The following is a 126643-nucleotide window of genomic DNA, read 5'->3' as shown; positions in this document are numbered from 1 at the left end:
GCCAGGCCGGGCCGGCAGCGGCCGCCCGGGGCCACGGGCCGCCCCGCCACCCCCGCGCACGCACGGAGCGCGGGAAGCGCCGTCCCCGGGAAGCCCCGGCAGGGCTCTCGCTGCGCGGCGAGGGCGGCAGCCCCTCGCCCCCGGGCCCCTTCCTACCTGCTGGAAGGTGAAGGGCCGCGGGATGGCGCGGGCGCCGCGGGGGACGCACACGAGGCACTGCCGCACGAAGGTGCGGTAGCCGGGGCCGTCGTCGGCCCGCAGCACCTCGGCGTACCCGGTGCGGCCGCTCCCCAGCCGCCGGACGAAGGTCTCCAGCGGGACGGCCGCGGCGTAGCAGCGGCGCAGCGCGGACAGCACGGCCGTGAAGGGGCCGCAGCCCGCCCTGCTGCGGCCGCAGCGGGCACGGGGCCACCTGGCCCAGCAGCGGCGCCCCTCCGACCGCGCCGCGCGCCCACCGGGCATCGCGGAGCAGCTGCTTAGCGATGAATTAATAAAGAACTAAAGGCACTAACTGCAGAGGCGGGAGAAAAAGGAAACAGCCAAACCACCCTTTTAAAGCCGCGGCGCGGCTGCGGCGCCCCGGCGCCCCCGGCGTGGTCGCGGAGAGGCGGGGCCGGGCCGGGGCGGGCCGGGGCGGGGCGGGCGGGGCCAGGGGCCGCTGTCCAGCTCCGCCGGCGGGGACGCCGCGGGGAGATTCCTCTCCGAGGAAGGCTTTTTTCCCCTCAGGATCAGCACTCCGTTGAGGATCTCTCTGAAAAAAGAGCAACTGTAGGAGAGGTTACGGTGGAGATGAGCACACTAAACCCTAAAAATACCGAAGTGGCTCACCCTGGGTTTTTTTGTCATCAGACTCATGAATAAAGAAGCCAAATCGCTTGCGGTCGTGTGTAACCTTCGCCAAATTTGCTTCGGTATCTGAAGACTTCATGATAGAAAACCGGATTCCAGACTGTGAAAGGAATTGCAGTAGAGTCCTGGGGAAGTGCAGGTCTCTAGGCCCCATGTGTGCTCCAGTTGAATTAGTAGAAATCCTGGAATTATAGCAAGGTTAGGGTTGGAAGGGACTTCACAGGTCATCTAGTTCCGAATCCCTTGCCATGGGCAAGGGCAATAGATGAGAAATATCTGTGCAGTAACAGCATTAGGGGATGCTGGGAGAAATACAAATTGCTCAGCCAACACTTCTCCCATAAAGAGTCCTGCCCTTGAGTTCTGCCAAGTGCTGGAAAGACATGAAAATTATGGTCATCTGGTTGATATATGCTACTTGAATTTCCAAAAACCTTTGCAAGGAAATGTGGCATGACACATCGCATAAATTCAACAAACCCAGGACTTTTGAGTAAATGTTTGGGAAAGATGGAGTTAGCACTCTACCATGGAGGGTGAGGTGACTGTCTTCTACCCAGGCTTCATAGATTGGTTGCTGTGAGTATCCTGCAGAAATATAACAGAGTTCTCTCCTTCCCAAAGATCAGAGAGTACCTCTTCTTTGAGAGGAATCATCCAGTGGATCTCATCTGGTTTTTTTTTCAGGTGTGTCACTGGGTGAAGGGAGATGTTGATGTCCCTGTGGTCATGGACAGTCTTGTCCCTGGTAGTGGTGGTGCCATGCAGTGAGTAATTCTCACCAGTGACAGGGACAGACATGTAGAAGTTGTGGGTCTGTTGAGACAGAGCAATATGTACCTTCCCTTCCTCAAGTGAAGCCTTTACAGACCAGAGAATGAGGTCAGCATCCCGCTGCTCATGGAGGGCTGGCCTCCTTTCCCACTAAAACAATGAATTTCTTCCTGGGAGCAAAGCAGCTCATCTCCTAACATCAGCATGGCTGAGGAGTCAATTCCCTGGCACCTTGTGACCTACAAGTTGAGGCATTCCTACATCAATTCCAGTTCAGCACTTGCCTGCCAGATTCTTTTAGCCCTTAACAGAGCCACCAGCTGGCATTCCCAAGGGAGGGAGAGCAGTAACACCAGGTTTCATGGGACCTCAGCGAGGCTGTAAATGAAATACTGCTCTGCCACTGAGGGGCAGGGGACTTGTAGACAGTTGGAATCCATCAGCATCTGCACCTAGCGTAGGGATTAAGATGATGCCTTTAGTCTGACCTCTGAAGGGTCTATTTGACATCTATTTCCCGTCATGCTGTCCCCTCCAAAGGTGACAGCACCCTTAAGGTAGAATGTTGCCTGTGGCAAACACAAGGTTCACCTTTCCTGTGAGAAACATGTTCAGGAAGAAAGTAAGAGGAAAAGGAAGAAAAGGGGTTTAATTAATCTCTACCAGCTTCTGGCAGGTCCCAGCCTGTGCCTCTTCCTGGTGCCTGCTTAGTGGCAATAACCACAGCAGTGGTGGAGGGGGAGAGAGCTGCTGCAGACAAGTTTTCACTGGCACCATGTGTTTTTCTGTGTGTCTACCATTGGACTGGGGAGAGAATTCAGGAGGGAGAGGGGGAGTGAAGTAACATGGAAAAAGAGTAAGGTTGATTTTTTGGCTTTTGGGGGTTTTTTTTGAAAGGTGGCAGGATGAATAAGGAAAATAATAGAATCACAGAGACATAGAATAGCTGAGGCTGAAAGAGCTTTATGGAGGTGTCTAGTCCACTCCGCTGCTCAAAGCAGGGTTACTTAGAGCAGATTGCCAAGTGCCACGTCAAATCAGGCTTTAATACCCTCAAAGATGGAGACTCCACAACCTCACTGGGCAACTTGCTCCAGTACTTTCTCACACTTAAAAAAAAAAAAAATCATGTTTAAATGGGATTTCTTCTATTTTAATTTGTGCCCGCTGCTTCTTATCCTTATATTGGATACCACTGAGAAGAGTTTGGACCCATCTTGTATTTAATCACTTTGGTATGATCCCCACTGGGCCTTTCCTCCTTGGGCTGAACAATCCCAGCTGCCTTACAATCTCCTCATGTGTCAGATTGTCCCTCTCCCTAATCATCTTAGTGGCCCTTAGTGGAAAGTTCTCTGTACTCACTGCAAAATATCCATACCACTCTTTTAATGGGAACCAAGATCTGGACAAATAATGGGGCCACAGTTCTCAACAAAATTTATGCCTCAAGGCATACTTAACTTTGTCCACATCCTGCTTTACAACCAGTTTCTGTGAAAGGGAGTTACCCTGGGAATGGATGATGGAGTGATAAAAACGGTCAAGCAACAAAGTGAGAGAAAATGAGATGTTATGTTTGGGTCCAGCTTCAGTAATGGCCATTTAAAGTGGCAAACTTTCTCCAAATGTGCCTCTGTTTTCAAAGCTCCATTTGAAAAGGCTAAAGGAAACTCTTACAAGAAATGTCTTCAGATGAAGAAGTAAGGTGTCTTTCAAAAACATGAAGCTGTGTTCAAATATAAAAGTGAAAAAAAAATAAAATCAAACAGTATCAGATTAGTTTGATGAATAACTTCCCAAAGTTGAAAGAAACATGAAACATCAGAAGTGGGACAGCTTGCCAGGAAGTCTATAATGCAAAAATAGAGAACGAACACTTAGGACAATCAGGCAATACTGAGGAACTTGAGGGAGGCTCCTGTGTCAAACCTTTGCACACAGCATGAACAGTTTCAAGCCTGAGTACTGTGAATTATGTTGTTCAAAAAAGAGAAAAAAATTTTCAGAAATCGGTGAGTCTCTATAATTAGATGGTCATTACCAGTGAGTTTAAAGGAACTCAGTGGTTACGCATGTCAAGCCAGAAAGTTTCTGTATAGCAAGCTATGAAAATAGCTAACCTGACATCAAGGATGCCAAAGGATGTAATGGGGACTACCTAGCAATAAATCTGAGGGCTCAGCTGTGAAAGCTGACTAACTCTGTAGTAGAGAATGGATTTAGTGGACACGTGTGTAACTATGACACATTGGAGGAGTCAACATTACTTCTGCTGAGGATGACATTTGATACAAGGTGTGCTGGTTTTGCATTGATTCACAAGCAGTTAAACCAATTGGGAAGCAGGTTCCGCCTCTGCACGCACACACGTTAAAACAAACCTCGGGAAAAAGCTCTCGGCTTCCAGCCTTCCAACAGGTCGGCCCGGGCCGGGCTGTGCTGCGGTGCTGGCCCCTCTGCCGGCCGGAGGCATACACCGGCGCCAGGAGCAGCTCCTACAGTGTGGACAGAGACCACGCGGCCAGCAGCGAGAGGCACGGCGAGCCATCTCTCTGTTCAGAGCGCGGATGAGACCGACCTTTCAGCGTTGCCGAACTCAATAAAAACTGTTTTAGTTGATAAAGCTTGAGAATAGGTAGACTTGCAAGCACCAGTTCTCTCCCGAATTGGAAAAGGGAAGGGGTGGGAACAGGTGGGGAGGACAGCATGAGACACTGAGGTCAGTAAAGAAGGAATCAAATTCTATCTAAGAGGTGTTAGGAAAATTAATCCACAAATGCCAGATGTTTATGTCCAAAAAGGAGATAGAGGAGTCCTTTATTCGAATAAAGGGAGAGGCCATGGGGCATTTCCCCTGGGGCCTCAAATTTTCAGGACGCAGCCTCCTATTTATCCTAATTTCCCTCTCTCTTTCCCCATTGGCTGAGGTACTTGAGAGGTACAGCCTTCCCGGAGTGCCTAATACCTAAGATTGCTCTTTAATGTATAACCCCCCTTTTAATTTTTAATTTTTGTGGAATTTATGGGTTTTCCCTATTGTTTCTTTCATCTTTCAATATCTAGTTTCATTTGTCAGCAAACCTGGAGTTTGTTTGTAAAGGCAAATATCTTCTTTTCCATCCATCATTCAGTGGAATCCTTCCCATTGTTTCTCAGTGCTACTTTTATCTACCAGCAGATCCACTGTTTGTTTGTACAAAGACAGGTCTGTCATTCCTCTCAGAAGGGATTGAGCGGGTGCCTTGTTCTTGAGTTGAGGTTCTTTTGTGAGGCTATGGTGAAGGTACGTTTTGGATATATCAGATTTTTTTTCTTTTTTCCCCCTGTAAATTTATGTAACCCTTTGGGGGTTGTAGCGTTCTTCCTATACTAGTGAGCAGAGGTACCAGTGCTGCAGCGAGCAAATATTAAAGTAGCTGTAATTCACTGAGAAGCTTAAACAGAAAAAGAGGGAGATGAGAGAAATGAGAAACCTTTCCCCGGAAGTGAAAGGGGAGTACCTCTGTTCCCAGAGATGAATGAAAAGAACTTTGTTTTATGCTAGGGCAGCTCATCCTTAAAATAGCATCCCAATAAGCTTTGGGAAAGCTGCAGAGCATGGGAGAGACTCTTCATATGGCAAAGAGATTTTTTTCCATTCCCAGGCAGCTAGTTCGGTGCGACATTAAAGCCACTAGAGAACTACTTTTTCTTGTCAAAAGTCTCCATAGCATGATAAGAGAGACTCCCCTCCCCAGAATGACTGATGAGAAACTATTTCAGAAGTGATAAACTGACTTAAGTCCCAGGTTTTGTCTCTACATTGTCCGTAGGAAGGAGGGGAAGGTATTCTGAAAGTTTTATTCTGATTCTTATTGTTTTTCTTTCAGTTCTGTTTAAATAACGTTTCTTTATACCCTTTAAGTTTTGAGCCTGCTGTGCTCTTCCCCTAATCCTATCTCACAGCAGAAAAAAAAAAGAGTAAATAATTCTAGTAGGCACTCAAACCACTACAAAACGGGACATTCCTTTTCCACTTCTTCAAGGAAGTTCAGGTCAGTTGACCTAGCTGTGTCCAGTCCCAGGTTCTTGCCCACCCCAGTCTGCTCATGGTGGAGGCAGAGTGGGAAAAAAGAAATTCTGATGCTGTCCAAGTGCTGCTTAGCAATACCGAGACGTGAGTGTGTTGTCTGCTAGTCACAGACCAAAGGAGAACACAAAACAGACTGCTTTGAAGAAAGGTAACTCTGTCCTTGCCAGACCCAGTACAATTTGTCAGACTAAGACTCCTTTTTGGCCCATCACATCCATCAGTCTGAGTCATCACTGACTTGGTGATCTTGGTGCCAGTCTTGCCTGAGGCTACTGCTTCAGACAGATCATTCAGTCATGTGCCTTTAATCAAGGACATCCCTTCAGTTTAGCCAGCTGCTCAGTGTAATCCCTTTTCAGAGCATCCATCACGCGTCATGGCTTTTATCTGCTGTGGAATGAAGCCTGTTGTGATAGTAACTTGCTCTCTGTTGGCTTGCATCTGCAGTCTTTGTTTTCTTTACAGTGCTCTTGGTAAATGGAGATGTGATTTGGTTCTCTGGCTCATCCTGTGCAGAGGGCAGGTGGTGGGAAACAAGCCCTTTCTAGCACTAATATTACAATTACCAGACTTACATGGGTCTGGCTCTTCCCATGTCCGTCTGTCGCCAGTAGGGACACAAAAGAACCACACTCACTCAGGTTCAGAGGTGAGCAGAGAAAGTTTATTATCATTTGTGATTTAAATAGGATTCGGAGTTTGGTCAAGGATTGGTAGATGAGAGGAACACCTTTCTGACCCTAGTGGTCAGTTCACCAGTCCATCACAGACTGGAATGAAAACAATCTACTTGTTTATGTTACATTCGTGAGAGACTCCACTAGAAATATGTAAACAGTCATCAGAAGGGTAAAGAATCAGGGCGACATTGGTCCACCACAATCCTCTAGACTGGGACTCTCCCCCAGAGCTGCAGTGGTCCTTTCACCTCTTAAATGCTTTTTCCAGGCCACTGTGCATGTCTCACACTGTGTGATGGTCCCAGAAAGGCCTCACTCTTCTAATACCAGCCCCAGACTTACTGTTTGATTCAGCTTCTCCCTACTTGTCTATTGTTCCTTATAATAGGTGTTCAGCCCTTCCTTTCTTTCCACATTTCCCTCCTGGAAGTCAGGTCTTAATTGCATCGGACATACTTTGTGTCCATCAAACACTCAACTTTTCTATTCTGTTTAATGAATGCTCAGTGCTGCTTTTCACACATCAGTCCCAGTATTTCCTTCCCCCCAAGCTCTTTGATCCATATCTCAGTCACATGGCTGGCAGCCAGCCATGCCCAAGCTATCACACTTCGCTCTTCCTCGGACACATTCTTCCTCAGGTTTCACACTGCCTTTCAGTATTAGGGAGTTTGCGGGGAAATTAATTTTCCACGTGCTGGTTTTGGCTGAGGTAGAGGAAAATATCTTCGTACTAGTTATTACAGGGCTATGTTTAGAATTTGTGCCAGAAAGAGCGTTGATACACAGAAATGTTTTTGTTACTGCTAAGCAACCTTTACAGAGCATCAAAGCCTTTTCTGCTCCCTTCACCACTCAGTGAGGAGGCTGGGGGTGCACAGGAATTTGGGAGATGACACAGCTGGGAAAGCTGACCCCAACGGACCCAAGTGACATTCCATACCATATGGTGTCACACTCAGCGTATAAAACTAAGGGGAGATTGGGGGGCGGGGGGAGGTGGTGTTCAGGGGGAGGACGGGCATCAGTTGGTTGGTGGTGTAATTGCTTAAATTTGCATAATTTTTCTTTTTTGGGTTTTATTTTCCTCTGTTTATTTTTATTTATTATTATTATTTTACTTTATTTTATTCATTGACCTGCAACCTGTTCTAATCCCCTCTTCTCTAATACGAGTGGGGAAACTGGCATTTTTCATTCCCAGTTACTCCCTGGTAACACTCAGCTTGTGATTAGCAGGACCAAAGCATGCAGATGAACCACGCCAATGAAACGCCGACCGGGCTTTAGTCTGCTTGACACAGACTAACCTGGGGCTGGAGACTGCTACAGGCAAATGATGCCTGGTAAAAATGTTCAGAGTCAACTTTTCAACGTCTAAAATAAGAGTAAGATACTCTACAAGTCTTTGCAAGTGTGCAAGGAATAGAAGGACAAATCATCATAAAGGCAACCATCAGAGCTCTTTCTTAATATGGACTGTGGAGCTGTAGATGCAAAAAGAGAACCTTAGGGGACAGAAACTGGGAGGCAACTATACCCAAAGAGATATATAGACTCAAAACAGCTTGCAAGACTTTTTATGGGTACCATTTGGCAAAGACTAAAAGGGCACTGTACCACTAAACAGAAAGCTGGAGGCACCACAGGAGAAGCTATCCTATTCTGTTCCTTCTGATGAAAGGGGGAGGGGTGTTTCTAAAAACCCCAATCAAACTAGGATTTTTAGGGACCCACTATTAAAAGTTTTAAGAAACAGAATAGCTGAAAGAAAAAGCTGAAGCAAACTGATTAGCTCCAGATGTCCTTAAAAAGGAGACATCACAATTGTCCCTTTATACTAAGAGAAAATTCTTAATTAGAATAATAGAGTATGTTGAGTTGGAAGGGACCCATCAGGATGATCAAGTCCAACTCCTGGCCCCTTCCAGCACCATTCCTAAGACTGACACCATGTGCCCAAGATCATTGTCCAAATGCTTCTTGAACGCTGTTAGGTTGATGCTGTGACCACTTCTCTGAGGAGCCTGCTTCCTTGCCCAGCCACCCTCTGGGTGAAACATTTTCCTAACAGCCAAACTAAACCTCTCCTGACTCAGCTTCATGCTGTTTACTCAAGTCCTGTCACTGGTCATGAGAGTGATCAGAACCTTCCCCTTTGCTTCCCCTCACAAGGACGTTTTGGACTGCGATGAGCTCTCCCCTCAGTCTCCTTTTCTCCAAGCTGAACAGACCAAGTGACTTCAAGCTGCTCCTCATTTGGCTTCCCCTCCAGGCCCTTCACCATCCTCGTTTCCCTCCTTTGATGCTCTCTAACAGCTTAAGGTCTTTTTCCTATATTCCTGCAACCACTGGAAAAGTGCATCAATCCTCACACAGGGCTAAACTTCCCTTAGTGGGAGAGGGGGAACAGTCAAAGACTCTCATCGGGCATCTGGGAAGGCTGGGCTCTCCATTTCTTAACACCTATAGTTAGATTTATTCAGAGGGTTTTACACAGGACTACAGGAAAGCATAATTAGCATTGCAAGAGGGAGAAGAGGCTGTGCTGCTAGTGGGCAGCCTCCTGAAGTCCCTTCCCACCTGTTTTAGATGGTACTATAAGGAAAAGCTGTAAGCTGTAAAGCGTACCAGCATTACCAGTAAATTGCCACATATTACTTCTTCAAGAGGAGATTTATCTTCTGATGGAAAAAACTGGAAAGCATGGTGTTTGCAGACAAATTATGAATTAAGACACAGAATTATGTGTCTTAATGCTTCTGTTGCTGAGCTGTAGGTGCTGTAGCTGAGTTACTGGAGTGTTGTGTTAAAAGGGAACATGCACTGGTGCCGAGGCTGCAGCTTGCCAGCATCCACAGCCTCTGCTCCAGAGGGACAGCAGAAGTAGTCTTCTTGAGCTCTGCTGGTAAGAAAATCCTGCCTGGGCTGCCGCTGTTTTGTAAATCCATTTGTCCTGTGGCTCCTGGGGAAAAAGTCCAAGGGGTGGAAGGTTGCCTCCTGGAGAGCAGCAGCAGGAAATGATGAGCAGGAAGCAGCAGGGTATGGAAGTGCAGAGCCGTGCAGGAACAAAGGCATTGTGCCACCGGCCAGCTACACCCACAGAGTCCAGCCAGCTGCCTTTAGTCACTTATGTCCTTAGAGAGTCAGGACTGCAGTGCTGAGTCCTGGGCAAGAGCAGCTTCCACAGGCATATGATGGTTTTCTCAATTAATTCTAAAACAGCCCCAGCCCCAGATTACAGTAATCTTTTAATTTCCAAAGCTATTACAAGCCTAATGAAGATGAGAATGTGAGATGATCACCTAGTTGCTTACAACAGTAAATCCCATTAGAAGTGAGGAAGTTTTAAAGTTACTCTTGGACACTTAAACAGATTGGAGATACTGATTATCCAGCATAAGCTGGTTCACATACAGAACCACATTTTTAGCTGATGTCATTACCACAACTAGAAAGTTAAAATATATAATTCAGTATCTCCAAAGTTAATACTTACAGTTTTTTTAACCACCTTTCTTTCCAGTAACAAAAGGTAACTCTTTATCCTGTATGCCAAGACTTTTATTTGGAAATGGAATGCATAAAACAATGACTTGAACAGGAAAGTCTTGCTCATTTTAAAGACTTAAAATGTTCTAATTTTATATGTTTTATGACTATTGTATAGGATATCATGAGGGCCGTGCCAAGAAATGCAAGACAGAAGAGCAGTAAACTCACAGTATGTAAAGGTGCAAGAGCAATTTTTCAACAGCTGTGTACAAAAATGAGCAACGAAACATCAGAAATACCCAGATACACTATTTTGGACTTTGTGCAGCTACTCTAGAAGAACCGATGATTTGGTTGTTTTGAAATGGCACAAAAAGGGAAAGTGCTATATGCATTCTTTATATCAGGAAAACTTTTCACGCACATTTAACTTAATGTGAAATCTTAGTTTGCTTAACAGCAAAGAGCTCATTCTAAACACATTCAAAACAGGTACAAGATACAGCCAATGCAACCCCAGTTTTGCATAGACTTACTTAGGTGTGTTTAATGCTAAAATCAATAATCTGTAGTTAAAATTAACAGCATACAGAGCCTTTGACATTAAGAGGAGGTAAATATTCACTTCAAGACTCCTTTCCATTGCCAGCAGTGTGTAAGGAGGACTTCAGTACAGGAAAGACTGTAGTCGGTAGCAAAACACAACAGGCAGGCACACTTCTTTATCTTTTTGGGACCCAAATATTTATATGGTTGGACTTTTGCAGTATCAGAACTGGATAAAATCCACTTCACAAAGCAGTTACAGACCACAGGGGCTGACCCGTGTTCTTCAAGGTTATTCAATGAATATTTTCAATTCATGACAAATTGGGGTTAAACAGCCTTGCACAAACAACATGCAATTTAATAAACTTAAGAATGATTATGGCTTATTTGTAAACCTACTGACCAAAGCAAAACTAGAATTGAAAACTATAATTCTGCCTTTTTGATTTTTTTAAATTGTATTTTATTTACTATTGAAAGGAATGCACTTTGTATTTCACTTACAGTTACGAAGAAACTTGGTTTTAAAAAATCTTTAAAGATTTTAAATTTAAAATTTTTCTAACCATTTTTAAAAGTGGTTTCTAGATACAGCTGTGGAGTTTGGATTTTGGTATAATAATTTAACCTGATCATATTTTACAAACTTGAAAGAAACAGATCAAAATACCTCCCTTAATGAATTCCATTCCCATGGAGTACAGATTTTAAATTGTATGAAAGGTATGAATTGTTCTTTATCAGGCTATCTGTGTAGTTTGTTGAACCTGTACTTGAGCAAAATAATTTGAATGATGTGTGTTTCATCTGAAAAATAGGATAGGGCAGGGAGGAAGAGGGGAAAAGACTGAGGAATTATTCCTTTTGAAACACAACAGAATTGGCCTAGTAGGGCACTGCAGTAGCAACTGATGAAGAATTTAAGAAGCACATAACAATGATCTGCATTACATGAATATCTGCTATGCCAAGAAATCAGGTTTGTCAACAATGCAAAAGGATTTCTATAAACTTGCATACCTATTGAAAGAAATCATGTTACAGTTTTTTCACACCTTCATTCATTTTAGGAAAAGTGTAACCCTCTCCCATATTGTGGGTGAAGAACGTGGCGGAATTTGAAGTTTAACACCACCATCTACCTTTATCCTATATTTTCAACAATGTATTTTTTTAGCTACAAATTCACAATTTTTACAATTTCCATTATCTCCATTATCAAATGAGAATGATTTGTAAGTAGAATATAATCCAATATGATACCTTTTATTTTTGACAGCCCCCAGTTTGGCAATAATCCTTGATTCTGGCATAACACAGTGTCTTGTTTTTTCAGTTTTCATAGCCCAGTGGCACAGGGATCACAGTTTCAGTTTCTGCGTGTCTTAAAAGCACAGATTTGGATCTTAATTACAATGGTCAAGATGCTTAGGTTTTCACTGAAGAGAAGCTGAAATGCAGGAAGTTTATATAATGTCATCTGGCAGATTGAAGACCTTGTGAGGAAAAAGAGGGTCTTGAAAGAGGAGGGTATCAAAACTAGATTTTGGCAATATAGAAGATGTATTGTCCACGTAGTTCTGTCATAAGCTTTAAAAATACTCTGTTTAAATAAGTTTTTCCTTCCTTAAGACCAGGTAATACACAAAGCGAGTAAGAGTCCAGGGGTCAGAATCTTCTTCAGCTCTTAGTTATTCTCTATGAGCCTTTTTTTTTTGACTTTTCTTCGTAAGATTCTCCAAACTCATTTACTCTGCTCTTATCCACAGGATAAAGCCTGGCAGAAAAAACCCAAATCTTTAGTTACATTACAGTCTCCTATCTGAAGGAATTAAGTAGTTCTGTGATGCTTAATTTTAAAAGTGAATTTCTTTGTCATCGTATTCTCTATTCCCATTTGTGGCAAAACCCAACATCTTTCTGCACAGACATATCAGCTTCTTCACAATATGACTCAACTACTTGTGTCATAACAGAACCTCTTAAGAGATGTATTAGCTCCCCTAAAGCTTGGCTGAAGTCTTTTCTCAAGCAATCCAGGATACCTCTAAAACTTGTCAGCAGTGCCCAGCCCCTAGCAGAAGCTGCTGACCGCTTAATTTCTACAAAAATAACAATAAACAAAAATGTTTATCCTTGGGAACATAAATATACTTTCCGTAACCTCACTATGAACCATATTTCTTAAGTAGTACATATAGCTTTCTTCCCCACCTGATTTTAGTTACTTAAAGAATCTGAAACTTGACAGGTACTCAACTTAAAAGAGAACTTGATAACTTGTTTTTGCAAACCAGATAAATAGAAAAGCAGAGCAGGGCAGTCCCCCATCAGACAACATCCTTCACTACTGCCCTGCAGAGCACCTTGGAGAGCATGCCTCACACATTGAGCATATGGTGATGTGGCCCCCAGCAGGGGTTAAAAGCCCAGAACTTCCAAATGGGTTTGTGAATAGAAGCTTAGGAATCTCTCTCTTTCCCCTTATTTCAGGTATTTATGTCTCACATTTGACTTTTTTTGTGGTTTTTATTTTTGTAGTTTTTACTTGGGTTTTTTTTGTTGTGTTGTGTTTTTTTTGTTTGTTTGTTTTGGTTTTTTTTGAGGAGGGGAGGGGAGTTTGGAACTTCCAAATTTGGTGAAAAGAAGGATGTTGCAGGGAGGGAAAAGGAGTAACTGACAAAAGGTCTGAGTATTGTGAGAAGAAGAATTTTTTGACTACTCAGTATCATGTCCAGGATTACTATCAGTTATGGGAAAATGTTTTTGTTCCTCTTATTTGTGTTGAGATCTCCTTTGCAGGGTGCCCTGCCCACCATTCCCTTCACTAGACATGCACATAACTAACATTATTCAGACCATACTATACTATATTATATATTATTTTAGTATAAAACTTCTGCCCAATTCTATCCCAATCTACAGTTCTCTATAGCAACAAGACTGCAACCATCTATAGCATTGTAAAAACTGTAATGAATATTAAAGGAACCATCTAAAGGTTAATTCCATATTAAAGGAGTATTTACCATCTTTGGTAGAGATAGACCAGGAACACAACATCATCTCTAAAGCAGGCCAGCCTATGAGATGTTGGCATAGTGATGATAAAAGCAAATATATCATCAATAAAGGTGTTGAATGCCTGCAAATAAAAGAAAAGTATACTTCAGTTGGCTGTGAAGAAAGGAAGTCATCAGTCATACAACATTAGAAGCTTCCTATGTTTTTGTGTGGGAACACAGACTTCCTCCATATTTATAACAACACTTAAAGGCTGTGCTGCAAAACTAATTAATGCAAACTTTAAAATGTCTTCTTTTAATGAAGACCATGCTGTCTACTACAGACCACAAGTTACAAGTAAAAAGGAGGTAGTACTGTTTCAGGTAAGTGAGAGTATTGTCATGGGAGGGGAAAAACACAGACTCAATTTCAGAGAAAACTTCAAAAGGAACTGGAAAAACCCCCAGACTTCTGTTCATTCATTACTGAAATGACAAGATTTACAAAATGTCACTTGACTTCCGTTTCCTGTAGAAATTTTTTTCAAAGTTTGTTAATTTATTGCTCTTAAGAACATTAACTTGATAGCCTTGGAAAGACTTCAAAATATTTTCAGTGCTTTCCTGGAAGTAACCATGTCTTGAATAAGAGATGGATAATTTTCTACACCATTTCCAATCAACTAGGCATACTATAGGCTCTATTTCTGCAGCAATAAAGAAAGGTAATTTAGCCAAAAGGCAACTCCTCTGGATCTGGCTCTTGACCACAGGGAGGCTGCACACATCAACCCTTACAGTGCACCAGCTCTAGTACTCAAGTTGCAATAAACTGTTTCAACTCACTAAAAACATCAGGAAACCAACCCAGCAAAGAATATTCACTGTTGGATTAACAAACTCAGTCAGTTACATGGCTTCTGTCAGTTTAGCAAGACGTATGCTAATCCATACCATAAGAAGGGGGCAAGTGATATAAGCACAAAATTCACTCTACAAAACAAACCAACATTTATATGATGGAAGAAAATGGGGGTGTTCGACAGGACAGAGTTCTGCTTAGCTACAACAGGAGAGCTCTTTCTGCCAGGTCAAAACAAATCCATCAATCTGAAGTGATTGAAGAATATGGCTAGCACTTCTCAAGCCTGTGCAATGTTTGTCATGGAGCAAAAATAAAAATTTGGCAAGCTGGAAAAGACAGCCTTTCCAAGTCAACACCCAGGTGAGTGTAGGATATGTCATCCTACAATGACAATAGGAAGAAAAAGCTAAGTGCTCCATCCTTCAGGCACACAGGCAGTCTTCCTAAGCCACTGCAAGTGAAGGCACCAAGGCAGCCCAAGCAGTGTTTAGACCGGATAATTTTGTTTTGAGATCACCACACTTGAAGATACTCTTTATTAACAATGAAGGGCATAAACATAAAATGCACAGAAACTGGAAAGTCAGAGTTCAAATTGAGGAAAAAAACCCAACAAAGCTCTTTAAAACAATGATCGCAGATGAGCCGTCAGACTCTTCTGTCCACTTCAAGTGAAGAAGAGAGCAAACAACTTTAAATATCCATTAAAAAAAGTAAAATACTCCCTCCAAAGCTCTCTAAATTAAACATAATTAAAAACAAAAACAGACTTCTTTCTCCACACACACAAGCCTCTGTTGTGGGTAGCCTATAGCATCTAAACAGGAGCCATAAATGCTCTGTAAGAAAAGGCTGTTCAGCAAGGTCAAACTGATTTAAAAGTTATTTGCTTGAATAACCTCCCTCTGTTGTTTATTTAACTGCTGATGTCTCTGCTCAGTTTCTTTTTTTTTGGGTGAAGTAAAATTGTGAATTTACTTCCCTAATATACCTTTTGCTCCCTCCTCTTAAGAAACATGCTGATTTGGCTAGTATATGCCTGAAATATTGTGTTTATTGTTGTTTTTGTCTCTCTATTTCCACATCAAACACAGCTTATTTGCTATTCTAATACCAGCTACATTTCAATCTGTTTTCCTAGATGCACTCTGTTTCCTTAAAAACAGTAAGGCAGCAAAAATTGGACAATTGCTATAGGCTCATAGAAATGGAAAAGAAGCCTTTAAAGTCTCTTTATATGTATATGTTTCAGTTCTTTTGTCCCAAATCTTCTGTTCAGAATTGGACATGATACCTTGAACAGTTTTTAACACTGTTCCTTTAAAGTACAGATGTTCTGGAGAATTGCAATATATCAGCACAAAGGAAAAATGAAAGCACTTATGAGTGGAAGCACAAGTAAAAAGAGTACATGGTGATGACATCAGGGTCTTGATCCCAGCACATCCAGCTAGGATTTCTCAGGACACAAAGGGCAGGAAAACAAAGCACAGTACAAAAATCCTAATGACTTGGATTGGTGGGAAATGATAGTCAAAACACTCACAGCTCTTTAGGGGTACAAGAACAAAACCAGCATAGAGTTACCAATTGAGGGAGAATTTAGGAGACATAGGAAATCAACAGTGGGTGGTGTTATCCACAACAGCAGATGGAATCCAGACTGGGATACTTCTATCTATGGTCTATCACCTTGGTGTTTGAATACTATACAAACCACTTGGACACACACATGGGTGCCTGTGGACATACAGCTATCAAAGTGAGCTGATTTTGTTTTTAAATAAACTAACTTCCCCCTCCAAGGTCTGCTATTGAGCTTGGCTGCAGCACTGCATTATTTCCTACCAGGGCAGTCTAGGCAGTGGGGACACGACAGTGCAGACCCTCTTTCCCTGTGGAACAATCCGCTTCACATTTGCCCAGAAGCTCACAATTACCACCCTAGCACAGAACAGTATATTCACAGTGTACATTACTTCAGTCTCTGGTTGCTCCTGGAACCTGGCAAAATAAGGTCTTTTAGCATTCCTAACACTTTCTTGAGAACTATCCCATGTCAGTGATGCATTGACATCTTCTTAAAATAATGCAATTAACTGAGACTGATAAATTTATCTGCAAGACCAACATCTGCACTCATACAAGACAGCCAAGAGTACAAAAAGCAGTATTATCATAAAAACTGGGACACAAGTATTCTCATCATATGGCAGTCATTATGAGAAATGAAAATCAGTGTGGTTTTTTTTTAAGGACAGTTGCAAGCAAGTTTAGTTCTTAAAATAAAAAAAAGTACTGCCATACTTAAGCTATTTATTATTAGTCTGTTTCTTACAGAAAGTAATTTTCAAAATGACTGTACCAAACTTTAAGTTAGAGCTTTACTTACTTTGTATGTGAAAGCCTTCCATGGTAAGTGTGCAACAGATTTCATCTAGAGATAAAAAATATCAAATTGTAATAAAATCTGGAAGAAGAGACTAGAAAAGTTTCTAGACTTTCATCACTTTTCAGTCTTACCTTGTAGTTTACAAATAGTTGGGGCAGCATAAACAGGAATCCAAAAGCATACACTCCTGAAGATGAAATATGGAAAACAAACAAATGCACAGATGTTCATCACATGACTGTAATTTCATAATTAGTAATTTGCACTCATTTTTTTTCCAAAGAGTGAAGATGCATCTAATTCTTTTGTTCACTTTGAGTTGATTCTTCTCCCTTTTTTAATCGCTGTGATAATAAGTTATTAGTTATGGCTGTGTATTACACTGATTCAAATGACAGCCGTTAATATTCTACTTTTGAATCCTGGCCTTTATTTGAAGAAATATGAAGAGAAAAGAGAACAGAAGGGACTCACCGTTGACAAAACTGTTAATCAACCAGGAGTACCAGCTACAAACAAAGAAGAGAGTACAGTTATATTTCTCTTCAGCCAAAATTATAACACATCCTATACACCACTGCACACTGACTACTCCAAGAAATGGCTATGTTACAAATTACTCCATGCATGAACGAAATACCTCACATATTCCTTGGATTAGGAGGGGCTCCAGAGAAGGAAGTTTAAGCTAACAATGCTTATCAGTCCATACAAGAAGTTTTGAGAGGTTCATCACCTGTTTTTATACTTTTGCAGACAATTTTTATACTTTTACAGACATTTTACAGACCATTTTCTGTGTCGATAATCAGGTACCTGACATAAGATATGCACACTCTGTGTGCAATACTGTGAGTGCACAGTGGCTATATTAAGGTAACACTGGATTCTAAATATTAAAGAGTCACTTAATATGGCACAGTAAGGACCTCTCAAATTTCAAACAAGTACCATTCAGTGCAAACCACAACAGTAGGTACTTTAAAAAAGAAAGTAAATACAAGGAATCTACGTTTTTCACTCCTTACATCTAATAACCTTCCTAAATGTTCAATGGAGCACAATCTTAACAAAATAATGGTAATGCTACGGACAATGATCCAATTCCATACTTCTGCTTGCAATCCTGGGAACAGCTAGTAACTGTCATGCTCTGGTTACATCATTTAAAATTAAACTTGCTCTGCCGTGTTACTGACACATTAATAGCAACATTACAGCAGTAGCAGCATTTCAGTAATCCATAAGCATTTAAAGAATGCATCAAAAAATGCCTCCAAGATTAAAGGATAATCCACTGCTAAGATTACTTGTTCTATCACATTTCCTTACTGATTTAACAATGGCAAGAATTCTATCATATGAATTGTTTTCACTTCCTTAAGCTGCAGCTCATAAAAATACCTGAAATACAGTATTTTGGATTACTAAAAAAATTCAAGAATTTTGTCAGAAAAGCAGCATTTTAAAATGCTGCATATTTGTTAGCTGCTTACCAAGTCAAAAACCCTTCGAAAAAACTGCTTTTCTAATAGCCCAGAAATTGCCCCAGTTTCTAGTATGAGTGTTACAGCTCACGTATGCAGCAACAGCTTAAAGTAACATTAGGAAAAACTACTACTGCTTGTTTTCTCCCATTCCATCTGGGCCTAAGGACTATTAAAAAATGCCTGCATGGCCATCACCATGCTTGTGTTTGCAGGTTTTTCCTACAAAGTCTCATGGCTGCACACTTGCTTGCATCTCCCCAACACAAAATTAACCAGCTATTTTGAGTGAAAGGGGACAAGAATTTCATTTGCTCATGAAATATTGAGTGTCCAGCTCTTGCTGAAGTATTACTATGTTGTAGGAAGTCCATGACTCTAAAGGAATAAAGAGCCCTTTCTCAAAAATGCTTTTGCTTGCTTGCCATCATAGCCATCATATTTGGGAACAGAGAAGCCTCTTGTTCAAAGCAAATAATTTTGTGAAGATTTTTGCTTCTCTCTGCTAATGGACACGTTCAACCCCTGAATTCTGTTCATCTCTCCCATCCCCAACTGGTCCTCTGAACATCAATGGCAGCCTGCTTTCTCCTCTTCTGATTGACATGTATGCAAGCTATTGAATTCTATGCTAAAGCAGTATCAGGTTACTTGTGAAATTCAACAGCCTGTTGCTTACAGGATGTTAAAAAACCATCTAGATTGTTCCACTTTATATAGACAGCACAAGGAAGTTTACAGTTCCTGGCACCAAACTAACAACTGATTTCCATAACCCTGTAGAAAAAATGGGGAATGTTTCAATTCCATATAAGATAATTTATAGAGTTACAGTACCTTTTGTATTTGACATTCAGTAAGGAGTAACCTGCACCTCCAATACACAGTGGATACAGCAAATATGACAAGTATTTCATAGCCTAATAGACAAAGAAAATTATTTGTTAGTTCACATTCTATTTGAAAGGATTTTTCATGGCATAAAATAGAAGACAGCCATGTAATTTTTTCCTGAAAATCTTTATCTGTTCCCAAATGTCTGCTATAATTCCCACTATGCTTCCACTTCAAGTGGTTGTGGTGAAAATTCCAAAAAAATTGTGGTGAAAATTCCAAAATCCCAGTTTAGACTCTACCTTAGACTGTAGACACCAAGAGACAGCACAAAGATCAGTGTCTAAAAGTAGCTCCCTACTTAACACCAATGTTGTCACTTATGCTCAAGTCCTTTCAGAAATCAGGAACCATGTGAACTTTCCTTCAGTAAAAATAACAAGTACAAATAACAAATACTAGTATCAGTTCAAATATCAGCTTTCAAATCTGTCAGTGGTAACGCTTTTAGACCTCTCTTCATGTAAGTCACTTGCAATTCTGCTTCTCACAGTAATGCCTCAACCAGATTCAACAACCAGAAGAACTATTTCACTGTTTCCTTTTGTAAATTATCAGAATGAATCCTCACTATCTGATCATCTACACAATAATGATCCCTTGGACAACTGTGAGGATGTGGAAAATACACTTACAGAAAAAAAAGAGCAAAACCAGTCCATCAACAGGTGACATATACAGACTTTGTAGATTGGAAGTCATAGGATTCCCTCTTACCTGGGCATCATATTCCTCAGTTTTCTTTTCAGAGTCATTGTATGCACCAAACTGCAACACATGAAAACCATACTCACATCAGAACACAGAAGTAAAGCATTTGCTGTCCAACTCCCTACATGAAGCAGGTAACAAATCTTTTAAAAGCTTCTGTATAGGAGAGTCATATATTTGTCCTGTGCAGCCTATAAAATATAGGGTAAGTAAATAAGATTAACCTGTAACCTCGTATTTTACAGCAAACTTCCAGGACTTCTTTGCTTAGAAAAATGTAGTTGAGACAACAGAATTCACAAAGCAAAAGCAAGTAGCTAAAAATTTGTCAGATACAGGAAGCATTTATTGAAAGCAATAACCATGAAGAGGTCAATTATGGATTATCTCCACATGGCCAGAACTTCTGCCTGCTTAAACACAATTCCTTGATTACTGACACAGGAACAAGCAGAGCCACCAGTCACTCCAGACACATAGACTTCAAGCAGCACAAAACCTCAGCACTTCTTGTGAAGAAACATTGAATATTACACAACTGTTTCTTCTACCAAGATAAACTTTCAGTGTAGACTGCACTTTGCCACTGCATGTTCTGCAGTCTCAGCACTGCATTTCACCCAGAAGAATCATCTAAGAGTGTACTGTCCCCAGAACATGCCACATCATCTGTTAGTTCCACAATGGAGAAGTTACAGGTTCATGAAAAAGACAATTTCTTATTTCAAAACATGATGTCACTTAAGAGTGCCTTTCCAATAGTCCCACCTATATGGATTTAGCAGGACTGACAGAGAAGTTCTGAAGTTTCGTGTACATAAATACATACAAATAGCTGCTTCTTCTGGAGAACTCAAAGAAACAGGTTTGAAAATACTCATCCTGCTGTTGGATTAAGCCATTCATAGAGAGGTGTACACAGGAAACTTTTATAATCAAAAAAAAAAATCTTAATTTCCCTAGAAGTCAAGTTGCACAGTAACCTGGAAATGGATGACTCAAGAGTGTAACTGTTAACAGGGCAATGTCTACTATACCTGAAATTTGGGTCTCAAACCTTGCCACTTTATTGTCATTTTCAAGGCCTTCTTCACCTTCCAGAGCTGTGATTAGCAAAAACAAAACATGCACATAAAAGATTATTAAACAAAGAAACATCTTATGAAGGATTCAGATAATTTGAATCAAGATTCCAGAATGCCTCTTTTAATCACCCACTGCGTAAAGCAGTAGCAGCCTGATTGCAGCACACACTACCTGTGTCTACACAAACCAAATGCTGTGTCATCAAACAACACAGCATTGTGAGTCTGCACTATTAAGTCTCTTTATCAGATAATGTAGTTTAAGTGAAGTAATGTAGTCATTCCACGATATGTGAATTGCAGTTCCTAAGTGGGGTTAGCACCAACATGCACCCCACTTAGAAAGTCCCAGTAGTAACCTGTCATTCAAGTTTTTATGTGTCTTTGATGAAGGTGCCTCAGAACCCTTAACAGTGATTAAGATGTTGCTTACATGGTCATTACATTTCAGTAGTGGACTACAGGCAAAAATCAGTGAATTCACTGAATTATTTGGTTACTAACTGTACAGTTGTAACAGCTTGACCCTAACATAAATCAAAAGTTTCAGTTCACCTGAAAATTCACTCATGTACCCACACTGTTATGCAGATTTGACAACTCAGGCAATGCAGCTCCTCAAGAGAGCTACACTCCTTGAACTTTTTGTGGACAAGGTTCATTTGTTTAACTTTAGATACACCAATATTCTCTTCTCACCCACCATATATTCCAAACAAAAAAAAAAAAAAAAAAAAAGGAGAATAGAGTAAATTCCTTACTGTTACTTTTCATACAAGTGAGAAAATTATTTCTTACAGAATCAATGTCACTGTTTTCGTACTGCATGAGAAACAGGACGTAAGTCCAAGCTGTGAAAAAAGTTCTTCCTAGCAGACAAACTTCTCTGATATATACTGTCCATTTGTGACGGCTGTCACTTTGAGACAGCTGTGTTACCTACAACCCACTGACTAGATGTGGACTTACAGAATCATGCACACAGGGAGCAGTCTCCTCCTTTTTGTCCTTCCCCAACCACCTCAGTCCTGGCACTAGTTATGGGCACAAGCCTGCTCTTTGACAATGCTTCCATAGAGGCTTGTTGACATGGTTATACTTGCTTGGCCAGAGTGAGGCCTGTCAGGTGATGTGTTAGGTGGAACCTCAGCATCATTCTGTGTTTGGTTTCTATAATAACAACTGGACCATCCCAGAAAAAAACTGATACTTCCAGTTTAGTTATTTGATCAAGGGACACAATCTCCTCTGTCACTGAAAGCCAATGACATGCAAGCTACAGCAGAATTTTCCAGTAACTAGTTTAGCATTTTTTTTCTACTATAAACTATTGGATGTTGCTGCAAATACTGGTATCTGGTGCTATAGCTTTATGAACTCACCTCAATTACTGCACCAACGCCTGCTGGGATCAGTACCAATAAACTTGTTTGTTCATCCAAAAGGAAAAGAAATATTACCACAGTACTAAAGCACCGCCAAAGCACTAGACAGAAAAAATGAAAATGAAAGGCTTATTAATATTTAAATGAATAGCTGAGATGACAGAAGACTGATGGCCTATTTAGTGCAATTCTGTCTTAGACAATTGAAGCATGAATTCCTTCTGTGTACATCTTGATACAGAAACAGCCAGTGATCTCTGGGCAAATAGGGAACAAGAACATTTTATGCAACCTTTATCACAGGAGTTGAAAGAAAATTGGAACATTTAATGAAGGCTTCTGTACTGAAGCAACATATGAGTACAATTAGGAACCACACACATGATTCTTATCTCCAGGAAACTGAAAGGCTGTGAGATAATATACTGTCAGTATTTGAAACTCATTCATTGCTTGTAAATATTAAGTCTTTTGAATTTGACTTTAGTGAGTTTTGAAAGTAGCAACTGACTCTTATTTCTGAAATTCCATGGACCGTTTTGAATTTTTATGAACTTTTTGGCATACACATGCCAACAGCAGTACAACTGCTTTAAAAAAACAAATGCACTCTCATAAAAATGATACATGGATTCTCCACATGATAAAAACATGTTGTTCATCATAAATTATGATACTATCATCATATTATCATAGTGTAAATATGACAGAATTAGGGACAGCCTCAGGGATCAAGTGACTCCAGGTTTGCAATTTTGCTTCATAATCAAAATTGGAAAGAAGCTATTGGAAAGACCTTCACCTGTTTCTAGGAAAGCTTGGCAGGATGTCAGATCACTATGTTTCTCTCATCTTTCCTATACACAGATCAAGTCAACCCTCCCATGCTCTCCCCCTCTGCCCACCCCAGGAGCCTCTATTGCTCCTGTTAACATCAAAGCCCAGATCAAGCAAGAGCATTACAATACAGCACTTTCCACCCACAAATATTTTGGAACCTGTAGTTATCTACAAGGAACACAAAGGACTTGCAGAACAGCATTATCCATGAAAGCACACTCTCTCCACCCACAGAATTTTTTTTGGTCTTCATTCTTTTCTCAAAGTACTTCTCTGTTCCTTCAGCAAGGAAAACATGGTAACTAACTCACTATTAATCTAATTCCCAGTTCCAAGACAGTCAAACCTCCACGGTGATGCAAGTGTTTAAACTCAAGATATACCTGAGCACAGAACTAACAAAGTTAGAACCATCTGTGTAGGCTGTTAGCCACCTCTTCTTCGTACATAAACTGTCTCATTTTGTTGTCTCTGTAAACCTGCAAAGTGTCAACTTAGAGCAAGACTGAGAACACACACCATAAAACAGACAGCACATAGATAACACTTTGTATTCTAGTCCATACCTGCTTTTGTAGACATCCCAATCATGCTTCTCTTTTTCTTCCAAAAACTGATGTCATTTTTAAATGCAAGGAAATCAAAGAGAAGCTGCAAATAGGAAGAAACACACTCACTTGCTTCAAACACACACTAATTAGAGACTGCAAAGGTTAACAAGGCATTCAACATGGTATTAAAAAACCTCCCATTTTAGAAGCTTCAGAAATGAAAATGAAGACTCACAAATAAAAGCTCAAAAGAAATTTGTTGTAGAAGCCCAGGCTCTATCTAAAAGAAGTGCAAAATGACAGGATGAATTTCAAATACTACCATTGCAATGCTGCAGAAATCAGTGTCCTGTAAAGACAGGGCAACTCATCGTAGAGGGTGAAGAATGAGAACCATGAGGAACCACACACACCTCCTTGACAGAGCGGGGAAAAGCATAGTAATTAAACTAAAAATGCTCTATATTGGATTGATAGTCAATTTACACTCGGATAATATCAAAACTTCAGAAAAAACATCCTACAATCCAGCAAGCCAGGCTTCCCCTGTATTTTGTCACTAAGTTGACCTAAACTTTCAGGACATTTTACAATTCAATTTATTTGTGGGAAGCTTTTTTATTTTCTTCAGTATTTTAATTCAATATAGTTTTTGGTTATTTCCTTTAAGCCTTCAGTGTGAAAAAAAAATCAAATGCAGATTCCAGAAATTCCTGGGTCAGTGGATTTCAATGAAGAAATTTTCAGTTGTTTTTGTGGTGTTTGTTATGGGAGGTGTTTTAAGTTTACTACTACTATTATTATTATTTGGGAAAATGGTACACAAAAGAAAAAAGTATCAGAAAAGCTTGTCCCAGTCTACAGATACCTTGCAACCTGATAAACAGAGTGGAAAAATTAAATTAATATGTCATGGAAGTCTAAGACTTTCCAAACAACTGTATGCAATGTAAGAATAAAGAAACACAACATTCCAAGTTCTTATCTCTCCCAGAGTATGGGAACTGTGTTGAGTATAACCGTAGATTACAAAAATGTTTCCAGTGTCTAAAAAAAGTTGTTCATTAAAACCAAGATTCAGATTTAAGCCAGTGCTAAGAAAGGGACAAACAAGAACAAAAAAAAAAAAAAAAAAAAAAAAAGAGTGCTCCACACTTTACAGGAACGTTTTTGGAAGCAATTCACATCAGCTAAACATTCCTCCAGGGATTAGAAGTCAGAAACTCAAACCCTAGTATAGGTGCCGCAGCTATGCCACTGCAGTGGTAAATCTTGGGAGAAGTCAACAAAATATGAACCAATGTTGACAGGCATACTAATTCTAGGGCCTTTGGTTCAACTACAACGTAAAAAAAAAAAGGTGATAATGGAGCTAATGTTTTATATTTCAGTCAAGACTGCTAGTTTCTATATAATTACCTCAAATTTCTGTCTTATTTAAGATTTTTATATTAACTCTGTATTGGAAATACAGCTGACTTGTACCAGAAAATATTTCCATTGCTCTACTGAAATTACTATTTCCAAGAATAATTCTTAATAAATGAAGCGCCTGAAAGTCTGACACACACCCCCTTCTTCTTTTCATATTATGTACTTCCTAAAAACTAAAACCACTTACATGGAATGCTGCTACGAAGAATGTCAAAGCCAGAAAGTACAAGTTAGTATCAACAAAAATTCCTTTTACTTCATCTGCATCCTTTTCTGAAAATCCTATGAAAAAGAACAAGTCACTGAGCAAGAAGTACTAGACAGTTCATTGCTGTTATGCTCAAGTCCAGTATGAAAGGAATCTTATGTCACCTGCACAAGTTTTGTTAAAGAATCATAAATCCAAAACACGATGGAAGCCTTATTGGTAAAATCCTAATCTACCTATATTTCGGAAGTTATTTAGCTTGCCATGAACAAAACCCATCAGTTACAAGCCTTTAACTTACGCAGTTACAGTGTGTTTTGTAATGTTTTAAAAATGGTTAATTCACCTCTGTATTCTTGTTCCCTACCACATGTCAACATATATTTTTATCTTTGACTTAAAGAGAAATAACACAAGATTTGCAGTATTAAATCTCTTCACCAGCTATCCACAAAAAAATAAGTGTCATCTATGCACGTAAAAAGATACAAACTGAGGGGTTAGTTGTGGTTTCTTGGCCTAAAGTCATTAAAAGTAAGCATACCAAATTGCTGGAGGGAGTACACAGCATCCTGCATGTGGATCCAAAACCGGAGTTTTCCAAGAGACATTTTGTCATATGACACTGTAAGAGGTAGCTCTGTTGTTGAACGATTTATAACCTGCATTTCAAAAAGACATGTTTCATTTTTAATAGCAGAAAAATGGCAAAAATTACTTCCATTCATTTTTTTAAATAAAGAAAGTGACTGTATCACACTATAATTTAATCACACAATTTTAAGAGCTGTTTTTTAAAGGGAGTAAGATCTTAGACTTCTATACCATGTTTGAAGTCCTTGTGTTTTTCCCAAGAAATGTTAAATTAGCAATTTGTTCTGTTAAGGTTCCTATGGCAACCTCACTGTTCCTGTATACAAATGTGTGAAATGGCAGCATAAAGTGGGAAACGTGTGCTAAAGGTAATTCTTTCGACAGTTCTTCTCTGAATGCATATGCTAAGATTACTGAAAGCAGAATATTATAAAAAAACCTAACCAACTAACAAATTGTATCCTTAAGGCCACAGTCATAGATTTACTACATTGAGGCTGATTTTGAGAGAAATTGAAAGGGTGGGGAAGTAAGATGATGCCACTAGCTCAGGCTAGTGAAAACACTACAGCTAAAGCTAAGGAAGATAACTTTGGGATCTGAGGTGTCACAAAAACTTTTTTCCTGCTCTCCAAAAAATAAATCTCTGCTAACTCTACTGTATCATCTACATGTTACTTGAGCTGGAAAAACAAAGTCTTAAATTCCCTCAGCTCCTTCTGCATGACAGCTGTCCATATCCAACTCTCAAACAGGTTTAAAAAAAACCCCAAAAAACCCCCTTGTCCTCTCAGATGTTAAAATACTCAGCACCTACCCCAGTACAAGTTCAGGCAGTATGTTTTACATTTCCAAGGATAGCTCAGGACTACAGATTGACAGGCACTCTCTGCAAGAGTTCAAGATGTACTGCTCCAGGCTCCTAATTACTCCCAATCATAATTCCCATCTCAGACCAGCTACTCTACACTGCATCTGCTTTATAGTGATTAGTTAGCTGACACCCAACTGACGTGAATGGGCTGCTTTTGATTCTTGTGACACAGAACACGGTTTTAGGCTCCCCACTTATCAGTCAGAGGTGAACTGAGGGATATGTTCATTCTCCCATTCACTCTTTCTTCCTCCAGTGAGTACAAACAAGTCTCAGTTTCACCACCCTCCCAAGACTCTGTAAGCTTTTCAGACAGCGGCAGAACACGCAGGCACATGAGGGAGAGGAAGGGAAGCTGAGAAAATTATATGAATACAGGCAGAGAGAAAAGCTTGAGAAACTAGAACAGTGTCAGGGATCTCTGAACTGAATGGAACAAAAAATCAAGTGTGGTTCAAACTGACTGTAGAGAACACTGTCAAGATTCTACAGCTTGAAAAAGCTATATACCAAAAACTATATAAACATCTTCCAGACTGCATCCCCTTTTCAAAGGATTCTTTTAATTCAATTGTCTCACTTATATTTATCAGTCTATCAAAGACAGCATTAAAATTTAAGGGAGAAAGAGAAAAGAAATTTTATCTGTGGAGGATGAACAAACAACAAAAATTTTGCAAATGCCTGGGTAAGCAGCATGTGACAAATGCACTCTTCAGGGACAAAGAATTACTATGGAGGAGTTAGGGATAGTGTAGGGAGAAAATCGGATTGCAGTAGAAGACAGAGATGGGAATTCTCTAACACCGAAAGCAAACTAAAATAATGATAAGATTAGAAGAATGAATTCTTTCTCTACAAACAACGAAAAGCCCACAAGTGGTGCCTCACAACCTTTATGTGAGTGTGCCAGTTGCAAAGCTTTTAAAAGTCAGGAATGACCAAATCGCTGCAATACAACCTACTCTTGCAGTATGGCATCAGAGCATCACATGTTACTTCTAGCACTCTGCTTAATCAATACTAAAAGACATGTGCAAACACTGCAAGTAAGTTCAGTGGTATGAATTTTAAAATTATCTCTTTATTAAATTCTGCATAATCCCCAAATCCCCAGCATTGGCAATTAAAAATATGAGGAACACCTAACCTCTAGACAGCAGTACTTACCACAGAAGACCTACATCTTGATCAAAATGAGAGTCAGTTGACAATCTATACAGCCCAGTACAAGCAGGAAAAACACATCTTCAGCTCCATGCTTTTACGACAGGCATAGAAAACAGACACTGTCTGTGCCCCTATTTACAGTCAAATGTTAACCTGGCTCCACAAAAGCTGTATTACCTTATCTCCTTATTCTTTCCCGCTCTTCACTTACCCCTTATTCTCTCACAGAATGTTTACTACAAGACCACTCTTTCTGCAGGGCTTGGGAGCAGTTTGGCCAGTCACTACTGAGACATCACATAAGCCTGTGCTGAATGGGAAGCTTGCAGGTTTTAGTGGAATAGTCTTGGCAGCACTTCCCAGGATCTTTAATGACTTTCTAAGGCAGCGAGTTATAATAGCGTTAACTGTGACATGCATCACAACTGCAGGAATGTCATAAATAACATGAGAATGCTGAATTTATTTGTAAACAGGGTACATGACTTGACCAGTTAGAAGTTCACATGAATGTACTGAACTGGACTGGATGAGCTGTGATAAAACAAAGGACAACAACTACTAATAAAGACATTACAAATGTATATCTAAAGAAATATTGGACAAAACTAACTGCTATTAAGACTTGTAACAAATGCTCAGGAGTTTATTGTGCTGTACAAATTTGGGATGGAAGGGACACAAATTCATACAGATTATCCTGAATACTAAGTAACAAAATCCTTTGTTTGAGCTAAAGTAATGAATTGGAGAGACAATTTAGAAGGTTTAGGGGAAATTTACATCTACAAAGGCTTCCAACTAGAAGATGCATAATCCAGACGTGCTCATTTAACAGTTTTAAGACATTCCCCAGGACTGTTGTCCTCAGTAATTCCAATTACCAAACTCCAATCAGTGCAACTGAAAAGAACTGCAAGGCTTAACTAAAAGCTGCTAACATCAACATGATTTAGATAAATGGGACTGCCATGTGTAACCTCTAGGAAAGGAACTGCATGTCCTACAAGAGACGAGTTGGGCAAAAACTGAATACAGAAGATTCTAATTTTTTTCTGGGTTTTTTTTTTTTTTTTTTTTTTTTTTTTTTTTTTTTTTTTTTTTTCTGCTGCAGTGACTGAATACTAAAGCAGGTTCCCCAGAGAGGTTGTGGCCTCTCCATCCTTGTATATAATCAAAACTCAACTGGAAAGGTCTTGAGAAACTCACTCCATGTGATCCTACTCTGGGAAGGGGCATTGGACTAGCAATCTCCAGAAATCTCATCCAACTTCATCCTTCTGTAATTCCACTATTGAAGTTTCAAAGTTCTGATTTATTTGAGTGCACAAAAACATTGAACATACTGTAACACCAAACTTCCAGGTGCTCAAGTTATCCTAACATGATAAAGAGCAGCACCAAGAAATTTAACCACAAGTGAATTCCGAGGAGATAAGAGAACAGCTACTGACTTATCTCAAGTGTAGCTCCACTATCAGCTGTGGATATTGTCAATATGCCTAGAAGGTATGAGAAGCAACTCTGGGATGCTAACACAACTTCTTCATATTAGGGAGTCAAACTGCTGAGGAGAATGCTCCTGCCACTGGTGGTGCTACAGTGATGTCCTCCACATCCACCCAAAAGGCAGAAGCCATGGAATCCAAACATCTTTGGTGGAATAGAAGACAGTGACTGACAGATATTTCTGCCAGAGAGAAGTCTCAAAACCCAGGTCCAGCTTCTGCAGTTACCACAGTAGATCACATTAAGTTAAATGGTCATTAAGTCATTTTGTGCATTTACACTTTTTCATTACAGCAAACAACCTATGAGAAAATCTTAATTAAAACAACATTGAAGATTACTGTTAAATGTAATTAAAGGTATTCTATTACTCACCATCAAATCTTTCACTCTGTTGCTTAGCTGATCAATAAATAATATTGGAAGGTAATGCACTGTCTTCCCCAACTGAACCCTAGGATGTTTAAACATGGATTTTATGACTATAGTGATCTAAAAAGAAAACTACTTTTATTCAAAATTAGCACTCATTCATCAATTTCAGATCGATCCATGTAGAAATTTCCCACCATCTTTTCAGGCACATTTTCTTTTAACACACAGCAAGAAATTAGCCACTAGCCTAGAACCAATCTTTCATTGAAAGATACCACTACTGAAAAATTCTGTTTGTTTTCACTCTTCTGCAGAAAGACAGAATAAGCAAATAAAAATACAAATGAAATTGGTTGTGATGATGCTGAAGCTTTTGCATGACCAAGGGATATTTAAAAAGTCTGTGGAAGAGAAACATGCTGAAGTTTATTGCCATATATTTGTAGCCTTTGTTTCAAATATCCCCTCCTCCTGTGACCATGACACCTTTCCACCACCTCCCCCACTGGTCAGTGCCTGGCAGGACATCAGTCTCATGCTCTGGCCCACGTGGGACCATGAATGTGATGGCTGATACTGCTGCAGGGACCGTATAAGGAGCAGAAATCCTCTCTGCCATCTACAGAAGCTCTCATTTGGGTTGCTCTACCACTTCACCAACCTGCATGAATCCAATAAAAACTTCCTAGCCTTCAAGCCCTCTATCAAATTGGTTACTGTAAAATTATTTAGCAAATTGTGATCTACATGCAATTGCTTTGCCAGCATCTTAGAAAAGTATTTAGACCAATGCCCCAACAGAAACAAATTCTTCAAGTCTTCACTAGAAAAGCAGTTATCTACCCTGTGATGTTCTTGTTAAAAATCTATGAAAGTAGTATCATGGAGCTTTTTAAAGCCTGAAAGTTGAATTTTAGCTGTTGACAAAAGAAAGAAGTCTCTAGGCATGCTAAGAAAGACTGCACACTAAACACACAGCGTGCAATAGTAACACAGAAAAGTACTAAACTGAGGCTCAGAAATAGTGCTTGTTTATTTAACTGAAGTGATTAAGATTTCCATGTAACAACTATGATTAAAGCTATTGTTAGTGAAATTGCAGCAGGTTAGTTCACATCCAAACTATTTTCCTGTATAATGCAATAACAAAACAGCACTGATGCAAATCAACCAGAAAAAACTTCCTTGTCCATCAACCCCAGTCCAACAATCCCTTCTTGTTCTGGGTCTATCTATTCTGGCTGGAAACCTATCCTAGAGCTCTGGGGTCTGCTGTTAACCAACTGCTCCTGGATTTAAGAGGGCACTTGTAGAGAAAGGCATCACCATACAGCAGCACAAGCCTATGCAGCACTACTTGCATGCTCGAGACTGGAAGTGATTGAAGCAAGCTGTGAGCAGAAGCCACTGCCTGCACCTAGGGGCCTCAAAACCCATCCCTGTCTGCTAGTGTTTCCTTGAGGAAAATGACATAATGTAGGAACACACACTATCAAAGTAAAATAAAGGGTGAAAAAAAGACATCCTAGGACATCAGCTGTGCCCCTTCAGCACTTCCAGTTTGTGCAGTTTGTACCTTGCAGATGAAGGATAATTAGAAAGGGCCAAGGGATGGCAATTGCTCTGAAGGCCAGAAGGATAATCAGAGAACAAATGGGTTTGAAGTCTGCTGTAGCATTTTACCTGTCTCTTTGTAGTCCTGCTTTGCCTTACTACGATAACCACACACATAAAGAGTATTCTAAACTCTGAGCTGCCCAGGAACCAGCTATCTCCAATAAGGCTTTCTAGTACATAATATCTTAGCAGCAATTTGTCACTACCAAAATGCAAGCATTAAGAGCATCTGTTCTTATCTCTAGGTGCCCATTTAAACATAAAATACCAAAGGAAAACAAGAAGGATTTTTGAAGAAATGTGCCATAAGTTAATAGCATCATATCTGACAAAATGAAGTCACTGACTTACATTTTCATGTAACGGTGAACATCAGCAGGGAGGGATGATCCATCAAACACAAAATCATCCACCATGACATTTAAGGTTAGTCTTGACCTCCAGTGAGACACAGGTTCATCCAGGGCATTGGTCTGTTTTTCTGCCTCAATTTGCTTTTTTAAAAAGAATAAAAATACATAGTGTTAACCAATGCAAAATTTTGAATAGGGTAATAACCTAACTCACGGAATCCAGGGAGTCAATAACTATATTACAAAGCAGAAGCCCACTAAGAAACAAATTACCTTAACTTTGACCAGATCAAGTATTTTGCTCAAATATGACAGAATGGATTTTAAAGGCCCACCACAATCTGACACTGAAAAACTTCAGTTTCTATTCACAGCCATGTTCATCAAGAAGGAATATTTATCTAATTAACCTTCATACCTTGGGAATGTGGGAACTAATGAGAAAAAATCACTTTGAAATCAGGACTGTACAATAATCAGATGCTACTTCAAAACAGTCAAAAGGATATGGATGATCAACCAAACATTATCTGTTTGTCCTCATGTCTTATTCTGCTATTTTACAACAGCAAAGCATATTACTTCACATGAATTCAATTCACAATAGAAAGCAGCACCATGCTGTTACAGAGCAATACAGTATTTCTACCAGAATGTGAAACAATTATTGTTAATTAGGGAAGTGTTTTAATAACTAGCCAGCATTTTAAGGAGCTCGGCCTCTGCTCTGCTGAGTGGTCTGCTATTAGTATGATAATCAAGAAGAGGATTTTCATTTTTTTTTTCTGTTGTATCATCATTAGTTTAAAGATGCAAGCACAGCAGATACTAACACTAGAAGTGTCTGTCAAAGAAATTACTTATTTTGCAGATGCTCTTCTATAGATGGAACACACACCTACCTGTGTGTCTGATTCACCCGTGAGCAAATTAATCTCTTCTGGTTTGGGGACCATGTAGGTGGTCAGAGGGCTCACTACATGCACCTGCTTACCATCATGCCAAGGCAAAATGCCAGCATGATGAAGAAATACAAATGCATATAACGTGCCATTATTTCGGGTTTTCTTTGGTACAGAGACATTCACTGTCCTAAAATACAAAATAAATATATTATGAGATGACATTTCCTGCTGAAATATTTAGCTATTACTAAACATTTGGGTTGCCTGGAACACAACAATTACTGCTGGCTAACATGTTTCATGGATGAATGGGGTAATTTCTTATACTCCAGTACATATCACAATATCTGCATTTCCAAAGATTTACTATTATATTAAGAGAGTTTAACCTTTGTCCACTTTCTACTTTATCGCCCTAGATAACACAGGACTGTAAAGTCCTATGCACCATCAATTCTTTTGTTGCCTTCCTCTACTGGCAGGTCACAGGGCCACAGTTATGAGAGCACTTGTGAAAAAACACTCTTCATGTGCTGAAGATGCATCACAGGTTGTATACACGATACAAAGTTTAAAAAGAAAATCCCAAAGTTTTGCCATGTGCTTTGCATTAATAAAATATCTTCTCAGCTATGGCATGCCAAGCACAGAACTCTAAACTGGAGCCTCAAACCATGAAGTCGCTCCCCTTGTACTAGCCAAGAAATCATCCTACTTGCACCCTTGCATAATGCCTCCTCTGTTCCTGTAGTCTTGCTCAGCTTATTCTGCTCTGAATACTTTCAATAGCTTAGCAGACTCTGTCAGTAAAACATTTCTTGTAAGGTCTGTCAGAGATGAAGTTCAGCATAACCTAAACAGCAGCAAACAAGTTCTTTAGTCACCGAAAATGAAGAGAGTTAAATAACCTTGGAGACTACGATAAGAGAGTCAAGAATGGGGCAATTACTTTAAACAAACAAACAAAAAAAAAAGTGAGATAGCAAATATGAGGAACAAAACAAGCAGTTCCAGTCATTTTAATTGTTCAGAGGTGTATGTAGAGTGCAGTGTTCTACTAAAAAATTTCTCAGAGGGCACAGCCTTAGCACCAGTATCTTTTCAGAAGATCTCCAAACCCCAGACTATCAGAAAAAAAAGGTTTTCTCGTGTGATTTTTAGCAGAGAAATAGTTATGGAAAAGTGTGTTGCTAAAATACTCCAAAGGAGAACATGGTTTGACATCTTAGTCCTGTTCCAGGTGTGAAGCCACAGCAATTACGAACAAAACAAAACATGCAACCAGTGATCTAATCACGTCCACCTATGTGATTAGAGGCAAGTTCCAAGCATTTCTAGGCAAATTTGTCTTTAGATTTCCTCAATGGAAAGTAATTTTTACTGTTATAAGTAAGGCATACCTCTGCAAAATGCTTGCCCATATGGCTGAAAACAGCACGCTGATCCAAGCTAACCAAGAGTGAATTCTACCTTGCCTTCATGTAACTCCTACTTAGGATGTACACTTCAGAATTCAGCAAAGCGTTCTGACACTTTGGATACTGCTTGTCCAGACTCTTACCTTTCAAATTTGGACTCAATATCAAAATCCTCCACGTTCAAAACGAGATCTATATTACTCTCACCACTAATGCTTGACCGTGTAGTAGTGTACACGCTTAACTGAAATCAAAACACAGCACAGAGAAATTAAAGAGTATGGAAATAAATTCATGCATCACTACATTTAGAGTATACATCTGTCTTCTAGCATCACTAATTCTCCCATTTGCAGGAAGGCTGTATTTACAGGGAAAGAAAATAGTGTGCTCAACAAAAGTCTTTCAGCTCCTTTTGGGAGCAGAAACACAGCCACTAAATACATTTTAATGGGATGACATGTTCTGGAAGTTGAAGGAAGTGGAGGCATTTCACAGAACCAGAGACCCTGTCAGAAAAGGAAAGGGTCTCTGTCAGGGCTGGAAAGGACCTGTGGAGATCACCTTGTCCAACCCCCTGCCAAGGCAGGGTGAGCTAGAGCAGGTAACACAGGAAGACATTCAGATGGGTTTGGAATGTCTCCAGACAGGGAGACTCCACCATCTCCCTGGGCAGCCTGTTCCAGCACACTGTAACCCTCAACATAATGAAGCTCTTCCTCACATTGAAGTGGGAGTTGTTGTGTTTTAGTTTATGGCCATTACTCCGCATCCTGTCGCCAGGCACCACATAGAAGAGTCTGGCACCAACCCCTTGGCACCTATCCTTCGAGATATTTATATGAATTAATGAGATCCCTTCTCAGTCCTCTCCGGACTAAACAGGCCCAGCATTTCTTCCGCAACCCTGCCCTAACCAGTACGTGTGTGACGGCAAACGTACAAAATCATTAACAGCCAGGAAGCCAAGTCCTGCCCGTGCACCAGCCACGGGAGCTCTCCACAAGGCCCGGCACTACCGAGAGGCCGAGGGAGCGGGAGGGAGGGAGGGACAGGGGGCAGGAGCGGGGTCAGAGGACAGGGACAGGGGCGGTGCCGAGGAGCCCGTGACTTGGGCGCTGCGCCGAGGGGCCGTGCCCGCCCCGCTCACCTGAAGCTTGGGCTTCCGAGCCAAGTAGGGCCAGACGCATCCCCCGGCCGCGCCGTCCGCCGCCGCCGGGCAGGGCCGCGTGTAGACGATGCCGTACATGACCCAGCAGGTGTGTACCACGTATACGGCGAACACGCCCACCACCAGGCTGGTGAAGGAGCTGCGGCTCAGCATGGTGACAGCACCGGTGCCGATGGCGGCGACCGCCCCCCGCCGCAGCCCACCTCGGGATCCGCCGCCGCCGCTCGCGCATCCCCAACGCGCCGCCCACCCCGCCCCGCCCCACCAGCCTCTCCGTCACTTCCGGCGGGCACGGGAGGCACCGCCCCCTCCTGCCCCGGCCCCGCCCCCGGCTCGCACTGCAGAGCGGCGGCGGGCGCTAGGGGGCGCTGTGTGTGGGGCCCGCCCCCGGAGCGCTCCGGGCTCAGGCCGGAGGGAGCCGCGCTCGGGGCTGGGGAATGTCCAGGGAAGGGCAGTGGAGCTGGTGAGGGATCGGGAGCACAAGCTCCATGTAGAGCAGCTGAGGGAGCTGGCGGTGTTCAGCCTGGAGAAGAGGGGTCTTGGGGGCACCTTAACGCTCTCTACAACTTCTGAATGGAGGGTGTAGCCCCGTGCGGGTCAGCCTCTTCTCCCAGGTAACAGGATGAGAGGACAGAGTCTTAAGCTGCACGTGGGAGTTTAGGTAGTACTTCAGGAAGAATTTCCTCACGGGAAGGGTGATTAGATGTTGGAATGGGCTGCCCAGGGAGATGGAGTTGGATGATGGATCCCTGTGAGGTGTTTAAGAAAAGACTGGACCTGGCACTTTGTGCCATGGTCTAGCTTATGTCATAGGTTGGATTCGATGGTTCCAACTAAATGGATTCTGAGTGACTCTGTGAATACCATCATCTTTATCATTATCACCATTATCACCATCAGTCACACTCTGCTCTCATAGCCTGAGCTACCATTGTCCCTCAAGGGAGCTGGGAAGGCTCTTGGCTTGGATTGAAAAAGGAGCATTTCTTGTGGTCCTTGCATGTGTGTGGGTCAACCAGAAGAAACTGATGATGTGAATTCTTGCCTCAAGTACACCTCAGCTGAGAGGCCTGGGCAGAAGGTACTCGGGCAGAAGAGGCACAAGCACGAGTTACAGCTCACTGCCCCAGCAGCTCAGCAAAGTGGCATAACCAGGGGTTTCTTTGCAACACAAATGAGAGGAAACAGACACTTGGGTAAGTGAAGGGCATCCAGGTCTGTCCTGGTTTCAGCTGGGTTTGAGTTCGTTTTCTTCCCACTAGCTGGTACAGACTTGTGTTTTGCGGCTAGCATGAGACTAATGGTAGCACACTGATTAGTTGGTTGTTGTTCAGCAGTGCGTACCTCAAGCCAAGGACTTTCTGCCTTCCACCAGTGAGGAGGTGTTGGGAGGTAGCATAGCTGGGACAGCTGACCCAAACTGTCCAAAGGGACATTCCATACCACAGAATGTCATGCCCGGTATATAAACTGGGGGGAGCTGCTGAGAGGGGCTGATCAAGGCTCAGTAAGGGGCTGGCCATCAGTCAGAGGGTGGTAAGTCGTTACATTGTGCATAACTCGGGTCTCTTGAGTTTTATTCCTCTCTTTGTTGTCACCTTTTTCATTATTATTTTATTTTATTTCAATTATTAAACTCTTTTTTCTCAATCCCCAGGTTTTTCCTTTTTTTCCCTAGTTCTCCTCCTCTTCCCACCAGGGTTGGGGTAAGAGTGAGCAAGTGGATGTGTGGTACTTAGTTGCCAGCTGAGGTTAACCACAACAACTCCATCACTTGAAATAACAGGGAGAACAACATTAAGTAAAACACTAACAAGTCTTCCCTTGCAATCTTCATATCATGCTGAATGTCTGTCATTTCTTTGGTGAGCTTCCCCAGTGTTTCACTTTTATTCTGGATACTGTTCATATTAATGGTTCAGCTTACACTCACTGGATCTCAAAGGATGCCTTTTTTCCACCCTCCATTATCATTTTTTTTAGGCATATAGGTGTCTGGAGTGCTGGATCCCTTCTGTTTCCTGGATTAAAAAATGTAGCCAGAGCTAATTCAGTCTAATTTAGACAGACTTATTCTCATGGAATTCTGGAGTGCCTTTTCTGAATATTTTTTGATCTTTCAATGTTCTTCTTTAAGCACACAAAATAGAACTGGAGACAATATCCCTGTCACAGAGGGATACTGTTGTTTTTGGGTTTTTTTTTACCTCTTCCTCCCCCTTTAAATCCGTGTATTTAATTCTCCCAGTTGTCAGGTAAACAAACACTGTTTTCCTACACACAGACACAGAGAACACATATCGACAAAGTATGCCTAAAATATATCGACTCAGTCTTACTCACAGTTATGGTTTGTATCCTTTCCCTTATTGTAAACCCTTATTGTTAATAAAAAATTGAAAGAAAAAAATCCAGAGGAAACCAAGTATATTTTTGTTTCATTTTTTAATTTGGCTTCACGCTGAAAATTTAATTTACAAGCCATTCATGAGGAAAATGTCCAGTTGGGCAGAATGAGCCATGATTGTGTAACTGCACTCAACACTTGTAGTGTATCATTTAGGTCCCTTTCAGTAAACCATCATACACCTTCCACAGCACAGTTTAAGCACCTACATCATATGCTCACTTAATCACACCCTATAGTCCATTTTAACCTATCAGACAAGTAACAAGAGAAGAATGCTCAAATTGAGGTATTTCCTTTAAAAATTTACTGATCACTGGCATTCAGAGGTAATGTTAAATCATATAGTTTTAAACATTGAAAAAATGTACAAAAACCAAGTTCATTTTTAAAAAATATTATCCTTAGTCTTCCATGCATGTTAATAAAAAATATAAAAATCAAATTTATAACACTGAAGCTATACCTTTTGTTCTGCAAAAGTATTTCCACAATTGGAGCCACAAGGTATGGTCATCTTTAGTACAATACTTGTTTTTGCTCTTCATTTTATAAAGTATAGTCAGTTCAGTGCAAAGGTAATAGTCTATGTACACAAATCATTGGAGCCACATGAGGGAACTTTACAGCAGAAAATATGCATTTAGATTATTATCCAGTAGCACTAGATATTGTTACACATTTACACTGCACATCCAAGGGCTCTTACAGTAAAACCCTTTTTTTCTTTAAACACACCAGGTCTGTTTGAGCAGCCTTGAAATCAGCAACAGAAGCTGTAGCACTGATGGAACAACCACGCGATACCTCATAAGTGAGTCCCTACAAAACAGCTTCCTGCTCTGTCAGCACAGGTTTCCAGCTAAAAGCATCCTTTTCATGGCAGTGCCTAACTTGGATTCAGTAGCAGTACAAGAAAATTCCAGAATGTGACCATTTCAGTGTCAACTTTTTCGGTTTTGCATTTAAAGTTTCATGTGTGTTCAAAACCATAGTAATCTTTTTTTTCCCCCCAAAATATAAAAATGATATCCTCAATGCAAATTTAACAACAGAGATCAAAATTATTTTTTTTCTGAATTATTTCTCAGCTTGTTCATTACTCAATTTTATTTTTCCAAAAAAGATGAACTAGTACCTGTGATCAAATTAGAAATATCTCACACACCTGGAGAGATGCTGGGAATTACAAAGAGGTTTAGAAAGTGGTCCCATTGAACAGATGTCAAATACTTTCAGAACAACGCTGCAACATTTAAGTAGTATAGTAGATAATACATGGTTAGCTGATGTTTACTCTTGGTCCTCTTCCAGGAAACAAATTCTGTCACTTCTAAAGAAATTGACTTCTGACTTTTATTTCTAACATTGCTGGTTTACATGGACTCTTAATACCCTTAGAGCAATCTGAAAAAGCAATATAAACAAATCACCAAACACAAACAACTACAGAGACAGGCAGCTGTAATGGGTTTGCTTTTTGTCTAAGTATATACAGTTGCTAAGGAGACATGTTTAACTTAAAGGAATTCTAGCTCACATATTTAAAAATACAATTTCATTTTTAGATGTTTACTTTAAAACTGCTTTTGTTGTCTGGAAAATACAGCACTGGCTAACCTAAATGTCCTTTTTGAAATATAAGAAATACTTTGCTTGAAGTTCATTATAAAAGAAAACATAGGACAAAAAATATATACTTAGGCCATAAAAGATCTTTCAAAGTTTATTTCTTTAGCATTTAAAATACAAAATTGTTTTCATGCTGGATAGTGAATAAAAGACATGTATTTGGGTTTCCCCCATATACATTCACAGACTCAGAAACAACCTATTGTCAGATGAATTTCATTTCCAGTACCATGGTAGGATGAAAAGTGTCTGAGCATCAGCTTTCTTCGGTATCCATGAGGAGACTTTGCTTTCAATCACATTTATAGATCCTGCATTTGGAACATGGAAGTGAACAGGCTCACACTGAAAGTGATATATATATATAGCGAGTCAGGAGTCAATCCAATTTAGGGTTTCACTGTAAACTTCTAATACTTCTAAATTTAATTTCTTGTTGCTCACAGGAACAAGGAGAATCTCTTAAGCTCTTTCAGACCTGCTGTCACCTGGACACACCTGCAATGGTTGAAGTGTATGAAAAGAAAGAGCAGTTCTGTACCTAATGGCAGGCATGAGCTAAAACAGTACATGAGCTTTTAGTTTGGTTTTTTTTTTTGGGTAGCATTACCAGAACAGGACTCAAAATATTCACCTGCTGCTCCCAGCTCAGGGAGAAAAGTCCATGGATGTCACTTCAGCTTAAAAGGCAGCAGGGTCTTCTGGCTGCAACAAACCTATGAAGAACAGACAGCACAAGCAAGAACTAGGGATACAGTAAACTGAATTCACCAGCCCAAGAGGCAGAAAAGATCCTTCTTCGCTGTGGGAAAAGGCCAGCTGCAGAGTGACAGCTCTGCTCCCATGCTGGGCATGGATGGGATTTTCTACTTGCTGGTTTGGGATCAGAAGCTCAGCCTGATTTTTCTTCAGCTGACTTTGGCTCACAACTGGCACTCGTAAATATCACTCCATTAATAGTATAAAAATAGAGTATTACAGAAGTAATGACTTTTTTCCCTTGCTTCTGACATTTTTGGTCAAAGGGAAAAAACTGAAATGTAACACTCTACCAAGAGCAGCACCTTTTTTGAGTTCACCAAGCTGTCTCAAGTAAGCTCTGATGTTCATATGGCCCTGTGCAACTCAGCTCAGAGTAAAGCGTGATAACTGTGCTCATAAAAAAATACACCAAAGAGCTAAGTTATGTAACTTACTGAGGTGCAATCAGTGCTTAGGTGATTCTACTGTTTCTGTTCCCAGAGACTGATAATTTGAAAACTGCAAATACATCTATAGTGCAAGGTTCAAATACATCGATAGCCCAAGGTTGGGCTGCACAGGAGTACTCTGCTCTGCCACCCTACCAAGGAAAGTGGAATAAACAGCCACTGCCACCACACAACTAGTAAAATGATTTTGCATAAGGAAATTGCAAGACAATCTTGGCAGTGTCAACAACTACTGTGCAGAAATGTCTCAGCATATCTCACAGAAATATAAACCCTCTATTTTATAAGTCTTTTATATCCTCTGCTCTCTTGGTATTGCCCACTTCAGTTTAATCACATTACATATGATAAAGCACATCGAACCATCTGGGGAAAAGGAAGCTGCTTTCTATAAAACAAATCACTCTTCCACTTGAAGAAGTCAAAGTAATTATTATCTTGAAAGAAACCCGAAATCTTTCCTAGAGAAAGAAACTGTCTCCACTTGGCCACTATGAGATGCACGAAATACTCACAGTATACTCACAGACCCAAGTCCAAACACAGCTAAAGGATGCCCTGTGGATGTTTGCTGCTGTGTTCTCTCAGCAGTTTAACCTCAGTGTTACCATTTATACATAGTTTGACCAAAGGTGTTGGTGACCAGCACTGTATACCCAGTTCACCACCATAACTATTTCCACAGAATGATCATTTTTGTGCCTCTGAGGTGGTGCTGGAGGGTTTTCACCTGTAAGGTTTTACAGGGTTCCTGTCATGGTTTGAATCCTTCTCCATAATTCAAAGAAAAAAAGCAGGGTGAGAAGACGAAATCTCACTTTCTACACTGCCAGTGACCAAGACATTACTAGGATGTAGCAGTACCTTCAAGATGCTGCACCCTCTGATTTCTTCAAGAAATCACCTGGCTTAAATTCTACCTAGTCAGGTTAGCAAAATTACCTGAATGACCATGTCAGCCTTCCTGCTCATATGTGAAACAGATCTTGCAGTTTTGCTGATTGATCAATTAATAATTAAATTAATTAGTAACTAATTATCAATGGCACTGATGATAACTCTAACTTTCCATTTTGTATTCTTCCTTTTTTTTTTTTTTCTTGTAGTGGTCTATTCAGGATAATTTGTTAAATAATTTAAAGTTTCCTAATCAGCTAAAGTTCAAATACCTAAAAAGTAGCAAACTATTTGAAGTGCCTGGTTCACAGGGAACTTCTGTGCCTCAATACGGCTTTAGGAGCCAAATTTGAATTTTGCTAATGTAGAACTCTTGGCCAGTGTATTTGTCATTTCCTGTTTCTCAAGCACTCATGAAAGCTGTGCTAGAGAAAAAACCAAAGGCTTCACATTAAATAAAATGCAACATTTCAGAAAGTCTTATGACCCACACTCCAACCTAAAGAAAAACTGAACTTAGTCGGTCAGAACTTCAATCAGAATTTTGTTTTCTCTCCACCCCAGTTTAGTCCCGTAACATTTGCAAAGCTGTGCTTACAGGTTCTTTTTCTGAGATCACAGGATCTAAAGAATGTGCTACTAGAATTCTGCAACTCGTATTTTTTTAAGTCAGGGCAGGTGGTTTTTTTTTTTTTTTTTTTTTTTTTTTTTTTTTTTTTTTGGTGTCCTTTTTGTCCCTAATGAGAATGCCATTCTTGAAGGAGCAGAGAGCAGAAGGTTACTAAAACAGTTAATATGAGAAGCTATAGATACCACACGGTAATATAAAAGTAGGAAGAATAATTTAATGGAATACCAAAGATGAACTTATCAGGGAACTGATAAATAAATAAAATCACATATCTTTAAAAATTTATCAGATGTTGAAGTGCAACAATGACTTTTCCAGGAAAATGTTTACTGCATTTTATGAACACAAAAATACTCCAACCACCCCAATGCCTAAATTAGCTACCAAAGGTATTCAGCTTGCATGAGGATATTAATAAGAGCTCTGTGTGACACTTAGCTATTTACTTCTGGCAGTTGTGTCACTAAAGAGGTTGCATCACTTCCCTACTGCACACGTGTCCTTTTCAACCCCTGTGACCTAAGGATTTATCCTTTGAAAATGGGATTAGCAAACACACGCACGTCTGGTTGCTATTTATCACACCTAGATCATTCTAGTGACAATAAATGCATTGAAACATATGGTGTAATTAATTAATATAAAACGAATTGTACAGCCTAGTTTCTCCATAAGGCTTACAAATTGCCTATGAAGTGTTTTAAATTTACCTGCTACAGCAACAGACTCCCCCAAAAATTTGTAATAACACTTGCCATACTGTGCTAGAGACAGTGCTTTAAACATGCTTTGCACCTATTAAGCAATTGTTTGGTTTTAGTGGGGTTTCATTATGTTTGAAAAAATATAAATGAAACAACCAAAAAACCAAACCAACCCCCCAGAACTTCAGATATTTTGGATTTTGTTTTTTTTCTGAGTAACTTTAAATACTTGTTCAGGCATATGAGAACAGATACTCAACCTTGGCTGGGTATCTCATACAATATGTAAAAATTCAGGTTGATGCAGGAACTTTGCTGGCAAGGGATGGCACTGTTACATAAGAGTACAAAAATGCTCATCAGAAATGTCAAATGCCTTCACACCCCTGCATGTTTTGTGTAAGGATCATTGAAGCTGAATAGTTGCAAAGAACCAAAGTAATTTCAGCCTATGGCTCCTTGTACATTTAGGGGGCATTGATTCTATCTGTTAAAATATAACAATCTGCCTATAAAATCAGTAATATTTTAATGAATGTTTGGTGAAGGGGAAAGGAAGTTTTCACTTCTAGTCTGACTTTGCATCAAATCCCTGAAAGCTGACTGACACCACCCAGCTGCTCCACAGTCAGATGCCTCTAAAAAGGCTTTTTCTCATGGGGAACTTTTGAAACACTTCTGCAGTTGGGGTTTGATGGATGAGTTGGAACGAGTATTGCTGCGGTCATGTGATATGTTCCAGGCTTCAGCCCTCAAGAGCCTGAGCTCACCACCCAGTGGTAATGTGGCTTCTCTCTCACAAGGCAGTCTAATATTATATACTACAAATGCTAAAATTAATGGAATTATATTAATTAATCTCAACTTCCATGACACAATGCATGATCTAACAATATTTCTATGCAGGCTGATCCTTCAGCATGTCATTTCTCCTATTATGTCTTTATCTCATTTAGCAATTTCTCAAAAGAGGGAGAATCACATTTCCCTCCAGAATCTGTTGTTTTGTCTTATGCCTTTTTAAAAAATGATTTAATCTACCAATTTTTAAATGAGTTTTAATCCACCTAGAGTACTTGCTTGTAACTTGTGTTGGTCACTGACCTTCTCCAGTAGCAGCTCTGGCCTGAGCTCACTCATGCACAGGACTTTCAGTGCCTCTTCACCACACCATGTGGTGCCTGTTTAAGGGCCCATCTACTAGAGGCTGCAGAGCCCTTCACCGCACTCTGTACAGCTTGGGTGCACACAAGTACAGTTGTTACACTCACCACAATTACAAAACACCTCAAAAAAAAAAAGTCAATGAACCTAGGGGCTTTTGTAAAACAGACCCTCAAGTTACACCATATGTGCAAATTAGACACACTCATATTCAGCCAACTTCAATCAGCTTTCTTTGCTCTTTCACAGATGTGGTCAATGTATCTCTTGCTTTGGAGCTTCTCTCACTTCAGAGTTGTCCACAGGATTCTAAGCGTACCTCTTTCTTCTGTTCAGACATGTGTTGGGGAACTCTCTCTCTCCTTCCCTGCATTCTGAAATTCTCAAATTCCCAAGCTCACATACAAAGCAAAAGGTAGCTTAGACAGCCAACTTGAGCCAGGTGCCATAGTCCTGTAGAGATACAATATGTCCAGACTACACCTGCCTTCTCTCACATACTGTATCATTACTGGAAACAGACCTCAGGACAGCTCCCTGTAACCCTGAGGCATGATCAACAAAATCAAGTGTCTCTACTGTAGCTGTCTTCTCTGTTTTCAAAAACTCTAGTGAAGGAAGGCAGGCTGTTCACCCCACCTGAAATAACCCTTCGCCTTAGGTTAACAAGGTGTACTGTAAGAGACTTTTCCTAAGCTTAACTTGCCTTTTCAATTAATAGCCAGCATCTACCATCCTTGTGGAGAAGAGTGTTCCTATTTTTGCTATAGCAACTTTTTCCATATTTAAAGACAAGTTCGCATCTTCCTTCAATCTCCTCTTCTCTGGCTTAAAGGATACTTTTGATCTCTTTTTGAGTACTTTCTGTCCTCCAGACTTTATTCAGTTACACCCCATCTCTCTCAGGTGCCCCAGTATGAACAGGTAACTCAGGTAAGACCTTATCAAATCTTGGTAACGCAGAAATACCAACCTGCTTCTCACAGGGCACATGCTGATGCATCCCTCCCTCAAAAGATGCAAAGACGCATCTTTTCTGCAGCAAAGAGTTGACAGTGCTCAGTTTGACATATTCTGTGTCATCCCTGCCTCAAGATACAGCACAGTAATACTCACTCCCTCCTCTGTGCAGCTGACTCTTCCTACTTAAGTGTAGTTTCTCATATGACTTATTTTTTCAATCAATTTCTCCTATTTTTCATGATCAGTTTTAACTCATATCTTGCCAGCCAGTCTGCTGCTGCCCTGTGAGCTTGGCTTTTGTTACCTAGCTAAATCAAAAATTTAATTATTACCTCCACACACCCCCATAAAGCATATTTTCTTACAGTTTTTCCTCCTACTCTCTTTATTAAAGCCAGTTCCAGTTTGGAGACCTGCCACATACAGTTTGGGATTTTTAAGGACAGATTCCAATACCCTAATGAGCTTTAAAACACATCCTGCTATTTAAAAAATAGTTATAAAAGCATTTGGTACAGACATGCTTTGCTAAAATTCTTCCCTTTCAAATCTTGTTTTAAATTCCTTTATGGGATACTCAATTTTCCATGCACAAACCCCTAAAAAACTGGTCAGAAACGACTTAGAAGATTTTTTGGTTTGGAAGCAGAGTTGCCATCACTGTTATTTTGTAACAGAGTCCTCCTTCCTACTCCTTGAGGCTTTTGTCACATTTCCTAATCAATGAAGCTCTGTGGTTTTATAGTAATAATCTATATTTTCCTCTGAGACCTCCAGCAGCAGTTAAGGCATCTGGCTTTACAAAAGGAAACATAAGTATTACTAATACAAGTGTGGTGGTTTTTTTACAGATCTAAACTATTCTAAGCTTCAATTTTGTTCTATGAAGTATATGGAATGTTGCTGTAGATATTTAACTAGCACTTCTTCAGGATGTTTTGCAACTTATTGCTGGCTTGGCCTCTGAAGTGACTGCAACCTTTTCCAACTTTACTGATAGACCAGAATTTTCATGATGCATTCCATGCTGTATTATCTGTACAGGCTTGCTACAAAAGAAACCTGTGATTCCTGATAAGTCTAAATCAAATACAGCTCTGTAAACATCTCCCATAAAATATTGTGTGGACATGATTTGAATTGGTTATAAGAGAAAAGCACAAACAGTTCAGTTATGTATTTTCAAACAGTATGTGGCATGTCAGGTTGGAAAAAATTCATGTTTAATTGCATCCGGAAGATTACAGTAAAAAAGTGTTGGGGTGAGGGATAAGGAGCTTTTTCTTTTCATTCTACCATGGAAAGAGAAACAATTTTATCATTCAGCAATAAAAATAAAAAGTAATCCTTAGCAAGTTTTTGTATTACTGTTTCCAAACTGTTCACTGAAACCAAAACAAAGGGCCAAAGTATGCTTGCCTTGCTCAAGAGAATAATCCCACCAAAATCAACAAAACTGACTATTCAGATATGGACAGCAAAGTTTGGCCCCAAATAAACATCCCCATAACTAGGGAGAACACTAATCACCAAAGTGCACTTTACACCATAGTAGCTACAGTTTCTTTATACATGCACAGTTTGTGCGACACTTTGTACATGGAACTAGCCAATGGAATATAAATAAGTTGTGCCGCTTCCTTTTAAATATGAACATTAATAATGAAGCACATTCACATTTTTGCCTTTCAAAGACCTTTTCAAAAAAATAAAAACACCTTTCCCAAAGTGACCTGGAACATGTTGTTAAATATAGCACATATGATTCAAAGGATGGTATTCAGGTAGAACTTTCACACACAAAACTGGTATTTGTTGTATAATTGGAGCGACTTATGAAAATCCCAAGAAAATACAACCCTCTCACCAGGAGAGGAAGGTAACAGTTGTAGTGTTAATTCAGTTTCTTCTGCAAGGGCTTCCTTCTATCTCCACTGTTGTCAGGGCTGAAGTCAGTACAGATACCATTAGGAGCAGAAAGAGATGAAGTCTCCAAGCCGCTCTCAGCTCCCATCTGATCAGCATAGAGATAGTCTTCTGCAAAGTGTGGGTGCAACACAGCAAATGTGTAGAAGTCATCTAAAAAAAAAAAAAAAAAAAAAGGTTGTTGCACAGAATCAGCTCTTTGAAACAGAAGGATGCTAAATTTGAATACTTACACATATATATAATCACATGATTTCTTTGGAGAAAAATAGCAACAGTTAACATAATGCTAATCCCCAGTGCTTGTTTTAGCTTCTCAGCATAAGTTTACCACATCCGCAGAGCTGAGATGCTGCAAAGAGTTATCTAAGCCCTCTGAAAACACTTCAGGCCAGAGCTTAGCTGTATGAAGGGGTAAACAGGCTCAGATTTGCATTAAAATGCATGATGAGCACCACATGCCCTGACATAGCATTTCACTATTCACTGGGGGAGTACAGAAGCCCTCCATCTGAGGATCACTGCACATCAAGAGTAGTAATTTCTTAAATTCTTAAAACTCTTTTGCAAATAACGGCCTTTAATGCTTTGCACTCATAGTTTGCTTCAGCCTAACAGCAGCTGTCATTGCTGCTTTCTGATTTCAGCATTTTAAAAGTCCCAATATTTTACAGAATAATACTAAAGAGATAATTTATAACACAGGAAAAAAAAAACCAAACAAAACCCTGATTTTAATGTTGGATAATAACACGATATTAGGAAAAGCCAGATTAAATCTTGGGGGAGTGGGGAATCCTTAACATCAAGAAGTAGCATTTTGTGTTGAAAATCAGACACTGAAACTGTCTCAATTTGCCCATATGACTTTAATCAGACATGATTTGAACACAAGATACCGTACAGGATCCAAGCAACAAGAAGCTATTCTTACAATGTAAACTGACACTAGAAAATTCTGGGTGTGAATGTTTTCAGTAATTCAGTCACCTACAGTGTATCACACATCTCCCACTCAAATTCACTGTGCTATCCCAGAAGAGCTCATGATCAGATGACGATGTGAATTCCCTGGAGTGCAGAGCAGATGACACCTGAAGAAGCCTTTCAAAGGAGTGAAGCCCAGTTCCTCCTACAACTGGGCTGGTATGGAAGAAGGGAAACACTGTAGCTTTCCCTCTCTGCCACTCTGAGGTGACATGTTTTTTCAATACTGCAAAGGGCAAGGGAGCAAGGGAACGCCATATGGCTCATGGGGGCACTGAAGTTGTAGGGCAACCCTGCCTCTGAATTGTTGCAAAGGGATAGGCAAGGAGAAGGCAACAAACATAACTCTATCCTTCCGCTCACAAAAAATTGGGTGTCCTTTATCCACAGGTTATATGGATCTAGAGCATTCTGGACCCATAACTTCAACTACATTTGATGAAGTTTAGGTCATGAAAGCCAACATTACCATCTATGTTGAAAAACTCTATGTACAGCAGGCTGATGGGTCATATAAATGATTAAATCTTCATGAGGAAACGGGAATCCAAATTGAACAGAGTAACACCTTGGATAGATCTCAGTAAGCTGACATTTTGGGTCCTGCTGAAAGAAGTCCTGAAAGTACTAAGGAATATTTATTGAAATTGTACTTGGAGTGCACTGAAAAGTGCTTGGAATCCCATTTGACTTATTCATCAGAAATGTGAAACAAGGTGATGTAGAAAGAACCAACTATTCCAGCATTACTTCTAATCACAGATCTCATTTTGAAGCTCAAACTGAAAGCAACTGTGAAGCATTAGATGGAAGGAAAAGATCACCTCAGTCATTAACTTGGGGAAAAAGGTGATTTTGCTTCCCACTTCCACTAAAACCAAAGAGACAGACGGACGGAAGGAACTCCAAGTAGAGCTAAGACTCATGTCTATCTTTGCATTAAGTGTGCATATGTACCACAAGAACTTCAAGATGTATTTCTCCTGCCCTTGAAATAGCCTCCTACTACTTGATGCTCCTCCTGGAAGCTCCCTATTCATTAGTCTTCTCTAGTTTTTGTTTCCACTAAGCTAAATAATAGGATAAGCCTGTGGTTAATATATAATTATTTTAAGCAAATAATTCTTCCTTCCCTGATTCTTCATCCATACAGATAGTCCAAATACGGCAAATTCTCCTTTTTTTTATGGCAACAGCAAGCCAGGCAGTCTTCATAATCTGAATTGTCTATCAAGAGCTGGTGGAGAGTTTCCTAGAATTCGACATGCCCTCCTAGAGAACCTATTCAAACTCTCCAGAATCACATCTTAAGACCGAGAAATCTTGCCTCTCTCAATATTAGACTAAAAGGATAAGCTTTGCAATCAAAGTGCATCTGAACAACTAAGCCAACTGCTTAAGAGAACTGATAGACAGATCTTTGGCAACCAGTGTGCTTTCAAGCATGCAACAAAAATCCAGATTTCCAATAATTCAGACTCACAATTACCAGTGAATTGGCCTAGTTACACAAACTTTTGATTTTGTTCTTGGTTATTCTGTTTACCTGCAACCTGAGCTTTTCCTTTGGGATGAGATCTGTGGCTTCAAGGACTTTGCCCTGTGTGCAGCAATTCAGGTTTGATACTTTACCTATTTTATCTTTTGTTTTTACAAGTCAGACTCAACCTAATATTCCTGCTATTCCTAATATTCCAACACCCTAGAAGGGAGACTGTCAGTCAACCTCTGCTGTGTGTATCCAAAGTAACATTAGTTCCACCAAATACAATGCTTTGATTTCTCAGAATTTGTCTGGACAGTATCTTCAGAACCCTGTGGTCTGCCAGTTTTTTCACCTCTCCTTTCTAGTAAGTAGATGCACAAATTGAGCATGTGTGAAGTTCCACATATTCTCAGAAAAGGCAAGAGGTTGAATACTTATGGCAGGAACTTTCAAGACAGAAATGCAATACTAAAAGTTTATCTGCAACTTTTAATACTCTAATCTAATAACTTGGATATTTACTCCCTCTATTAAATTTTCAGGTATATTAAAATGACGTTTCTATTATAAAACAAGCACTTCTCTCAAAAGAAGCGCTAAGGAAAATTTCAAAGAAATCACGTAAACACCATCCTACTACCTACTCTGTGTTGCATCACAAAAGACTATTCTTCATTACAGGATATAAAATAACGAAAATCAGAGCCAGGCACTTCAGTGGCCACTGCTGTGGCTTGGTGGTCCAGATTTGCTTGTGATGGGAACATGTGATGACCACTTAGGGAAAAAGTGCTGATTAAATGCAACTATTAAAAATGAATATTAAAATATGAATTCTTTGGTAACTCATATGACCTGGTCTGACTTCATTTGTACATGACTACACATTTAGCTATTCTCAAACAATGAAATATGCCAAAATCAAAATTCTGCTACACTTACCAGCTTAAGATTTATGCTGGTATTTTTGAAGCTGGTGATTGGGAAGTGGGGGAAGAGCTGAGTCACTGCACATTATGAGTTGGAAGACAAGGAACAATAGTGATAGGCAGGAAAAAGGCAATGGGCAGCATGGGTGTGGAAATGCTGGGGATGTGACAGATGAGAGCACAGAAAGGAAAGGGGTAGGACAGCAGGAGGCAAGGAGGGAAGACAGCAGTCAGGAAAAAAGGAAAGGACAGTGGCAATGATACTGATTTCAGTAACTCTAAAATATTTGTGCATTTGAAGCTTTACATATTGTATGATTGAAACAGAGGAGTTACTAGTGTCGAAACTACGATTTACTAACACTGATGTATTATTTTGTAAGATTTTTACAAATTAAACACATATGGATTATCCTCAGGGAAAACAATTAGAACAGGGTATGTCACAAGCACCTCTATTGGAGATACTTTATATGTTGGCTATCAACAACTCAGTTCATACTCAAATGATACAACTAAATATAGAACCTTACTGCATAAAACAAAGAATCCAAAGAAAAATATAAGTACTCTGACTCCCAGCACAATCTATTCACTCAGGTCTCAATTTTTCAAAAGCAACTTTCTTGCCTCCATTCCACCTACATAACAGACTATAGAACAGACAGCCTGTTAACCTCTTCATTTCCTGTTCCCAGACACAAGAGACAAAACAAGACAGAGCTAAGGCAGCTTTCTTTAAAAATACATATTCACATGCATGTAAGTCACAGAACAGAATATGCTGAAGGAGCTAATCCTCATATTATGTGACTTGATGTGGAAGGGAGAACTGAAAACATGCAAACATGGCTTTTGATAACAAAGCTGAAATAAGTTTTTTCAAATGTAAATTTACTTTGCTTGCAGTGCTGTTATCAGTATTGACATCACCAAACCAACTAAAAAAGGCAGAGTTTAATAAAAATGTAACTGCTTTGTTTGCCAATGTGAGTGCAGGCAACTTTGACATTTTGTGACAGTTCAGATGCAGTAAAGAATACTTACCGTATGTAATCTTTCCTCTTTCTTCTTCATCTACAGCTCTAAAAAGATGTGTAACATCAATTTGTGACACACCCATGGCAGTCTTCAGAATACAAGCTAAATCCTCTTCTGTTACAGTTCCACCTTCTGACTGATACAGCTATGAATCAAGACAGCAAGATAAATCATTGCAAAGCTGAATGCCAACTCCTATAAACAGCACTACATTGAAGTAAAGCAAAGTAAAAATTTGGTATTAGAAATTCTAGTCACTCTGCGACTGATGTGATATATTAAGGATTTCAGAATAGTCTGGGTAAAAAAATATCATCATCAGTTCACCTGTGTTTGCTTAGAAAGTAAAGCTTGCTATAATCAGAAAAAAGTCCTACGTTTACACGCCTAACCACTGGAATTACTGTAATATCCAGTGACAAGACTGTCAAACACTAACATGTTTTGCAAACATGTAACAGAGAATAATATTCAGTCCATTGAGCTGTGTGTCCAAACTCCAAGACAGTCTGTGATATTGGGAGATATATTTAGGTCAGTCTAAATCAGATACCATTTCCAATTGGTCAGGTGTAAAACTCAAGATTCCTCTCACCAAATTCCAAAAGCCAGCTCGCATAAAATGCTTGTATCTAAATGGTTTAATCAGAAGAATCCCTACCCCATACACCAGTGATGGGCATATAATTTTCTACAAGTATTTATTCTAGAAAAAAAATTATTTGCATAATGTCACATCTTAAAGAGTTACCTCACAGAAAGAGTTAGTTTTACTACTGACAGATTGATAACTAAGAATAATTGCTCAAAGTCTCATTCCATCTTTGCATATGTACTGTGTTTTACCCTGAGAAATGGACCTGAATACTTCAAAACACCTGTACCAAATACAGCTTCATTAAACTTCCTTAAAATAACTCAATTTGCCTGTACAATGTAACATGAGAGAAAAGAGTTTTTGAAACATTTCGTCTCCTTTTTAAGCATGACAACACTGAAAATATCAAACCATGAAAAAAGTGCTGTTTTGGAAACTTCCTTTTAATTTCTCTACATCATTGAGAAGGTGGGAACTGATGAGATTGAATGAAACAGGCATAAGTATGCATTTTTCATTACAAGCAGAAGTTGTTGCCATAAGACAGTACACCTTAGTGGAATAAAAATATTAAATTTCCATGGAAGAAAACATATGCTCAAATCAGGAATCTTGCCTTCTGCCCCCTGGCATGTAACCTGCACACGGTTTCACAGGAATAGGGCAAAGAACAAGACAGTTCTTTATTAAAACCTGCTACATTTTCACAGAACAAGTAGTCAGGCAATATTGGGTGGTCAGTATAAACACCATATTGACAAGATTTACAACAGCCTTTAGTTTCTTTGGCAGTTTGGAAGGGAAGGTGTCGTACCTACACCGTAGTGCTGCTCTCAGTCCAAACTCCCTGCCAAAGCAGGGTCACCTAAAGCAGGGTGCACAGGAGTGCATCCAGTTGTGTTTGGAATGTCTCCAGAAAGGGAGACTCCACAACCTGCCTGGGCAGCCACCCTCAACAAAAAGCAGTTCTTCCTGAGGTTGGGGTAGAACTTCTTGTGTTTTAGTTTATGGCCATTGCTCCTCATTCTGCCATTGGGCACCACTGAAGAATTTAGCACCATTGTCATGACATCCACCTTTGAGGTATTTACATGCATTAATGAGATCCCTTCTCAGTCTCCTCTTGTCCAGATTAAACACCCCCAGCTCCCTCAGTCTCTCCTCATTAGAGAGATGCTCCAGACCCCAAATCATTATTGTGGCCTTCACTGGACCCTCTTCATTACCTCCTTGTCTTTCTTGTGCTGAGGATCCCAAAACTGGACACAGCACTCCAGAGGTGGGCTCACTAGGGATGAGCAGAGGGGGAGGATCACCTCCCTTGACCTGCTGGCCACACTCTTCCCAATGCACCCCAGGATCCCTCTGGCCCCTCCTGGCCATGAGGGCACTGCTGCCTCATTGTCAACTTGCCATCCAGCAAGACTCTCAGGTTCTCCTCCACAGAGGAGCTGCTCCCCAGCAAGTCATATCCCAGCCTGTGCTGGGACTTGGGGTTATTCCTCCCCAGGTGCAGAACCCTGCACTGGCCCTTGCTGAACCTCTTTGGGTTTCTCCCCATCAAACTCTCCAGCCTATGGAGGTCTCACTGAATGGCAGCACAACTTTCATACCTATCTCCCACTCCCCCCAGTTTTGTATCAACTCCATAAAATGATAGTATTTCTCGAGTTCTTCAGTCATATACTAAAGGCTTTAACATTGAAAATTTGTAGCTATGTGAAATGTTGCACTTTTCCCGAAAGATGCAGCACATGGCAGAGGACAGCACCTGTTCAAAGTCATACACTCATGAACTAGCTAGGTCCTTCAATGGCTCCAGGTAAGCTGTTTGAATATCTTACTGTATGTGAAGTCAGGGCAGGAAGTAGGAAAGGATTAAAAAAGGTTCTCTATTTTTTTTAATCCTAGAATAAGCAAAATTTCCTCAGCTGAAGACTTTTCTCAACCCTTCCAGCCATCACTAGCAGGATAAAATGAGCCATACCTGCTTCCCCTTGCAGAGTACATCCCCTTCTTAATACATGCATAAAGCTTCTCTTCAGTTTTACAGCTAACTTTATATTTTGTAATTAACAAAGTGACTCAAAATTATGTATTATGAGAGTGAAACAGATATTAAAGAACAGAAATTTTCCTAAGAAACAGTTTAACTAAACTTCAAGTGCTTCCAGAAAGAAAATAACCATCCAATCTGAGCTTTTCTTCCCCTCAAATGATAAAATTATATTGCACATTATGAAACATGACAGCTAAATTAAAAAAAAAAAAAAATCCCCAAAGCCCCCTTTACATTTACTTCAAATCTGTTCATTTTAGCACGAAGACACAGAGCTGACCAAACAGCACCTAACTATTTTTCTATGCCATTTTATAGCTGAAATGGACTCGGTCAGGACAGAGACCTTTCTTTCTGCTTTTCCCTCAGAAGCAGCAATAAATAACAGCAGCTACTAATGGCAGATTTCCCACAATATTTGTAGGAACTAAATATTTTTTGCTCCTTCCTCCTTTGCCAAATTTATTGGATTTTGGCCAAAGGGTAAGAATGATACATGTGAACACTAAGCATTCACAGGAACCTCATTTCTTCAGCAAAATGTAGTTAAAGTCATCATGCTGAAGAACCTGAATACAACTACAAGAAAATAGGGCTGCAGTGTAGCACCATGCAACTGAATGCTCTGAGCTCCATGCATTCACTAGTGAAGACAGCATCAAGACTTAGCACTTCTCAGTTTCAGTAACACTGAATACCATGTGAATTCAAGGCAAAGGGAAAAGATGATCCAGGATGCAGCAGAGTTCGCATCTCGAAACAGTGACATTAAAGAAATTAATTGAAAAGTAATACATCAAGGTGTCAGAAACCCATTGGTTAAGCATTGCTGCTGTCACTTTCCCAAAAAGTTTGCATTAACAATCTATAGTGATACTACAACAAACCACTGAGATTAGAGCAAGATCAGGAGCGCTTCTGGGAAGCATCAAGTCTGGACAAAGACTGCAGGACCACCACACATACATGGTAGGACTAAGAGGGAAGAAAATTTTAACAAGAAGAAAAACGGAGATAAAAAATAATCTGTATTAATATGTAGGAAATTTAAAAAAACACTTTATTAACTGGAAAAATTAGATTTGATTGAAACATTCTAAGAGTAGTAAGTACAACTCAACAGACTGTTTGTTTAGAGGAATCAATACAAAGGACTTGAGGTTTGAGACTTAATTTGCTGAAGAAGATTCTACCAGAGTTCTACAAAGAACAATTTCAAACAGCAAGCTTCCATAATTTTACACAATTTACACTTGCAATGCATTCCCTCTTAACACGAACTCTTAATCTAACTTTCCATTAATATTATTTTAAAATGTAATTAAATATTAAAAAGAAATGTTGAAACTTCTATTGACTCTGATTCCAGTACTAATAATTTCTAAAAAATAAGTAAATTACATAGAGCAAAAAAATGCAGCTTACCTGAAATGCCAACTGAATTGTTTCCAGAGTTTTGGATGGCTTACAGACAACTGACAGAGCAATGACAAATTCCCGAATGTCAATTACACCATCTTCATTCTGTGAAGGAAAACCTCCCCTCAAAATAGTGCAGTTTGTCTGAGAATTTTCATAAATAACTAACAGTTTCTAAAAATGCAGAATATTCAGAAAGATTGTTACATGTGCCACAACAAAAAAACAGTGTCACTGAAATGAAACTACACGAGGACAAGAACCTGGGTGAAAGCTCTGCAGATTCTTTTGACAGTCTCAGTCAAAAGTCACAGTTTAAATATTCTTGGAAGACAGTGTTGCTACTGTCACTTTTCACTCACATATTTAAGACTTTTCTATTAAAACATCTGAATAGCTGGGCTGAAATTAAAACCAGAGAACCAGAGGACAACGCACCCTAACTGAAGCCCTGAACACATGACATCTGTTCCAAGAGAGAACACTGTGGACATATCCACCTCCTGGTCCAGCCAGCACCTCGTCCAGACAAAGATAATCGCCATTTCCCCATTCTCACTGATTGCCAGAGGAATGAAAAACTGGCTCATTTGCCAAGATCCTTCAGGTTTCAGGCTCAGAGAGGAACAAGTTATTTATTTTCAAGGTAAATGAAATACCAGCTAACAACAGACACTGCATTCAGCTGCAATGAGCAGAAGAGGTAGCCTGACCCTACATTTTTTCCTCTTCATATTTTGCATCTAGAAAAAAGTAGTTTTTTTCCAGCTAATACTCCTTTTAAGTTCTACCTGAAGGAATGCTTTATTTAGCTAATGATAGGTGCCCTTACCTCATTGAAAGGAAGTGCAGTAAGCAAATTTTATGGTGAAATGCTCAGAAATCAGACCTCAGTGAATTCAATTGAAACAGAAGTAGGCTGAAGTGGAGTCTACCAAAAGTAGTAAAATTTTTAAACTTAGTGTTGTTTCTTACCTCATCAAAAAGTGCAAACATACTTTCTAATGTCTGAGAAACTGGAAATTCCAAGTAGGCTGAAAATTCTTTGAGATCAACCTTTTCTTTCTTCATTTTCATGGCACTTGCAGCATATTTATCAAGATCATCTTCAAGTGTTTCTGGCTTCAGCCTATAAGGCATATTATTTTTGCACATTTCAAAAATCAACCCAGTTTTAACAATACACATTTCAAAATATCAAGTGAAAAAATGGATGATTACAGTGTAAAACATGACAAAGTCTGGATTAAGAATTATTACACAACTTTATTATAAAAATAATGTATTTCTGTAATTTTAAAGCTCCCATTAATTCTCAAACTCTATTAGGAATTACTAAAAGGGCTTAAGAACCCTGGACAAACTCATGTCCTTTAGTCTACCTTGATTACAAGCCATATGTGTAAGCAGTTCAACAGGAAGGAACACAGTCTAGAACTAGCTAATAAATTCCAAGCATGGACAACAAGGTGGAATTTAGGTCACCCAAATATGGCTGTATTGTAGGACAGTAACATAAACCAATTATGTTTCCAAATTTACTAATGTCACTGAACAGGAAGGACATGATACATCTTACCTAAAAAAAAAAATATTCAGGGATTACGTAATAGCGATTATACTGTTAATCCTGTTTATCAGTCCTCATTTTTCACATTCAGTCTTAAGTTTGACACCATTATGAGGTAACCCAAACGAAATTCTTGCAGTTTCTACAGCTACAGAATTTCCTCAGTCCTTCCCCATTGCAAAACCAGACTCTGACTGATGAATGAACAGGCTTATACTTATGTACATATCTACTGCATTGTTATTGGTTAGTTTTTCGCCTAAGTCAAGCTTCCTGTTTTGGCTTTGCTAAAAAAACCCCCAAACAACAACAACCAAAAACCAACTCCCCAAAACAAAACCAAACCAAACCAAACCAAACAAACCAACCCAAAACCCCCCTCCAAACCAACAAAACAAACCAAAAAAACCCACCCAACAAAAAGGCTTTACTGAATAATCTTACTATGAATAAAATAAATGGTGCTGCAGATATGACACAAAGAAAAGCAGCTCCCCCCCAACACAACATCAAGCAGATTTGGATCTGGTCTCTTGTGAACTGATTTAGGGTAACTTTGGCATCTATCCACTTTGAAGACAAAAGATGCCAGTAAAGTCTCCTACAATGTCCTTCTGCAGTTGCCTGTTTTGCTGCTTGCTGCTACAGACAAGGAAAAGTAGTTATTCACACAACTCAGAAGCTTACATCAGAACTGTTCCCAGACTGCAGCTGGGACTCCCCAACAGCTTCCTCTCAGTAACAAGAACGAATAAAATGCTTAATATCAGCATTCTGAGGAGCTTCTGAAAAAAGATAAGAGCGTTTCTGATAGAAAGATGATCTGATACATCAGCTCCCGAACCTGATTGTTTCTGCACTGACCCTTTCCAAATATTGCAACTTTTAAGTAAAAGTACAACTCCTATGTTGTCTGTCATGACCTAGACTGACTTACCAATATGTACTAACTAAACCATGCCAAGACCTGTATTTCTGAATTATAAGACTTGAACATGCAAGAATTCTTCCAGAAACCCATGGCTCCTATAGAACATTCACAAGTTCTCCATGCCAGCATTAAAGCACTTATCTTAAGATTTAGACCTACACAGTGTAAAAGAGTGAGATACCCTTCTGCAAATCATTTTCCATGATCAAGTAGAAAGGCAGAAGGAACAATAAAAAAGATCCATAGAGGATTTGAGATGCACACAGAACTCATCTTCTCACATGCAGGATTACACGCAAGAAGTGTCCGCTGATAATACATCCCAGAGTAGTAGCTGAAATGGATTTTAACTGTAGCATGAGGACAGCTGGCATCTAAATCCTCCCTTGAGATAAGCCCCCACTGACGCAGAATACGTAGTGTAACGTTTGTCTCTAAATCAGAGAGATTTTGTTTGCAGTGAATTGTCTCAAAATTCACCTTCTGGAACTGAAGGAGCACTCATTTGGCGAGCAGCACACAAGACTGGCAAGACCTCCTCTTCACCGGTAATTAACCCTGAAAAGCTACAGAAGCTTGAAGGCAAAATCTTGTATGGGAAGTAACACAGCTCACCACGAATCTTACAGGCATCTTGTGGTTTATGTTTTGTAAATACAGGAAGAGATGTGAGGCAATCTCAAAAGCAGTATGTGGATCAGTGAGGCAAACTGCTTCAACCTGAGTATGACTGCACTGTACTTCTGGTAATCCAAGGTGGGCTCACTTCCCTCTAGCCCTTCAAAACCAGAAAGTAATTAATGTTGATGACCATAAGTCTTCAGAAGCTAAGTGCAAATCTCAGGTTCTGAACTGATATGAAAAGGTTTGAATGTCCCAGTTCCTTTACAATTGTTACTTTTATTCCAATGGAGGCCAGAAATTACAGAAAACCAACAGCAAATGTCTTCCCTCATGAAATCATGCTTGTTGGCTTAATAGTTACCATGCAGGATCTAGGCTTTAAGTAAAATTATTTGCTGTTGTGGTGTTTTGCTCCATTTTTTAGGTCAGTGCACACCAAAGAGAACAAGAAGTATTCCTGAGTTCATGAAGATAGAAAGGACATTTTTCAAGATTAACAGCTCTGAACATTAAATTCTTCACAGCAGACTTCACAAGGAAAACCAGATCCCTGAAGGTAAAATATTTTACAGCATAATTATCACTATTTTTAGCAAGTAAGCTAGTTTTAGCTGTATTTGACTATTTGAAAACAAGCTCATTTTCTTGCATGCTGGGAACCTGCCAAAAACCTTCTAGTGTCTCAGAGAGCTGGAAGAACAGCTGGATCTTGTACTTAGCTACTGCAAACTGCAAGCACAGAGAAACATGCCCTAAGCAAGAAAAGCACAATACATTCAGTTTCACATCTGCTGACGCACTTCTGTGCAACTTCTTGCCATCACAGAGCAAGTATACTGAAAAACTGCAACACTGACCTTCTTGAATTCTCTTGGCACACCCTGCCTTGGTCCACAAAAGCAGGGGCTACCATGGTTGGTATTTGCTGTCATGCCTGATCCATGATCACCTCCTGTAGTGGAGAGCATTGCTTTTATCACAAATACAGATGGTAAATCTCCTCCAGAGGTTTTTTTCCTTGCTATAGATGACCTCTGAGCACTCTGAAGTCACAGCACAGGTAGTTAGATGTGAGGGTTTATTACTCTGAGGACACAAAGTTCTATCTACAGTCCAGACCACCACTTCAGGCACACATAGAGAGCAGAAGTCTGCATTGTAGTCTGGATGGTGGAGGCTCTAGAGCAAGAATAGACAGGCACCAGGCCTGAGGTCCTTGCTGATCTTGGTAGCCTACAGCTACAATGACTAAAAGGATCCTCATGGTCAACTTGATGAGGTAATATTGGGAATTAGAACAAACAGAAGCTTGAAACAACAGGAGCAAATCAATTCAAATCAGAAATCAAGGATCTCCTTGCAGGAAACTACCCTAAAGCAGCTCATAAGAAGTATCTCAAAAGGACAGATACTAGACTTAATTAACTGCATGAACACTTCCTGAAGGAGAAGATATCCGAAGTGGTCTTTAGTAAGGCACAAAATCCAAACAAGAGTCAATGTCCAGAAAATGGCAATATATCCAGTTCAAGTAAAAAGAGATTCACTTTAAATAGTGGGGTAATTAATTACAGAATAAAATCATCAAATGAAACAGAGGGTTTACAACGTATGAGAAAAAATATGAAAGCTACAACATAGATTGCACATAGTTTAGCAGTTAGCTCATTGGTCAGACATCAATTATCAGACTGAAGAGAAACATGACTCCTTGAGGAGTAATCAATGCACAATTTGAGAGGATGATGTCTCTCAAGTCTGTGATCTATTGACCTCATTGATAAAGAGTCATTTTATCAGAGTTTGGTACCAGCCAGCTGTACAGCTGTTAACAGAGCCTGAGCTCTTCCTTAGATGAAGCATGAGAACTCACTGCTGTGCCTGCATGGATTCTGGACTGGATCCCATCCAGCTGAGCACAGGCAAAACAAATTTTACAGACAACGATAATGATCAGCTGTAGACACATACTGTGCACAGAAGTAACTCTTCAGTACAGCAAACTGAGGTGTAAGTTGATTTCAAAAAATCTAAACCAAAAAGAACTCTGAATTTGCCTTACTGTAGGAATTTTAAAACTGGACGTTACCTTGAAAGTACATCATTGCTCAAAAACAAGTATTAAGACTGGATGAGAAAAATCCATTGGATAAAATGTACTGTTCCAGTTATTTAGGGACGGTAGTGGATGATCTTAATGCCTCCCTGACCTCAAAACCTTTGAATAAACAGCAAAATGACTACATTATTATCAAGCATGCATTAGAGATTAAGTCATATTACAATCTTCATCCAATTGTGCCAGAAAAATACCATCATAATATCCTCCTTATTGGCACATGCTCAAATTCAGAGAGGATTATATTTCACCAATGATTAATTGCTCATACCAGAGAAAGAACTTCTGAGCTGCAGTGTACCTCATTCACAAATGCAGGTAACTGTTTCAGAGGCCAAAACAAAACCCTAGAAAAGCGTAATTTGAAAGAACAGCTTTAAATTGAGCAGATAGAAGCCAGACAACTTAACAAGAGGATTAAACTGAATCCCGGGATTATCAACTGCATAATAAGAGACGTGGGTGGTTGGTTTGTTTTGTTTTGCTTGTTTTTCTTCCTTAGTCCTGTAAATTCAGAGCCTTCTAAACAAAGTGAGAATCCTTCTTTTCCCTTAGAAGTCTCTCCTATCCTAATGGAAGTTTTTCAGATGAAAGTTCTGACAGTAGATTAATACATGCTTGTCATCTGAATTCATGATGTGTGCTGTCCTACATTCCTTTTTCTCCAACAGAGCTTTTTCTTCTTTATTTTCATTTATGTACACAAGCTGAAGATGAAGGAAAAATTAGTGAAAGGAACTAAAATATACAATGGAAACATTAAACTACGCTCTGTAATTTCAGGTGATGAGACAAGAAAATGAAAAAGGGTGTTTGCATACTGAGAGTTAATAGGATGAGGCTGTCCATTTAGTTCATGGTTGCTCAACAAAATCACTGAAAAAGCAGGAGAAAAACTGGAGAACAGCAGCAAGTTCCACTATTTGGTTTATGTAAATTTTTCAGGTTTGTTGAGGCTTTTTTGAAAGGTAAAGCCAGCAGGAAACAGCACTATGGGAAGAAAGAAGAGAGGACCCACGCTGCATGTACTGACCTACAGCTGCATTAGAAAGTCCATCTGGCAGTGACCTGCTCAAAAGATCAACCAGCAACCACCTTGTCCTTCTAGGGAAAGGGTGATCCTCTGTCCTCACTATTACAAGGTTAATCCAGTCACAAGATTGCTATTGGCAGCACTTGTTTTCCCTCCACAGATGACACAGGAAAAGGCAATTGTATCAAACTGTATCAAATACTAGGAAACCCACAGTATTCCTGATCCTCTTCAGAAAGTATCTTCTCACTAGCTCAGGAATGAATGCTTCAGACTCTGCTCACTTGTCAGATGGAAAATAAGAACTTTACAACCTCTACTACTCATTAGGATTCAGGGGTGCTGCTTGCAAGTGAAGTGTAGTACTGTTTCAATTTTATACCGGTGTTTCCCTGATTGTACAATGACAACATTCCATATATACTCATAAATGCAATATCATTACGTGATAGGAAAACTATATAAGCACAGATGTATAATAAAGATGCACCTTACATATAAACATTGTATATGCTCACCCAAGGCTTCTCACAAGCTTTGCAAATTCTAAAAGACACGTATCTGAAGGTAGACGAAGCTGTCCTTCAGCCAAAGCCAGCTGACAGTCTTCAAATGTGTAGTCTGTCACTGAAACTCCCAATGCCCTTGAATAAACCAAAGAAACACTGTAAGCAAGACACGCAAAGAAAACTAACCAGAATAATCTCTTTTTTCACAGCAAAAAATCCTGTAACAATTATGCTCTCTATTCTAAAAAACTACAAGGAAGAGCCCAAAAAAGTAAGTTTACATAGAGAGAATGAAATATGGCACTCGATCCATTGCAGAGCACCTGCTTTGACTGAGCCCATGAAAATATGCAAGAACACAAGGCAAAAATTAGGCAGTGCATAGACTTTCATAGATATAAATTTCATATAAGTTAATAACTAGAGTTTCAAAATCTTTAATCTATAACACAAATATGTATTTATTAACAACTGTATTAAATATCTTTATTACTACTGAATTAGTAATGTATTACCTTTTGTATAATATTAATATTATACAAAAGACATTTCTCTATAAAGAGCAGCTAGAACACAACACATAAAAACTAGGATAGTTAAACTCTAAGCAAACAAGTTATTTTTAAATGAATGACATAAGAAAGGTAGAAAAAAAATACTCCTAAGCCTTTATACACCAAACAATTCAGTATTGGTTTTTGCTTCACTTCTAACTTGATGCTGTAGGAACTGTAGCACCAAAAGATAATTGATGGAAATCTTGATATTGAGGTTGCCCAGCATTTGCTGTGGCAGAGTTGAGAGAAAGACAGTGTGGTGTGAAGGAGGCCTTTAAGAATTCAGTGTACAAGCATAAAATGCAATTTAGAAAGCCATCACAGCTCCATATAAGCCACTCATCTGCCACATTTTTTTATTATACTTGATTTGACTTATTGTAGTGAGGAGCATTATCTCTTTTATGTAGCCTTCTCTAGTTTGATGAAATCTTCATAAAATTTTTTTATAAACTTACCTTCATTCTTTTCATCTACAGTTTGTCTACCTTACTGCCAGCCACCTTTTTCATATGGGAAGTTAATATACACTAATGCCAAGACTGATGCAAAACCCTGAGGTCCGCCATACTGATTCTGGCTTCGATGAAAACTCTGCATTCAATTCTATGCCTTATTACAAATAGTTTGATCTGTAATGGTAGTTACCTCTTATGCAAAAAATTTCTGTCAGTCTCTTCCTCAGAATCTCATTCCAAGGCCTTTGAATACCAAGGTAAATAACATAAGCCACCAATTAATTAACAAACTTCAGGAATTCTGATATATAAGACATGCACTAAACCTTAAAGGTACTGATCAGGGTTTCTCTCTTCTCTTTAAGGCTGAGAAAGTCAAACATTCAGGAAGAACACCTCACTAATAAATATTCAAGTTCAAAAGTACCAAATATGGTAAAAAATAGATAGTATTTATAAGCTATTTATGCACAAAACAAGGAATTAGAAGGTAGTGATCTTGGCTGAATAGCCTCCCCCTCCCTAAAAAGAAACAACAAAGAGAAAGGAACAAAAGGACAAAGCCAACTAAACCAAATGATTTAGGTACATAGAAAAGTCATCTTAAAAGCAGAGTGTTGAAGGTTAGATTGATTCATAATGGTGATCTAAGCAATTAAATCCAGTTCCTCCAAAATTTTCTCCGCTTGATCCGTTCTTGTTTCATCAATCCACTCCTCCTATGACGTGTCCCAGCAGTGTTTGTAAATCAGTAAACCACCTTAATGGAATGGACAACATTCTTGTGATACCTTACCTCACTCCACAGACTTATGGTTAACATAGCAACAAATGCGTGAAATACAGATGAAGAACTCCCCCATGCTATGGGGATTTAAATCCATATCCAAGTACAACCTGGCTTAGAGATCAGGTATTGCGAGCATGTCAAGACTTCTGTTTTATAGTATTAGTATAGTGTTGTATTATACAAGATGAAATCACTGGTATTTTACAATACAAAATAAATTTTCCTCAAAAGAAGAAAAAGGAGTGGAAAAAAGAAGCAGAATCTTTCCAGCCAGTTGAGATTACTGCCTTCTCTGTACTGCCTGTGCACTTGATCATCCCTATAGACATCCATGCCAACTGTCTCCAGCAAGGACATGCTACAGGCAGTACTACCCAGAGCAGTGCCATAAAAGAATGGGGCAATAAACAAAGACCTAGCTCAGCCAAGCACATCACACCAAAATTCATCAGTTCTCCAGCCCAGGCTAGGTACAGCATGTAACAGAAATACAGGAACTTAAAGGCGATCAGCTGAAGCACAGGGGAACTACATGCAAAAGAGGAAGCTTGTTAAAAATAAGTTAGAAAACTGAAAGAGTAAAGTGGTCCTCTGTTGGACATACTAGGGAATCAGGAGAAGTGGTAAGACACTTAAATTCTAAAAGGACAAAAAAAAAAAAAATTAGTGTCATTAAAACTGATTAAAGGTGGCAATTAAAACAAAGATACTTTAAAGAAACAAAAGAAACCCAAGCATTCTCTCAAGGGAAACAGAGGATGGACAAGTTAAAACATAACCATAAGGTGGCAAGCCAAAGCAAGAAACAATAGTTTGTTAAAGCCAAAAGCAAGATGCTTTTCCAACACATCAAAAGAAAGATGACGAAGAAAGATCAGGGCACTCAGCCTGGGGGCAGGGTTGAAGCCTGACTGACTGCCAGCCCAGCACCAATGCCAGATTTAAATAATTGCTAAATAATGGGCCCCAAATATGTTGAAGGAGCCGAGCCAAAGAGGAATTTAAAAAAAAAAAAACCCAACCAAAACAAACAATCGACAAAAAAAATAAACCCCAAATTTAAGATACAAAATAAATTACAAACAAAAGCTGGGGTGATTTCAGACTCAGCCAAACCACAAGGGAAAACACAACCTGCATCTTTTTATGGCTTTGTGCACCCCTTACAAAAGAGGTGGTACTTGGGCCAGACTTATATTGCAATCAGTAAAGGAAAATCCCCACTACAATTAATACCTACACATACGCTCAATGTCAACACATACACCAAATGGGATTCAGAAAGACAAAAGCAGCTCCTCTAGTTCACCTGTTGCAATTTTCAAGCTGCTGGACTTAAAAAAAAAAAAAAAAAACCAACAAAGAAATGAACTTAAATAGGGTACAGATACATCCGGACTTTCACAATAACAAAGATCAGAAGTGAGGAAGGAAAGAAACACTTCTGCTAAAAGCAAAGCAAAGTTCTATCATAGAATCAGCCAAGGCCAGATAGAGTTCAAGGGGCTCTTGAGTTCAGAAGACAAAGCACAAGCTGTATAGGGCTAGCAGCTTAAAGGACCTTGATTTCAGCTCAGAATGTTGAAGAATGTGAAGTTGGGGAACATATAAAGGTCATTATTTATGCTAAGAATGGTGAATTTTTTTATTTCTTAGAATAAAGCCTGGCATACTACAGTTCACTGTAAGGCCTTGGTACAACTGCAACTCACAGGATTTTCTACAGAACCTACAGAATCAAACTATTCTAACTTATTCTTCCAGGGCAATCTTTTTCTATTTCAATTGGAAAAACAAAAAACAAACAAAAAAAAACCCCACCAAAAAACCCCAAACAAAACAACAACAACAACAAACAAGCCCCCCCCAAAAACCCACCAAAAAACAACAACAAAAAAAAACCCCAACCCAAAAAAACCCAACTTCAATTTGAGATGCAAGTTACAAGTACAATCCCATATTTTTAATAAACTAAAAATAAAACAACTTTTGCCATATTTGAAAGCATTTCTCCTCTTTTCTTCAAACTACCTCTGCTTTCACACTCAGTTTGTGTAAGCCTAGCCTTTTTAAAAGTCCAGCAGATTTATATGGCCTGACATGAATGTCTGGCCTGACATAATTGAGACTTTTTCCTTCCCTGTCCTTCCCAAGATGCTGGCTATTTACCCATCATGATATCACACTACATGAAGTTTCAAAGTCTGCAAGTTGCTTGAAAATAATAAATGAAACAAAACCCCAAAAGCTTTCCTGCAAACCCAATCTATTAAACACAACAGTTATACTTGTTATATCCTGGTGTCTTACACCAAACAGCTCATTATGTCTAACATTTGTGCAGTCATAATATAAGATGAATTAACTTCCTCATTTTCTGCATGCTAATCCACTATGCATGCAAAATGCTGAACATAAAACAATGTGACTGCTGGAATATTATGTAAAGTGAGAGAAAACAGTACAGGCTGTATTGTGACATTCACAATCTACACTTGAACAAGAACATTCTCAAAGGTTTTAGTGTTCATAAGCAGAACTGTGAACTAATCAAGAGAATATTCCACAGGCTGCTCAAAAAAACCCCCTTTAAATCAACTATAATCTTTATTGGGTGCTGAAAATATTAGGATTCTATCTAATTGGTATTTTTCTTCATTATCGGATGTTCAGCAAAAAGATATACAAAACAGTGGACAAGTAACAGCAATTATTAGTAGTCATCTGTACATGAACTTCCTGAACCAGAGACCTTTTGTACCACTATGTTTCAGAATCACTAATTAACCACATGTTTTTACAGTATATCTCAGCTCTGATGAAGTAATTTTATCTGGTAATGAATGCCACAATTTTGCATATTTTGAAGATTTCATTTACTTTCAGCTGATCTACTATTGAGCGCTTTCCATCTCTTCTGCTATGAAAAACAAGACTTTCTTTAGTATGCTTTTCCAGAGCACTGATGATTTTTGTGACTTCGAAACAACCCTCCACTCTTTTTCCCCTCCCATCCATTCCCAAGCTGAAGAGCTGACAACTATTTAGTTTTGGAAGGCCAGAGTAGACAGTCCCTTTTCTCTCCTCAGACTACTACTTTGTGACATTATCCAAGCAAGAGAAGGTCCAGTCATGAGTCTGAAGTTCACATAAGGAATCTATTATCTCATAATGGTTTAATTTTTAGACAGAAAAAGAAGCTGCCAACAGCTGTATTTCTGGCTGGTGTTGTTTGAAAATGAGTCCTGTAATTGTTGGTCTTGTAGACCTGCACATCACAAATCTTCAAGGGGTAAAAAACAAAGGAGGCTCTCCTTGTGTTGTCAGCATTCAAAAACCAGTTCAAACCAGACTGTTGCAAAGTATTACTTAACTTAAAAAAAAATTATCTCGGCCTTGAGAAATTAAATGTAGCAAGAAGTTGCACAGTTAGCCCTGTTCTGTGATTATGTTCTCCACCTGCAATGCTCATAGGATTCAGAGAAATGAAGAGAGTGCACAGTGTATTTCTCATCTCCGTTTTTGTATATGGCCTGAACTCAAGCAATGCACAGAATCTTTTAGCTGGGAAAAGACCTATGAGATCATCAAGTCCAACCTTTAATCACTGTCTTTTCAACTAGACCATGGTGCCACATCCAGTTGTTTCCTGAACATCTCCCTGGGCAGCCCATTCCAATATTTAACAACACTTTCCATGAAGAAATTCTTCCTGCTGTTCAACCTGAACCTTCCCTGGAGCAGCTTGAAGCCATTTCCTCTCATCCTATCACTGGCTGTGTTGGACAAGAGGCAAACCCTTGGAACAACTTCCTTTCAGGCAGTTAGAGAGAGCAATAAGGTCCCCTTGAGCCTCCGTCTGTCCAGACCAAACAGCCTCAGCTCCCTCAGCCCCTTCTCACATGATTTACTCTCTAGACCCTTCACCACTGATGCTTCAAATGGATGTTTTGTTAAGACCAGCACTACAGTAATTCTACTTATATTGATGCTTATGCCTCTGATAGCATAAAATGCCAAAAAAGTATAAAATTTTTATACTATTTTTATATAGGATAAAAATCCAAAGTTTGGATTTCAAAGCCGAATGCTGAGCATCCAAACTGTACCTGTGCAGAATCACACACGAAACTTCAGACAGCACAGGCACATAGCACAGCAGTTTTCCCAAAGTTAGATTCAACAGGCCACTGAAAACAACAAATAGCTGTGAGTCAGACCAGTAAGCTACTGTGAACCCACATGCTTGAGGCTACTCTTCGCAACTAGCATTACTCTATCACATATATTGGCAAAGATCACATTCTGATGCTGTCAGAGCCTGCAAAAAAAGAAAACCAACCCCAATTTTGACTGTGTAGAAGATGACAAAAGGGAAGACGGACAGACTACCTGTAATATTTTTTGCCTTCACCAGCATGCTGGATCAAAGTACTAATTTCTCAAAAGCAAAATGTAATGCTCGTATGTCAAGCTGGAAGTCACTGCTTTAACTGTATGACATGCTCCAACATGGGGTAAGTGACTTCACAGAAAACATCAGGAAGGCAGATGTTTCAAGTTCCATGTCAAACATGCTGCACTTTAATCAATTTCAGCACATACTACAAATATAAAAACAGGTCTTTAAATGTTTCTGAAAGTGAGTAAGAAAAAAATATTGGAAAAATGCAAACTGGTCTATGACATTTTGCTATTTCTGCAGGAAGACTGCCTTTCTGGGCTCACCAAAAGTGAAACTTCACTCCTGGAGAGTGTCACATATGTTATTACAATGCTGAGTTTAACACTCAAAAGATCCAGGAAAACAAAATGTTCAAATCAGGACTACTGAAAGAACTTCAGTTCTGAGGTGATTACATTTTGAAAAACAAAGGGGCAAAGGTGTCTGGCTTCCATCAAGTTTCAGTGTCAACATCTGCCATGTGCAAAAAGAAATTAACAAATTTGTAATATTTTGTCTTCCATTTTCTCTCAAATTGTACCACCTAACCATATTCTTCCCTGTTTTGAAGGTAGTCTTTAAGAGAAACTGAAACTGAAAGAAAACAAATTCTGCTTGCATATTAGTAAGTGGCCTGTGGGTCTGTGTATCACAATCTAGTCAGCTCATATCTGCAATTACAGGTGAGATTACTTTAGGCTTGCACAAAGAGCCCGCAGTGCAGATTTTCACAATCAGCTGTCTGCACTACCACTGGCTTATCTATGTACAAAATGAATTTTTGCAACTAACTAAAAGCTAAGCTATTGACACACTTCTTTCAAACATCTGAGTCCTAAAGAACAGCAGGGTAACAGACTTTCCCCCCCCCCCAAAGTGGGAGTAAAAGTTATCTGCTTTTTCCTTCAAACAGAATTTCTATGCCCTAAACAGTATTTTGATTACAACTAAGAGATGTCCTTCAGAATACAGCTGCTAATGAAAATTAGGCATTTAAGGAGAGTAGCAAATGGCTACAGCCCCATAATGAAAAGAGGTAACTAATATATTTCTTTAGGGGAAAATACTCCAAACAAACCACAAATCATTCTTTAAATAGCTATCAGTAAATTAGGAACTATGATGCAGCAAAACAACATGGAAAAGTAAAAACTGATAAAAAGTTGCAATTGATGCAGCTAAGAAGCATAAGACTTTTTAAAGCTTAAGAAAAAATACAAAAAATAATGTAACCAACTACTAGCTAAGGACAGCAAAATTGTCATCAGGCAAAAAAACCCCTCTGTCATGTGCAATACTTTACACTGGGAAACAATTAAGATGACACACCTTATGAATAAAAGTATTTCCCAATGCTCTAAGAGTGGTAGAGATATTTCCTCCACCACTGAGAAATTTTTAGAAATAAATACTTGTGATGGCAAGGCCAAGTGATTTGTTCCTAATAATTCTGGAAAAGCTGGGATTGAAGTCTCAAGTGGCTGACAATTTTACAACACTAACACAGTCCTAATAAATTATTACTTACTAATTTGAAGATTAAAAAACCCCGAAAACAACATGGGCCAGAAAGTTTGATACTCAAGTAAAAACATACATAGAAGAAACTGTGGAACTCAATAAATTAACAGACCAAAACAACTCATGTTGAGTACCATCAGCATAAGATGATAATAGCTTATGCGCATGAAGATGAAAACGATGATTTTGCTTAAGTAATACAAAAGTAAGGCAATATAATACTTATCCACATGGCATGACTTACTAGTAGGGCAGTTTCAGAATTTTGTTAGAGCAATAAAGAACACATGAAGTGAATTAAAAGCTCAGGACAGCACCACACTTTATTTATGGATTTTAAACAGAAATAGCCACGACTGTTGCCATATTTGAAAGTACTCAACATTTGCTATGATTTGAAAGTGACTGTAAACACAGCTCCTGATAGCTTGTCGTGGGTGACAGAGGCATTGGCTAAACTGAGTAGGAGTCAGAACAAGGCCAGAAAGACCAAACAAGACGGACTCACTCAAAAATAAGTTGTATTAGAAAATTAAAAATGAAGCATATCGTTAAAGTATAAGTAGGGCTCATATTTTAAATGGCAGATTTATCTATTCTGCACATACCTTTTGTGCAAATTAAGAAAATGACCCAAAGGATGGCAAACATGTTCAGCAGCCGTGGCTATTCTGTATGAGTAATTCCAGTTGTGATAACACAGGTACAGTTCGGCTTTCACTTTTTGGGCAAGTAAATTCATCCAACATGCAAGAAGCTAATGTCCTAAAGAAGCAAACCTCTGTGAATGACAGCATCTCCTTAATGAAATAGTTCATGGTCACTTTATAAATACAAATTGAGTATCTGGAGACTACCATCATTCACATCTGCGGCCACTCACAGAAAAGCTAGTCAAATATGGGTAAACCAAAAAGTCTTCAGAGAGTCAACAAGCAGAAGCAACATAAGTTACAGACATCTTGTTAAATGCTTTGTTCAATGCTAAATAGAGGCTGTTCACAAATCAAGATTATTGTGAAGGTAAACAATTTCCAGAGCAGAAAGTGTATCTAATGCTGCACTCATCAACTTCTATCAACTCCCTCTGAAATCAAGAGCAAGACACAAGGTTTCCACAACGCTGGTTCTAGACTCACAAATACATTATTACCTGGGAGAATCACCTTTGATGCTGTAAAATATCCAGCAGAATTACTCTTTTGCCAGAGAAATACGATGGGGAGGAGGGGTAAGCAGACATCTAAATAAATCCCAAAAGGACCTCTTGAAAACAAGATGCTACATTGCCACTGACTCAATCCTCAAAAAAAGCAAGACAAATCTAGATGAAGCAGTAATATTGTCCTTTATCCAGCAAAATGCAGAGTGCAATGCTAGCACTGAACAGCACCCGAGGTACTTGAGTTGCAACTGCTACAGCTCCACAACAGCCTTGAAAGCATTTGAGCTGGAATCTGCTGTACCAAAAGGTGCATGAATAAACTGGGGAAGTCTGGAGAACTGACACAAGAAGGCATCTGGAAGAGGTCAGAAGTAATTTTTAACTATGTTTTCCATGATATCCAGGCATCAACATTCTGTTTCGTTCCCATCTGCATTTGAACTTCAAACTTTGGTATCCAAACACATTTGTTTTCTCATTCACATCAACACAGCATCTACAGCCCCAAAGCAAGTCTTTTTTGACATCTCTCATTCTGTCAGTCTTCCCATTAGAACTGCATTCCTCTTCTGTGACCACAAGTACTTAATTCTTCATGGGTGGGAGAGAGAAACAATCACATCTTTCCTCTTAAGTGCACTTAGAAGGGAAGACTTGTGACACGGAAGTTGTTGTAAACTTTTGTAGGCTTTCAAAAATTTTCCTTATAGCACAGAATCCCTGTTGTCTGATTGGAGCACAGTTCAGAATGAAGACTTAGGAACCTGGCCTTCTACACAAAGTCTGAGGACAACACTTGCCAGGTGATGGTTTTTAATTACCAACAAAAGTCTTTGAGGCCAGTGCCTCAAAGATTTTTTGACCCCAAGACAGGATGATTTAAACAGGTCCCTTTGTCCTTTTCTCTTGTGAGAAATATGCCCTTTTGTACAATAGTTCTATTGTTATATTATTGTCCCAATATCCTTAAGGAAACTCACAGACCTGGGTTCAACCAGTCAAGAATTCTCAGTTACTACCCACAAGCTGGCCTCTGGCTTAAATCAGAAACGGAAGAGAAGTTACACAAAGGAAATTATGATTTCACAAGTTCTTTCAAAATCAGGATTAGGAAGATACTTAAACCTCTCAGGAGTTATTAGTGATCACAGGCCTGAGGGTTCATTGTAAATATGGAAAAGAGTTATCTACTGACTAATGGAAGATTTACTGAAAAGACAAAAAATAAACGAAAAAAGTCATTAATAAAAATGCAACCAAAAAAAAGTGTGAAAGTATTAAATTAAAATTGATTGCCTTTATTATACCCTACAGACAAGTGCTTAAACTTACTTACATTAACATCAACTTCAATTAATTTGCATTGTATCAGTCCTCTGTTTCCAATGGAAGTAAAGCCACTTCACTGTGCCTTACTGTTTGAAATAGCCACAGGCTAACACTGAATACATGAAACTATTCTTAACCTCATTAAAACAGTCACAGCTTAAAATGCAACTCCAATACCACAAAACTCACCTACATTAACTTTCCTAAAATTCAAGCATACTCCTCCCCAAAAGACTAAATACCGACTGGAGCAAGCAGAACTGGCTTGTTATATGAAGGCATGTTAAAAAAAACCCCGAAACAACCAACCAAAAACCCCAATACTCCAAACCCATCAACTCCTACAGTTCTTGCTGTATTTGTGGCTCCCTGGCCTCCTCAGAGGGGAAAGTAACTGCAGCCACTCCTGCAGACACTCCTGCAGACTGCATGGATCTTTGTAGGCAGACAACCACACCGACCTGATTTCATGATATTTTCTTCAGTCTAAACTTAAAAATCACAGATCTACTTTTACACAGAATTACAACATACTTACTCTGCCATTACACGTCTGACGTTATTGGCATATAACACTGGATTTTTTCTTTCTTCTTCTGAAGGAATGTACACGGGTAGAAACTGCATACAGAGAACTGAATTATACCAAAAATATTTAACATTTTAAACAATCTCTTACAGAACTATGTTGAAAGTTGTATACAGTTTGTTGTTACTCACAAAATTACATTGACTATAGAAAATATTAAAAGTTAAACTTTTAAATGCTTATGTATATGTCATACTTCTAGAAATTCATACGACAATGACTCTGCTCATTTCTTACCTCATGGAACCCAACCAGAGTTTTATCTTAATTTCCTAAGTGAGACTCAGAAGTTTAGCACTTTCTTGCATAAACCTCACTTACATCCTATATTGTTCAGCTCTTTCCAGATAACGGAAAAAAAGCACACACTAAAGGAATATTGTTCCATAGCCTAAAAATTTAAAATCCAAATTTTAATGACATCAGGTATTTACTAATCCCCCTGCACATTTTGAAATCATGCACGACTGCCTAATGTACACATGAAAAGAGTTTTTATTTTCTGCTGCTGGATGTTTTGAAAATTTTTCCCTTCAAATTTGACATCAGCCATTAACACTCCGTTGAAAGAAAAAGTCTAAATAAATGCAGATGACCTGAGAGTCACAGAACAGTTGATGTTGAAAGTGGAAAATTAAACCAGAAGTACTAGAGACCCATGACAGAAGGGGCAGCTTTCAGAATGCCATGGCTTACATTAAAATATCTTCCAGTGTTTTAAGCTGGTTTTAAGTGTCCATTGGAAAATTACATAAGCACCAAGATCATTGCCAGTCTCACCAATAAAAACCTTCAAAACATTTTGTTCTGCCAAGTAACCAACTTCTCAGATGGGAGGAACAAGAGGGGATCACTCTGATCACCACTACTACTCAGTACCAGACAGAAAACTCCCTTAGTAGCGCAGCACAATGAGATAATTTATGCAATAAGTGAGCAAAATGCTCACAATCCTGTGTAAAGCCTCTGAATTAGAAAAAAAAGCTGCAAGAATCTTAGTTGTAGTACATATAATTACCTATGGGTAGTGAAAATGGGAATTATGACCCAGAAATTTCACACCAGTCTTTAAAACAGAAACTAACAACTGGGTAAAGTTGTCAGTCTCTATTTTAAAGTTTATAATTTCAGGAAATACTTCTCAATAACCATGAAGCTAGCTGTGTTTTTAAAATTACATAATGGTATGATCAACAGTACCCAAACACTGCCACTGGACTTTCATCCGCTTCCTGTAATGGACAGATATTGAATATATTTTGAGTTTTGCTGGAGTTTTCCCTATATGCACCACTGCAGTTGAAAACATGACTCCTGTCTCCTAGGTTTACATTACAAGCAGGTACACCAGCCTCATGTAATATACAAAATCACAAAGACTGTGAAGTTAACAGAGATGGAAAGGCCATTCCTTCAACTTCCAAACCTCATTCCATTTATTTGAGTTGCAAACGGCTATCAAGTATTTTGTCTGAACACAGGAGAAGTTTGAATATGAGGTGATTTCAGAGGTGTTATACATGTCTGTGCCTAACTTGACATAAATAGCATAATCATTTCAACATCACTAACAAAACTAAGAGAAAAATTCTCAGCTGCTGCAGGCTGTCTGGATGTATGAACACTTTAGTTGACAGGTCAGTAAAACAAACAGACATGAGCCAAAACAAACAACATGTGCGGATGATCACATATTCTTCTTCACACCATTGCCAGCCTGCCAGTTCTAAGTTCAGGATGGGTGGATGGGCCAATATTTCCAGAAATCTATTATAAAACCTACATAGATGCTCGCTTCTCAATACTGGATGACACACACAACATCCCAGAACACGTAATATATGGAGAGAAGCCCAGACTAGCTAAAACTTTGGATCCTGATTGCTGGCTGTTAAATCTTACGAGCTATCATTTAATAAAAAAACCCACTGAAGTTGTGTTGTTTTGTAGTATGTCTCCTTGAGTTACTGGACCATCAGCACTAACTGTGGTATCCAGGCTGGTAGGTATTTGCCAGTATCTCTGTGTTGATGGAACAGAGCAGGAATATCAACCAACAAAGCTTCAGAGACCAGGGGAAAAATATGACTTTGAACACAAACCAACTAATTTTTCCTTTATGTTACTAGTCCTCACTGCACTTCCTTACAAAAACAGATTCAACAAGCAGCTCTCAAGTACTCTTCCTCATACTTGAGAGCAACCTTGCAAACGGGTCTGCTCCTCTATCCTCTGCCAATTCCTGCTTTATTATGGAGTATTTCAGAAGGTCACTAGTTAATTTGCTTTTTTTTCCCCAAGAACTACCAAAGATCAAAGCCTGTTATGCAAGATCTGTAAGAGCTACAGAAACTCAACATCTGCTAGCAGCTGCTGCCTCAAAAATCAAGAAAGCTCAGCAGTGTTCGCTCCTGTGTGAAAGAACCCATTTTACTTGCCTAGGGCAGAAAACCATGTTCCTGAGAAAGGGTAAAAATCCTGCCAACCCCCTGGTTTGTCTTAGCCCTGTGTGAGACAGTCACTCCTTGGCCCTTCTGCAAAACACAGGCCACTACTCTGGAAATCACATTTGTTTTTTATCCAACTAAATTGATAACACAAACCACAAATTTCTACAGCACATCCAGCTACTGAGTGGCTGGTATTTTCCACATCCATCAATTTTGAGAATAATTGATTGCAAAAATAAGCAAACACAGAGCAATGACAAGTACAGTGATTAGCATGCAATATATGTTACTATTGTAACACAGTGTATGTAAACATACAATAGTTCTTCCTACTGATTTACTCTTGCCATCAGTTCCATCTGTCAGAGCTAAATAGCTGCTTCATTACTCAAAAAGCAAAAGAATTGCAGAACATCTGTCAAATATCCTATATGACACTTTTCAAATACAGTAATTGTCCACAAAATGTAATTACTCTGTGTTAAATGCATAAGGACACCAAGTTGAAAGGAAAGGCTGTAATTGTTTCCACGTTTTCACTACAATAGCCTTCAGCCTTAAAATTACAGTATTTTTCACAAAACAAGGTTAAGAATATAGATAAATTTTCTTTGCGTTTTCCAATTTCACATTCTGAACAGTGCAGTTGAATAAGAAAATTGGCCAGACATTAAGTAAGTTTTGTGGCCTGTAACAAGCCACCCACAATTTTTCTCTACAAGACAGTCCTAAGTTTGTACATCAGCATTCAAGTACTTGAATGTCTAACATACAAAGTTGCTACAGTAATTGAAACAGCAATCAGGCCATTAGAAGACAAGAAATTTGTTCACAAAAGACTCTTTAAACTGAGCCAGAAATTTATCTAGTCAAGTCTAATCATTAAAAATTAAAGTCTTATGCTAACGGAAAACTGTATTTTGCTATTCCATTTTTAGACTATACTTTCAGATACAGAAGCCATTTGTCTAAAATATAAGTGGTATCTTAACCTGTTTTTACAGACACACATAAAATATTTGAACACAAACTTTTACTGCAGAATTAAGTACAATATTATGTATTCTGCAACTGCCCAGAATACACTGGAGTTTTTTTTACTGACCTCGATTTCCACAGAATTGTGAAACTGACATAAAGTAAGCCACAGAATTTCAAACCTAAAAGGGGAAAAAGATAGGGAAGGATGAAGGAAAAAAATTACATGTAGTGAAACTGCAATACATTATGCTCCAAAGTCTCCATGTAGCATCCTACTTGTAGGTATGATCATATTCAGATAAAAATTAACAGAAAAGGCCTCTGAATGTACTTCTACATATTACATTCTGTAAGGCAAAACAAAAGTAGTTTACACTGAATTAGCATTTTAAATAGTCAAAACCATGAAGATAAACACTGAAAGGTAATATAATGCATAAAGCATTAAAGGAAGAATAAGTCTCTTTCAGAAAAGCACTGTATTCAGCATAGAGTTGGCAAGATTAATTATGTAACCACTGAGATTTTATCATTACCTCAGTTTGGAATCAAAGTTCATTATACTTCCAAAGTCTGTTAATGAAATGCAGTACATGTGTTTTAATAGGCTAAGATACAAGATAACTGGAATCAACTTGACCTTAGAAAGCATTAAGATTCCAATCCAGGAAAGGATTTAGTAAACCTAAATTAAGGAGCAGTGTCAAGTAGCCACATTTTCATACAGTATCTAGGTGGTTACAGCAGTCAATCATTGTGAGGGGCCAACTGGTCAAAATCCTCTTACACAGATAAAGTGCAGTTCCTAGAAGCAAAACTCTACTCATTTTGTTATACACCCATAAAGGGCTGCAGAACATTTCTCCTCCTTCCTTCTTATTGAGCTTCCAACACATCAAAGCAAAGAAAAGAAACAGGAACAACAATGGAGCCTGTAATTTGAAGTTTATGTCCCTGACAGAAACATGAAAGTCTGGTTTCTAGGTCCTTGTTGGAGAGAATTAAGAAACCCCAGTAAATTACAAGTAAACTTTTCTCTCTGTCATCTCTGTAATCTTCAAAGATTAAATCCTGAATTTAAATAAAAATTTACAACTCATTAAACCTGTATCTAACTCAACTATGGTCATTCTCTGTTTTCAAGATAGTCAGGTGATCTGCTCTGAATACTATCAAAATAGTAAAAACATTCTTTTCAATAAGTGTAAGAAAGTGTTTAAATTTGCATGTGACAAGTTTTCAATCCATCTGACAGGCTACAGCACCTTCAAACAAACAGAATACTCCTAGATACAGAAACATTACCAGATTATGTTTTGGCGAACACTAAAACAGAAAATATTTGTTTGCTGAGAAAAGGAAGTCTGTTATCAGTCCTAATAGTATTTTCTGCTACGACATCACAAATACATTTTAGGTCACTCAGGAAAATTTATCCTAATTAAGCCAAGCTGTAATTTAAACTGACCCAGTCAATTTGTATAACATCACATGCTGCTGCAGATTCTGATTTAGCTTTAATTTAATTTCACTTCATTAGCAGAGGTCAACACTTCAGAATAAGAGTTTTGTAGACATTATAGTGATCTGAGGCAAGGCACCTACAAGTTTCTTTCCTTTTCCTCTGTGTTCTTGAGTCCTCAGTTAGGAATCGAAGGTGGAAGTAAGCTACCCACCCTTCTCCTCTATGGCTGAGTTACTTTTTTACATGAATTGCAGTGCAAATGCAAGGGAAGAGGTAAGAGCTCACAAGAACAGAAATATCTCTTTATGCAGCAAATGCTGTAGTGTCTATTTACCTTACACACAACCATGTCAATTTGTCTACTTCCAAAGTGACAAATTAATTGTAAGCTGAATCTTTGGAAGTGATCAATGATTTCCTCCAGTTTCCCAATCATGTCATTAGTTAGACCTAGTTCCTAAGTGCAAAAGTTAATTGACAAAATTCCAAATTACATGAATCTTGGCCAATCCCCATGGTTTCCTCATTACTACTAAAATACAGGATCTCATGTCAACGTTCAAAACAATACAAAGCATTAACCACAGAAGCCAACTCCCCTTTACATAGGGTTCAAATTTTGTGGTTCTCATCTGCATCTAAACATTTTGGAATTTCTACTCAAATCCCAACTGGAAAATAATACTTAATTTTTTTAAACAAGCAAGAACTGTTTTGTTTAATATTTTATATTACATGAATTTTCTAAAGAACCTCTAGAATAGCATTTTGTTTAAAGAAAAATGTCAAAGTTATATTCAGACAGGTTAATAGAAACACTATCTCCAAATTCTTTGAGTGGGTCAACAGATTTCATGAGAGTAGACCAGATGCAAACAATAGTATTAGATTCCATAGAGTAAGATAACAAATTAACTTGCAGGCAATAGAATATTTAGAGCAGAAGCAAGTTGTTTTAGTTCAGGCATTTGGCAGAAAACCCCAAAATTGAAATAAAAACCTAAAATTCATTCTGAAAACCAACAGAATCATAGCAGCAGAAGTACATTGTTTACACCTGGATTCTTCTTAATGACTATTAGTATAATTAGAAAATAACAGATAAAACAGAAATTAATCCCAAAGAATAACCAAATAACCAGCAACCAGTTGACTATATATGCACATAAGTCACATAAATAAAAACTAATAGAGGAAAGCAATGAAAAAAACCAATAAAACATTAACCACTTACGCTCCTGGCCCTTGCCACGTCCATGTGATTGTGTCCTAAGAAAAGAAGTGTGACATTTACAATAAATTATTGTGCTTTCAACTTTTTACATTGCATACAGCATAACTGACAATATATGACGACGAAGTTTTCATAGAAACTTCTATGCTCTCTTTGCAAAAGTTCTTAAACCTGTTAAAAATCAGCCCATCTTTCATACAGCTATATGGCCAAAATGAACACTGTGTGAAACACTAAGAGAGGACAAAGAGCAGTAAAAGAAGTGAACAAGATGCAAATAGCAAAAATTAAACAGAAACCTGTAAAGGAATATACAACAGGTATATATATGACAGTAAAAGTCATCCCATTTTTAACTAATACTAAGAAACAGCATAGGAAAAAGAAATTGCACTACTTGGAGATGTGATTTAAGTGTCCAAGAAAGAATCTAAAAACCTGGAAATTAGTTCTATTCCAACTGGGAAAAATAGTTCAAGTCAAAAATGTAAAGACAAGAGGACTCAATAAATTCAGGTTTCTGAATGACCTGATCAGAAAAATATTTTTTTCAACCTACTGAACAAGTTCCAGGTCAGTTCTATCCTACCATCCAAACCCATTCTAGAGATTTCAGGTAACCACATGCACCATGACCATGAAAAATCAAGTTAAACTCAAGTTTTAATGACCACTTAGAGCAAAAGGCCACCAAAAGTAAAAATAAAAGCAAGCAAACCCATCCATAAAAGGCGAAAAACATGATTAATGATAGAACCAACAGTTTGAAGAGTAAGGTCAATATGTCATAAAGATTCATTAAAAATTTAAAACTTGACATTTAGAACTATAATGTGGATAGTTTATACTATTACGCTGTTTCTGGCTATTTTGATGTCTCTGATAACATTGCAAGTAAACACATTATGGGGTTTGACTTTTTCCCACAAGGAACTTTCAATACAAACCATGAGAAACCAGAGCAGATTGCTGATAACTTATCTACAGACTAGATCTGCCTAATAGAACACCAAGCACTGCACATCCCAACTCAGCTCTCTAAATTGTAATAGCACAGAAGGAGATAAAGAAAAATGTGATCTCCACAAAAGTGCCTGGACCATTGAACAGCGCTTAGGTATTTTCAGAATCCAGCTTCATGCTGGCTAGCTGGCAAGCCAAACTCAAGTAAGCCATGTTATCTATTAACAATCCTGCAAGAAATTCCCACAGTGAATGTAATAGTAGCCAGGCATGCTTTCTCTCATCAAAACTTCAGGATGCATCAGGGATAATAGCCAGAAATGCTTTCTAGAGGAAAACAGGATTCTGATCCACAAGAGGCAGATCTATGTTACAGGAGACTCCTACCAGCACAACCAGTATCCTTACGATAAAACAAGTGGACAAAGGGAAGTAGGATTTTCTTTACATAACTAAGTTACCTTTTATATTCATCACAGCTACCAGCTTAGGCTTCTGGACATTCTCTTTGACAGCATTCTGAGTACACTTTGAAACTACTGTATCTAAGTAATGAATATTTCAAGCTGTGTGGAAGTACATTAAATGATACAATAGCTTGGTTGGAAGGGACCTTTTAAGGCCATCTATTCCAACTCCCCTGCAATGAGCAGGGACATCTTCAACTACATCCTGTTGGCCAGAGCTTCATCCAGCCTGACCTTGGATGTTATTTCCCCTCAGCATGGGAGGAAACAGAGAGAAGAGTATCTCCCAGAGAATTTGTATTTGCCACAAGAAAATACTGAGAATCATATGCCAACCTTCAAACAGGAGATTGGCTGTGTTTTTACAGGTCCAGTTAACCCTGATATAACAAAACTGTATAAGAGCTGCTGCCAAACCTTTTATCAAATAGTACAGTTAATTGTGGTAAACATTTGGAGATAAAATACATTTTAAATGGCTCTGTGATATTTAAAATGGTATATGGTTTATGTATTTTCCAAATTTCGTAAGTAACAGCACTCTGACAGAAAATTCAAATGAAGAAACAAAGAAAATAAGTAAAAAATTATAAAAAGGATTGCAGTAGAGTATGGGTGAAGACATTAGAGCATTTATTCTAATCAGAATTTATTTATTATTATTTATTCTAATCAGAATATAGGTTTTAGGTCTCAGGCATCCAATACCTAAACCATTATCAATCTAGACAACCAGCAGCAAATTTTGAATACCAGGTCTACACAACGCTTTAAGCCTTAAAATTTCATTCTGCTCATGCATCAAGAAGAGCAACATACTAAAATATTACTACTATAAAGCACCGATACAGGACCAGAGATGTCATCTAATACAAATAGTCACAAGCCCCAAGGCAACTGTTATTCAGGGAGCAATTCTAACTATAAAACATATAAAACAGTTCGTAGCAACCAGAACTAGATTTGTTTGCTAGAAAAAACCTGAATTAACTTTTTCACTTTTGCCCTGTGTCAGTCCGCTGCAGAACAGTAGTGTTTTCCCTAGCTCTTCAATAGACTACAATGAAACAAATATGCCAGAGTGCAGACACCTACTACATTCACCCCAGGCTCTGATCTCAAAAAGCCTCCCTAAACAGCCAGTTGCACTCAAATCCAAGAATGTTCTCATCTATACTGTGGAACTCAAAGCTCTGAACATAGATCAGAGCAGGCACTTCAAGTAAAACACAGTGGGGTTGACTGCACACAATGTATATCTGGAGTTCACTGGCTAAGCAAAGATCTTAAATTCCTTTCTAAACCTAAAATTATAATATGCATCAGTCAAACAAGACAACAAATAGAAAGCCAGAGGCATTTAAAGTTTGCTAAAAATGGTACCTTAGTGTATGAAAACCAATATTCATTCCCTACTCTGTTCCTACATGCGTTGTGGTTTAATCCCAGCTGGCAACTAAGTACCAGGCAGCTGCTTGTTCGCTCACTCCTCCCTCGGGGTGAGCAGAACTGGGAAGGAGAGGTGAGCCTTGCCTTGTAGGTTGAGATAAGAATAGCTCAATAACTGCAACAAAATAATCTAACTCCATTTCATAACCAAAAATAAACCTCACCTTCGTGTACCACATCGTATTCTGCCTCTCCTCCTTCTAACTCTGATGCAACTCTCCTGCAACCCCCAAGCTGATGTAAAAATAAAGCAGTAGTAGCAATTACCGCCCCTGTCATTAATCCTTAGACCTTTGGAAAGTCTCTAGGAATTAGATCATAGGAGGTTAAATGACTCACTAAGGCACTGAAAATTAAGTGTTTTACAGCAATTAGAAGTAGTAGAAAAAAGTAAAGTCCCATACACAAACTCATACCAGCTCACAATGGATATCTATATAACAAGTTACACTGCATACTATATACTACAGGCATGACATGCACTGACAGTAGGCACCTGGATTTTGAAGATATTTACAAAATAACATTTGATAGCTTTATATTGCTATGGGCTTAACATTAACAAAAAGCTTCAAGGCATATTAAGTATGACATAAGCCATGAGCATATTTGCCATTTTAAATGGCAGTGCCGTCAAAACTTCAAACTATTTTTAGAAAAGAAGCTTTCCTCCTCAAAATACAACAATTATGTAATGCAAAGTCCCAGGCAGCCTGCTACAATGCACTTGATACTATGTAAGCATATCAGGCTGCTATTCTTGTCACAGCATCTGCAAAGATAATTTTTGGGTTTGTTACTGCAAACTATTTGATTGCCATTACACCTTATCTCAGCCAAGAGCAAATGGTGGTCTGTGTATATTAACCTTGCTTGGACCCTTTTTCTTTTTTTAATCAAGCATATGTTTTATATCAACCTGTAAATGACAGAAAGAACAGTGGATGGAAATATTTCTAAGCTACTGAAGTACCAAGAGGAAACAAAATCCTTCCTTAGAAGAAGTTGTTGTTAATGGGCTAGTCAGAGACCTTCTGATGTGACATTCAGAGAGACCAGGTGGCCCTTATTTTACCTCTGACATGCTTCACATCCTCCCTAAGTAACTTCTACTTCAGAAGGGGACAGACTGGACATGGAAATAGCCCCAGTGGGTTCCAAAAGAAATTTCACATATTTTAAATAAACACTATAATCTGCATTTTATATAAATATAATCTGAATATAATTTACATATATATGATCTGAACATAATTTACATTTGAGGACTAGTCCAAATTAGCTAATTCCTTAGCCAAGGGCATGGTTAATGTGAAACAGACAAGATGACACTTTATAAAGGTGCAGAGGTCTTCAACACATTATCCTGTGTCATTCAGCCAGTCACAGTAATTCATGACTAACACCTCCAAAGGCAGGAGATGCAGAAACATCTTCCAGCAATAAATGACATTAAGAAAACTCTCCAGCACACAGTGCAGGAATAGGGAGCACTTAGGAACACACATCCTGGACAGAAATAGCCATTTGTCTCATCATTTGTAGATTACTTCTTGTAACAACCTGAACAACTTTCAGAGCAGAAACATTTAAACTGTTTCAGTTAAGACTCCCTATATTGCTTGAGGCTTAAGGAATAAGTGCTTAAACTAACAATAACTTAGTAATGATTTTTGTTTTTTTTAAACCCAAAAGGTTACACAAGGGCCAATGCACTCAAAGGACAATGCCCTGAATTTCCAATGACACTGCAAGCTGAACTTACCAGTTTGTTTGGATAACGTAAAACCACAGGCTGTACAGGAACCCCAGGAATAAACGCTCCTAGAAGGCACATATGATACATAATTAATTGATTGATAGTGCATTTTGGTAGAGAAGAAATTTATTGCAGCAAGAAAAAGATTATATAGCTAAAGGACTGACAGGAAGTAGTTGATGGTGAAAAAACACAATCTGAAAGTAGCCACAAAAGTAATCAAAAACACGAGCACTGGAGAATGACACTGTATATCCATCTTTTCAGCAGATAGGTAATTAAAAATGTTTGCTTACATTATTTAAATTATCCTCTACCACTTACATATATTGTCATTAATACAAGTCAAAACTTAGCACCAAATTCAGCTTCATAAATGAATAATAAAAAATGAGCATGCACAAGATAGTTAATTTATTCCCTGTGGTCAACAATATCTTTGGTGAAGCCCTTAGGCTGTTATGTAAAAGAAGCTTTCTGCTTCTATCTGAACAACAATTTATAGGCAATTTATCATCTCCAAAATAATGGAATTAATGACACTTCTATTCTGTAGCTATGGGAAAACTAATAGTTATAAGTTGAACTAGAGCTATATTGAACTAAAGCTATTATTCAGAAGCATTGCTTCACTTCATGGGAAAATTACTGTTCTGATAAATAATCAGCACAAGTTCCATATCATTTGCTAAGCATTTTCTTGGTTTCTAATACAAAGAGTGGGTAAGCATGATAACTATCTTGCTCCAGACTTCTCTTAACATCTTTCTCTCATGAAGAAATTAAGTTTCACTCAAACTATGTTACTCTTGACAATTTGCTAAGATCTCACTAATATTCCAATTAAAATTAAGAACCAAATAATTGAAGTACATTGTATTCCTAGCATAACATTTGCTTTACAACATAACTGTTGAGACATAAAAGGAATAAGTGTTTATGGAATATAAACACCTTTAAATGAAGGTGGTCTGTTTAGAATCCCTAAAAGATTTGGAGTGATCTGCTCAGTCTCAAAGAACAGTCTAAAAAACTTTTGAAATAACATAAAGCTGACAAAAGCTGAGTGGTAGATGACACCACTACCACTTAAACACAAAACCAAGAATATGTGTATAAGAGTAAGGAGCATAGGCCATGTTAGTAGAAGGGGGAAAGGCATCCTGATAGAACTAACTTGAACAGAAACTTAAAGGAATCTCATTTAAGTGAGGAATTTTGAGGCAAAGGATTTCTGGAAGGCTGGATGGATACAGAAACAGATAGGAAAAGTGAGACAGTCGAGAGGCAGACAGCAGCATGTACTAGACCAGAGCAGAAGAAGATAGAGTGAGAATGTAAGGATGAAATACATGGTGCCTGGAGTGTCTATGGCACAGAGGGAGGGCAGGAAATCAGGGCTTCTTCACGTGACATATTCAGGCTAGCTTTCAAAGCACAGTCAGGATGGAGGTGGGGAGAGAAGGAGAGCAAAGAGCAACAGAACTGGATGTTTCCCTAATCACCATTCATTCTTCTAAAAAGGTAAGAGCTGAGAGAAAAGTCTGAGATTCCTCCAGCCAAATGAATCAGTGCAAGGAACCATAATGCTGACTCACTGCATGATATTCTGAGTGATATTTAAATTGCAAGCCAAAAAAAAAAAAAAATACAAGACACACAGTACGACCAGAAACTAGGCAGTCAAAAAACCCATTCACAACTGCCTTGCTCACTGAAGCTTCTTCATTGACCATCTCCCTACCTACATGAGAAAGGCAAGTTTACATTAAAGGTTAGTGGTTTACTGCAGTACTGGCATTTCTCCCTACTGGAAATGCAGTTTACAGCTGCAGCAATATTCAGTGTTACACCCACTACTAATCTGATAAACTAAAAGGGTGATACTACTGAAAAGGGCTTAGAACATAGATATTACATAAAAAATACACTACAAAGCTTAAGGCAGCAGCAAGTATCTAAATGCTGCATGACAGACCCAAAACAGGAACTGGAGGGAGCAAGAAAAAAAGAAAAGGCAAAAAGACACAACAACAAACTTAAATCCAGGAAGAAACATTGCTCTTCCAGCTGAGATGCATCTCAGAAGCCAAGAAAAAATCTGAATTATCGAAATTGTTTTGTTCAATGTTCAATGGAATTACAATCTTCCTGTGGCATCAGAAAATTTATATATTCCAATTTCACCCTACTGCAAGGTTTTTAACTCAACTTCTGTAACAGCAAGCAAATTAAAATGCAAGTGGTATTTCAGAAAATGAAGATACAAGGACATTCTGTAGAGAACAGAGAAATGAGCATAATACCTACCAGGTTTGAATGTAATTAGACAGGATCGGTTTGTGCAAGTGCCCTCTGGGAATATCATTATCTTGAAGTAAAAAAAAAAAAAAGGTTGACTTTTAAGAACTATTTCAATGTGAACTTATTTATAAACACATCTTTTCAAAGCTGTTATTAACTGATTACAGCAAAAATGTTCTCAGGGAAAAACAGTTCAGTTAGAATAAAGAAAAAAAAGGTGCTAAAAATGTCAAAGTTCTATCTTAACAGGAAAAATATTTTTCTTTATCTGTGATTTTGCCTCTTTCTTGTCCTCCAATAATAATTCTATTTATTGGAACACTGACAGTGACCAGAAACACTTGTTAAGTATGAGTATTTTCACCAAAGACTTTGGTGCTGACAAAAGCATTGTAGCCTGTTGTGTTCCAGAACAAAATTCCTGTTCCCAAGTTACCTGCTTACAGGCTATGAAAAGACAGTTATTTTCTCTTTGCTGTTACTTGGCACGTGCACAGATGCCCAAATAACAGAGACTGAAAATACCTGAACAGAATTCTAAAAAAAAAAAAGCAAAAAATGCTTAAGTTGAACCAATTCAGCAGAAGAGGGTAGACTGTACAAAAACAAACACCCCCCTCCCCCAACCAAATCCATACCATAAGGAAAAAAAGGAATGGACTATAATTAACATTACTAGTTTTATTGCCCACTCTGTCCTAGCTTGCTTTGAAATCTAATGACGAAAGCAATGATGCAAAAGCTACATATTACCTGTCACACTGTTTATACATGTTTATAACATTTTTGCAGTCTACTATGCAGAGGCATACCTGCTTTTAGCGGCAATAATCCCACAATAAACACACAGGACCCTAATCTCAAAAAAATCAAATTTGCAAAATAATCACATGCTTCTAGGAATCTGAGCTCTCAGCCATCCTTTCCTCCCCATTACTCTCTTTCAAGGCACATTTTACATAGCCACATTTTACGTGCAGAAAAAAACCCTGAGCCACTTATTTTATCCATGCTTCTATCACGTGCTTTAATAGAGGTGGTCACTGGAACATCCAAATTTTTGGGGCTGCCTTGCCCAGTATCACAGCTCTGACAATGGCAATGCCAAAATCTTGTGAAGGGCGAGAACAAACAGTACTTCCCCAGGTATTCTGCTGAGCACTTCATTTTTTTTTTCTTCTTAGAGGACTTCCTCATCTGCTGTGGTCTATCCATTTAGTACCACTTAAGAGCTGTCTACCCATGTACTTACCCAGTTTTCCACACAACATTGAAACACAACGCAGTGAGAGACAGATGAGAATCTTACATTTTATCTTCTAGGAAGATGGGGTAGGGGAAATTTCACACATACACACACACCCCACCCCAAACCATCTAAAGCCACCCACAATGAAAAAAGTAAACTGCATATCCAAACCCTGGAAACACCAAATACCATCTCTTACAGAGTAGCAGAATATAGTACCTGTGGCCATTTACCACCAGACTGGGCACGCCTCTTTATCTCCTCAACAGTTTTCCTGCGAGAATCCTGGTCTGCCCGAGATACAAACACTGGTCGGATATATTTGATCAGAGCTGAAGAGGAGGGAAAACAAAAACAAGCACCAGCCTTTATTTTCCCTTTGTTTGAAAAAGATCCCCTCCCCTCATTAGTCCTCTGGACAAACATTTTTGTACAGAAGAACACAACCACTTTACTACTTTACACTGCAAAATCAAATACTCAGCTGAATTATTGTAGTTTTGTTGAAATATTTTCATAAGTTTCTGTGCGGAAAACAGTTTCCATGATTTCAGCATTTTGCACTTTTTCAGGTTTTCATAGATCAATACATACAACATAGATAATGTAAAACATGATGGTACATATTACACAGTTTTCTGCAACAATGCAGTTATGGCTGTCTACAGGCCATTTCCTCCTTCCACAAAATCTATAGCCACTCCCAACCTAGCAAAGCAGCTGGAATCTCCCTTCTATGTAAGTGCTTGCAAAAGACATCCTGTCAGTCAACCTGTCTGTCTTTTGAGCTTTTGTCTTCTATGACAGCTCAGCTCCACTAAAGGTACACCATCAAAGATGTTACATATACACTGATGTTATTTTTTGTGAAGAATCAGTGTCAACAGAAGCATGTTCATTTTCTCAGTTGTCACTTGTTTGCCTGTTCCTCATACCAGATGAATTAGATCTCAGACATCCTCTTTCTGGTTCAGTGGGAAACTTCTTGTACATAGCCAGACACAAAATGAACATGAGCAAAAATCAGAAATCAATCCACAAGATACACTCCATGTATGTCTGTCAAAAGGACACCAAAGAAAACTTTCAAAATAGTAAGAAGCCCATACAGCTCTTTTGCAGTGTCCAAAAGCACTACAAGAGAAGTACCTTCAAATATACTGCTTCATGGCTTTATTTAAGCAGGTTGTCTTCAAAAACCTTTTAATAATTTTTGTATCATGTAATCTTATTGAAGGTTCAAGAGTCACTAAAACATTAGTTATTCTACTTGCCCCACATACAGATTTCATTTTTCCAGCCACTGTGAGAGGAGTTCACGGACACCGTATAATCTGCTTTTGTCAAGGATAGACTTGCTACATTAACGGATCAGCCAGTGCTTAAAGTGTGAAGAAAAAACAGTGTAAGGAATTACAGCCCTGTACTCAGCAAAACCTGCTGGTTATGGTGTTATCACACTGGAAATTTAGCCAACAACTCACCAAAATCCTTCAGTTCTGAAAAACTAACCTGTCAAACCCTACAGCAAGTTTCCAAACATTCAGCCAGACTCTGAAATATTACTTTTATCCTACAAGTTGCCACAGCTCAGGAGACAGTGTATCAGAAAAGTTGCCTTACTCTTATACTTTTTCCTACATGCCTGCTCTTAAACAACACCTATAGAACAATGCTTGTCAGCGGAGCAAAGATCATCTTTGGCCAGCTAGGGTTACTGCCAAGGCAAGGTAAAAACAAACAAAAAAGCCCCAAAACAAACCACAACAAGACTAACACACAAAGAATAGGGAAAAGAAAAATCCCACAAACACAGAACAAGCAACAAAAATAACAAGGGAAACCACACTTGGTATCACAATTATTCCTTCTTAGTGATCCTACTCCTGATTTGCCCCGCTGTTGCAAATTACTATTTCATAGCAAAAACATTCTAAAGCAAAGGAAAGTAAAAGATCCAGCATCCCCAACCTTCACTTGGAAGTTTCTTTTACATTAGTCCCAAATGACAGAATTTAGGTTACTTCAGGCCAAGGAATGAATAAGAGAATTCCAGAAGTCCCAGGCTCTTTTCTGAGGCCATGCTCCAAGCAGGGTCTTATCTATAATGCATGAAATTAAATAAGGAGATAGATTTTTCTTTGGGCAGTATGATAGAAAACATGAGACTACACTGATGTAATCTGTATCTGAAAACTGTACAGGCAAATAGTGCAAACCTGGGAACTTTACTGTTACAACCTTTCCTAAAGCAAGCTACTGTAATGTTTCTATGCTCCAGAAGAACAAAAGGTGAGTTATCTTACAAATGGCCATCATCACAGCAACATAACCTCGTGCAAAGAAAAAATAGTATGATATGCTGAAAGACAGAGGCAACTGAAATCTTAGCTTCCTATGGATGTGTCTTGCCTGTTGAATTACCCTATTAGGGTGGTTATACTAAGCCTTACTTCCTTAGACATTGGACTAAAAAGCTGACAGAATTCTTGTTTTAATATTAAACAGCAACTGAAGATCCTGTGATACACCAGCTACCATGCCCTTAGTGGTTAAGTCCAGCAATTAAAGTGAAGTTGAAACTCTCGGCCATCAGTAAAAAGCTGAAAATACACACCAAGGGAAGTCTAACTCTGTAGTGTTTCCTTAACCACTTCTGAAAACAGACCACAAGGCTACGTAGACCTTTACTCTCACCACATTTTCACGTTCAGTAAACACCCAAATCTGAAAATTCGAAGGCTGTACCGATTTGATCAGTGCAAGAAAGGCGGGAGCAGGGCCAAAGGTCTGTAAAGAGAAGCTGAGAAACATACCAAATAGGCAGCCAAGATGAGACTGGGGTCAGAAGTCAAGCTGAAACACAGGGAGATAGTACTTAAGGTGGTGTGAGATGCAAGGAATAGGCAGGAACTATTAGGGCAAATAGGGCAAAGTCAGACCAAAAGTGAATGCACAAAATGCTCCAGACAGATGGCATACTAAGCAACTAAAGGAAACAAGTAGAACTCTGCAACGTGTTCAATAAACAGAACATAATCATATCCTTCTCTGCTCAGCAATTTAACTGTCCAAGACTGACTGTAACCAGATAGTGAAGACCACAACTCAGGTTTTCAGAGATTCTGAAAAATGCACTTGCCCAGCTCCTCTCACTCCATTAAAACCACCCCTGAATTATCAGATATAGTGGGCAATGACAAGCCATCAATTCACAAAATTGATCTTGTGAGTGTCATTATTCCAGCTTTTTCTCTAGCAGTGTCAGTCCTATTTCATCTAGTCACTCTCATTCCCAATTTCAGATCATACAAGGAGTCCTGAGGACAGCTGACATGCTGTATTCTACCTTCTTACGCAGGTGCCTGCAATTTAAATAGTGCTGCCAGTAAATCATTAAAACCTCTGCCTCACAGGGCAGCCAGAATGCCACAGGAAGTCTAACCAACTGAAAGTTGCTCAAAACAGCTTTTTTAAAGAGAGCCTGCAAAAACTCAGTATTGCTTTAATTAATAGCAGGGTGGCAGTTCCAACTGATTTCAGAATCTTAACTCCCATGCAATCAATTTCAGCACCAGCTCAATGCATAAGCAAACCCCATTTTTTTTTCCTGATAAGCTGAACACATACAATTGATGTCTTTGAACTTCTTAAGACAACAGCAGGGAAAAAAAATATTTTCCCTGTCTCTCTGCAGGCATGTATGTGTGAGGAAACCTTGTTTCAATTCAAGACGCAAAGTGCTGTGTAACACACAACTGCAGAAAGTATTGTAGCAAACCATTTATACTGGCAACATCACCATTGGTTCTACAGGGCATCAGAGAACACAAAAAGCTATGGAACAGCAAGGTGGCACTACATACAACTCTTCTAAAATGTATCCAAACACACATTTTTCAGTGGGCAGTTACATTTTCACCACTGTAGAATCAGCAACAAACAAAGCGACAGCTGCAAAAGTAGAGAATGCTGAAGTTGAGGCTTTCATTTGGCCTCTCTCCCAAACAAAACAAAACCTCATCACTACATTCCCTGACACTCTAAGGGAATCCTATACAGGCACTACAACTGACTCTGCTTGCCTTTAACATGGAGGTAAGCTGTGCAAGTAGCCTGCAGTGGGTTATCCATTTACAGTATTTACAGCACAGCTTTTTTCTAGTATGGAAAAAATACAATTATTTTTCTAATAGCAGCAGCCATGTTGTGCATTCTGTACTTAGTGGTACAAAACCCATGAAGGATAAAGGTTGAAAAGTGCTATCTTGGGCTTAGTTTTCAAGAGTTGCCTTACTCAAATGTACATGCTCACAAGGCTCTGAACTCACGAATTTTCTAATGAAGTAACATTTAATATGAAACCTTTTCTGTAGAGAAAAGAAGAAATGAAATCTGCAAGAAGCTCAAAAGTCCTCTGAAAGTTATAGGGGAAGAAAACTATTAAGGTTCTAGATTACAATTACTTCCTGTGTACATGGATACAGAGACCTTAAAAATGGAAAAACTCTAGAACACACATGCACCAAATACACAAAGTTGTATCAATGAACAAAACTTAATCTAACCAAAATTAGGATCTTTTGGACTTGGACTTACATTGTTTTTACAGAAGAAGTGTTATTATAGTCATGATACTCTATAAGAGGTTTGTAAAGCTGGTGGTAGTATCTTATAATACATATACTTACAAATTATATATATACACTTATTTGACTCAAGTCTGAATCAACCACTGAAGATAAATGTCAAGAACAACTTCTCCAAGGTTGACTTAATGCTTAGCAGATGGACCACCTGACTGAAGGCATGCCAAGTATTCATGGAATAGAGGCAGTATTAATGGGAACGTTCTCCTCCCTACTTCCAAAGAGAAAGGCAGGAAACAATACAGCCCATAGGACAAGGAAAGGTCAGTAGTGAGTACTGTAAGTAAATAATTGGTGTCCTCTTCAGCTTTAACAGAAGTAAATTCTGTGGTCTTTGGGTTGTTCTTTCAAAATGTCACCTATTCCCTTTAAGGACTTCTTGAGGGACAAAGGCTATTTTTTTAACTCAGAAATTGTTGTCTGCTGTCATGCCTACAATACCTGTATGAGGACATGGTTTTATGTTTTAGCTTTCTGCTTTCAGTCTGAAAAGTATTTAAGGCAGGCAGCAGTGTTGGCTTGAAGGTTTATTATACACTGCAGTTTGTAACTTCAATAAATGATGTTAACTAATGATGGTGGCTTAAGCATTCCACCATCAGTTTAAATGAGAAGTAATTTTTACAGAATTTTCCAGGACTCCAAACCAAATGATAAACGCATACCTTTAATACACAGGTGAAAATGCAAGTATTATAAGTCTCTCTGAGAGAGCTTCTGTGAGACTGAAATCTTGCAGGACCATCTGGGTGCCCACAGTCTGAAGGAAACATTGTTGCCAAGCTTATCCATTTCATCTTCAAAATCCTCTGCGGCAAAATTCTATTTCAAGATGCTCCTCAGAAATGGGGAGCTCAAGTGTGTACTCAAGGCAGGCTACAATGCCAACACAGCATAACATGTTGGCATTCATCCTGGTGACCTCAGTGTTTAAGCCCCTGATTTACAGTGTATAAAAGAGAAGAAATCTGTAATGCCTTCACCTTAGAACAGACTTTTCCATAAGGAGTTTAAGGACTGTTTTAGTGAATCTCAGAAGTGTTTAAATCCGAGATTCTCACAGAAGAACTATGGGTCTACCACAATTCTCTTCCTTGTATGTTTTGGAAGGGGTGGGGGGCACTTGGGATGCAGGACTAAAGGATTAGGTTGCACTACAGAGCCGGTGGGTAATTTGACACCTTTTAAATTTTGAGATGAAAACCTTCCCAGCTACCCAAGCATAAATACTTTCCCCTGAATTACTTATTCTCATCTTTTAGTCACGATGCTTGAGAAAAGCCTATAATGCACTTTCAAAACATGAGCTTGAACAAAATTCATGAGTTTACTAGATGTGGAACAAAACACCTACAACAGAATTGATGGTTTTATAGCACTGTATGACTCTTTCTCTGTAGGTCTGCTCTATTCTGACAAACACAAATTACTTCCTTCCCCTTCATAAACTTAAGGTAACATATCATCCTGTACATTTCACAGGTACCAACTCTCTCCTTTTCAGACTGATGTTAGATTTGTTGAGAAGTTGCCTGAAGTTTAAATTAACTTTTCACTTATATTTAGTTTCTAAAAGCAGACCACTGAAAATGTTCAAATCATAAAAGCAGTCCAAAGTCTCTATCAGTTCATACTTACTGATAAATCCCTTTTCCTTCTTACTGAAGCATTTCTGCAGCAGGACCAAACATTTCAGCAATGAAAACCTACTTTTATCCAGGGTGCTTCAACAGCCAAAACTGAGACAGTGAAGTGTAACTATCCAGAATTTATGCACAAACCTTCTCCTGATGTGAAGTGGGATTCAGCAGACAAAACAGGAAAGTTTAAGGATCTGTACTGATAAAATGATCTGACTTCTTCAGACCCTGTAAGGTATAACAGATTCCTGCACATCATTTTCCCACTGTAAGATTTAAGTGGTCCAGCAAAGTACACACTTCCAATCTACCAAAACCCTGGAAAATCACTGTGCAGAAACATACATCTTCCTTCAGCATCATGACATATTCCATCTGTTCAGCATTCTCTACTTTCCAGATGCTGATTTTTTTCATGATCATTGAAATATTGTTTATATTTGGGAAAGCAGTTCCTCTCCAGAGTTTGTTAACCTTGTGTGTGTGCCAAATGGATAATTTTCTTCACTACTGACCACTGACTGAAGAGTTCATAACTTTTCTCCCAGAACCAAAGAGCATTTTAAAATCTGGTTTTCTTTGTTTTCCTAAAAAGGATGAAGATATCTGTAAGAATCACAAGATGTAAGTCTGCTTCTGAAACTGGACTTTGCAAACCAGGAGAGCTGCCTTCAAGTTAGACAGCAATTAAACCTTCACACACAAACACAGTTGTGGAATACTTCCAATCCCATAAAGAACAGGCTTTTAATCATCTGGACTTTCAAGTGGATCAGAAGCTTAATATTCCATGACTGGCAAACTAGGACTACAATAATATAGGCAGCAGTTCCAGAAACCTATTAACGTACTCGCAGAACCAAATCTTAGTAACCATTTAGCAATCAGATCATTTTATGCCTGCTAAAGCACCTGATCCCTCTGGTATACAATGTGCAATGTCTCAAACACCATCATTACATCAAAAAGCCAATTTATTAATATCATACTTGAATATATTGGATGAGGATGAACTCTTCAACCAAAGTCCTCATCCTTGGAAATTATCTTTAATTTTCTACTTCATTTTTTTACGTGTTTAAGTCTGCTCAGAGAGTTAATAGAATGTACTTTATTCAAAGCTTCCCAGAACATTCAGAATAACCATTAACAACACCCAAGGACAACAAGGTTAGGATTATCAGTGACTGGCTCCAAAACCTTACTGAAGAAGGTATACCAAGCTTGCAAGACCTACAAAACTGAAGAACACATAACACAATTCTGACCTCTCTAGGATAAATTCTGGATGAATGTTTAGAGTGTTGACAGTACACCAGGCAATCCAATAAAAACATGAGCACATCATCACATAAGCACAAGAGAAATATCAGCAGTCCAATAACATAAAATGCATTTTTTTAATGTGTGTGCATGTAGATAGGTGTAAATACATTGGGATTAAAATACAAGATCACAGGAGAGGACTGTCAGCACTATCTGCTTCACAGAAAACTTCTCTCAAAGCAGTAAAAGAGAAAAACAAATCACTGTTTTACTGGAAAGTTCTTCCTAATTTTTAAGCCAAACTAATCAATACAGTGATTACTACCTCCCTCTTAAGGTCCATTTACTTAAATAACACAAACTGCTATAATTAATGTTGCTCATGTAAAAGTCCACCCCTAAAAACAAAAATGGTTTTTGAACACTCAATCCCAGTTACAACCTTTGGTATGCCTGCCTCAGTTCTGTGGCATTTTTGTGAACCCTTCACAAGTGACTACATAACTTTTGGGGCTATACAGCATATAGCAAATGCAGCTATGCAAGACAAAACATTCATTTATTTGACTGCACTCTACATTCCAGTAATATTCCATCAGATCACTACGCGTTCTCTTTTTCTGTACCTGGTTTTATTCATATATGAATTAAATGAAGTGAACAATTATTAAAATGTATTGAAGGAAGTCTAGACTTTCAATGAAATCATGTAAAAGTCATCTCAAAATTAAATTAGATATTGAGAAAATAGTTTGATCTACTTGATACACATTATTTGTGTTACATTCAGGGGAACTGTGATCTCCATATCCCTACAGATTCTCCTGGTTCCCACTGAATCTACTACGTGGGATACTTACATAGCCATTATAGCATTGTCAAATGCCATTCTGCCATTTTCTCGCAGATAAAATGTAGCACAACATGGACTGGAGTTACCTCATTTAATTTGGGTCCTCCAGACAGATGACCCTCAAGTCAAAGGGAGCTCCACACAGACTACTTTTATTTTGCTGAGACAGCAATTATTAAACAGTCAACTGAGTCACCTGAGAAAGAAGATAATTCAGCCCCTGCTTCTATGTCTGGACTGCTCCTAAGGCCCAGGTTGGCCTGGATACACCTATGCTGTACAGGACTGCTAACATACTGTCTCACAACAGTATCTTCTTTCAGTACTGAACAAGGGAGTTCAATTTCTTTTTGTTTTCACACTGTGCTTGTTTGCATACACTCATTTTCAAAAACACATGCTTACCTGAGCTCTTTTTCTTTTTGTTCAAAGTATCTATTCTTTTTTACATGGATTTTTCACTGCCACAAATTTCTAAACATCATTAGTAAGATATTCAATGAAATTAAGATACAACTACAGATCTGGCCTCAATTTTACCTCATACAGGCAAACCCTTATATGACAAGATTCCTTAAATGAAAATTCCATATCTAACAACTCATCCTTTGTGGCCATGTCTCAGCTTCTGCTTTTGAATATGACTGTAAAAACACATTGTCTAATTAAATTTTAGAAGGAAGTCAGCATCAACAGCCTGATTTCACTTAGTTGAAAAGGAACTCAAAGCTTTTGTTTAGCCTCTTACATTTAAGAATCCTACCCCATCGCCAAAGTAAAATCTTCTTTGATTTTACTACTCATAAAAATCTACACGATGACAGACGGATATTCTTTGAACTTTGCTGGTTACTAAACACAAGATAGTGGGTTTCTCCAAAATGCTTCCACACAAATTCGGTTAGAAGTCTACAAGCCCAAAAACTTACACAATTTTTTTGCCCGTCGCAACTGCACCAAAAATCACAGGTGTCTCTTGGAACATTTGTGAGAGCTTACACGAAATAATTCCAAAGATGCATTCAAGCACTACTGACTCAGGCATCAGCTTTTCTCATGACTAAACTCAAGTGCACAACAATCTGCTCTTGTGCTCATCTCTCACACTGCCTGACACAAACTTATTGATGTGTGAAGGATTAGCAGCACTCCCTCAAGGCACGGCAGCATTCAGAGCAGACCGCATTCCTAAAACACATTTCTGGGAGGGCATTCCAACTTGCACCAAGTCCTAGTAGACTTTCTCCCTAGCATCAGTCTCTGCTTCCATAGCCCTGTCCTAATTTGCTTTTCCACCTGGCAGGTCTTAAAACGTTACAAGTTCACTGCAAATTAAACCATGAGCTCTGTAGGACTGCTTTGACTTCATACAGGGATTCAACTTTGGAGAAAGTGGAAAAAGAAGATTCCTCTCCCTCTTCTGCCCAATATCTCTATTGACATTCAGAGTAGACCAGTAAAAAAACAAAACAAAACAATTCTCACCATATATTATAGCAAAATTTCCTTTCTATTTCAGTCTCATACATACCCAGTAAATTTCCTAAGCAATCTTTTTTAGTTGTTCTTGAAAAATGAAGCATCTATCAACTTACTTCCCCAAACAGGAATATCTTTGCTTTCTGCTTTCATCACAATGGAGGCGAAGGTCATAGTTACTGGAATGGCATCAAAGTAGGAAGAGTGAGGAGCCACCGTTAATATTGCTGCTTCTGTTGGCAATGCCCGTCTGCCTTTTACATTTATCCAGTGGAATCCACCAGCAAGCCACATCATTCTCATTATTGCTTTCAGCAAAACATCCACTATCCTGTAAAGAGTTGAGACAACAGTTATGTTGCCACAGAAAAACCTAAAGAAATGAAAAATTACGTGACAAAAGTTCAGATAGGATATGATGCTTAAAACAGAGCTGAAACAGTGCACACATTTTGTTCTTCTCTTTCTCAGCTGATTTAAAACCACTTTCAAAGTAAAATGCTTTCAACTTCATTTTATACCTGAAGGCTAATTCACTCTGGTCCCCAAGATCGGCATTTAGTTCATCATTAATTTTAATTCAGACAATGATTGTTAAGTTTCTTCTACACAATGCCCAATAAAGTTTTCTAGTAACACCTAAACAGCTCTAATAAACTAAGTCCTGAAATACACTATTAGGATATTGTCAGAATGCACTTACCCAGATTCTGGTATCAAGTTTACCCAAAAAGACTAGGGGACAAACGTAGGGCAGAGATTTTCAAATACAGGAAGGCCTACAGGATAGATATAAGAGCTCTGGAAGCATTTTACTTCCTTCCCTTTCCCCATCTTCTCCTAAAGTGATAAGGATTTTTGTTCCTTGTGGACTTTATATTTTTTTTTTTTTTTTGTGGGGTGGGGAAAGTTTGGGTTTTTTGTGGAGTTTTGTTTATCTGTCTTTCTAAACTGACAGTCATGAAAAGAGAAACTTTGAACAGAGTACAAAAATCAAACACCACAAATTGTAACACTCACTAGGATTGGGTGGCTGGAGAGCAGGGTAACACTGAAAATTGGATTAAATGGGTAAGGGAGAATCTAAAAAGATTCAAAATAACTGTATGCAAGACTGAAAGGAGCCAATTATTCCATTAGTTATTTTACTGATATCGCTCCAAAAGAAATGTAAAGTGACATGCCTCTGTGGTTCTCAACCTCCTTCCCTCCTGTGATGCAAAACATAATCAGCTTCCTTCATGCTAGTGCGAGCCCCTAATTTTAAAGTGGTCCATAGAAGAGGTGATACACCCCTCCTTTCCTGCTCCTCAAATAGCAGTTTTCATGGATGGGAGGATACTGTCTTACATTCTACCTTAATTAGCATTGCAATATCAAAGCAACCACAGACTTGTAGTAAGCACCAAAGTATGGGGTAAGCCCTCAGGGAATCAACACAAGTTTTGTCAGTTCACCACAGAGTAGAAGACAATGGGGTGAAGCAGTTTAAAAGAACTATTGAGAATATGAAATCTTGGCACATTCCATAGATTCAATCTTCATGACCAGAAGTTGACATTACAGGAATAAATGCAACTGAAGATGTCACAACAAAGCTTCACACTACATCCTCAATAAAGATAAGAAGCCAGAGACTATGGGAGTAATGCCTGGATCACCTGGCAAACCAAAGAGTTGAGGTATTTTCAGTTTCCCACCTAAGGAAAGCGTTCAATAATTTTTATATTTTTCTTTTGAAGAGAAAAGTAGATCTCTGAGACAGGCAAAAGGTGTTTCCCATTTCCTCTATTTCACACTGCTGAACTATATAATGGTTCTTTCAGTATTTCACCACATCAGTGACTCACTTTCGCCACCAGGAGAGGGGCTTTTCAAGCTCTTGCTCGTCAGATCCCATTGAAGCAATGAACGCAAAAGGCCAGGCCAGCAACATCATAAAAGCAGCAAAAAAGAGTCGGATAGGAAACAAAGTCAAGGTCATGAAGGTAATCTGCAAAATAATAATAATAAAAAGAAGCATTATTTCAACACAATTTCAGACTGAAAAGGTCAGTGATTCCTAGAAACTGATACTATTTCTTAATTTAAAAATATCTAATGATAGAAACAGCAGAATACCATTCAATTCCAGATATGCCAGATAAGGTTAAAAAAAGCACACTTTTCAATATCACAATAGCTGGGCAAGGATGAGTAACGAGGCATAAGGTGCTATCTGATGTTGTGCTTAATCTGATGCATCTCCAGGCTGCTGTGGAAAGATTAATTCATATTCTTCTCTTCCCTGATGCAGATCTAGTCATCATGCAGCTCACTTTCCACTTCCTCTCACTTCCCAAAACAGCTCACCAACCAACTCATTCTGTAGGTGCACAAATCTGTAAATCTAGGGTAGGTGTAGGGAACACCCAGCAGGAGAAAAGCCCAAGATACCACACTCAAGCCCCAAGCTACTACCCCACTGCAGTTGGATTTTACAGTGATGGTTCAGACTGACACCATCATCTTGTAACAGCCACAATCTCACTTTCCAGAACAGGATTCCAGTCCTTACGGAGACTCTGCTTTAGTCTGCAGAACTGACAGAAAAAAGAATTTTTTTTTTTTAGATAGGCTAGTTTCCCAGATGAACCAGTAAAACTTCACACACTACAATGGTCAGATGAGCATCACAGTTACACCAACTCACACAACTCTGCATCCACAGACAAGACCACCACATCTGGTAGCAAATAGAGGAGCATTCTGGAGATTAGAGAAGCTGCCTTCTAAGTTTGTAAAACAAGAAGGACCAGCCACTAAGAAATAAGTGAAACAAAATGCAGGTGAGGACACAGACCTTTGGGATTCATACCTCCTCCTTCCCTCTCACTCCTCCAAGTCTTCTCCTACTCCAGGGCAAAGCTGAATGGTGGGTGACTGGTAGTGAGGTATTCCAACCCTTGGCTCTCTGTAGCAATCCTTTGTACCACAGATCATTTTAGTGCCACATCACAGAACGAAAGCAGAAGTTGCAACCCTAATGCCATTAAATATGCCATAAATGTGCAGAAAAGGCCTCTTGGTCTTCCAGGGACAGCAGGGATGGTAATGGCCAGCAAGAAGCAAATGCACCTAATGTACAAGGTCTGGCTGTGACAGCAGCCTCTTTTTAGCAGGCAGTAGTTCAGTAACTGTTCACACAAGAAATTTGCCAGGAAGAAAAGTATGTCTACCTCCTGAAGAAGGTTAGGAATCAAGAAAGGTGCTAACATTTGAAAAGTAGTTCTGTCCATATCTACATTCAGACATCTTCCCCGGTAAGAAAGCTTCTATCCTGTAAAACCTATGTACAGCAACCATGTCAGTGTCAGACAGAAAAAAGGAGAAGATCCTCTCCGCACTGGCCACTGTCAGAGACCAGAATACAGGAGACATACACTCTGGCCCTGACCTTATGTGGACGCTATTTTGGTGATCACATTCCCACATATTTGGGATGTTCATAGAGACATGTCTTCCATTAAAATTATGAATTCTGTTTGGCAGTAAGTAATATGTAAACATCAGTGTTTTGAGATACATTTAAAAACCCCTAGAGGTCCACCCGGAGATGTACTTTAGGGGTTCAGCTCATGACCAAAGAAATCTCAAAAGGGGGTTGACTACAGCTTATTTAACATTTGCTGGTTTACAGCATCAACTTAGTTTTTTAGATGCTGCAGTGTATACTGTGAAAGACCTATGGACAGGTAATGGAAGGCTGCCCTGGGAAACTGATCTCCATTCTTCCATCAGAAGGGCTTAAATCTGATATAAGGCAAGTCACGTAAACTAAATAGGTATCATATGTTCCTCCTGTTTAGAGAGACTGCATTCAGATTTAAGTATGACCTCACAATGAAGGTATAAAATATGAACTCAAGTTTCAAGTTCTCCAAAATATCTGGTTCTACGTATCTAAGCACTGAGCAAGAGAATCACAGAGTACCGCTGTTTCTACTTCTCTAGGTCTGTTTCCTATCTTGAAAACCACTATCATAGCTCTCATGCACAGGGAAGTTGAAAAAATGCAACTTGGAAATTACCAACACCGTAAGAAAAAGCACTAAAACCAGTTCCTTCCCAACAAAACTTCCATGACTTATTACAAAGAAGCAGTCATTGAGAAACTGAATCTTACTGAGAAACAAAATACTATTTGACATGGTAGAGGTTTTGAATTTTTGTTACACATATCAGATAGAAATTACATCCTACCCCACACCTACACTTCCTCACTATTATCATCCCTATAGCTCAACTCACCAAAGACAGTGAAGGAGCTAGGAATTCACCCTTCAACAATTCTCTCACTACCCACTTTCCCACTCTGCAAGTTCCCTAAAAGACACATTCATGGAGATAAATACAGGAGGAGAAATTTTCCTGTGCAGCTAAAGCCAATTTAACAGACCACTGCTGTGAAAGAGTGGTCCTGTTCACTGTCTCCTCAATCCTCCCCTTGAGTCAGCTCTAGCACTTTTGTGAGCTAGCAATGAGCCAATATAGCTCATTAGTAAGAAAAAACACAGCCATCCCAGCAAAAGCAAATAATCAGAACACAAAACCACAATGATATGTTGGTGTAATGAGCCAAATCAGCTCATCAAGGCACCAAATGAACACCAGTATTGGTAAAATAAAAGGGCCAGAAACACTGGAAGAGAGGAAAATGGCATTGTATTGTGTTTTGAACTAGCAGAGAAAAAAGCTACAGATGCTTAGTGACAGCTCCAGTAATGCTTCTGCTTGTTCTGCAGTGGTAACAAGAATCAAGAGCTTGGACTTACATGACAGGTGCCCGGAAGATGTTAGTATGAACAAAACCCATGGTTAATAAGATCACCTCTGTCTTTTTCCCAGAAATAATCTTTTTATTATAGTACTGAAATAAAACAGGTAGCTTCAAGGATGACTCCTACTTGTCACCCTCAGATCACAGTAAAATAGCCATCATTTCTACTGATGAGACTCTTCTGAAATGGCCTTACTGCTTTTATGCTCTTGCAATCTCCCAGTTTTTATAAAGTCAATGGAAGATGACATGAACAGTTCCTTGACAGTCGAAAGGATTTTTTACTGTTGTTCTTTCTCCTTGTGGTTGTTTTACCCTCTCACTTTCTACCTTTCTTTCACTCCCGCAGTCTCGGGCTGGAACATGCTAAAAAGCATCTACTTGGAGCTGCATTAATGAACAAAAAGGTAGTCTAACCTCTTGCAGAGCGCAGGACGAGTTTGCAGCGAAGATAATGGGGCTATCTGGCAGGCCATCAGCAACAGACACCAGACCACTGGACAAAGGAGTCTTTGTTTCCCTGTCCCTTGGTTTCCCTACTTCTTGTACCTACATTCCTAACCTTCCTCGACAGCCTGTGCAATCCCAGAACCCCCCGTTAGATTCATAGGACAGAGAGAAACGCCTGTGACACAACACATGCCTACAGCTGAACAGGAAGTGAGTTCAGCTGCAACAGTTCACACCGAGCTCTCTCCAAGGCTGTACAGAAGAGAATGCACACTTCTGTAATTCACCTGGGGGGTATTTCTTCTCAAGTGGAGCAGTTCCACAGCTCTGCTTTAACAGCTTCTGTCTCAAGCACAACTTTTAATTGGTGAAGAGGCTGGAAAAGCATGACTAAGGCAAAGAAAAAAATCTACCACAGTTCTGTATGCCAGCTTACAGGCTTTTTCCTCCTTAAAACTGCAACAGTAAGACTGCAACAAAAGGGAGGTTGGGTTAAAGAACTGTGTGCTGCCATATATCAGTGAAAGACTGCTCACTTAAAAAGCAAGTTTGAGACACACTTTTCGGTGAGGAGCTGTTCCTTTGGCCTGTGCACTGTGACAAACGACAGCGGTTTAAACACGTTCATCTTCACTGGAAATATCAAATCCTTGAAATCCACTGGCAAAGCTCACATCTCATACCTATGAACAGGGCAGCCCACACAGAAAGCAGGTGTGTTCTACAACCAGTCGCTTCCCTAACAAAGCACCTCAAGGTTTGTCAGGATTAACATCAGATCAGCAATGCTAGTGGCTTCTGTGAGACTCAATACTGCAAAAACTGCAAAACAGTCTGCTCTCCTCTCCCAGCAGTATTTTTAGAATTTCTTATAAATAACCAGGTAGAAAGCAACATTAGTTGTTATAAGTGGAGACAATCCTAGTCCCTATGAATGAACATGTGCTATCTTTGCTTCTCTCTGCTCCCTGAAAGACTTTTACCTCATTAATTGCATATTAACCACGACTTCAGGAACAAAGTATGGGACATGGAAAGGAAATCTTTACAACTAGGCAATTTACTGAGAAAGATCTAGATATGAACTAAATGAAGCAAATGACACAAACCTTTTCTCCCTTTTCCAGCTCAAGCAACAATTTATGAGCAACCACTGAATACATACTGGGCAGCTTAATAAAGCGTAAAAACCTTTTCTGCTGGGGTGTACTATAAATTCCTGGGCTGCCCGATATGTAACACGAGGCACATTCTGATGTTAAGTCAGGAACATCCATATCTCGTGTTACGCATCTGGGCAGCAACAGGGTAGTGCAACAACAAACTTCACTCAAATGCAAATCAAAGCTGGATCTAAAGCACTTTGACCCAAGAGGTTCAATATTAGTGAATCATAATTTGCAATGTTAACAGGTACTGAAGGCTGTCAGGCTCCCAAAACAACAGCTTTATAAAGCTGAAGTATTACAGTGATGGAAGTGGTAGAAACGGCCAGCCCCTCATTAGGTGAACCTCTGACATTATGTCTTCCTCCAGCAAGTGACCCAGATCTTACCGAAAGCCTAAGACAAGGGCCATGCCCTCTGAATACCCATCCACTTACTGCTCGCTGTGCGAGGCGAGGCAGACACACGGAGGGGGAAAAAGAAACCCCTAAAACCAAACAATGAAATAAAATGCCACGCAACTGCAAATTTGCATTTTAATACCGCTTCCTGTAGTCTCACCGCTACCTTCACAATACCTCAATTACGCCGCAGGGTCTATTTACCCAGGGGGCAAAACTTCGGCTGCACTGGGGCGTCTCGGCCCGGGTTAATACCTACCTTACCCTGATGCTGAAAAAGAGCGGCTCCGCAGGGCCGCTCTCCCGCCCCCCATAAAAAAAAAAAAAAAAAACAAACCCCAAAACCAAACAAAAACCAAAAAACCCAACCCACCAAAAAGCCCACGAAAACCAGAAAAACGAAAAAAACTCCCAAACCTCAAAATGCCAACAAAACCCACAAAAAAACCCTCAAAAAACAAAACAACCCCCGCCAACAGCTTTTTTTTTTTTTTTCCTTCCTTCGAAGAAGGCACAGGAGCACAAGTTGAGGCGCACACCCTGCGCTACAGCATCACGGCCGCCCCCAGACCCCGACCCGACCCGGCCCGGGCACGGCGGCCCCGGCAGCCGCCCCGCACACGCCCAGCACCGCTGCCCGGCTCTGCCCGGCCCCGCCGGCTCACAAAGCACCGGCGCCGCGGAGCCCCCGCCCGCCGCAGGACGCGGCCCGGCAGCCGGTGCGCGGCGGGGGACGCGCGGAAGGAGGCGGTGGCGGCGGGGAAGGGCGGCCCGGCGGCCGCACGCCCCTACCTTGGCTTTCTCCAGGGGGCTGAAGCGCAGCTGGTGCACGAAGGGGCTCCGCGGCGGCGGCCCGCGCTCCCGGCTGCCGCCCGCGCAGCATCCCCGGCCGCGGCCGCTCAACTTCATGGCGGGGCAGGACAACGGGCGGAGGCGGCGCGGGAGAGGGCGCGGGCTGCGAGCGGCGGCCGCCGGTCCCGGGTAGCGGCGGCGCCGGGCGGGAGCGCGGAGTGCGGGCGGCACCGGCGGCCGGAGCGCTCCCCGTTGAACGCCGGCCCCCGCCCTCCTGGCCGCCCGCGCATGCGCCCTGTGCGCCGGCTACAGCGGCTCTGCTGCGCGCCGGTTTCCGCGTCGGGTGGGAATGGGAAGCGCCCGGGAATGGGAAGCGGCGGCGCGGTGGGCGCGCGCCCTCCTTCCCTCCGCCCACCTACCCACCCTTGGAGCGTCCCCCTCGGGCATGCCGGGAGCGCGGCCCCGCCCGGCGGCGTGAGGGGCGCCGCCCGCCCGCTCCCGGGGGGTCGCGTCGGCGCCGCATCCACCGCGGGAGGAGGGGGAATGTGGCGGGGGCGGCTGCGGGGACCTGCCGGCGCCTCGCTCGAAGCCCCGAACGGGGGTTCCGCCGGGCGTACGGCAGCGGAGGGGAATTTAGAGAAAAAGTGGAAGGCGGAGGGGCGAGGGGAGTTGCTCCGGGCTGGAGATGGGTCTGAGGGGCCGCGGCTGTCACGGAGCGCGCGTCGGCGGTGCTGGATGAGCATCGCCGCCGTACCTGGGAGAAGCCAGGTGTTGTGCTGGCATCACGTGGCTGGAGTCGGTGAGGTCCGTGGGGAAAGCCCTGTTCCAAGCAAACCTAGACAGTTTTTAATGAAGTCTGGCTAATTTGCACTGTGGGGATCTTGGCAGAGTTGGCTGAGGAAGTCGCTAAGTTTGGGGTTTCATAAATCTTTAAATGGAAAGTAAGTTATTGAGAAGTAAAGAAAATCGTTCGTGTTCTGTCCGTTTTCAAAGGACCAAGCTGGATGTCCTGTACTGTTCCTGACTGTTTTAACATAAAGCACAGGCAAAACAGTAGAAAAAGATACGAAAATAGTTCGATAAAGAAATAAGTAAGATATCCACAATGTCGATCACCTCGACTTATAAAACAGTTCTGATAGCCTTATTCAGTCACACAGGTAAATTGATACACAGGTAAATTGATAAAAGTAACTGCAGAAACATCACGTTTTTTAATCTAGTAGGTTTAGAACTGCGAAATGGTCTCTGAGTCTTTTGGTTAATACCATATGTACTTCTAATGGCTAATGCCGTTGAACAATGAATGTGTCAAATGGAGAAATAGTTTTTGACTTCTGAAAGATCAGAAGAGTCTTCATGGTTTTGGGGTGTGCAAGTTTCTGCAGGCTCAGCATTTTCAAGGTTTTAACCAGAGATCCAAAATAAACTCACTGCTAGTAAAATCTATGGATGTGCCTCTCATTTGTTTTGCCTTCAAACTACTACAATGTGCTAAATGGTAACTTAGTAAACTGCTGTGAGAGCAACTGCAACGTCATCTGGACTGCTTAGTAAAATTAACACTTTCAAACAGCCAAACGCACAGGCCAAATTTACTGCCAATTTTTCCAGGAATACAAGCCATGTCTCTGGAATGAGAGCCTATATCTTAGAAAAAATTGTATAAAAAATCATGTTAAGCAAACTGTTATGGGTAGGGTGCAATGTGTCCAGTCTGGCTGTTGGATGTACAACCAGCATCACAGTCTGTACTAATGGGAACTGATAGTAGAACAAGGTGTGTGGCTCTTGACGTTAAAGATCAAGCGGTGCAGGAAAGACCTGCCAGAACTTTGTAGCACTGGAGGAAGTCTCTTATAATGGTATGTTCTGAACACTTACCATTTTGTTAAAAAGATCTGCAAGATTTGCTGTGCTAAAGCTTTTTAAAATGGTAGAAAAGAACAGAAAAGAAGAATCAGTAGTCAGGAGCTGAGATAATGTAATGCAAATATAATGGTTTTAATCACAGACAAGCTCCTTATTTAAGTTTGGGACTGGTAGTAAGACTTACTGGCTTGTGGTCAGAGTATGTGATTCAATGATCCCTTTTAACCTTAAATTCTCTAAAGTATTTTAGCTGCATTCCAAACAATTTGGCTGCCCTCACCTTTTTTCCCTCTCCAGTGACTTCAAGCCAGTTGCTAGTTCAGCCAAATGGGGCTGATTTCAGTAATGAACGACAGATTTTTTGCAGAATGAAGGAGAGACACTCTCTAAGAGGGCCCACATGCCACGTAGCCAGGGAGGAGTTTGTTGCAGCTTCCCTCAGGCATCTTCCAGGCTCTTCAGTTTGTAAAAGCTATCCTGCAGGTCAGCAAGGAGGAGGTGGTGGCCACTGGCCACTGGCCACATGGCCCATCAGAGCGCTCCAGATCATGCCCTTCTTCCCCAGCTGGTAGGTGTAGGACACAAGGTACAATGAGGGTGTTAGAACAGGTTCAGCTGTGAGATGTAATCAGGCTTCTTTATTTCTGCTGGTTGTGTTTTATTTGATTTCTAAAGCCAGCTTCCAAAAATGATTTATTATTATTATTATTAGATTTTATTATTATTATTGTTATTATTGCACCAGAGCTTTTGGTATTTGTAGTGTCTTCCTCAGTTTTAAAACCTACTGAAGTATTAGGCACCTGCCTTGTCCTTTGGCTCTTAGGCTTTTGCTATTAGAGCACTTGCTCTGTATTACTGAGTGAATTCTAACTTTTTATTACTGCTTTAATGGGTTTAGTCAATTATTTTCTAATTAGCACATTAACACCTGACAGAGTTCCCAGGACACTTTGTAGTTTTATAGAACTCACTTGTTCAGTAGGGATACTGTTCCATGAATTGTAATTTGATAACCATCACCTGGCTTGTTTTAGAGGCTATATGTACATATGTGTCGACTACTAGGATGTTAAGGGGTGCTGTTCAGGTTTCTGGTTCTCATTTGTTCAAAATTCTGCTGTGATCAGTATAACTGAAGACAGATATCTTAAAATATTTACAGCCTAGCAGTCTTAAGCTTGCAGGAATGTGTTACCCTATCTCTGTAGTCCCTTTAATCTGAAATTGTAAAAAGATGAATGTAAGCCCTGTTTCTTGCGTAATAAAATTTGTGCAGTGAAGGAACTGAGCATGAGCCCTGGCATAGGGGCAGTCCTGTGGCAGGACTTGAATGGGAAAGACAGGCTAGGAATCTGAAAGCAAACCAGTTTGGCACTTAATGAAGAGAGGGTTGAAGGGACCAGTCTGCATGGCAGGGCAGAGTCAGTCACACACAACAGTACTGCTTGCTTTGTAGTAAACTGGAAAATTTATTTGAATCCATCCATCCAGAGACATATGATAAAAAACTTGCTCCTGGAATTTTATTATATGACCCTAGGAGGATAGGGTTAAGACTCTGCAAGCTTGCATAAAAAAGGGTCAGTAATTTATACTTGCAATACACAGAACCATAGAATTATTAAAAAAATGGATCATTTTTGTGAATTAATTTGAAGTTTGAATAAAGTGTGTCTGTAGTATTGGGGTTTGATTGCTACTTTTTTGTGCAAATCACTAAAGAGGCATAACTGTGATGTTGCTTTCAAGGCTGGCATGTGCTACATAACAGCTAATATGGACTTACAGGGACATAAGAAGAGGTGATGAATTTATTGCAAGATTTATGGAATCTACCTTGCGTCACAAGATGAGAAAATGTGTGATACATTATGTTGGATGCAAGTGTATTGTGGTTCAGTTGGAAAAGGAAATGTTGAAGTTGACTATCATGAAAATAAATTGCAGTAAGCTCTCAAATAATCTCCTCAGGGAAACTGTGGAACCTGAAGCCATTAAAACGAGACTGCACAACCATCTAAGAGCCATTCTACCCTGAAAAAGCTCTAATTGGTCCTTTCTGTCATTCATTTATATGATTTATAGGGAGCTGTATAAATAAGAGGACTCATGCATAAAAAGCATACAAATATTATGAAATCTGCTTCTGTGAGCCTTGAAGTAGGAAAAGGAGTATTCAATATTTAACAGCTAACCTGAAGTGGGTTTCTTGAAAATAAATCAAATAAGTGTTCGTAAAAAGCAAATATATTGACCGCAGCCCTGAACTTTATTTCAAAATTTAAAAAAACATAAAAATTCTTGCCTGGGAAAGTCCTTGCTTTGATTTTTATGATGGTCCTTGACCTTGACGGCCATTTGGTAGAATCGGCTGATACCTATTCAAGCATGATTCTGGTACCCTTCCACCCTCAAAACAATTTTTCTACAGTTGATTTCACATGTTCTGTAGGGGGTTTTTTTAATTTTTCTTTCTCTATTTTTTTGCTTATGGCTTTCATCATAAATCGATTCTGTATTTAAACTAGGAAAGGTTTAAAAAAAAATTGTAAAAATGAAGTATTTTATGAAGGGAAAAGGCATAAAAGTTCATGTTGAATTACCAGAAGCAGTACAAATTTTTGCAATGAAAATGCACTAACATTTTTCTTCTGATTTGTGAAGAAATACAGAATCCATCTGACTTTCTGGAACAGGAAAGGAATGGCTGGAATTAGTGGCAATCTATGGGAAGAAGAGCAGTTTCTTCCTTTGGTAGAAAAAAAGAGAAAAGTTAGAAAGCAAAAGAGACCTCCCTCATTCATAAATTATTAGGAAACATAGCATAACGTAATTCAGAGTTTTCAAGAAATAATTGTTCTCTTGATACCTATGTTCCACCTCAGGATTCACAGCATTATAGTTCACACGACCTTGGCTTCAGCATTGCAAAGAAACTCTTTAGTTCCCCCTGATGATGGCCTCTCAGTAGTGGGGCAGGAGCAGGCTGATGTTTTAGGTGTCACAGGCTCTGCCAGGTGCTGAGCTCTCCACGCTTGGTGCACAAATCCTGGCCCTGCAGACTACTGGAAATACCCAACCTTATGAGAGTGAGTGAATTTAAGGTGCAGTGTGTGTTGATTTCATCCTTTCTCCATTGAGGAAAAGAAATTTTGGTCAGCAGGAGCCTTGCTCACCTCATTCAAAGGCTGATTTAAGACTGCAACAAATGGCTATGCAATTTGAGATCTGCTTCATAATTGATCAATAGTATCCCAGTTTGTCCCATATATTTTTTTTCTCTCTTATTTTTGTTAAAGTGAAACACAGAGAAAGGTGTCCATACTAGTTCTGGTAATATCTTAGAGACATTTAAAAGTATTTGGTTCTTTAGGGATGGTTTTGATCTAGACTGAACTTCTTTCTGTTCCTACTTGGAAAACCACATCGTTGTAAATAACTACACACACAAGGTGTAGGAAGAGTAAAACAGAGCACAGATAAAGGGAACTACATGCAAAATAAAGTGGCAAATATTTTCAGTGCATCACTATGATTGTAGCCCTCTATATATGTGTTCATTTCTTTCTCATGTTCATATATTCTTCTCTCTCTGAATGTCTTGGCTGAAAACATTTTGTTTCTAGTTCTGTCAGGAAAGTGCAATCCTCAGGAAATGAAACAGTATGCCCCTGACATAGGATAATCTTGGAAGGCAGGGAATGAAATCCTTGACTTCTTATCTGTGCCTTCTCAGGTACATCTGTGATTTGCAAGTAGACTGTACATGCTCACCAAATTCTACAGATGTACTTATGCTCAAAAGAAGGAGTATTTCTCTGCCCCCATGTAAATCCCATGCCTCGGTATATAGCAGCTAAAGCTCCATGACTGTCATGATAATTTCTGCAAGTTAGGACACTGATTAAATACTTCCCGTCCTCCAGATCACATTATATGAAGTAGATAAGAACATCTTAAGCTTTCTGAATATTCCACTTGTGTCTTTGTGCAAATATTGCCAAATCTTATGAAAATACCTTTTGAATTCCAACATATTTGAACTGTAGTTTGCACTTCTTCCCTTCCACCCACTTCTTATGATTTCTCATTTCTAAGTTATTGTACTTGTTTACAGAGGTTTTGTATTAGGCAACCTTTATTTAAGGAGTGCTACATTAACATTATTCAGAAGAGGAGGAAAACAGTATCCAAAGATTATTCACATAACAAATAGTCATAGAGATTGCTGATAAGATGAATCAAATTCATATAAATGATATCACCAGAAGCAGCATTCATGAAATTAATACCATGATCCAACTGCATCCAATACTATTTTCCAATCACATGAATTCTTAGTTTAATTTTTCTGAAATAGTATGATACTCAATATATTTTAAATATTTATTTACTATAAGCTAATAACACGGGCTAAATATGCAAAGCATAATATATAAACATTTTATGCTTTTGGAAATGTAAATAGGATGACCTGCCAAAAGATCCCTGGGCAAAAATGTCCAGATTCAATCTGTTGCCTTGGATTTTAGGGAGGCAAAATCACAGCCCGAAGCCAAAAGAAGCCCACGTGGGAGTCACAGTGGTGCCAGCAGCCTTATGCTCAGCTCGTGCCCCTGCCAGCTCCCTGGCAGCTGCAGCCCTCAGATGGAATGGGGCAAGGCAGAAACAGATGCCCATATCTTTCATACCTGTATATTCTCCACACTCTGCTGGGGAAAGGAGTGTGTGTGTGTGTGTGTGTGTGTGTGTGTATGGATGTTGCTGGAGAGAGCAGGGATACACTAAGTGCTCTCCAAATACTGATGGGTGCAGAGATCTCCCATAGGGTCAGTAAAGTCCAGGGGTCATGTGAAAATACAAAATATAGCTGTGCCACGGTGAGTGTTTTTGGCTTCCACAAGTATGAAGCACAAACGGCTGCACCTGTGTGTCTGCAAGTCAGGGTAGCCCAGAGGCAGGACAGGACACAGGGTCAGCAGACAGTGTAGCCAGGAGAAGCAAGTAAGATGATAAAGAACTGCCAAATACAGATACACTGCTTCAGGATGTGTCATGGACTGTGTTATCCAGTGGAATAACCCATCTAAATCTAAGCATATTAAGTTCTTCAGTGAGTTTATTAATGTGGGCTAGCACCATCTGTTTGTCGATGCAGGGCATTTTATCTCTCATTAACATGATGCAGCAGTTAAATTTAGATAGGCTCTTCTGTGAGCTCAAAATTACTTAGCTGTTCTTCATGCAATGAACAATTTCTTGGTTCTGGAGAATAGAGTGGTTAGTTAATATGACTGATTGTACCTAACTTTTCTACAGCTTTTCTTAAATTCAAGATCATCTTGCCAATTAGAAGACGATTCTTTGAATAGAACATTTTGTGTTAGTAACATTTCAAAAGAAATATTTTACAACAGTGAGCCATGATGACAAACAATCAGGTTGACTATACAGAGTGCATTAATTTGATGTGGAAGTTTTAAACCCTGTCAAGTAGTAAGTGTCACTTGAAATGGTTCAGCTGTAAATTGCACAATCCTGTTCTATACTAATCTTATATTGATTAGATTTTAACACTTTTCATTGGCTTTTGCCAAAAGGTAATTGATTTTTTTATGTCTATTGTGTAAAGTGGAAAAGGATGGCACTAAGTATCCAGTTTTCAGTTTGCAGGAGCTCCCTGCTAGTGACTTTTGATTCATTCGTACTGTGCTATTGCTGGCTGGATCAGATAGTTTTCCCAGAACTTTGATAAGGATGGATAGATCTCAGAAAATCTACTCAGTGGCAGAGAAGGATAGTCATAGTGATGGTCCATAGAGCAGCCCCTGTAAAACAGTATGTCTTACACAAGCTTTAAGCTCTTCTGTGTGACTTCACACAACTCCACCCACAACCACCAGTAAGCACAGGTCAGCCAGCAGAGGATTTGCAAAGGGAGCAGGGAAGATTATTGCCCCTGTGTCTTGCTGACAGCAGAGAGCTCATCACTTGCGTTCCCCAGGAGACACAGGTAGTTGCATTGCCTGCCTGGTGGCTGTAGCCCCTCAGCAGAGCAACACTGTGTCCTTTGATTCATGTCCTGTAATTCTCTGGCTCACATCACAGTGAGCCAGAGACAAAGGAAACAGTATTCAGAGATGATAAATTTATTAAGAGGGCAAGGAGATCATCATCCCAGAATCAGCTGATCCTCCCTACACAATGTTCAGGCTCCAACTCATGTCACAAGCATGCATTAACATGGCTCTCCTGTTTGGATTGAGCATGGGACAGTCCTTTGCAACTTGAGTGAAATTGTTACCAGAGGATCACAGCCTCATAAAGGACACCAGTGTTTAAGTGAGGTTTCAGCCAGAAAACAAAAAAATATTCTGTAGTCTGGAAAAAAACCAACTGACTGGTGATAAAATTGGTGTCTGATGTATCCTGTAGGATTCATAATTACAGGCACTTAAGTAGATTGCCAGTGGTAGATGACTCTAACCCCGCAGAAAACAAGATCATAACAAGATCCAGTGACTGGAAAAGAAGCTAAAAGCATCCATATTCAAATTAATTTGGAGAGGAGCAGTTTTGGGAAAAGGCTGGTGAAAAAAATAAACATTCAAAGGTTTCCTTTCAGATGCTTACATTTCTCGCATTAGCTGTTGTACTAAATATTTTCAGTCTTTCTTAATAGAATTAGAAATAATGCAAAAGTCACTGTCTGGGACTTGGGGTCAGAAGTTTTAGAAATCAGTTTAGATGATCATGTGGTGTTCTGCTTGAATAGTCATTGCTCCAGAAGTGGACTTTACCTCTTTGACTAGTGAGTTAAACTAATGAACTGCACAGAAAATCTGCCAGCAGGCAAGGACTTGGGCAATGGTTGCAGTCACCATCAGCGACAAAAAGCAAAGTGTGACAGGTAGCCAAGCTGAAACATATTTCAAGGCTCATCTGCCCTAAAAATCTCTAGTTCACTATCTTTAGCACGGGTGAGACTGTTTTTGTTGCGTGAAGTGTTTGTGAAGGTCAGGGAATGGCAATGACTTAAAAGGAGGTTTCTCAGAAAACATCCTTTTCTTCAGATACAGTCCTGCTATAGTGTAAAGCAATTTTCCCCCTCATTTGTAACTACTCTTTGCGATTTTTCAGAAAGCTTGACAAAAGTTTATGCCCCTGCTTGTGTCTCTTTTGAACCATTAGCTCACTGTCTTCTGATGTCTGATGTGATGAAGAGAATCTTTTATACTGCTTTTCAAAACTGAACCATTCCAGAGTCCACAGTCCATGAGTGCACTCTTAGCTTGGTTTTCTCCCTTGTGATGAATGTCACTTTTTTAGTTATTGGCTTATTCTATGACTTGCAAGAAATATAGTTCAGTATCTTCCTGCTCAGTTTAGCAGAAGCTTGAAGCTTTGCAACTGCATCATATTTATAAAAATATTATTATTATTATTATTATTATTATTATTATTATTATTATTATTATTATTAATAATAATAATAATATTCATGCACACAGATGCATACACTATACTTTCAGTTCTTGGTCTCACATCATTTACTCTATAGGAACTGGTTACATGCAGGTAATTTGTTGCCACGGGCCAAATACAAAAATTATAGTTTCATATCTCCTTTCAAAAGATACAAGTCAGTTAACCCACGGTGTCTTGTGTTCTTCTGTGAACCCCCCAAACCTCTGTTACGCTGGCATGTTACTCTTCTTCACTCAAGACTGCTGCTTAAGGCTCTTTCCTCATAGAAAAGAGCCCAAAGAGGGTCAACTTCACTGTATTTTGCAGTAAAGATGCATTGACACATTGTACAGTAGGCATTTATTTTATTGGTAAATTTTTTTAGCCAGTCTTTATATTCTGCCACGTTTAATCTTAAGTCATGGAGTGTGCAGCTTTTGTTAACTAATTCAAAACTGGTTTTTATCCATTACCATTTAAGTTGGGGCAGTGTTATTCTGTAGCAATGAATGAAGGAGCTGAATTCTACATCTGCATGTGGAAACTCCTGACAGGAGGAGATTCCAGAAAGGGTAGCACAGAGCATGTCTATCCTTCTTTGATGCGTTTCAAGTAACTGCCAATTCCAGTTAGCTGGCAGCAGTCATCAAAGAGGTTGCAAACCCATCTTCATTGACCTGCTAGTCATGGGAGGAGGTTGCCTGGCCCTTGAGAGCACTTTTAACTTCGGAAAAGCGTGGTAGGTCCGCATCATATTTTCATCACAGGCTCTTCAAACCACGGTGAATCAATCCAACAAGTGTATGTCTGGTGGAAGAAGACATGTCAGAGAGCCTGATGGCTTCATAAGTAATGGAATGGGTCCAAGGACTTCTGCTCTGTAATAGAGACCAATGTTGTCTCAAAACCCCTTTGAAAATTGAACATAAGACGCCCCCGTTTGCCACAATTGAAGGTGTTTTATTGCCACCTCTGCAAGCAGAAATACGCTGTTGTTAAAGTGGTTTCAATACCTTTTCTGTTCCGTTGGACAAGAGAATGCAGCCTAAATATTTCTGTGTGGGACATATGCTGGAAAGGACATCAGCAACACTCTGGCCACTACTATCACTTCTTGCTCTGCCAGCTGGTCTATAAGGTAGCACTGGGGCATGGGGCAGGAGAAAAGACAGGCAAAGGAGGAGACAGTAGTGAGGGCCATAAATCTGGAAAAGGATGTGTAGCTGTTTTTATTTTGGGTGATGTCCTGAACACTCAATGTCCATGGTGATTCCCTGTAAGGAATCATTACCAGGTGCAGAGGTGTGCAGTCTGTAGCATGGAGTCAAGGTTCAAGATGGTAAGGCAAAGTGGGCTTCCCGCATCAGTCACAGAGTTTCACAGAAGGGACATCTGCAGTTCAGACTTTCAACAGCTCTGCCTCTCTTTCTTCTCTATGTCTTGCTCACCCAGAATAGGTTAAATGGATCTGTCAGACTCAGCCTCATATTTCTCATTTGCCTGTCAGTACAGATTTCACTGTTGGTCAGCCTAGGGCCATAGCCAGCCATTCTTCTCTTCTAACAAAGTAATTATTAAAGGGATTTGAAGCCTAGAGAGGAAAACAAACTGTCCTTCTCTATTAAGAGTGATAAACCAGTCTTACTGTAACTAGACTTTTCTGTAACTGTCAAACAGAGAAGTATTCTTTCCATGAGAAAAATCAGTGTATTGAATACATGAGTCTCACCAGCAGCCCACATGACTATGTGGTCTTTCCAAAAGCATTGCAGCACAGTGTACTGCTCCTTCATGATGGCAGTGTGGACTACTGTCACAACAACTGGTTTATCAGTACTGTTCCACTGGCAGCAATTCTAAGTGGTGATCTTCCAGATGTCACAGGAAAATCTTACATCCTGAAGAGAATTCTCACTTAAGTGGACTGTGGCAGTACACTTCTGACACAAAAAGTGTGATGGTGCTGCCAGCTGCTGGGCTGTTCCACCCACCAGAGGAAGCTGTTTTGAGCCAAAGAGAGGCAGTTTTTGGGGAGAAAAAAAAAAAAAAAAAAAAAAAAAAAAAAAAAAAAAAAAGTCTTTGGGAAGACTTCATAGTCTGCTCAGTTTTAGCTTCTTCCATCTTATAATGCACATTAACCCAACTCTGCTGCACACCACTGCTATCTTGGACTGAACTATGTCTGTATTTTTGGTTCTGTACTAATTCTTAACTTTCTTTTCCTATCTTGGGAAATGATGGTACTCAGACACTTTTAAAGTGGACAGATTTGAACTTTTTGAATCTCTCATTGGGAGATACTTTTTCTTATCTTTGATCATTTCTGCAACTCCTCTCTGAAATGCCTGCAGTATTTCAATATCCTTCTATGTATGTTGCTATTCTGAGGGGGCTGATGAAAAAGCTGCTCTGCTACCAGATGGAAGAGCTTACAAGATAAGGTATCAGTAAGTGTTAGCCAAGTCAATAGAATTAATGCCTCTTGGTGGATGAGGAGAGGTGATGTGGATCTACACTGCGGTATCTGCCAATGGAATAGCAAAAGTGAGTGTCTGTGAAGAGCATTATTTAGGATTTTATTTTCTTTTTTTACCTGTCAGAAATGAAGAAGATGGTAACCCTTATAGAAATAGTGGAGGAGATAAAAAGAATAGCAGAATGAAGATGATCAGATAAAGAACTTGCATAATAAATGCATATTGATATTTTTTCCTAAAGCAGCTTTCTGAGAGATGGGGTTTCTGCACGAACCTGTTTTGCAGAAAATGTTTTAAGAGGCATCTTTATAGGCTTTGTGAAATTTTGTGGCTGAAGACTGGGGCAGTCTCTGTGGTGAGAAGAGTGGAACATGAGAATGAAATGGAAAATATGCTTGTGAGTACTTAGCAGATGTGAGGAGAGAGCAAAATTACTGCAGCCTAGGGATCTAGGAATGTGGATTGAGATCTGCAAGATGCCACTTCGTGTTTGTTGGTTCACCAGCTCATGAAATAGCTTGTTCCTCCCATCACAATGCAGCAGGTTAGTCAGTTTATGGCTTTCCCAAGGCTAGGAGCACCACCTAGCGGAAACCTGTGCTGATCCAGCAAATAAACCTGTTCTTACAGGACAACTGATTTTGTCTTTACGTTAGAAGTATATACAAGTATATATATATATATACTTCCTTTTGTCTCTACAAGCACAGGAGAGAAATTCAACTCTAACATCACAAATCAAATGAATTACAGAAGTGTTTCTATTCTATCCTCATTCCTGTTGAGCCACTGTTGCTACCAATTTTTGTGGCCATCATAAAAATATAGTATCACTTTAGACAGTCCTTTCTTTTTAAGTGCTGTGGATTCCCCACTGCTATACTTAGTATTTGGTGTTTTCATGTTCATATTACAGTGCTCAGTGTCCTCACTAGTTCCCTTTGAGTCAGTTTATGTACCTGTAAATATCTGAACTATGACAGAGGGGTGCAGAAGGGTCTGGTATAAGGGTAGAGTCTGTATTCCATGAAAAATCAGGGCAACAGAAGACCATAATAGGAATTGAAAATTATCTCTAGAAATAAACAGTTATCTTTTAAATTCCTATGCTTTATCTGTAGTAAGTTTTGACATCAAACTCTCAAAGCTACCTCCTGAAGTATGTACTTTCTAACATTCTATGAGAATAATTTTGCACTGAGGGATAAAATATAAATAAGTGGATGAACTACTTCAGTCTAGAAAAGAGCTGTATGAATGTATGGAAAAAATATGATAAAAATCCCACGATTTTTTAGTGTTTTCTCATAACGTGGTGAGTGGAGCCCTTTCAGTGAAGGTGCCAAGTGACCTATTAAAAGTAACAAAGATGAAGTGCCTTTATACATGGTTTCTAAACAGAGTTTACAATTATTGCTGCAAGATAATACGGAGACTACAAACCCATGGGATGAAGCATGCTTTTGGAGGACAAGCCTGATGGGGCTGTCAAACTCAGCAGTTTAGCTGCAGCCATGGAAATCTCCCAGCTGCTGCTAACTGGAAGCTGGTAGGACATATCAGTCTTTAGAGCAGAGGAGCTGCTGGTCTGGTACGGGTCATGGGCTAGCTAATCCATTATCCTGTCTCCAACAGTGTCCAAAAGCCTGTGACTTGGGAACAATAAAAGCAAATCTATAAAATAATTTCCTTTTAAAACTTCCCCAGCTGAGGGTATTTCTTGAATCTGCTGTGGGCTCTTTTGCAACACTTCGGACCTTTTAAGTGCTCCTGCAGACTCTGAGGCCCATCACACTTCTTGAAGCTGCAGCCTCTTAAACAAGGAGTTTCTCGTCTCTCTATCTGCCATGTGGTGAGCCACTTCCTTTTGTTTGTTTTGAACATGGCTGCTACTAAATGAATTTTATGGGTTTTGCTTCTGTACTGGACAAGACAGGGAACAATCAGTCTCTTTTCCATTCAGGGTATTGCAAAACCACTCACTGTGAGGCCTTGCTGTCCCCACATGTTAGAGGAGAACTGCTCCCAAGCTCTAACTCTCCTTGGTGCACAAGGGCATGATTAAATTCCAGCTGATTCAGGGGGTGTTTTCTTATCTGCAACATAAGGCAGACTGCTTGGGGCTACTGTGGTCATTTTCTCTCCTCTTCTTCTTCCCTGATCCTGCTCCTGGCTGCAGGCTCCTGCCTCCTTGTATCAACATCAATGCAGTTCAAGAGCTCTGCCTGTGATAGTACTGGGATGCTTTGAGTTGCATTGCTTGCATTTTCAGCATTGGAAGTGTGGTGCAGGGATCCCTGCATTGGATTTTCTCAGAATGGGCTGAGACAAAACCAAATGGGCTTTAAATAAAAAAGCACAGGTTGCCCAGGGCCATGTCTCAGGTCAGAAACTCTTTTAACACCTGAGAGAACTCTGCAGTTGCTTTGCCTTCTACCACAGAGCCTGCTGAGTGTGGGGTCCTGGGAAGAGGGCTGGGGGTGCACAGGCTGCCAGAAAGGCAGTGTGTCCCAATGGCTCAGAGCATGTTCCTGGGGCCAAGTAAAATAAATCTGCCTTTGCAGAGGGCTCAGTCATCCCACACTTAAACAAGCAGGATGTTACAACATTTCTCCATTTTGCCATCTCTTTACAAATTGGGTAACTGCTACGATCAAATAAATTAGGTTTTCACTAACCAAGAAAAGCTTCTAGACCAAGAAGTTTGCTTGAGACAGGCTGGAAACTTCATCACTGAAATTTATATAATCTTTTTTTTATTTTTTTTTATTTTTTTTTGCTTTGCTTTGCTTCTCTGTTGCTCTTCCAGACCCTTTCTTCCCATAAAATCGCCTTCCAGCAATTTGTTTCCTTCCAGTTTTATGGGTTTGCTTTGCTGTTCTGTATGCAGCATAAAAGAGTGTGTTAAGGATGGGAAAGTCTGTCTCTTGGTGAATTTGGTGTATCCACATCATTGATGTTGTTGCAGCTGAGTTGGCTGTCTTGGGAATGGAGTAGTGCTATTTGAAATAGCAGCTGCTTTTGTCTGAGCCTCCAACCTTGTATCTATGAATTGTGCCTGTGGCAGCAAAATTAATGGCTAACATAAAAGAAGAAATAGAAAGCAGGTGGCCTCTTGAAAAAACAGCCAGAGCTGCAGGACCACATTTGTACTACAGAGCACATCATCACCCATGCATTTTCTTTACCCGAAGTATTTTTTGTAGCCCTTTTCTGTAACCTTACTCCCTACTTGACCTACAGTCCTCCCAGAGGCCCATCCATCAGCCTGGGGAACTTGATATTAAAGTATAATTAAGATTAATTCATTCAGACCCCAGTAAAAAGACTGCAAAACCCTGCAATGCTGCACTTGTCTGTTCATTTATATTTACTGTTCAGATGCTTTTATTTATAAATACAATTGAGTCATGAAAACCCCTGTTCTTGAAAGAAGGAGGTGCCATCATGCAAGGCGACATATAGTTGAAGTCTGCATCTTCCTTTCTAATTACAGTGAGTGATGCCACTGTTGATTAATCTCTGTGTTTCACTAAACTTGATCAAATACACTAAAAATCCCTTTTTCAGAGAGGAATTGGAGGCACAGATATCAGGGGGAGCTATGACCCAGCTTCCTAATATCTCCATTTTTTTAGCAGATCTGCAGTCTGATCCACTACACCAGAGGATCCTTCCCTAACAGTGGCACAAAATATGAACCTTATATTTTAAAAAACTTTTAAAAACCCCTGCCTTTTAAGATAGGCAAAGGGAGCTACCTAGGAGTTCTTATGTGACTAAAAGCTGATAGACTGGGCAATCCATCTGAATGGGTGATTAATTCACCCAAGTCTACATTTTGTGATACACACTGATACTACAGAACAATTTATTTGTAACATTTTGTAAGTACTAAAATTAATGTTGTATGAATTTGTCATTTCAACAGAAAAGTTATAGATTTTGTGTATTATAATTTCATCTTGTTAATGTAAAAGAAGGAATTTTGATTTCACTGGCCTCTTGGGAAGCAAAAAAATAGTGTATCTAATTATCTGAACACTCAGGAACATAAAAGAATAGCAAGTGGTGAAATTACAAATCTATTGGAACAACTCCATGTTTTCTGATTAAACTCTATTTCTGGTGGCTCTCAGCAATCATGTTCCTCCTATGTTCATAGTAATTGCATGTGTCAAAGCTGAGGCCTTGTGTAAACTGTACCAAATGAGTTACAATTTTAATTTAGAAGGAGATAACTGTATTTGCCCCTGCAGGCAGATTGCATCGGGTCAGAAGTTTAAAAACGAATAAGAAAGAGAGTAGGGAGGAGGCTGGAGGGCCTCCAGGTTAATAATAAGTAGAAAATCTAATAAGGCTTTCATTACAACAGTTGAATTTTAGGGGAGGGAAGGGAAGAAAAAAAGCAATTTGCAAACATGAAGCCAAACTCTGTTACTTGCATGATATCCATGTGTAAGAGTGCACATTTCTAACTGTATGTGGGTATGTTTGCCGTGGTTAAGAACTATTTCTGTATTGTATAGGTAAAGGCTACCATGCACTTTACCTCTATACTAAACTGATGAAAAAAATTTTGAAAAAAAAGTTTTCAAAAATTGCAAGCTCTCAAAACCAAGTCGATTTTTACTATTTAAAAATAACTTCTCAATCTCTATAATTGCATTATCTTACAGATTGCTTTTGGCCTAAGAAATACAGGAGATGGTTTTCTTAATGTTATATTGCATTTTTAAAAGGTTAGTGTCCTCATGAAGAACAAAGTATTTTTTTCAATCTAAAATCTTCTTTTTTTATTTTAAATTTTTATTTAGGCTATTAGAAATATGTTTGAATATGGCTATGAAGCTACACTAATTCTGTGTATATTTGAAAGCAATCACTTTAGCAATGATTAGATACTGTTAATAATTTTACTTAGTACTGGGATATGAAGATTGTTTTTGCCTAACCTTCCGTGCAGAAGACCAGGCAGACTCCAAGGTTGTTTGAAAAGAATGAGGTCTTACTACTGCTTATAATTAAGACTTAATTTAATTTGTCCACAGCCTTGCAAAACTTTCCCTTTAAGGAGCCTGCTTCAAGCTGATTCTGTGTTTGTGCATGTTTGATTTTCACCTTAAATAGTCCGGTCATTTCCCAGAGTGATATTACAAGAAGAAGCCTGTTTTGTACCTGTTAACATTTTCTTTATGATTACTTCATTACAAAGCTGTACTTCCTTTGTGATTCAGTGCAAGATAGAATTATAGAAGGGTTTGGATTAGAAGGGACCTTAAAGGTTATTCAGTTCCAACCTCCCTGCCCATGGCAGGGACACCTTCCACTATAGCAGATTGCTCAGAGATCCATCCAGGCTGACAATGAGCACTTCCAGGGATGGGGCATCCACAGCTTCTCTGGGTAACCTGTGCCAGTGCCTCACAACCCTCAGAGTAAAGAATTTTTTCCTAATATCTAATCTTTAACCTTTCAGTTTAAAGCCATTTCCTCTTGTTCTGTCAGTCCATGCCCCTGTAAAAACCCCATCTCCAACTTTCTTGCAGGCCACCTTTAGGTACTGAAAGGTCCTGTAAGACCTCCCCAAAGCCTTCCATTCTCCAGGCTGAATAGCCCCAGTTCTCTCAGCCTGGCTTCATTACAGTGGCTTTGCAGCCCTCTGGTCATTTTCATGACCCTCCTCTCGACTCACTCCAATAGGTCCATGTCTTTGCTCTGCTAGGGGCCCCAGAGCTGGACTCAGTACTTCAGGTGGCATCCCAGGAGAGTGGAATAGGGGGGAAATCACCTCCCTTCAACTGCTGGCCATGCTACTTTTGATGCAGCTCAAGATGTGGTTAATTTGAATAGTTAATTTGAAGACCATGAGAGATGGATAATCAGTGACTTCCTCTATTACCATTTTTCAGAGGTAAAATACCCTCCCCTTTAAAATATTCTGCCTGTTTAATAATGGGGATGGCAAGTTTTAGCTTTCAACCTTGTTGTTGGTGCACTTTACACTGCTGGTTTCAAAAACTTCTTAATACTTGTATTAGCATTTTTCCCTTATAGAGATGATTATTCTGTGTAATTGTCTCTCAGTCTTCTGGTTGATTTGTTAAAGTGATTGAGGTCTTAAAGTTTTTCTCTCTCTATTCTTAGAGGCAATTCTTGCAGTTTGTGAATATTTTTGAACCTTTGAAGCATCTGCACATACCCTACAAATGACAGTGCAATACTTTCACTACATTTCTTTGTTTAGAAGGAAGTGTGGTCCTTGTGATTCTTTATTATCCATTTTAAGAATCTCTTAAAAAATGTTTTCTGCTCTCACTTCAGTTTGAGGTCTCTTGCTCACAGGTAACAGATCTCCCTGGTCTTTTTCAGCCCCAGCACAAAAAAGTCACCTCTTCTGCAAGGTCCAGAACTTCCATGCATGCTGCAGATGAATCTTGTGGCTGTATTGGACCCACTGCTCTATGACAGTGTTTTGGGCTGTCAGAATTCTGAGCAAGACCATTCAGTTAAGACATGCAATGTTTTATTAAGAACCTTAGTACTGAACTCACGTGTTTGGGGTTTGGTGGGTTTATTTTTGTGGGTTTATTTGTTTTTTTCTTCCCCCCCCATTCTATTAACTTTTGTTATTTCTTCATTTTTTGTTAGAGTAACCCAAATGATCTTCTGCATGTAGGAACACTGTACGTAAGAAACAGAATCTGCAAGGAATACAAGACACAGTAACATCATTCTTCTCCCCACAAATCAACTTCATGCATCTTCTTTTTTTGCTCAGGCTGGGAACTCAGGAGGATTGCACACAGTTACTAGGACATTTCCTTTTTTTAAAAAAGCAGGTCTTCATTATAGTGAGGTCAGATCTTTCATGTGCCGAATGTGAAACTTCAAAGACATGTTGGATCAGTAATTATTCCAAAATGCTAAAAAATTTTCCAGAAACTAATATATATAGTTTGGATTATAGTCTTCATTCGAGTTTTCTTTGACTTGTATAGGTCAGCTATGATTACAAATTTGAAAAAGCCTATGGAAAATCGATAACTGAGCACATCTCCCGCCAGCATATTTGGATAAATATATCACAACATATTTACTTATCATGTCTATTTATTTTTTGGTTTTATGTGTCACTTTTGAGCAGGATGACCTAACAGTCCATCAAGAATACTAAAGTCTATAACTTAATAGTTTGAAATTGATTGTGGTACTGATTTAGTATTTGAAGAAGGAGGTGAAGACAGTAAACAATGTGGGCAGACTTCAGCTCATTCTCAGAGAGAAGCTTTAATGTAGTTTTGTGCCAAAATGAGCCACAGATGTAAATGTGCTCATGCATTTTAGATAAAGGAAAGTATTATTCAAACTGAGGGGAGTAAAATCAATTACAGGTTGTATGTTCCTTAGCAAACAGTTCTATCATTTCCAATTCAGTCTCCTATAAAATAATTCCTAGGATAACTTCTCCCTGGCTGAAGGCAGATGGAAATATTTTAGTGTTTTGACAAACAAAACTAGTTCACAGTAGAGTTTCCTGCAGTGTTTTGTAGAGTGGTGGATTTTGCTAAAGCAATATTGGTTCCACAGAAAAATTTCCACTCTCCAATATCTCGAGAAAAAATCTGTCCTTTTTTGCTCAAAAGAAAAATTGCCTTTAATATGAGAGTCAACATAAATTTATATAATCAGTTTAGTGTGAAGTATTCAAAACCAGAATTACGTGACAAATTACAGCTTTGCTGTTTCTCTTGGAGTTTCAAAATTACATAATTAAATGTTTATCCTGTTCCACATGCTCTGTTGGCAAACATATTCCCATTGGGTGTTTTCTCAGAAATAAATAGTTTTTTTTAGCATTGGGAGACATTTATTAGCAAGTGTAAATAAGTGACTGCAAAAGACCCCCTTTCTGTAGATTTTAGCTTTCATTTATACATGGGAAAAACAATACATGGAATAGTCGCATACACAAAACCTTTTATGCAGTCAGTTACTGCTTATTTTGATATTAGTAATTCTGGAAAATGAGCATTTGGTTAATATACGTGAGAAGGCCTTTAGTGACCAGTGACTTTACAAAAGTGACAGAAGTAATTGCAGATTTACACCAGCCTTAAAAGAAAGTGGAATCTTTCTCCAAGTAATGCAGTGAGTTCCTTCATCTTAATCCTGTTTCATTGCAGCAGCTACTACAGCTTGCACGCTGTTAATTGCTGTTAGTGAAGCATACTTGATTTCAATTGCTCCTCAGAGCCCCATTCCCTGATACCAAATGATTTTGTGAAAAATGGAGATCTTTTCTGATTATCAACAATGAACAAAAAATTAGATTGTATCTATTTTCATTGTTGCCGTAAAATATTAGTTGTTTCTTTTAACTTTGAACTTTTATTTGTTTACAGGTTTCTTTTTCTGGAAAACTATTGTAGAATTTCATTATTTGCATGAGTAAAAATAATTTTAATTTTTTTGCCCCAAAGCATCAGTCAAAATTACATTGAAACACCCCCCATTTAAAATACTGCAATATTTTGGTGGGTTTTGGTTGGTTGGGATTTTTTTTTGTTTGTTGGGGGGTTTTATTATGTGTGGGATTTTAGGTTTCACTTGTTTGTTTTGTTTGCTTTTTTTAAAAAGAACTTTTAGAAATATATAGTTAACTATGTATAATATAAATTTTTAAACTAATGTTTTAAATCATTGTGATGCAGCCACAATATGCTATAATACTACCAGCTAAGGGTTTAAAAGGCTCATTATTCTTTCAAGGTGCACTTGAGTGTTGCTATTTTGACATCATTTCATTACTGGTAGCTCTGCCTTAAAATCTTACTAAAATCGAAGAATATGCTGAGTTGGAAGGGACCCATCAGGATTACTAAGTCCATCACAGCGCTGCACAGGACACCCTAAGAGTTACACCATGTGCCTGAGAGCAGTGTCCTAACACTTCTTGAACTCAGGCAGGCTCGATGTTGTGACCACACCCCTGGAGATCCTGTTCCAGTGCCCAACCATCCTCTGGGTAAAAGCCATTTTCCTGATATCCAACCTAAACCTCCCCTGACTCAGTTTCATGCTGTTTCATCGAGTCCTGTTGCTGGTCATAAAAGTGGGCAGATCAGCACCTGCCCCTCCACTTCCCCTTGTGAGGGTGTTGAAAGAGTCTCTGTCCTCTCCATACATCCTCCTTTGAGATTTGAGTCCACCAGCAAGGAAAAGCGTTGCTAATTTTAGACCTCTTGGAGGTTGAGATGGGAGTGATAATAAAGAAGAAAAAAGGCATCAGTGTTTCACATCCTCAGCAGCAGCTTTTTTCCTTCAGCCCGTCCCTTTGGTGCATACCCAGGGCCACTCTCAAATCTTCCACCCTTCCTCTTGTTGCCTTCACCATTCATCCAGGCTGACCATGATGGTGACTGCTGAAGCAGGAAGCCAAGATGTCTCTCCTGGCCTTCTGCCTGGGAGAGCTCCAAGCAGCCACATGTATGATCACTGCTAAAAGATACATAGGAACCCAGGGCTGGAAAACACATTGACAGTTGTATAAACAGCCCTTTTCTCCTTGTCCCACCCTCTGGCCCAGCAGTGGTCCCCACTGTGTAAATGACCACTCCTTTTCACTGCTGACTGATCTTTGAGCTCCCTGCCCAGTTATAATCTGCCTGTATTTTCCTTTGGGATTGACATGGGAATATTGAGGAACATTACCCCGACAGCTGTTGCCCAAGAGAGTTTATTAGGAAAATGCTTATTATCAATGAGTCATCATTAGTATTTATGTTTGGACAACCATCATTTAATGACTTTACAACCAGTCTAATGTGAATAATGATTTCTTTAATGATTTTTTCCTTAAAATTATGTGCATTACTAAACAGAAATCTTCTGGGACAAAGCTTGTTTTTATAGTTATACTTAACACTAGTACTAATAAAAATATAATGAAATTCAATGCAGATTGAAACTGGACAAAATCAATGTGTTGCAATGGCAGTCTAAGGCTAATTTCTCTGTCCTTTTTGTC

The 126643-nt window shown here is 39.3% G+C and overlaps 2 protein-coding genes across 2 annotated transcripts; both read right to left on the bottom strand.

Annotated features, from left to right (window-relative positions):
• Window positions 1-8272: 8272 nt before the first annotated feature.
• On the bottom strand, window positions 8273-35486 carry CLPTM1L (CLPTM1 like). The gene is made up of 17 exons (XM_066184997.1): window positions 35245-35486; window positions 34238-34338; window positions 32674-32863; window positions 31770-31912; window positions 29802-29880; window positions 25824-25941; window positions 25259-25353; window positions 23653-23737; window positions 22244-22347; window positions 20814-20879; window positions 19783-19833; window positions 19009-19091; window positions 17159-17193; window positions 16816-16871; window positions 16685-16729; window positions 13452-13567; window positions 8273-12199 (listed from the first exon to the last, which is right to left on the bottom strand). The coding sequence occupies exons 1-17, from the start codon at window positions 35416-35418 to the stop codon at window positions 12121-12123; spliced, it is 1620 nt and encodes a 539-aa protein (XP_066041094.1). The 5' UTR covers window positions 35419-35486; the 3' UTR covers window positions 8273-12120.
• A 3883-nt stretch (window positions 35487-39369) lies between these two features.
• Window positions 39370-105065, bottom strand: LPCAT1 (lysophosphatidylcholine acyltransferase 1). The gene is made up of 14 exons (XM_066184989.1): window positions 104795-105065; window positions 99017-99159; window positions 97283-97497; window positions 87499-87611; window positions 86037-86097; window positions 83733-83791; window positions 79089-79123; window positions 76514-76568; window positions 72908-72990; window positions 62115-62240; window positions 56295-56448; window positions 55326-55424; window positions 51250-51388; window positions 39370-46953 (listed from the first exon to the last, which is right to left on the bottom strand). The coding sequence occupies exons 1-14, from the start codon at window positions 104909-104911 to the stop codon at window positions 46769-46771; spliced, it is 1584 nt and encodes a 527-aa protein (XP_066041086.1). The 5' UTR covers window positions 104912-105065; the 3' UTR covers window positions 39370-46768.
• Between the last annotated feature and the right edge of the window lie 21578 nt (window positions 105066-126643).

The sequence above is a fragment of the Chamaea fasciata genome, unplaced genomic scaffold (assembly GCF_029207755.1).
Source record: "Chamaea fasciata isolate MVZ Bird 193981 ecotype frontalis unplaced genomic scaffold, bChaFas1.0.hap1 SCAF_1, whole genome shotgun sequence".
Lineage (NCBI taxonomy): Eukaryota > Metazoa > Chordata > Aves > Passeriformes > Sylviidae > Chamaea > Chamaea fasciata.
This window is presented reverse-complemented; position numbering and strand designations above follow the sequence as displayed.

Bases quoted from the DNA above. Each gene is read 5' to 3' on its own strand.
- CLPTM1L (XM_066184997.1), bottom strand. From the start codon at position 35,418: ATGCTGAGCCGCAGCTCCTTCACCAGCCTGGTGGTGGGCGTGTTCGCC. The intron at 16,730-16,815 runs GTAAGACTGAAA...TTTTATCTCTAG, and splicing joins AACTATTTGTAAACTACAAG to ATGAAATCTGTTGCACACTT. The intron at 13,568-16,684 runs GTAAGTAAAGCT...TTTTATTTGCAG, and splicing joins GGAAGGCTTTCACATACAAA to GCATTCAACACCTTTATTGA.
- LPCAT1 (XM_066184989.1), bottom strand. From the start codon at position 104,911: ATGAAGTTGAGCGGCCGCGGCCGGGGATGCTGCGCGGGCGGCAGCCGG. The intron at 87,612-97,282 runs GTAAGTTGATAG...CCTCCTCTTCAG, and splicing joins AGATATTCCTGTTTGGGGAA to CTCTGATCAAATATATCCGA. The intron at 62,241-72,907 runs GTAAGTATGTTG...GGTTTATTCAAG, and splicing joins GTCAGACGTGTAATGGCAGA to GGCATTGGGAGTTTCAGTGA.